Source organism: Ochotona curzoniae, unplaced genomic scaffold (genome assembly GCF_017591425.1).
Source record: "Ochotona curzoniae isolate NIBS_2020 unplaced genomic scaffold, NIBS_Ocur_1.0 contig_1274, whole genome shotgun sequence".
NCBI lineage: Eukaryota > Metazoa > Chordata > Mammalia > Lagomorpha > Ochotonidae > Ochotona > Ochotona curzoniae.
In genome coordinates, this window is record NW_024465023.1 from 6618172 (window position 1) to 6758627 (window position 140456).

General features: G+C 50.9%; 8 protein-coding genes across 12 annotated transcripts; 4 read left to right on the top strand and 4 right to left on the bottom strand.

The window, feature by feature from the left end:
* Positions 1–6632: 6632 nt before the first annotated feature.
* Positions 6633–9987, bottom strand: LOC121168421 (protein FAM156A/FAM156B-like). The gene has a single exon (XM_040998531.1). It carries the CDS (start codon positions 9317–9319, stop codon positions 8684–8686), a length of 636 nt encoding a protein of 211 aa, XP_040854465.1. The 5' UTR covers positions 9320–9987; the 3' UTR covers positions 6633–8683.
* A 34014-nt stretch (positions 9988–44001) lies between these two features.
* Positions 44002–51185, top strand: LOC121171167 (E3 ubiquitin-protein ligase TRIM41-like). Its single transcript, XM_041002702.1, has 3 exons — positions 44002–44545; positions 44723–45441; positions 51090–51185. The coding sequence occupies exons 1-3, from the start codon at positions 44002–44004 to the stop codon at positions 51183–51185; spliced, it is 1359 nt and encodes a 452-aa protein (XP_040858636.1).
* Positions 51186–51622: 437 nt separating this feature from the next.
* LOC121171170 (E3 ubiquitin-protein ligase TRIM41-like) lies at positions 51623–52996 on the top strand. The gene is made up of 2 exons (XM_041002718.1): positions 51623–52033; positions 52085–52996. The coding sequence occupies exons 1-2, from the start codon at positions 51623–51625 to the stop codon at positions 52994–52996; spliced, it is 1323 nt and encodes a 440-aa protein (XP_040858652.1).
* A 7706-nt stretch (positions 52997–60702) lies between these two features.
* Positions 60703–83111, bottom strand: LOC121168443 (dehydrogenase/reductase SDR family member on chromosome X-like). Of its 2 annotated transcripts, XM_040998565.1 has the most exons (7): positions 82971–83111; positions 72754–72861; positions 70824–70892; positions 68608–68709; positions 64446–64653; positions 62743–62950; positions 60703–61077 (listed from the first exon to the last, which is right to left on the bottom strand). In XM_040998565.1, the coding sequence occupies exons 1-7, from the start codon at positions 83077–83079 to the stop codon at positions 60880–60882; spliced, it is 1002 nt and encodes a 333-aa protein (XP_040854499.1). In that variant the 5' UTR covers positions 83080–83111; the 3' UTR covers positions 60703–60879. The 2 variants fall into 2 exon arrangements, with proteins under 2 accessions (XP_040854499.1, XP_040854507.1); XM_040998573.1 differs by lacking the exon at positions 72754–72861.
* Positions 75336–83054, bottom strand: LOC121168430 (E3 SUMO-protein ligase ZBED1-like). 2 transcript variants are annotated; one of them, XM_040998553.1, is made up of 2 exons: positions 82971–83054; positions 75336–77624 (listed from the first exon to the last, which is right to left on the bottom strand). In XM_040998553.1, the coding sequence occupies exon 2, from the start codon at positions 77609–77611 to the stop codon at positions 75464–75466; it is 2148 nt and encodes a 715-aa protein (XP_040854487.1). In that variant the 5' UTR covers positions 77612–77624; positions 82971–83054; the 3' UTR covers positions 75336–75463. The 2 variants fall into 2 exon arrangements, with proteins under 2 accessions (XP_040854487.1, XP_040854477.1); XM_040998543.1 differs by having other exon boundaries at positions 75336–77621; positions 82971–83052.
* A 3662-nt stretch (positions 83112–86773) lies between the features above and the next one.
* Positions 86774–109180, top strand: LOC121168466 (dehydrogenase/reductase SDR family member on chromosome X-like). Of its 2 annotated transcripts, XM_040998606.1 has the most exons (7): positions 86774–86914; positions 97024–97131; positions 98993–99061; positions 101176–101277; positions 105232–105439; positions 106935–107142; positions 108806–109180. In XM_040998606.1, the coding sequence occupies exons 1-7, from the start codon at positions 86806–86808 to the stop codon at positions 109001–109003; spliced, it is 1002 nt and encodes a 333-aa protein (XP_040854540.1). In that variant the 5' UTR covers positions 86774–86805; the 3' UTR covers positions 109004–109180. The 2 variants fall into 2 exon arrangements, with proteins under 2 accessions (XP_040854540.1, XP_040854549.1); XM_040998615.1 differs by lacking the exon at positions 97024–97131.
* LOC121168456 (E3 SUMO-protein ligase ZBED1-like) lies at positions 86831–94549 on the top strand. 2 transcript variants are annotated; one of them, XM_040998593.1, is made up of 2 exons: positions 86831–86914; positions 92261–94549. In XM_040998593.1, the coding sequence occupies exon 2, from the start codon at positions 92274–92276 to the stop codon at positions 94419–94421; it is 2148 nt and encodes a 715-aa protein (XP_040854527.1). In that variant the 5' UTR covers positions 86831–86914; positions 92261–92273; the 3' UTR covers positions 94422–94549. The 2 variants fall into 2 exon arrangements, with proteins under 2 accessions (XP_040854527.1, XP_040854518.1); XM_040998584.1 differs by having other exon boundaries at positions 86833–86914; positions 92264–94549.
* Positions 109181–117223: 8043 nt separating the features above from the next.
* Positions 117224–118219, bottom strand: LOC121171171 (E3 ubiquitin-protein ligase TRIM41-like; the record flags this gene model as incomplete). Its single annotated transcript, XM_041002733.1, has 1 exon — positions 117224–118219. A coding segment is annotated over one exon (996 nt), but the record flags the coding sequence as incomplete, so codon positions are not given.
* Positions 118220–140456: the final 22237 nt, after the last annotated feature.

Genomic DNA, 140456 nt, shown 5'->3' on the forward strand with positions numbered 1-140456 from the left:
CGCACAGAGGCAATTGAGGCCACTGCCAGTCTTCCTCCAGAAGTCTGCATGGACACCTACCCAATTCTCTTGCAACTTTGGGGCTGTGTCCCGCTTAGATTGACAAGCTGCTCTTGAGACCATCTCAGCCTCACAGACCGACAGCTAACAGCCTGGCTGGGTCATCAACGCTTTGTTCATGCCCATGAAGGGCCGTCCTCTCGCGGGGCCTCGCACCCACCCACACCACTGCCACACCCCACACTCCCAGCACCCCTGCCCCTGCAGTGAGCTCCCCTGAGGACTCCTGCGGGAGGGAATGGCGGCAATGCTCACAGTGCGGACCCCAGGCTTCCCTGGTGGGCTCTGCCTCTGTCTTGACTCTGCACTCCCACCTGGGCCAGGCCCCTGCTCTGCTCACGGGCTCAGGAGCCCAGGCCATGCCCCTTCCTGGGCATCTGCACCTGCCAGGCTCACACACAGCTTTCCATAGGGAAACATCACTAAAGCCCATGCTTCATTCTATCCTCAAGTGGCACGTCCTTGTCCTCAAACAGTGACAGGCACTGACTGCCTGCACAGTATGGCACAGAAGTGGTCCTGAGCCCCACACAGCATTGGACTCCCACATGTTGGAGACTGAGGGCCATTCAGTTTGGAGAAAAAACAGCACCCCCGTGGGCAAGAGTGTGTGTTGGCTCTTCCAAAGCTCACCAGCAATATGCAGAATGAGAAAGCTATGCATAACCTGCAGTATTGTTTGCACTCACATAATCCTATCACCAACTTTGTTTTCCCATGAACTGCTGAAGCCCCCTCCTAGCCATCTGGAGGAGTCTGTGGTTCCTGCTGTGTGGTAGGGGAGTCCCAGGGGCTGCCTTCCTGAGGCAGGATTGTGGACAGCCACTGATTCAAGAGATAGGCTCCCACCTGCACAAGGGCCCCTAACTGGTGAGGGCTAGGTGAGGTGCAGCTGAGGCACAGCCGAGGCTGTGCAGAGCACCGCCCTGGGCAGGGGAGGATGCAGGATGAGACCTGGACCTAGAGGGGCTGCAGACACCAGCACAGGGCGGCTGAGGCTGAGTCAGCTAGCGCACGTGCCATTCTAACCACACCAAGAAGGACAAAATGTGAGGTGCACCTGCCGGACATGAGCACGCAGGGCAGCATCATGGCGGGACCCGGGGAAACAAGGGGAACTGTTCCTTAGAGACCACTGAGGTGCTGGCACCATCACAGTGTGAACCCCTCCTGCATCACAGGGGCACCCGAGAGCCTCATGCAACCTGCTTTCTTCCCGGAAAGGCAAAGTGGCAGGGAAGAAACCCTGCATGAGCCTGTTCCCTGGGGCTCATGAAGGATTTAGTGCAGTGGACCACTCCACTCACGGGACTGCAGTAGTAACCCAGGGTGCACACCACCCCACTGCTCTTCCCACTACTGTCCACACTCTATGGGGACAGACCCCCACGGGACCGGATTAGTCAGAGGGGACACATGAACCATCAGACATGCGCAGTCTTAGGGCCCAGGTGACCCTGTGTTCTCTGCACTCTGTCCATATGGCTCTGCCCCCGTCTGCCTTCCCAGTGCGTGTGCAGGGCCACGGGGCTGCGGAAAGCTGACATTCCTTCTGCATCTCCAGAGGCACACAGCTCCCTGCACTCCCTGTCTCACGCACTAGGGCATGTGCACCCCCTTCTGGCCCTGCGTGGGCTCAGGCTGTGGCTCCCAGCTCCGCAGAGGCCACATCCACAGGGAGCTCTGATCACAGGTCTCAGGCCTCAGCCTCTGCTCCTCCCCACAAGGGCCTACAAGCACTGCCTCCTTGTCCCCAGATAGGACTCAGGGAGGCCCCACTCTTGACCAGGGTTTCCTTGGCCAGAGACTCGAATCCCGTCCTTGCCTGGGCCACAGACAAGGAACCCCGTTCTGGTACTGACAGTTCCCTTGGGGCTTCCACAGTCCTGGCTGGAGCCCCCTGTTTAGGCCAGACACACCATCTGCAGAGCAGTCCAGGACACGGGGATGAGGACCCGGTCTCAGCCTCAAGCACTAGCCCCCATTTCCACCGCCCTCACCACCAGCCTGCTCATGCACGCCATCGCCTGCACCAGGCCTTCCTGCATCTATCAGCAGACTGCACTCCATTGTGAGGTCACTCAACCATGGATTTGCTCACAGCAACCATCTAGGCCTTCTCTGTGGGCGATGGGCTGTCTCCCCACCCCTCTGCACCACACACCACACAGCCCACCGCGGGTCCACCTCAGCACTGCGGGCCACAGCGATGCTCCAACCTTCCTGGGACCCCACCGGCCGCCCTGCTCCGTCATTCTCAGCTGCCAGGAATCCCCGTGACGTTCACCCTGGCTCCCTCTGTGCGTGCAGTCGCCCCTGCTCAGGACCCCCCCAGGTGCTAGCACCTGCAGCTGGTGCTTTCCAGGAGTTTTAGAGGAACAGGAAATGAAGAGTGCAAGGCCCACTGCTTCTAGCATGCCGCCACTGTGACCCCTTTCTCTCCAGGGTTCCTGCCAGTGTGGACTGCAGGACAGGGCTCATGTGGTTCCCTCTCCCTCCTGCTCTAAGTCCCCAGCATACCCCACCTGCAGGGAGCATTCCCAGCTCAATGCACAGGTCGTCTCGCACTGCCAAGGCCTCATGCCCCTGCTGTTTGGGATGGAGAGCGCTGCCTTTACCATGCTCTCAGTTCTGAGCTGACCAGGGCTCTACCTGGGTCCCTGCCCTTGGTGCTCTTCTGAAACCTTGTTTCTTCCTGGCTTCCTTGCCCTGAGCTTGCCCAAGCTACCCACGATCCTGGTTGACCACCTCAGACCCCGGGCCTTTTCCCAACACAGGGGACTTCATCCTTGTGCCCTGCATGCTGATGGCCTCCCACAACACCACTGGACCTGGGACATCTCAGCATAGCCACAGCGCCCCCCCACGCCAGGGCTTGGGAGCATCTGCACTCAGATTCCCCAAGCCCTCCAAAACCACAAGTTGTTTTGTCTGTCATGGGTAGGCACTGCCACGCACAGGATTGCTGAAAGCAGAGAACTAAGGATGCCCACGGGGTGTCCTCAGCACTGCATGAGTGCCCCTAGAACATTCTGGAAAAGGCCAGTCAACACTGCCACACAGGGGCAGGAACAATAGCTCAGTTGGCTTATCCTCCCTCCTTAAGCGCTAAGATCTCACAGAGCGCTGGTTCATGCCCCACCTGCTCCAACTTCCCATCCAGCTCCCTGCCTGTGGCCTGGGAAAGCAGTGGAGGACGGCCCAAAGCCTTGGGACCCTGCACCCACGTGGGAAACCTGGAAGAAGCTCCTGGCTCCTGGCTTTGGATCAGCTCATCTCTGGCTGCCGGGCTGTGTGGAGAGGGAAGCAGTGGATGGAAGTTTTGCCTCTCCTCTCTCTGCAGATCTGTCTTGGCAACAAAAATAAACAAGCTCCCCCACCTTCTTTTTCTACTTTCCACGCAGCCAGAGGCATGTGGAAAGTCTCTTGTGAGGCCTTCCTGCCTGGTAGATCCTCCAAATGGGTCGTGAGCAGAGGTTGTGTCTGTGCTGGTCTCACTACACACTGTGAGGAGGGGACCGTGGGTGTCCCCCACCTTGAAAATGACACTGTCATGTGCTGTGAAAGTCCCTGGGAACTAAACCCTCAACTTAAGTGCAGGAATCCCACTTGAGCGCTGGTTCGGGTCCTGCCTGCTCCACTTCCTATCCAGCATCCTACTTGTTGCCTGGGAAAGCAGTACAGGGTGGTCCAAAGCCTTGGGACCAGAGGAGCACAATGTCATTCAGAAACTCCGAGACTCCAGTTCTGACCAAACAGCTCAGGAAGCAAGGTGTTGGGGGACTGTCTCCATGGGGGTGTGGCAAGGAGGGTATGTGGAGTGTTAGTCTTTCCGGCATTCCTCATGCTATGGCCTTGTCCCTCAGCACATCAGCAAGGGCAGGCTTTTAGCATCCCCACTGGGATCTGCAGAGTCTCTAGCACGGTGGTGCAGTGACAAGTCTGTGGATGGTGTCAAGGAGGGGCGCCCTGGCAGGGCGGCTCCATGCCCTCAGCTGAGACCCAGGTGTCCCAGGTGGAGTTGAAAACCACTGCACTTTCGGGCCCCATTCCTGGTCTCCACATTTCTGCAGATGGCACCCCTGCATCTGTCCTTCAGAAACATACAGTGGCCAATTCACGCACAGGCCAGTTCTGAAGCACAAAGAGAGGCTGAGGGTTAACTTTTCTTGATTTAAAATGCCATTTTCTAGCCTTTGAACACCACTGCCAGTGGAAGCCTCCCCCTGATCTGCGCACCATAGTAGGGCTGGTGAAAGGCTAGGCCCTGCTTCACAGAGCAGTGCTGTGCCAGAACAGGGGCCACTGGAGGCTTGTTTGACATGGTCATAACGAATGCCAGGGGCTTCCACTGGCTAGACCAACACACCCACTAGCAACAGAGAGCTGGGAGGGAGCAGGTCTGATGAGGGTTCCTAGGGGGCATTCCCGACCGACCACTACACCCTCTGATTCACAGACACACAGGAGAGCGGGGCCTGATGGTGAGCCAGTTGAGATCTTCCTGGGCCTAGCCATTATGCCCACAGGTGTACTGTACACCCACAGGTGTACAGGAATACTGGGGCTTGGGGTGGACCAGAGCAGGTCACAACAGCTCATGGTCCTCAGAGAGCTGGCATTAAGGACAGGCCTAGAAGGAGACCTTGGGGTCTCCATGACTGAGTCACAACATCCACTGGTGCATTTGGGAGTTGGGTCAGGAGGCGTGGCCTGCGTTAGGCCCCAGAACCTGCAGGTGCACTGAAGAGCTGGGTAGGGAGGGGGACCAGTGGTGGTACTGAGGGGTCTCCCTACTAGGCCACAATGTCCAACAGCTTGTGTAATGCTGGGTCTGTGGGAGGACCTGGGGGATTCATTTGTTAAGATGTATTTTATTATTCTTTATTTGATAGGCAGATTTTACAGACAGAAAGCTCTTCCATCCACTGGTTCACTACCCATGTGGCCACAACAGCTGGAGCTGAGCCGATACAAATCCAGGAGCCAGCAACTTCTTTTGGGTCCCTCTTGGGAGAATAGGGGCCCAAGGATTTGGGCCACCCTCTGCTGCTTTCCCAGGCCACAAACAGGAGCTGGAAGGAAGTGGAGAAGCCAGGACACGAACCGGCACCCATATGAAATGCCGGCAGTTGCAAAGTGAGGATTTAGCCACTAGGCCTTCGACTGGGATTCTTAGGGATCTCCTGACTAGGCAGTAGCACCTGCCAGCCCACAAGCTGGGCAGGGTGTAGGCTGCTCCAAGTCGCGGTACCTACTGGCCTGTGAAAGAGCCAGGACATGGAGTGGGCCTGTCATGGGGTTTTGGGTCATCCTGACAGGCCAGTCCACCTGATCCTCAACCTTAAGGAATAGCACATTGAGGTATGGTCTGGCCCTGTCCACACGTTGCAGGACTGACTGTGTGCAGGAGTAGGCAACACTGGGATGTACATGAACAACAGGAGAGCTGGTCTTTCTGATTCAACAGAGGACCCTGGACATCTCACCAAATGATGGAAACAAAGCAGGTTGAAAAACACCACAGGCCAAGTGCTTCAGCAAGCACCTAAGGCCACCTAAGGCCATGGACACATGCGAAGTGGCATCTCACTCTGCTACAACCAATCCAACATCATCTAAGAACAATCAAGACTACTCAAGTAACATCCTCAGACATCCTTCCCCGCTTCAGGGTTTCTGGGATGACACTGGGGTCCGGCTGTGTCCTCTGGCGCTGATGGGATCTGGCAGCAAGGAGTTTTACAACATCCCTCCCCTTCCTGCCCGCCCCCTCCACTGTCACAGGAGGGAGGGTGGGGTCTGTCCTCTTACCCACCTCCTCCCCCACCCTCATTCCTCTCCATCCCACTCAGAGGCTTCAATGGGTGTGCAACTCCCATACCTATGTCACAAATATTTTAAAAAATTTAAAAGCGCTATTTTCCATTTTTAACGGTTTGTTGTTTTGCATCTGAACATTTTGCATTAGGTGCCTTTTCTTTCAAGAACTGTCTTTGACTTAATTATCTTGTACAGCCATGTTAGGAATCATTTCCAGGGCTCAGGGCTGTGTTCATGTCACAACTGCCCATTTCCCAGGTGGCCAAGGGGAGGGAGGCGGCCTCATGGAGCCCAGGCATCTGGAATTTGGTTGTCTTGGAAACCATACTGTTTTTCTGCTGTTTTCCCACTGGGTGACTGAGCTCAGGCGGGCCCCTCTGGGTTGAGAACATCCCTTCCCACTCTGATGTCCTCCTGTGTACAGAGGTGGAAGCTAAGCTGAGGTTGGTTTCCATGGCAACTGAAGCCTGGTCCTTGGGTTCCTGAATAGATAAACATGTACGGGCATAGAGGATGCAGGATGGGGTCCCGGAGCCTGGCATGGAACCACAACGGGAAGTGGAAGGGTGGCGACTTGCAATTGTCCATGCACACACGACATACATAGAGACAGAGCACTCACCAGTATGCCTGCTGCCCAGATGTGCAAGTGGCTGTGTCTGGCTGCAGCTTCAAGTACACATGGAGGATGCCGGAAATGTAGGCAGGACCAAGAACGCTCAAAGAGAGGGGAGATTCTTTACTGTCACAGAAAACAATTCCACACCTTCCTATTCATGCCTTTTTTCACATGGGCAGTACAGTAGAAAAGCAGCTTTACTGGAGGTATAATGGCCACGTCTTACTATTCATGTAGCTAAAGGATGCGATACAGCGATATAGAAAATTTACAGCTGTGCACCTGCCAGAGTCTGGCTTTGGAACAGTCTCTCCCTGCAAAAAGACCCTGGTACTCACCAGTGGTCCATCCCTAGGACTACCTGGAAGGCCAGGCAACTACCGATCTCTTTCCCATCTCTGAAGGTTTGCCTCCCATTGCCGTTCCTCTAATGTGCCTCTTGGCATGGCTAGGCATCTGACCTAGCAGGGTTAAGGACCGGGTGCTCCGCTCGCTTTCCTCACTGGCTGGCCGTCCTGCCCTGGCAGTCCTGACAGAGGCTAGCTGGGGCCCAGGCTGGCCTCCACTGTGGCCTTTGTGTGCCTGTTCCACCTGTGCAAACCCGGGCAGTCTGCTCACTGCTCTGGCCTTTGCCTGCCAATTTCTTGTGGTGAGAGGGCAAGTGACGAGTGGGGCGGGGAATGTGGACTCAAGGAGCTCACACGTGCAAGGCAGTGACCCCACACACCGGGAAGCCCAGGACATGTCAGAGACAGCACAGTGTCTTGCAGCCTGGCTATGAGTGCCAGGTAAGCCCATTTGCACTGCACCCCAGAGTTCCGGACATGACATCCCCCGGCAGTGCCCTGTGCCCTGCAGTTGGGAGCACTTCACCCTGGAGCTCTCAGCAGACACCCAAGTTCAGCATGTCGGAGAACTCACCTGTCCTCGGGCGCCTTGTGTCGGCTGGAGGCGCAGATGTTGGGAAGCCGCGCAGCTCAGGGACCCACCTAAAAACACACACTGACACAAAGCAGAATTATTTCAGAGGAATGGCGTGGCCACCCAGTGGGGACACATGGCAGGACTCTGTAGGGGAAGAAAAGCAAGAGGTCATCCCACCTCCTGAGACTCCAAGCTACCAGTCCAACGCCCAACACCTTCCTCAGAGCATCAAAGCTCTGCTTCTCGCGAAGCAGCCACGGCACTGCTGCTCCCGGCCGCCACTTCCATGTGCCAGGCTTCCAGGGTGGCCGTGTGGGCCTGGGCAGGTCCGCAGTGCCAGCCCGCAGGGTCTTCTAAAGGGAAGGGTGGATTCTGCCTCCCACCCCGCCATGGCAGGACGCTTCCCGGGCACTGCCTCACAGCTCAGCACGCCGGTCCCGCAGCTGGGCCTCAGAGCATGTCCGGACTGTGCGCCGACAGGTGCTGCCCTCCTCCTTGTTGCAAAATCCACTTGGCACAGACCCACTGACACCTGCTGAGGTCCGGTGGGGACTCCGTGGCAGTCTCAGGTCTAAGAAGACGCGAGCCGGCATTGACAGAGAAAGCTGCATTCTATTTATTTAGTATTGACTGTGACACAGGCCAACAGAAATTCCCACGAGGGCAAATACTGCTCGAAGGTTAAGGAGCAGGGAGAGGTTTGCTCACATTCAACTCATCCAAGTGTACACGACCACACAATGGGGGACCAGCAGACCAGCAAGTTCAATTACACTTCCCTTCCTGTGCCTTGCTTAGCTCCAGATCTTGAACGTGCACCTCAGCATAACACTGCACGGCAACAGATCTAGCGGTGCTCCCGGCAGGCAGCGGATAACACAGCACAGCGCAGGCACATCAACAAGGCAGTCACACTACCCAGACACCTTCTGCCTGGGTGACAAAGGAGGCAGGGCAGACAGAGACCGCGAGCAGGAATGTGACACATGCATCATGGGGGTCAGAACCCAGGAGGCGGGGCCGCCGGCACGCAGTGCCCTTCACTAACACCTCAGGGCGTCCACAAATGACAGGCCCGACACGGCCCTTTGCCGGGACTAGATCTCAGCACATGCTCGTGGGATTTCCAGACCAAACACAGGTCTTGGTCCCCTCCCATGGCAGCCCCAAATCGCTTGGTCCCCCGTGGGACCCACACCCAGGAATGGCAGGACAGCATCCCTGCCTGGATTCCTGCAGGTGCCCGCCCTGGGAGCCTCACTTCTCATCCAACCACTGCTTCAGCAGCCTGTGGAACATTCTCTTGCTTTCCTGATGCCTCTCGAGCTGGCATTTCTCCTCTTGCTCCAGCTGCTGCTGCTGGAGGGCCCCTTGGGGCAGGTGGCCAGGCTGGCTGCTCCCCAGGCTGAGGCTCAAGCCACTGAGGCCCTGCACCAGGGTCTCCCACGAGGCCCCGCTCCTCTCCCTGCACAGCCCAGACACACTCGTGTCATTGTTCTGGCAGTACCGACATTCGCAGCGGAATCGATTCTGAGCTCTGTCACCTGACGGAGAGACTCTGTTCTCCCTAGCGACCGGGTAAGGTGCCATGTGGTCACGGTGCCTGCGTCTCAGGTGCCCCAGGAATGCCGTCTTCCTCTGGGAGACTGGCAGCCTGTCCCACTGCCTCTGCGGGGGGGTCTTGCCCTCCCTGTACTGCTGCTGGAGCAGCCCCTCTGGGAGCGGCGCAGGGAGGCCGGGCCCGGCTCTGGGGAGCAGCTTCCCCAGGCCCCTCACGAGCTGCTCTGTGGAGGGGGGCTGACAGGCGGCACGGCCGTCCCCTGAAGTCTCTGCCGTGGATGTCTGGGTGGCGTCCGCAGCCAGCGCCGGGCTCTGTTTCGGGGGTGGATCCATGGGGGTCTAGTCCAGGCTGGAAGCTCCACCCGGCCCGTGAACAGACAGGGAGTCAAGCTGGAGGATCTCAAGCAGCTGGAAGGTAGCAGGGCAGTAGTGTGGCCAGAAGCAAGACTGCAGCAAAGGTTGGCGAAGGAGAAAGAAAACCACAGTCAGTCATCTCACGGGATGCTTCTGTTCCGGCACTTTCTATTTCACAAGAATAACACCCACTTCCTAGGCTGCTCCTGACCACTCCGGACCGAGCATCTCAAGAGCTCGGTCATTTCCTAAATGCTTCAGAGCTGGCACCGATGACCGCATCCAGGTGCCCAGGCCCCTCAAACGATGCACTCACTGACAAAGACTCCCTGCTGATTTTCCTAACCCGGTCTCAGGCACAATCTGAAGGGGTCATGTGTAACTAGGATGTTCCACACGCTTGCAGAAAGCCTATCTCCCACAAGCGGCAGGCATTTGCGCCTGGGACTTGGAAGCTGTCACCCACGGGCTTTGTGGCCTGTGAAAACAGTTACTTATGGCTGGGGAAATGGTCTCCAAACTACCTCACGTGTAAATGAGGATTTGCTTTACTACAACTTGCAGCAACAAAGGGATTACAAATGAGAAATAGAGAATCCCAATGAATGCTAAAGCTGGTTCTTTGAAATGATCAATACACCCGATACAGCTGTGACTCAGCACTGAAGCTTGTTGTCAGAAGTGACTGTGGCAGCTCAGATAGGCCCGAGCGTGGAAGGTGGAACAAGACAGTCTACCACCTTCGGACAGCAGGGCATGCAAGGCAGGAAGAAGCAAGGCAAGATGGCGGGCAGGGTCCAGCCATGTGGCACAGCCTGGCTGGGAGTCTGGGTTTCCCAGGTGGGCAGAGAAGTCCACAGGAGATGGGTGCTCGACTGTCTCCCTGCGGCCCTCACCTCCTGGGTGCCACAGAAAGTAAGAGTATTTGGAGGAATGAAGGTAATTTGGAGGAGGAAGGTGTTGTTTCTTACGCAGAGAGCTGGCTGGGGCCACAGGCTGGCCCCACCTCCTCCTGGGCTTGCAGCAAAATGTTAGCAGTCTGACAGACTGCTTCCTGGCAGGAGACGGCCCTGGACCACTTCCACAGGGCACAGTGAGCACATGAGGGAAACAGCCCCATCTGGCTCTTTCTTTCCAGCTCCACGAGCTTCCTGGCATTCATGGGCCTTCAGCAGTCCCACTGCAAGGGTCCACCCTAGAGGACCCAGGAGCTTACTTCACACGAAAACTTCCAGGAGAGATAGCCTGAACCCTATTCAGGAGTGTCCGGACCAGAGACAACACCACCGTCCCACTGTGGATCAACAGATCACACACAATCTGTGGTTTGCGGACAACGGAAGACAGCGCAACATTACCCCAGAACAGGCCCCTGGCAGACAGGAGAGATGCACCCTGGATGTCAGACCCGGTGAGCAGAGTGGCCCACTGAGGAGGCGATGAGCTGGGAGACCTGCCCACCTGCCAGCGCAGTCACACAGAGGGAATGCTTTCCCCAGCTAACTGGAGGGGAGAGAAGGGCTCTTGCACAGGCGCAGCCCAGGGAGTTGCTCAGGGCGAAGGTCTCTCTAATCACCATCTGGGCCCTCTGTAAGCAAGTCCCCACTCAGCACTTCAGTCCTGCAGAATCTGGCTTTCCCCATACTGCACAGAGGAAATTCCTGCATGCAGAGGGTGCAGGTGACCCTGCGGTCGCACAGACAGAAAGCATGAAGATTCTCTCCCAGGCAAGCCAGGCTCTAGGCGCACACACTGCAGTGTTAGATGCTCAGCCTTCCCCAAAGTCTGAGGGATCCCGTTCAGACAGGAAGGTCTGGGAGCTGGCCAGTGCTGGTGCTGAGAGCAGGAAACGGACACAGGCAGTACTGACGAGCCTTTATCAGGGCCAGGCTCTGGTCTCTGCACCACCAATGCTGCCTACAGGCTCAGAGCTCTCACTGGCACGCACTCCAGGGTGGGCACCGCGAGCATCAATAGCTAAGGCCGTCCAGGCAAACGAAGTGGGGGCTGAGCACCATCAAGGGCCTTGCATGTACTTTGGTACTGAAACCAGTGACATACTACTTCCTACAGCTTTTCAAAAAGTTGTAAAATATCCCCAGAACGTGAACTTAGTGCAGTTGAAACAGTGGAAACACTGAATGATGGCCAGAAACTGTGCTTCCGAGCTGAGTACAGCGCCAGTGCAGAAGCAGGCCCTGTGCCACCCCACCAATCCCTCGCAGGTTAGCCAGAGTTGGACCTGCACCTGCCTCCCAAGGGTGCTGTGTGTGGGAGGGCTCCCCTGAAAGCCCCACCCTCCTGGGTGCAGAACAGAGCAGAGATGCTTCCGGAGCATCACTACAAAACATCCTGGCAGGCCGTGACCCTCGGGACACCCACCTGAGCGTGGAAAGAAGAAAATGGGGAGATGGGAAATGGTGCTTATATGAGGGCCATCTGTGCAGGTGGTCTTGGAGAGAGAGCGCGCAGAAGCAAAAGGAGAAGTGGGGGAAGGAACGGAAGAGGAGGGCTAATCAAAGCAACAGCAGCAGGAGGAGGAGACCATCTCCTGCTGGGGGTTCACTGCTCACGGGGACTAGGCCCAGGTCACCGATCCCTGCGCTAACCCCCTGTGTGCTTCTGATGTTGGCCCCCAGGATGTCCACGGCAGCACCGGGATGTCCCCTGAATGCGTGGCTCTGTGTGCCCTCTAAGCCCTCTAAGCCTTGCTCAGTGTTCCTCTACTGAACACGGAGGAAGGAGGAATCAGAGGAACTGACAGGCGGCCCCAGCATGGGTGAAAGGGGATAAACCAGACACCAGACAACGCAGGCTCTGGCACACAGAACAGGGGACAGAAGATACAACGTTCCCCACACCTTGCTGGCTCACACTTTGCGCAGGTCCTGCCTCATCCCTCCTTCCTCCTTTACCAGCTGAGAACCAGCTGGTGTGATGACAGCCAGACACCACCAATGAAGGGCAAACTGGGCTGCACCGCTTGATGTGGTACTGACAGGGTCAGGATGAAGAGAGTTGAAAACCTTCGTCGAGCTCTGCTGCTGTACGTGCTTATGCTCAGGGAATTCTTTTCAACACACAGAACGCAAGAGGTGGGATGGCACACTGCCCTGCGCCTGTGGCAGTGCAAGCACCAGCACTCCTAGGAGTCCCCCTGTCTGGGCACCTGCTGAACACCAGGCTCTCCAGGAGCTGTGCTTGCCCACAGGTTTTGCCCACCTGCCTTTTCCTGTGTGGTAATCGGCCTCCAAGGGTTCACAGTGGGGCCCAGGTGCCAGACTGAATAGGACGCCAGCCACCCCAGGTCACTGGCCAGGGCCGGTGGAAGTGTGTGGGTGCTGGGGACACAGAGGAGCACCCCGCAGCCCGGGTGGTAGGGCATGGCCTCTTCACAAGGTGTGTGGTCATCCGCACCTGCAGAGCAGAGGACTGGGGAGCAGAGAGCCTCAGCAGCTCCCTCTGGCTGCACAGCTCAGCAGTGCAGGAGACCGGCTCTCACTTGGGCACCCTGAAATAAAAAAAGGCGCGGTTTGCTTCACTGCAGTGACCTCTGCCTTTCACACTGTTCCCCGACGTCACCCACATCCACCTTGGGTTCTCACCCCTTGGGTCTCCTTCCCTTCATATTCTCAGCATGGGACAAACGCAGGGCACTTTCCACTGTGGTAAGCCGACTTCTGAGAACACGAGGTTCCTTGCAGCAGGATTGTCCAGCCCCAACCCAACATCACGTCATGTTCACCAGTGCACTGCACCCTCCTGCTGGGTAAAGGATGCGATCACAGCTTAACAGCCCTTCCCCCAGCTCAGCTTCCCTTTAAGGGTCATCCACACTGAAGTGGAAACAGCAAAGCGAATGCTGCCCCACACACCTTGTTCACCAAAAAGCAAGCAAACGGCAAGACACTGGCCGTAAACGTCACGCCCCTTGCACAGAGAGCTGCTGAACTCGGGTTTCTTAACACACCCACACCCTCCTTCCCCCTCTCTCCTTCGGCTGCAACCACAAGGGCTCAGTCAAGCCAGGCCACTGAGTTTTCCTGTTTCAACAAAGAATCGATGAGGGCCACACACATGCACGAGAGTACACACCCATGGAGCTGGTACTGCAGGGACAGAGTATAGGACACCAAAACGGAGATTCCGCCCCCAAATGGCTGACCCCTCCAGGTGGACTGCCCTCAAACCAGAGAAGGGGGTGCCTTCTTGCCTACATGCTGTCCCCAGGTTCCACCAAGAACACTGTAAGAAACTGCATTGTAATACAGCTAACACAGCCCTCTGAACCCAGACCTGCTGTCACCTGAGGGCGGGCGCATCTCTCTAAGGCTCTCTCCCCTGGAGGCTTCCCCACTGGAAGTGCGGTTTGCCTTGCAATCCCAGCAGGGGCTCTGACTTAGAAGGGGAGTGGGAGCCCAGGCAACAGGAGTCTGCACCTGTTGCTCACTGCTTCCCGCCAGTTCCCTCCCTGTGCTCAGCACTGCCCGGGGATGTTTCAGGGCCGCTAGTAGGTTAACCAGGGCCAGCCCCGGCTAGAGGCAGATGCGCCGCGAGGGCACTGTCCAAGCGCCATTCCGCCTTGCAGCAGGTGGGCGCCCCGGAAAGGCGGTCACTGTGGCCTTGGAACGCTCCTTCTCCGGGGGCCCTCGGAGGCTCCCTGGGCCCCGACACCAGGGCACACCTGCCTGTTCTAGAAGATTCTCGCTGTCTGCGTGTCTTGGGTTGGCATGCGGTCTGGGCCTCCGCGCGTCTCTCCCACCCGCTCCTGTCTCTCCCTCTCCCTCTGGCTCTCCCAGTCTCGGCCGCGCGTCTCCCCGGGCTCCATCTCTGCGGCGCTCAGGCTCCCCTGTCTCTCTCCGTCCCTCTCCCCCCGCCCCTTCTCTCTCGGTCCCTCGGCCTCCAACGGCCTCCGTCTCCCTCGCGCCCACGCTCTCTGGGCCTCCGGCTCGGGCTCTCTCACGCGCGTTTCCTCAGGAGCAGCTCCGCCGTCCGCCCCGGCGCCGCCGCCTCCTCGGCGCTGGGGACGCAGCGCGGCGCGGGGCGCGGGAGGGTTAAGGACACCGAGACGAGCCCTCCGCCGCCCGCTAGAGAGGCCGCACCGTGCAGGGGCGTCCGCGGGTCGCTGCGTCAGAGCGCCGCGACGCCCCGGCCCGAGTGGACGTTCCGGGGGGGGGGGCGTGCGCGCTCGAGGACGCGCTCGGGGTCGGCGCTGTGCCGGGGGGCGCGCTCGGGGCCTGGCCTGACAGGTGCGACCTTGTGGTCCTCAAGGGCCGCACGGATGGACGGCGAGGAGCTTATTGCGCAGGCGACAGGAGCGCAAAAGGAGTTGAGCAATGGACATTATGCAGACTCCCGATTGGCGACACGCATTCCCACCTCAGATCAGAGTGTCTGGGCGGGGTGGTTTGCCTTTTTTTTTTTTTTTTCATTCCCAGGCGAGTGGGGGGGGGGGTGAGGATGAATTGAGCTGGCCATCTTAGAGTGGATTGGAGGGCTCTAATTAGGAGAGGTCGCAGTCAGTTGAACTTGTCTCCAATTTCACGGGAAAACTTGGGGGGTGAGTGAAGGAGTGGTGAGGCAGAGCAGAGTAGGAGGGACCTGCAGCCCTGAGCCTGTGGGAGTCCCGAGTGAGGGTGGACAGTGCCATGGTCCTGGGAAGGCCCGAGGAGAAGGGTAGTTCTTTGTGGTCAGCCACTGCCCATAACGGGACAGTGTGCAGAGACGCCTCCAGTGTGGCTCACTCAGGCGTCAGGAAGTTGGTGCCACAGGGCCCAGTAACAGGACGTCCTTGCTGGCTGCCCAAGCAGGTCCGTGGGTCAGGAAGGAGTTGGCCTTTGTGCCCTGCAGGAAACTGAGCCAAGAGCCTCACTGTGCAGGTGGAACCGGGCAGGGTTCCTGGATCCCCACGAAAGAGGCCATGGGGATGAACTATTCCAGAGAGTGGGCAGTATCCCATTTCCCAGATGAGGCCCCTGGGCCCCAGAGCCGGAAGTAGCCTGCCCAGATCGCTGGAGGAGTTGGGGGTGGGTCTTTGACTGACATCCCTGTGTGTGAGCCTTCATGGCCTCCGTGTCACACAGCGAATGTTCCAGATCTTCAGGTCTGGCTCCTTCAGCTCCCCTTAGCTGCGGGCCTCTTGAGGCAGCTGCTGAGGCCTCAGGCGATGGCACTCGGAGTCCAAGACAACAGTGGGTCAGCAGTGATGCTCACACAACGAAGACAGCATTATAGACCCTGGGTGCTCAAGGCTGACCCTATGGCCTGGGCAGAGATTATATCTCCAAGCGCAAGGTGGGAGGGTGGGAACCAGGAGGGGTTTCCCTGAGGCACCCCAAACAGCCAACATACTAGATGCTTTAAAAAAATTATAGCCTTTTGTGTGATGGCTCAGTTTCTCCAAGCGCCTTAGCAGGGAGCTGGATTAGAAGTACCACTGCTGGGACTCAAACCTGTACACCTATGGGATACTGGTTTTAGAGGCAGCAGCTTAACCGGCTCCAAATCTTTGTTAGACCAAAATGGAACTAATCCTCCCCTTGTACTGCTGGGATCTCGTATGGGTGTTGGTTCATGTGCAGCTGCCCCCCTTCTCATGCATCTCCCTGCTTGTCGCCTGGGAAAGCAGTACAGGGTGGCCCAAAGTCTTGGGATTCCGCACCTTCAGGGAATACCCAGAGAATGCTCCTGGTTTCTGGGTTCTGGCTTTGCGTTGGCTCCGCTCCAGCCATTGTGGCCATATGGAGTGTGGACCAGCAGATGGAAGACCTTTCTCCCTGTTTCCCCTTCTCTAAATCTGCCTTCACAATAAATACATCTTTTTTTAAGATATTAACCATTAGTTTATTTGAAGGACAGGGACAGAGTGGGGGAGAGACCTTCCATCCTCTGTGTCCCTCTTCAAATGACTAAACATGTCAAGACTGAGCTGGGGCAGAACCGGGAGCCAGGACTCCATCCTGGTGTCCCCCATTGGTGGCCAGGGCCCAAGTGCTTGTGTTGTAAGGTTTTTGACAACAGATGACCTGGGGACCCAGAATACCCTACCTGCCTACTACCTGTCTAACTCCTCTCTCTCGTACTGTCGTCTGTTACCTTCCCCGGGTGCATTAGCAGGAAGCCGGTGTGTGTGCTGGGCATTTGGGACTTGAACTGGCACTCCAGTGAGGGAAGCTGCTTTCCCAAGTAGCATCACACCACAGGTGCCATCACCTTTCAGTAAACTAGGACGTTGGATGTCCCGTATTGTTCTTTAACCTCAATGCTTACCCTCGAAAAACGTTGCATTTCCTGACTGTTGTTTGATCTCTCTAGCAGTGGCAATGCATAAGTAGTGATGAAACTATGTACAGCAATGTGTTGTACACCAAGGCAGGATGTGTAGATGCGCACAGGACCTGAGGAGTCCTTGCCCTCACCAGCACTACTCTCCTGTGTGAAAGAAGCGAATGCTCTTGAGCCTCTATGAATGAAACGGATTAGTCATGTATCGCTGTCATCATGTGTCTCGTATTGTAGATGAGGCACTGGAGGCGGGCACAGCGCCCAGTGCCACTCAAAGCCAGAGTGAGTCGCTCAGCCTGTCTCCATCTGAATCCATGCACCTCTGTGTGCACACCCGCCCCTCCTCCAGGTGGGCCACTCCACGAAGGCACCACCTTCTGCCCAGCTGCTTAGGCCAGAGGTGTTGAAAGTGCTGTGTGCCTCTTGCCTATGCCTGCCCGCTTCCACCCCAGCCCCACTCCCGCAGCCTGGACGCCTGGCCAGTCCCCCTTGGATGCATTTTTCTGCAGGTGTTTCCATTCTTGCCTTCACACAGGGAGTTCCCCAATTCCTCTCCCTCATTTCTGGCCCTGACAACCATCAGCGATTCCTTCTTAGCTGGCCTAGCTGCTGGCCGCTGAGCCCTTTCCCACACATTGTGTGTCTGAGCACCTGAGGGATCTTCCTAGCTTCTGACGGGGTCATGCCCCGCCCTCCCCCAGCCCCCTCGCTCCACCTCAGCAGAGTCAGCCTGCTGTCACCAGAGTGCAGCCTTCTGGCCTAGGCACCCCTGTTCCCGGGTACCCCAAGACTGCTCATCTGTGATAGGTACAACCTGCACCCACATGCCATATGCTGATCAAATGCCTCCCTGTTGACCCAATAGCTTGCAGCTGCCCTTTGTTTCTGTTCTGGTTGTTAAGCCCACCCACTTTCCCTGTGTGCCCCATGCCACTGAATCTGCAAGGCACCCCTGCCCTTCTTGCCTGCCAGATCCCTACCTGCTTTCAGCCCTCAGGCTGGTAGAGCAGTTTCCAGTTTGCCTGGGCAGCACTCAGAGGCAAAGGCCCCCTTTACAGGTTGGAGTGTGTGTGTGTGTGTGTGTGTACTAGTAACAGGTGATGGAGAATCAATACAATTTCTGGATGTGTCCTGTACTTTGAGTAGAATTTCACAGAGTTTCTTTATTAAAAACCCCTTGATGTGTTTGTTTCGTAATCAGAGTTACACAGAGTAGGACATATTGTATACATATACAGAGAGAGAGAATGAATGATGGAGATTCCAGTTGCTTGACATTCCAGATGACTTCATTGACCAGGGCTGAGCCAGGCTGAGTTAGGCTGGAGCCAGGAGCTGTTATATTCGTCCCGGTCTCCCACATGTGTAGCAGGGACCCAAAACTAAGGGCCATGCTCTGTAGGTTTTCCCAGGTTGTTATGTGGGAGCTGCACTGAATGCAGCTAGGGCAGCCCAGATTCCAACCAGCGCCCACATGTAATGAATGGTGGCATCATAGGCAGTGGCCATGCCTGCTGCACCATAATGCCCTTCCTAATAGGATTTTCAGTGAAATGAATCAATAACAAAGGCATCTGTTGAAGCAATGGCAGGAACTAATAGGGTACACCCAGCATAGATCTCCCTTTAACTCCTGGGAACTCATGGTTGAGTCTGAATATGGAGGTTTAATGGTGGCCACAGTTTTTATAGCATGGCAAGGATGCAGACTGGGGACCTCATGGTAGAGAGGGCTATCTAGAGGCATGGCAAGAATGTCACTTTGTGCCATCACCAATGTGACAAACTAAACTCGGCTTCAGTTCCCTTCTTTGTGGATGGTGTTGTGGGAGATGACAGTTCATGTGGGGAGTGTGGTGCTAAAGCCGCTCCTGGGTTTGAAAGGAGCCTTTAGGCTAATGTTCCCCCCGCCCCTGTGATTACTGGCCTATCCTAGCACCACGTGAATCACGGGCGGAAATGATTGATTACTGGCCTATCCTAGCGCCACGTGGACCACGGGCAGAAGTGATTGAGAACAATATAAAAGCAGCCGGTGGAGAACGGATGAAGAAGACCGGAGGACAGACGAGAGAACACCGGAGGACGGATGACAGAAGACCGGAGGATGGAGACAGAAGATACGAACTGCACGCCACAGCCTGCTCTACCAGACTACGTGAATGTCACTCATCAGCATCACCTGCCCCTTCGCAGCAGTCAGAAGCACCACGGAAAAGGACACGGTGTGTGAGAGCTTTTCTCTGAGGGTCAGGGAGCTCTCTACAAGTTCATGGAGCGCCTGCTGCAGCAGGGGCTTCCTGTGGGAGGCAGTAGGCTCCTCAGCCCCTGTCTTCTTTGCTGAGGACTGATTTCTTGCTGCTTGTGAACACCTGCGAGGCCACACACGCTGACTGCTCATTCCTGGGGACCTTCCATGGCCACATTCCAGGTCTTCAAGCAACTTTTGGGTGTCCTCAACAGATACCCTCAGCCCTGGAGAATACTCCAGCAGTTCCTCGGTGGTTGCCCTGTGTGCTGGGCACTGCGAGGACTACTGTCACTTCTACAGCCTGCTTTCCCTGCTGCTAGCACAGCCTTCTCAAGGGTAAAGTGAGGCATGTGCCCCGGACAGGTGAGTAATGAAAGAGAACAGATGGAAACCACACCTGTGCCACTGTCCCGGGCCCTCCTTGTCTCTGACCTCAGCTCTTGGGGCAGGAAGCCCTGGCTCGCTTTACTCCACCCCGGTGTCTTTTGACACCCAACATGGTACAACTGGATCCTGAGAGTGGTGGTTGTGTTGTGTAAAGTTCTTACTCCCCAAAGTCCTAAGGAGGCCAGTATCTAGGCCCTACTATAGAAGAGGAAGCAGACCTAAACAGGTGAGTCACTGCTGCAGACGGAGGCAAGTGTGGCTGTACAAGTCACTCCCACCCACACCAGCTGGGTCTGACTTCAAAGCCAGCCTCTTTCTACTCACAGTGATGCACTCTACTTATGTTACCTTGGGGCGATGCAGATGCTGTGCCCTGATTGCAACTCCATGTCCACCTGTGAGGGCCAGGCTCCTGCAGAGAAACAGCTGCCCTGGGGAGTTGGCAGATGCTTGGAGAAGGTTCACCTCGCCTGGGTGCTGGTGATCAGCCATGGCTGATCAGGTTTCCTGTGTCTAGGGCTCCTCCAGGTAGGCTCTGTGCCCTGGCAGGGAGACTTGGTGTCCACCTCAGGCCCAGGCCCATCTCAGAGTCAGTAAGAACATGGAGGCCAAGAGCGTTTTGATGGCTGTTCTGATAACCAGGTGCCTAAACTGGACTGGTGGCCAGTGGAGCAAGGAAGGCAGTCTGGCTGTTGTGTGCTGATCTCCCTGTTCCCAAGCGCCTGCCAGTACACTGGGTGAGAAGGTGCTGGTCTCCTGTCTCCTATGTCTCCTGCCCTGGGCAAATCTGCTCTGCTCCCAGACCCCCCACACAAGCAGGGGTCAGATGTCTGTGTTCCCATGGCACCCAGATGAAACCTTGCCATCACTATCCCCACACTACATCTGTAGGGCTCAGCTGTACACCATAGCGCTGAGCAATGCCTGGGTCCACAGAGGCCCCACTAGGTGCAGCTTTGCTGCCACTCAGCACTTAGCACGTGATTATTCCATGTGTGAAGGACATTGAGCCCTGGGTCTTGAACATCCAGTGGCTGGCAGCTCTTATTGTATCCTTTGTGTCAGCAGTAGAGTGACACAGGAACATCTGGTCCATCAAGCACCAGTGTAGATCCGCAGATTGCGTCTTTCATTTGTGGGAGCTGGCTCCCGTATCTTGTCCTTTTCCTTTGATTCTGGAACTTGTCTTAGCAGGCTACAGGATTCTTAATGCAATTGCACATTGCACTAGCTTAAGGCCTGGCCTCACAGTGCAGATGCTCTGGTCAGCTCCCAAAAGGTTCCCACGAGGCCAGCAGCTGAGGCAGTGGTAACCCCACAGAAACCTGTTCTATAGTGACTCCATTCCTGCTCACTGACAGGGCATGTGTGGCAGGGTTGCCTCACATGCCCACAGAGACAAATATGGTCACAGAGGTGCCCTTGCCCTGTCCCACTGCACTTGGCCAGGAGTGCCTCTGGTCCTCAGCCTCTGACCAAGCACAGCTGTTCTCTGACCACACCTGTCTTGCCTCCCTCACAGGGGTTCTGCAGCCCTGTACAGATGTATGTGCTGCTATTCTGGGGCAGCAGCCAGTCCCTTCTGTGGAGTTGAGCTCGCACGAGCTTCGTCCCCACCCTGTAGGGTCCTGGGTCCCTTGCTGCACAGGCGTCTCTGTCTGCAGTAACTGTGTGTGTCTTGGTGCCAGGCTCTGCCTCACTGTTTGCCAGCTGTTTCCCCCAGTCTGGAAAGCTCTGGCCCTGAGTATCTGCTGGGCTCCCTCCTCTCCATCCTGTGCCCTTGCCCAAGCTGCCCACCCTGGTCATTGTGTTTCCTGGGGTCCTGTGGCTCCTGTGGTCCCTCCCAGATTGCTGATCTGTGACCAAGGGCTGCACTCTGCACCTGTTGTTTTTCACAGGTGCCCTTGCTGTCCAGCCTAGGGGGTAGTTGGCTGAGTCACACTGGAGAGAGTTTTTGGCCACCTACCCTTCCCCCAGGGCCTGCAAGCCCGGGGGCAGGGCTTCTGTGCCTTCTGCCCTGCTGAGCTCCTGGGTCTGCAACCAGTCCCCAGAGAGGCAGGTGCACAGGAGGGGTGCACAGGAGGGGTTTGTTGCCTGAGGGAACGGGTATCTTTTCCCCATCAGCCCGAGACCCTGAGGGGCCTGCTCTCTCTCCCAAGTCAGAGCTCTCAGGGAGCCTGGATTGATTTCCAGCTGCAGGTTCATCTCTGCTTTGGACCTTTCTTCCTTCCTGGCATCTGCAGTAGAAGCCAAGTCATGGCACGTAGGAAGTACGAAGGAGATCAGTGGGGTGAGTATATGCCTACAGTGGCAAAGGGAAAGGAGTGTGCCCTGGCAGCCTTCCCCTGATAAGGGCATTTGCCCAGCACCTCGTAGAGTGTTGTGCACTCTTTTCTTTCAGCGGAGCTGTGGAGCTGGTTGTCTCTGTAGGTGGGAGGAACACATAGGAGCCACCTGACATCAGACCAAGGGTGTGTTAGACACTGGGCATAGCAGGCAGTGTTAGGCTACCAGCTGGCTGACACCTGCCTGAAACAGGAGCTGGGGAGTGGGAGAGAAACTTGCTCCACTTGCAATTCCTGGAGTGCAATGAAAGTGACTAACACATGTCTCCTGTCTTCAAGTTTCAAGATTCCAGAAAGGCACAAAAGCGTTTCCGTCTGGAGTCACTCGTGGTACAGCATGCTATAGAGTTGTTCAGGAAGAACATGGAAGCTTGTGTGTCACACACACGTAGATATCCCTGTGAGCCATGTACATGTCATACAGAAGGACATGTAGATGTCCCTGTGGGTTGTTTGTGTGTCACACACACATAGGTAGTCCTGTGGGTTGTGTGTCACACATGTAGATATCCCTGTGGGTTATTTGTGTGTCACACACATGTACATAGTCCTGTGGGTCATTTGCATGTGGTACACATGTAGGTAGCCTTTTGGATTTTTGCATGTCACATATATGTTGATAGCCCTGTGGATAGCTTACATGCATAGATGTTTATAGCTCCCTGGGTCATTTGCATGCAGAACACATGCAGATAGCTATGTGCATCACATTCATGTCATACCTGTGTTAGATAACCTTGTGGTTTATTTACATGTTGTGTACATGAGGATAGCCCTGTGGATCCTTTGTATGTTACACCCATGTAGAAAAGTCTTTGAGGTTGTTTCCTTGTATAGTGCTGTATGCATGTTGTAATAGAACCTGGTGGTGTTCTTTTTGCAGCACAGTCAGCATTAATATGAAGAGATCTTTGCGTGATCCTGTTAGGATTGGGGCAGTCTGGTGCCCAGAACTTCTCTGGTCCAAAAGTCAACACTTACCCTGGTTCTTGCATTTGCCACCAGATGCAGTGGCCTGGTCTAGCCTGGCCTTCCCCCAAACTCAAATCACTTGCAGGCTGACAGTTGTTGTAGCCCTCCACAACAGAAATCTCCCCTAATCCTAGCTCTTGTGCTCCTCAGTGGGAACAGTGGGTGCAGTGGCCCAGCATTGGGGTCCCATAGCCTCCTCCACCCCTCGGACCCCCCTTCAGATTCACTCCTACTTAGGAGTCTTTTATGTGCTAGTGAATACTGTGGCCCAGGGTGTTGCAACCTCGCTCCACCCAGCCAGTCCCCCAGTGCAGGCCCTAATGTTAACCTGTAGGTGTTGTGTCCCAACTTGGCCTGGCCTGCACCCCATCCTGACTCTTGCAACCTGGCAGTGAGTGCTACAGACTGGCCCATCCTGGTCTGCCCCCAGACCTGACCCAAATGTATTCCAACGGATACTGTAGCCTGGTCTGGCCTGGACTGTGCTGAGCCTTGGTTTTCGCACTTACCAACTGGTAATTGTTCCCCAATCTCCCCTATTAGATAAGCTTCCAGTTGTGGATCTCATGCACACCAGTGGGTAGTTGGTTAAGCTTGACTTGGCCCACTTCCAGTGCCAGTCTTCACTGCCGGGCTCTGTTGCCTTGACAGACCAGCCCACACCTGTTCTGACTCTCTCCAGTAGGTGCTACAGCCCAGCCCTGCCTGGCTCACCCTTAGAGCCTTTTCTTAAGTGAATCAGTGAATGCTTCAACCTAGCTAGCCACTCTGGCTCATGAACACCAGCCAGCACTGGAGCCTAGCCCAGACTGGCACACCTCCTGACCCAGCCCACACACATACCAAGGTATGTTAGAGCCATGTTCAGCCAGATCTGCCCCCATTCATGGCTCTTGCACTTACCAGTGAGAATCACAGCCAAGCAGGGGTGTATCTTCTGTATCAAGCCTGTTCCCAGCCTCAGATCTTGTGTGTGCTAGTGGTTACTCTGACCCAGCCTGGTATGGCCTAACTCCTGTGTTGGCCCTTGCCATTGAGTGCTGCAGTCGAGCCCTACCCAGCCTGCTCTCATCCCTGACTTTTATAGATACAAGTAGGTGTTATCACCTAGCCTTACCTGGAATTCTGTACTTCATCCTGGCTCCTGTGCATGCCAATGTACTGTGGTTTGACCGGGCTCTACCCAGTCAGCTACCCCAACCCGGGCACCTACTAACAAGTGAGCATCCTTGCCAGGCCTGGTCCACACTCAAATCTAGCACACGTGCTCACCAATGGAGTTACAGCCCATGATAACCTACAGGCCCACTCCCAGACCCAGATCTCACACATGCCAATGGGTGCTAGGCCCCTACCCAGCACAATCTGCCTCCAAGTCTTGGTCTTTGTGTGTGCTGGTGGATGTTGCAGCCTGGCCTGTTTCACATCCAATTCTTGCATGTGCCTGGGGATGCTGTACTCTAGACCCTGGCCTGATCCCAACACAATGTCCCATAAATGTCAGTGAGTTTTGTGTTCATGCCTTGCTCAGCCCATCACTGCCCCCAGCTCTCAAGCAAACCAGTGGGTATTGCAGTTCCACAGGGGTAAGCTCTCAAATCTCTCATTGAATCTGCCCCCAGACCTGGTTCTTTCATGTGCCAGTTAGTGTCTTTGCCCAGCCTAATTTTGACCACCCCTTGCCCTGACTCTCCTTGTTGGGTACTGTAGTCTAGCCCTCTCTGTCAAGTCCCAGCCTTAACTTTCATGTGCACTAGCAGACAGTGGTTGATACCAAATAGCCCAGCTCGGGTCTCCCACGTGGGTAGTGCATTGGTCTGAGCTAGAAAAGTCCTCCAGTTTCCCTCCTCCAAACCACCTGGTGTCAGCCCCCTCACTTCCCTGCAAGTGTCATAGCCTGGTTGGTGGAAGTCCCTCAGAAGTCATTCCTCATCTGTAACATACTCCCTCAGCAGTCCTCACTCCTCTCCCATCCCCATGCCTGTTTTCCTGAGCAATCCACTAACCTTGCATCCATGAGTGTATGGGTTCCTGGTGTTCCAATGGGGTGGTGTGCTGGCCTGGAGCCCTGCCAGCCCATCTGGGACCTAGATCACATCCACCGGCATGCCACATCAGTATACTGGCCTGGGACGCTACCCCTCCGCCCACCCAGGACTGAAGCACGTGTGCGAGTCCCCAGGCTTGCTCTGGCGTGGCACTCTCTGTGGTGTCAGTTGTAACGTTGCCCTTTTCACCTATGACGTATGAGTCCTCTCTTTTTCTCTCTTAGTCTAGCTGAAGTGTTGTCATTTTTTCCCCAAAGAATCAGCTCTTTGTTTCATCATTTTAAACATTCTTTGTAGTGTCTATTTCATTTATTCTCTTCTGCTAATATTGGGTTTAATTTTTCTTGTGTTTCTGGTTCCTGGAAATAGAGTAATAATTTTGTTTGAGACTTTTCCTCTTTAAAAATTTATTTACTACTATTTTTCTTCCATTAGAAAAGATTTCTTTTTTCCCATCGGAAGGGCAGATATACAGAGAGAAGGAGATGCAGAAAGATCTTCCGTCAGCTGGTTCATCCCCCAAGTGGCTGCAACAGGTGGAGCTAAATGAATCCAAAGCCAGGAGCTAGGAGCTTCTTCTGGGTCTTCCACAAGGGTGCAGGGTCCCAAGGCTTTGGGCCATCATCTTCTACTGCTTTTCCAGGCCACAGGCAGGGACCCGGATTGGAAATAGAGCAGTCGGGATACAAACTGGGGTCCATATGGGACCCTGTCAGATGCCAAGGTGACGGTTTAGCTACTAGGCTATTGCACCGGACCTGAGATTTTTTTTGTTTCTTTTTTTGATACAAGCATTTGTTATAAATTTCCTTCCTAGTACTGCTTTTGCTGTATCCCATTGGTTTCAGTATTTAATGTTCTCATTTTTACTTATTTCAAGATACTTTAAAATTTCCTCCTTGTACTAGCTGCACTGCTTCTAATCCAGCTCCTTGCTAGTGTGCCTAGAAGCTAGCATGTAATGGTGCAAATGGTTGTGCTGTGGCCACATATATGGGAGACCTGGATGGAGTTCTAGGTTTCTGGCTTATGCTTGGCCCCATTATGGCTATCAGTACAATTCGGGGGAATTAACCAGTGGGTGGAATATCTTCTTTTCTTTATGTTTTTCCCTCTCTCTTTTTCACTCTGCCATTCAAATAAATTAAAATGAGTCTTGAAAAGTTTTCCTTCTAATTTCCTCCTGGATCCATTGATTGTTTAGGAGTAATTTGTTAAAAGATGGTCTCAACTGGAGGCTGTTATCTTGAGTGAAATAAGCCAATCCAAAAAGGACAAATGCCATGTATTCTCTTTGATATAAGGCAAAGTTCATGCAAAATAGAAATATAGGTAAACAAGTATATACATATATTCTCATAGATTAATTGTATAATGGAGACTAGAATACTGGGAAGTGAAGATACATTGCAACAGGCATCTCTAAAGTCCTTTAAAAGGAGGTCCTCCAATGAAACTGTTAAATATACCTTGACATTATGATTCTAGATTTTTAATGTCTAAAGGTACAGTTCCTTGATACACTTAACTAACAGAGTGTTTTCTATTTGTGACTGAAGTACTATGCCATTGTAATAATATGGGGGAAATGGTGTGAGGGGAGAATAGAGAAAGGAGTAGGGGAATTGGGGGCGGGAAAATCCCTGTACCTAAAAAACCACATCATGGAAAATAATAATAAAAATTTAAAAAATCTGCCTTCCCCCCCAGATTAAATCCTTATAAAGGAGTAATTTGTTTAATTTCTGTGTGTATGCAGTTTCCAAATTTTCTATTGTTACTGATCTCTAGCTTTATTGAAAAGACATTCAATATGAGTTTTTACTTTTAAAATTTTTTGAGCCCTGTTTTGTGATCTAACATGTGATCCACCCTAGAGGACATTCCACATACTGTTGAAAACTTATTTCCTATTGTTCTTGTATGCCGTGCTTCATAGTCATCTGTTATGTCCAATTAATCTAGGGTACACTTTAACAATAGTGTTCTTTTTGATTTTGTGTTTATATGATTTCTTCATTTTTAAAAAGATTTACAGATTTTTATTGGAAAAGCAGACTTGCAAAGAGGAGAGATGAGGGAAAGATCTTCCATCTACTGGTTCACTCCCCAAGTGTCCACAATGGTTAGAGCTGAGTGGATCTGAAACCAGGGGCCAGGAGTCTCTTCCTGGTCTCCCACATAGGTGTAGGGGCACAAGACCTTGAGCTGTCCTATACTTCTCTCCTAGGTCACAAGCAGGGAGCTAGATAGGAAGCAAAGCAGCCAGAACATGAACTATCACCCATATGGGATCCTGGCACCTGCAAAATGAGAACTTTAGCCACTAGGTTATGGTGTGGGACCAATAAGAAACTATTGTTACTATGGGAGAGAATCAAGATGGCAGAATAGGGTAAGGACACGTTTAAACAGACAGAGAAATATTAGCCAGTGTGAGAATCAAGATGGCAGAATAGGATAAGGACACTTTTAAGCAGACAGAGAAATATTAGCCAGTGTGAATCAGAGAGGGCACACTCCAGGACACAGGAGAGGACAGAATGACAGCAGAGGGGCACCTGGAGACTGACAGGCACGGGAAAGCAGTGGACACAATGCTGTGGTGTGGCAGTGACCAATACCCCAGGGGCATTCAGCAAGCCATGATCTGAACTCCACCAGCAGCCGGAAATCTACCAGCAACAAGGTGGGAAGGGGTGTTCACTGGGAGCTCAGGAGGTGAACCCAGACAAAGAACTGCACATCCTGCTGGTCTGTTTGATTTGACCAGGAGCAGAGACAGAGCAGCAGGCCTGAGATGGGCAGTGCGGGAACAGGGTGGATTTCACAGCCCAGTCTGCCCCCAGAGTCAAATAGTCAAATAGTCAAATAGTCAAAAAATTCTTTGTGTGTGTAGCAAGGCAAAGGTTATGGGACAGGACTGTGCACGCACTGACCGGGGAGTGAACTCATTTCTGGCTCAGTAAACTGCAACTACGTGACTTCCTACAGGTTCTACCCAAGATAAAGCAAATGTGAAGAACATCCCAGTAAAATAACAACAGAAGATTAAATCAATGAAAAACACATTGTTAAAATGACGGGACCAAATTACCACCCATTCATATTAACCCTGAGTGTAAATGGCTTAAACTCAAACGTCATAGGTTAGTAAACTGCATTAAAAAATGAAACTCATCTGTTTGTTGCCTACAGGAGACACATTTTACCAAGAAAGATCAGCACAAACTGTATCATGGATTTTGATTTTTTTTTGTTAGCTTCATCTCTTCAACTGAGCAACTCATAGATCATAGAGTAGCATCATTTTCTTCAAGAAGATTCTTGATTTTCATTTCTTCAGTGACACATTAGTCATCAGTAGCATGTTATTTAACTTCACCTAAGCTGTACCCTTCTGATTTTCCCATGACATTAGCAGGTAGCTGGAGCAGCTGGGACATGAACCAATCTAGATAGTGGAAGCTGACATCACAGGTGGTGGCTTAACTTGCTACCCCCAGTACTGATGAATTCCTAATTAGTGTATATTTTAGCTGAAGAATTTATTTTAGGTTTAAAAAGTTATTTTGGTTCTACTGTGAAATGTCTGAAACAGTCTTACTTCTTCCCTGCATTCTCTTGAATTTCATTGTTTTGTTAACTGTTTTAAATTTCATCAGAGATTTGAAATTTTCAGGCTCTGGTAGTTTGTTTCTGACACCTTCCTTTGTTTTTTCAAGGAGGTCAAGGTTTCCAGGGGGCTCTTAATCCTTGATGGCATATGATATTATTATTTATTGAAGGATTAGTTACTTTTATCTGCAGTATACATAATGTTGGTCTTCAGTGGTTGTGGTTCTAAGTAGTGTATTGTTTTCTCTGAGCCTGTAAACACTTTAACTACTCCATCGCTAGGTGGTACACTAAGTTGCAATTTTCCACAGGTCCAAAATCATTGCCTGAGTCTCTGAGAATGCCCTGAGTTCGGATTTGTTGGAATGCTATAGATGTGCTGCCCAGAATGAACTGTAGGACATTCATTAAAAAGGGTCAGTTGTCCTTACAAGCCCTCACTCCCCTAAGGTCAAGAAAAGCCCAGATGTTTACTCTTGAGACCACAATCCTGCAGTGCTTGTTCATACTAGGAGCACATAGCCCACTGAGACCAGCATAGCAAAGGAGTAGCAACAAGGCCCATAGTGTTACGGGTTGTGTGCTTCTGAGATGGACTCGCACTGCAAGGTCACTATAATTATGCACAAGTGATGCTGGCTGAATGGTAAGGCCATTTAACTGGGACCACAGTTCTTTACTTGGCATCAGTACAGTTATATGTTTTACCAGCCAAGTCTCAAGACACAATGTTGTGTTTCCTTTCTATCTGTCCAAGATTGGAGCAAAGGTGATAAAGACAATCCCATGCCATGAATGATCGCATAGATACTTGCTGCCCCCCACAGACCAGACACAATTAATGTCCAAGCAAGTCTGTTCCAATTAGGGCATATATTTCTGACCGAAGCTGGGGGCAGTTAGTGGGTGAGTCTCTGAGCACTGTCCTGAAGCGAGAGTGATAAGCCACCATTTTTAGCTTTTTTGGGGGGTGGGGGGACAGCCACATTGGTCTCCATAGTGGCTACACTAATTTATGATTTCACTAACAAGGGTTCCCATGTATCTGCATCCTCACAAGCAAGTTTTTTAAAAATATTTTTATTGGAAAGTCAGATACACAGAGAGGAGGAGGCAACAGAGAGGAAGATCACTCCCAAAGTGAGTGCAACAGCTGGTGCTGAGCTGATCCAAAGCTAGGAGCCTGGAACCTGTTTGGAGTATCAAGAAGGTGCAGAGTCCCGAGGCTTTTGGCCGTCCTCGACTGCTTTCCCAGGGCACAAGCAGGGAGCTGGATGGGAAGCAGGGCCTCCAGAACATGAACTGGCACCCATATGGAATCCCAGTGCGTTCAAGGCAAGGACTTTAGTCACTAGGCTACTACAACAGGCCCCAGCAGGTTTTAAAAATTTATTTATATTAAAGCCATTATAGCTGGAACGAGATTCTATTTTGCTGTTCTTTTTGTTTATGTTAGTCTGTTGATTTGTGAGAGAGTGAGGGCTTTTTTTTGGGGGGGTCACTTATATTTCTTTTTTTCAAAAAATATTTTATTTTATTTGAAAAGCATAGTTAAAGAAAAAAGGAGTGACAGAGGTAAAGATGTTTCATCTGTTGCTTCACTCCCCAAAAGTCCATAATAACCAGAACTGAGCTGATCTGAAGTCAGGAATTCTTCTGGGTCGCCCATGTGAGTTCAGGGGTTCGAAAACTTCAGCCATTTTCGACTGCTTCCTCAGGCCAAAAGCAGGAAGCTGCATGGAAAGTGGAGAAGCCAGGATAGGAACCAGTGTCTATATGGCATGGCAGTGCAACATGTAGATGCTTAATCCACAAGGCCATGGCCCCTGCACGACAGGAATTCTATGACTGAGAAACAGCTTGTCAGATTCTGTACCTTTTTAGTAAGCTTTTGCACGCATACCAGGCCCCGGGCGAGGCGGGAAAAATCCGGGTCCTACACACCCTCAGGGACCTACTGCGCAGGCGTGTTTCTGCACATCCTGTGCGCGTGCGCCACACATTCCCGCGCCCGGCGCTCATGCCGGACGGAGCGCATTTCTGTGGTGTGGATGTGGGCCGCGGCCTGGGCCTCCACTGGTGGGTACCGGGCCACCCTCAGGCGCTGAGCCTCCTTTAGGTGCCAAGCCTCTCCTGGTGAGTGTTGAGCCTCCAATGGTGGGCGCCGGGCCTCCCTAAGGTACTGATCCTCCCTCAGGCACTGAGCTTCCCTTAGGTGCCAAGCCTCCCCTGGTGGGCGCTGCCTCCCCTGGTGGGCGCCGGTCCTCCCTTTGGTGTCAAGCCTTCTCTGGTGCCGCCATGCCTTGTGCCCCGTGTCAGAGGCCAGCCCTGGAGGCAGTGGTCGGTGGATGTTCGGGGCTGCGCAGGGAGGGCCGCGGGCTGTGCCGAGCAAGGACTTCGAGCTTGGCGTGTTTCCTGAGGGCCGCTGGCGCCATGTGCTTGATGCCGCGGGGCCAGGGGCGCCTGGACACGTGGGGCTGAGGAGCCGGCGGGTCGTGTTGGGGCCGGATTTATGGGGCCGTGACACTGTTCTAATTTATGGGACCGTGACAGTGTTGGGGGGACACAGAGGAAGAAGCGTGTTGGGGCCGAGTTTATGGGACGGTGACAATGTTGGGGGTGGCTGAGGAGGAAGTGTGTTGGGGCCGAGTTTATGGGACGGTGACAATGTTGGGGGCTGCCAAGGGGGAAGCGTGTTTTGTTGCTGTGGGAGAAACGTTTGTAGGTGAGGAGGAAGTCTGCTTAGCAGTGGTAAGGGCCAGCTGCCACGTGTGGCCTTTTGTCTGGATGATCTGTCTGCAGTGCAGTTGAAAGCCCGCTTTTTGTATTCAAGTGTCTGTAGGTGCAAGAATTGCTTCCCATATAGGGTGGTCGTACCCTGGGGACATATACTTAACTACTATGTCTTCCTGAATGATTTGCATAGTCTGGCACTTTATACAGTGGTCGCTGACCCCAGCGTTATGGTTTTGAAACATTGTGGGGCCATGGTGTATGAGGTGCATTGGTTTACACGTCACTGGCCTCAATGCCGGCCTCCATGAAGAACCTGAATTCCCGTCTTATTGTCTCTGCTTCCCAGTCAAATCCCAGCTAATGTAGCTGTCATGGTAGAGGAAGGTGGCTTGAGTGTGTGATGCTCTGTCACTCCCCTTGGAGTCCTGGGATGGAGTTCTGCCCTGTCATATCACTGGCCATGCTGGCTGTTTGGGAAAGGCATCAGGCTAGGCAAAATCTGCTTCTGCAACTCACCAATTCTTAGTCGGCCTTTCTTTTTAAAAGTATCTATTTTAAAGATTCATTTATTTTTATTAGAAAGGCATATTTTCAAAAAGTAGGAGAGACAGAGAAAGTTCTTTGATCTGGCTGTTTGCTCTCTAAATGGCCGCAACTGCAGAAGCTGAGCTGATCTGAAACCGGGAGCCTGGAGCTTCCAGGTCTCCGCATGGTTGCAGGAACCCAAGTCCATGAAGCATCCACTGCTGCTTTCTCAGGCCATCTCAAAGAGCAGGATGAGAAGTGCGCAGCCAGGCACAAACTGGTGCCTATATGGGCAGCCGGCACTTGAGGGTAGAGGATTAGGCTATTTAGCCACCGTGGTATTCCCTGTAAGTCTGCCTTTACAGTAAAGGATCTTAGAAACCAGTAGGAACTCAAGTGTAAAGGTATGCAAGTTTTTCTTCCTGAACCCACGATTGTGTTTATTTGAAAGGCAGGTGCAGAGAGACAAACAACAGAGTTTCTCCCATCTCCTAGTTCAATCCCTGGTTCCACAAATATCTGCTGAATTCTGTCATTCTGAGTATAAACTTTAAAAAGCATGTAAGTTGGGTCCGGCAGCGTGGCCTAGTGGCTAGGGTCCTTGCCTTGAACGTGCTGGGGTCCCTTGTGGGCGCCGGTTCTAATCCCAGCAGGTCTACTTCCCATCCAGCTCCCTGCCTGTGGCCCGGGAAAGCAGTCCAGCACGGCCCAAAGCTTTGGAACCCAGCACCCATGTGGGATACCCAGAGGAAGTTTCTGGATCCTGTTTTTGGGTTGGCATAGCATTTGGGTTGGATCTTCCTTTCTGTCTCTCTTCCTCCTCTCTGTATATCTGACTTTCCAATAAATAAAGAAATCTTAAAAAAAAAATAAAGAAAAACTTCTGCGCCTTGGGCCTGACTCATTAACAAAACAAAACAAAACAAAACAAAACAGGTAAATTTAATTAATAATTTTTCTAATTACATGATTTAGAATCATCCAAAAGCAGCAGCCTTTTTAAAAAAAAAAGATTTATTTTTATTATTTTTTTATTGGAAAGGCGGATATACAGAGAGGAGAGACAGAGAGGAAGATCTTCCATCCGATGATTCACTCCCCAAGTGAGCCCAATGGCCGATCCGAAGCCAGGAGACTCTTCCGGGTCTCCCACGCGGGTGCAGGGTCCCAAAGCCTTGGGCCATCCTCGACTGCTTTCCCGGGCCACAGGCAGGGAGCTGGAAGGGAAGCGGGGCTGCCGGGATTAGAACCGGCGCCCATATGGGAGGCGAGGACCTTAACCACTTGCGCCACCGCGCCAGGCCCAGCAGCAGCCTTTTTGACAAACAATTTAAGGGTGCATTTGAAAATCCTGAATCCCATTCATGAGCAAGACTTTACATTCTAGGCTGCTCTGCTTCCACGCCACTCCCAGCAAAGATATGCTTGGGAAGGCAGATGAAAACAGTCCATCTAGTAGGGAGGGCAGGGGAACACGGTCCATCTACTTGAAGTTCTCCCTACCACAGGTGCACCCTGAATGGTGTTGTGCGGTCTGAGCTCAGGCCTGGCCCGGCACTGTCCTTTGAGGCCATTTTTGCAGGATCTCTCTCTGTCACTCTGTTGTGGAACTCAATCTCATATATGTAGAAATGTCCAAGGAAACTCACACAGACCCAAGGAGATAGACAGCAATGTGAACTCTGCTATTTGTCTACCAAAATCTATGCAGTAGATATTGCTGTGCCAGGCTAAAGCCAAGTGTCACAAGGCTAAGCCAGGTCTCTGAGCTCTGGACACATGTCCCACTTGGTTAGTCACCACCTGCTAACCTCATTTACTGTGTATTGTCAGGAAGCTGATATCAGGGAATTAGCCAGCTCTCAAGGCTTAGGATAAGTCCTTGTCTGTACAATCAAATAACAGAGCTAGACTTGGATTCTAAGTTAGATATGCAGCACAGCAAAAATGAGACCTTGTAAATTGCAGACATTTTTGGAGTTTGGTAGGCAGGCACAGGGTGGGGCAAATAACAGCAAGCTCTTTGTCTCCTAGCATGCAGGTCTCTCCCCCAGTACCTCATTATGGGATTCTGCACAGTTAAAATTTCCCAGAAGACGCCTATGTTTTACTATTTTCATCTGTTTTAGTTTTGTTCAATACCCTGTTTGTTTCCGGACTTTCCAGGTCTCTCTGTCATTTTGACTCAAGTAAAATAAAATTTAAGAATCATTAATATTTAAGAAGGCATTGAGACAAAGGGAGACAAATGGATGTGTAGAGAAGTACCTCCCACATGCCGGCTCCCTCCAAATTTGCTTAAAACAGTGCTGGACCATGCAGGAGCCAGATTCTGGGATCTTCACCCCAGTCTGGCACTTGGTAGCAAGGACCTAGTCACTTTTGCCATCACGTGCGTCAGTGTGTGTGGCCAGGGAACTGGAATAGGAAATGGAACATGGATTCAATCCGAGGCCCTCCAGTGTGGCATGTGGCATTCTACATAGCATGTGTCTTGTTGCACCAAATGCCTGTCCCATAGCTTCAGGTTTTAGAAAGCACAATTTTGGTGCCACTGTTGTGATGCAGTGGTTTAAGGCTCTTGTCTGCAATGGACAACTGTTTGGATAAGCATGGATTCCAGTCCTGACTGTTCCATTTGGCATGTAGCTCCCAGCCAATGTACCTGTGAAAACAGGGGAAAGTGTCCTGAGTGGATGGCTCCCTGTCACCTGCCTGGGAGACCCTCATGGCATTCCAGCCTCCTTCCTGGCTGTGACCCGGTTGTGCTGGCCATTTTGGGAGTGAGCCAGGCCATTTGAGATTTCTCTCTTCCTCACTCTATCTCTGTAACTCTCCCTTTCAGATAAAAAAAAATCTTTTTAGGTTTTTAAGATTTATTTATTTTTATTGGGAAGTTGGATATACAGAGAGGAGGAGAGACAGGAAAGATCTTCCCTGTGTGGAGCGGGGTGCCAAAGCCACTCCCAGGAACAGGAAAGCCTTTCGCAGGATGGTGGCTGGCCCAGGGCCAGGAGGCAGGGTTGGTTTCCACAGCAGGTAAATAGGAAGTCACAGGGATAGGCTGATGCCCTTGTTGCGATTATGTCATTGCTACTGGCCTGTCAGGTAGTGCCAAGTGGACCCAGGGGGAGAAGTGATTGTTGGAGAGTGGTATAAAAGCAGCCGCTAAAAGCAATAAGGGGGAAGGAATCAGAAGAACGGGGCAGCAGAGAGGGGTAGAAAAGCTAAGGCATACAGGGAGAAAAAGCAGAAAGCGGTACAAAAGCAGTAAGACCTACAGAGCGAAAAGTACAGGAACAAGAACGGGGAAAAGCATAGAGAGGGGTACAAAAGCAATAAAGCCTGCGAGGAGAAGAACAGGGAGAAAAGCAGCAGAGAGAGGGCTAGAAAAGCAGCAAAGAAAAGCTAAGACCTTCTGGAAGAAAGGCTAAGACCTACAGGGAAAAAAGCAGCAGAGAAAGCCTATAAAAGCAGCCGCTTTTGGCAAAAGGGGTCCGGTTGTGGTTCTGGCTTTTCCCAGACCCTCAAGAGAGTGCCTTGTTATTTAGTGTTGCTGTGGGTTGCTGGCTCTTCCCTCTACTGATTCACTCCCAAAGTGGCCACAACAGCCAGTACTGAGCCAATCCAAAGCCAGGAGCCAGAAGCTTCCTCCAGCTCTCCCACGTGGGTGCAGGCTCCCAAGGCTTTGGGCTGTCCTCAAATGTTTTCCCGGGTTGCAAGCAGGGAGCTGGATGAGAAGTGGAGGCTGCGAGGACTCAAACCGGCACCCATATGGAATCCTGGCTCATGAAAAGTGAGGACTTTAGCTGCTAGGCTATTTCGCCAAGCCCCTCAGATAAATAATCTTAAAATCAATCCAAGGAAACAAATCTTATGCTATAAAAATTTTTAAACTCATAGCTATGTTTTGAAAGTTGACAAAAACAGTAACACAGGAACCTTCTAGCTGCTAGAACATTCCTCAAATGCCAGCAGTATTTATTTACTTGTGCTCTGTTATGTTGGATATTAACTAAACCATGTAAAACTAAATCAGTTAAGTCTATTATTTTATACCCTGAAAAGGGGACTAGCTTTGTGGCACAGGTTGTGAGATCTGAAACCTGCAAATCCTGCATCCTGTATGAACAAGAATGTTCCATTGTGGTCTGCTGCGTTTCCCTGGCAGTTCCCTGCTAATGTGCTTGAGAAGGCAGTGGGAGGCAGTGGGAGGCAGCCTCACTGCCCACACACATGTCACCAGTAGGAAGTTCTGGGTTAATGCTGTGGCCGGGCCAGCACCGTTGTAAGGCTGTTTGGGAATCTTCCAGAGACGGCATCTAGGACCCTTCACTCATGTGAGAGACCTGGAAGGAGTTCCTAGGTCCTGGTTTTGGAGCAGCTCAATTCTGGACATTGTAGCCATTTGGGGAGTAGTCCAGATCTGTTTTTCTGTCTGTATTTGCTTCTCTAAATCTGATCTGTCTTTTGAATTAAAAAAAGTAAATCTTTTAAAAAATTACTACTTTGTGGTGTTTGTGCTGCCATCCAAGATTTAGGATTATTTTTCTAGCTGTGTGAAGGATGTCATTGATATTCATTGTTGATGTTCTTGGCGTTTTGATAACAGTTGTGTTAAATATCCAAATAACTTGAATAATACAGGCATTTTTCATGTCTTCTTCAGTTTGTGTAGTGGGTGTTTTGTGATGAACATTGAGGTAGTCTTTCATATGCTTGCTATAATCAGTTGCAAAGGGGGCTAGTATTGTGCTTAAACCAAGTCCTGTGATACCAGTAACCCATAAAGGAACGCTAATTTGAATCCTGGCAGCTCCACTTCTGATCAAGCTTCCTCTAATATGCCTAGGAAGACAGTGGAAGATGAATGAAGTGCTTGGGCACCTGCTCCCAAGGTGGGAGACCAGGGGTAATTTGACTTCCTCAATTCCTGTTTATAGGACTTTCATTTTGATCTCTTGTCCTTTTGCTATGGTCAAAACTTCTGGTACTCTAGAGAGCAGTGACAGTGGACGACTTTGTGTTAGTCCACATCTTAGGGGAAATGATTTCAGGTTTCCCCTTGAAATCTGACGCTGAGTGTGGGTTGCTGCATGTAGCCTTCATTATATTAAGATGTGTTCTTTGTTATACATAATCCATTTGAGGCTTTCTAAAAGTCATGAATAGATGTTGAAATTTGTTGAATGATTTTTCTGCATCTATGGAAATCATGTGTTTTTCTTTCATTCTGTTGCTGCTATAGATTATATTAATTGGTTTGTGTGCTAGTCAAGGTTGCATGAGTGGAATAAGAACCACTAGACCATGATGCATGATCTCTCAGATGTGTAGTTGTATTTCAGTTGCTGGTGCTTTTGTTGCCAATTTGTGTGTATACTCAACAGAAAAATTAGTATATAGTTTCTTGTGTTCTTGTCTGGATTTGGAATCAGTATAATATTGGCCTCTTGTAATTCATTTTGAAGTATCCCCTCTCCATTTTAAGGAGAAGTTTGAGAAGAATTGGTGCAATGCCATCTTTTAGTTTTAATTTACTTACTTATTAGGTGCTTATTAATCTAGCTGAGGTCAGAACAATTTTATCTTTTAAAAAATCAACCTTTTAGAAGTATTCCTTCATTCATTCATTTGAAAGGCAGACAGAGAGAAATCTTGTACCTGGTGGTTCACTGCCCAATAGCTAAAACAGCCAGGGATGGGCCAGACTAGAGCCAGGAGCTCAGAACTCCATCCTGTTCTCATAAACAAGCATATGGTCTCGTACCATCAGCGGCTGCTTTCCCAGGCTCTTCAGCAGCTGTATAGGAAGTTCAGTATAGCTGTAATGAAGGCATTCAGATGTGGGATGCGGCCATCCCAAGTGCACTGGAACTCCCACCCCTAACATCCACTAATTAATTCCGCTTGTTAAATCTTTAGTTTCCATTGCATTTATTTCTAGTCTAATATATATTTTAAAATTGTACTTAAGATTTATTTTTAAATATTTATTGCACTTGAAAGGCAGATTTGGAGAGAGGAGTGAGAGACAGGTCATCTGTCCACTGGCTCACTTCTGATCATACTGTGAAGGCCAAAGACTAGCTAATGCAAAGCTGGGAGCCTGGAGTTTCTTGTGGGTCTCCCACATGGGTGTGGGGCTCAAGGACTTGAAGAATCTGCTGGTGTTTTCCCGTGAGAATTAACAGAGCTGCATCAGAAGTGGAACACTGGGAGCGCAAAGTGGCGCTCTTGCGTAATGTGAGCAGTGTAGAGAATTAAACAGATTGAAGGAGACACAGAGAGATAAACATCTTCCAATACTGATTCCCCAAATGGCTGCCACAGACAGAGCTGATTCAATCTGAGGTCAGCAAGCAGGTACTTCTTCTGGTCTCCAATGTGTGTGCAAGGGCCTAAGGATGTTCATGAGCTATTCCTGCTGCATTCCCAGAAAGGCCATAGCAGGGAGCTGGATGGGAAAAGGAGCAGTTAGGATTTGAACCCGTGACCATATGGGTTGCCGGACGTGTAGGCAGAAGATTAGCTTGCAACCTCAGGGTGCTACCCCATAGTTCAGAAACTAAAGGTACAGGTATTCAACCCCCAAATATGAAGTAGAGCATACGTTTCAATTGCGTATTGCATAGTCCATGTAAGCGGGATTCTGAAGATTTAAATGAATGAACGAATGAATGAATGAATAATTTAAATCCAAAATTCCTGAAGAGGAATTAAGGAAGCTAAAATCATAAAAAGTGGATACTCAGATGCTATTCTATCACAGCAGGGCAATTTTAGACCCATAAGGCAGTCTATAGATGCCCAGTTCATGCAGCAAAGACAGATGAGAAAAACAAACTATGGCGCAAGCTTTTGCACGCATACCAGGCCCCGGGCGAGGCGGGAAAAATCCGGGTCCTACACACCCTCAGGGACCTACTGCGCAGGCGTGTTTCTGCACATCCTGTGCGCGTGCGCCACACATTCCCGCGCCCGGCGCTCATGCCGGACGGAGCGCATTTCTGTGGTGTGGATGTGGGCCGCGGCCTGGGCCTCCACTGGTGGGTACCGGGCCACCCTCAGGCGCTGAGCCTCCTTTAGGTGCCAAGCCTCTCCTGGTGAGTGTTGAGCCTCCAATGGTGGGCGCCGGGCCTCCCTAAGGTACTGATCCTCCCTCAGGCACTGAGCTTCCCTTAGGTGCCAAGCCTCCCCTGGTGGGCGCTGCCTCCCCTGGTGGGCGCCGGTCCTCCCTTTGGTGTCAAGCCTTCTCTGGTGCCGCCATGCCTTGTGCCCCGTGTCAGAGGCCAGCCCTGGAGGCAGTGGTCGGTGGATGTTCGGGGCTGCGCAGGGAGGGCCGCGGGCTGTGCCGAGCAAGGACTTCGAGCTTGGCGTGTTTCCTGAGGGCCGCTGGCGCCATGTGCTTGATGCCGCGGGGCCAGGGGCGCCTGGACACGTGGGGCTGAGGAGCCGGCGGGTCGTGTTGGGGCCGGATTTATGGGGCCGTGACACTGTTCTAATTTATGGGACCGTGACAGTGTTGGGGGGACACAGAGGAAGAAGCGTGTTGGGGCCGAGTTTATGGGACGGTGACAATGTTGGGGGCTGCCAAGGGGGAAGCGTGTTTTGTTGCTGTGGGAGAAACATTTGTAGGTGAGGGGGAAGTCTGCTTAGCAGTGGTAAGGGCCAGCTGCAACATGTGACCTGTTTATCTGGATGATTTGTTTGTTTTTATGGAAAGACAGATTACACAGAGAAGCAGAGACACCAAGCAAAAGATCTTCTCTCTGCTCATTCACTGGCCCGATGGCTGCAACGGCCAGAGCTAAGGCAGTCTGAAGCCAGAAGTTTCTCCTACATTTCCCAAACAGCTTCAGGGTCTTAAGGCTTTGGGCTATCCTCCATTGCTTTCCCAGGCTACAAGCAGGGAGCTGGTACAAAGAGAAGTTACCCAGGACAAGAACCGTGGCCCAAATGAGATGCTGCTGCTGGCAGGCAGAGGATAAGCCAGTTAAGCTCTGGCTTATCCTAAATGAAATAATGGTTTATGAGCTATAAGGGAAAAGCAAAGAGACAGGCAGGAAAAGGTCCTCCATCTACTGTTTCTCCTCCCCAAACTTTTGAAATAGGTAGGGAATAGGCCAGACTGAAGGCAGTGCAAAGAGTTTAATTCAGGTCTTTGGGGTCTGGGGCCTTGTCTCACCTGCTTGAACCATCAACTGCTGCCTTCCTCAGGAAGTTGAACTTTGCAAAGTTCTGGGATTCAAATACAGGGTTTTTTTTTTTTTTTTTGACTAGGGTTTGACGTTTTTTAGAAAAGATGATTTGTATTAGAAAGGCAGATTACATTTACAGAGAAAGTGGGAACCAGGAAGATCTCCCTTCTGCTGGTTCAGTTCCCGAAAGGCTGCAACAGCTATTTCTGAGCGGATCTGAAGTCAGGGTCAGTAGCTTCTTCTGTATCTCCTATGTGGTTGCACGATTCCAAGGTTTGGGGCCATCCTCTACTGCTTGGCCAGGCTAGAATGATAGTGGAGCAGCCAGGACATGAAACCGGTGTCCCTGTGATATCCAAGGATGTGCACAGGGAGGATGAAGCCTTGGCCCTGAGTGCAGGAGTTGGACATTTATGATACTGTGCCTGCTACAACAAATGTGCATCCTCATTTTATCTTTTACAACCCAGTTTAAAACAGTTTTTGCTGGCAGACTGGTGTACTACATAGAGTGTGAGAGAGACAAAAAGAGACGCAGCCACTCGGGGTGATAAGCTTCCAAGGAGTGGCCATACATACTGCTGTTCCTATCATGTTAAAGGTTAACTTGAGACGTCTATTAATTGACACAAAATGCAGTGCCTTTGATTTAAAAAAAAAATAAATCTTTTAGGATCATAAACAAAAGGAAGTTAAATGCAGCGAAAGAAAGACAGGTATTTCCCATATGTTGTTCCCCTCCCCAAATTTCTAAAACTGCTAGTGGGGGTCATGCAGAAGCTGGGTGCCACGATCCAATCCCAGGCTCCTTTGTTGGAGGCAGCAACGCAATTGCTGTTGCCATGACATGCCACCATGCTCAGAGTGTATGGGGAGAAAGTTGGAACTGGCAGTGAGCCTGGACTCAAAGCCAGGCCCCCTAGTGTAGGATGTACATCCCAGTAATATGTGACTTGCTGTCCCCACAAGTGTATCTTGACTATCATTCACCATAAATAGATTTGCTGTGCTTCCTCATAGGTTTTTTTCACCTTCAAATTCATCTGAGATTCTTTTCAATAGCTTTACTAAAAAACTTCTAAATATTTTTCAGACCAACCATATTCACATTTCCTTAAGCTTAGTATTTGCCTTTCACTTCAAACTTCCAGCGAAATTAGGCCAGTTTGTCTTTAAATTTTATCCAAGTGTGTGTGTGTGCGTGCGTGCATCAATATGGGGCACGTGTTTTGATTTCTTGAGATGCATTGAATAGTTCAATGCTGTGAAAGTATTTTACATGCTCATTTGCCGTCCATGCTACAAAGCAAATGTACGAGGACAGCTGGATCAGCAGAGGAAAGATCCTGAGGGAGTAGCAGGTACAGTAGCTTACTCTGGTGCATCTACACCCCTTGGCCAGGCGGGCTGGCTGCCAGCGTGGCCTACTGCCCCTGCTCCATCACCCACTGGGGCTGTCCTCTCTTTCCTCATCCCCGAGGATCCCTCCCATGCAGACAGCTGCCAGCCAGCAGCAGCTCCCCATTGATACCTTGGCAACCATACTATACCCTTCTCATACATCTTTGAGTATTTGATTACTGGGACATCAGATACAGGAAGTGAAATTCATGGCTGCTTGTTCTCACACTCTTGTGGTTAAATTTGATACAGGAATAACTGAAGTTAATGGCCAAAGATGAATCTGCAGATTTGGGATACAGTGGGACAGGAGTGATGAGTGATTCAGGGGTATTCCAAGAAGCGACTGCAGGAGAGCTGCATGCACACTTAATGATGTGTGATGTACCAGAGGAACCTCGTAACTCACTTAAGCATCTGTTGGCAGATGAAGCTGTCTCACCAATCTAAACACTGTAATCATTCTCTTAGGAAATAGAACAGATCTGGAAGCACAGAGAATGTTACCCAAGAAGATGCCAAACACTGCTCTGGAGCAAATGGCTTGTTGTTCCTTGCAGTAAGCATAGAATCCTGGGAGAATAGAGATGATTTACTTTAGGCTGCCAGGAAAACCTATCAAAACAATCAGGATGGAACACTGCATGTCTGTTATAGAGCACTAACCCTCAGCCCCGCAGGGAGGCCAGCTAAGCTGTGAACCTCAACCCCAAAGAGAAGGCCATTGTGGCCATTTGGGGCGTGAACTAGCAGATGAAAGATTCTCTCTCCCTCCCTCTCTCCCTCTCTGTCTCCCTGCCCTCCCCTTCCCATCTCTCTCTCTCTCTTACTCTGCCTTGGAAATAAATAAATAAACATATAAACCTTTCTTTAAAAGCCAGAATAGTTGTCTTGCATTTCATAGGTACAACTCTGAGAAGTTCAGCATCCTTCCCTCTCCCTCAAATCCCCACCTCCGTTTCATTTCCTTTCATTTTTGCAATTGAATGCTTTCAGTTTACTTTATAATCATTCATTGAATGCAGCACTCACCATAATGTTCACTAACAAACGGAACGCCATTGATCCACAGGAACATGGACAAGCAAAAAACTATTCAAGTTACAAGATGTCAGTTTCGTTCTTGCTCATTTTTGTATGTTTATCTTTTGGGGACTACTATACCATACTTTACCCATTTTTATCCATTGATGGACATCAGGGTTGATTTCATGTGTTGTTTTTGTAAGAATGTGATTGGCTTTTCATTTATTTTTTTTATAGATTTATTTATTTATTTTAATTGGAAAAGCAGATATACAGACAGGAGGAGAGACGGAGAGGAAGATCTTCTGTCCTAAGATTCACACCCGAAGTGCCCACAGTGGCTGAAACTGAGCTGATCCGAAGGCCAGAACCAGGAGCCTTCTGCGTCTGCCACGTGAGTGCAGGGTCCCTAGCCATTGGACTCACCTCTAGTACTTTCCCAGGCCACAAACTGGAAGCTAAGTGAGAAGTGGAGCAGCCAGGACATGAACCAGCGTCCATATGGGATCCTGACTCATGCAAGGCAAGGACTTTATCCACAAGGCTACAGCACAGTGCCTGACTCCATGTCTTAAGTGTTGTGATTTGAGTTGCTCTAAACATGGGGTGTATAAATAACTCTCTTGTATGTTACTTTGTTTTCTCTTTAGTAAATTTCCAGGAATGGGATGATAGGTAGATCTATTTTCAGATTTTTGAAGAATCGTCTATCTTCCATAATGGCTGTACTAGTTAAACATTCCACCAATAGTGTGTTAGGTTACCCTTTTCTTCACATTACCCCAAGCATTTATCATTTTTGGATTTTTGGAGGACAGTAGTTCAGAGATCAGTTGATTTTAGACAGAGATCAGTTGATTTTAGATAGGTGGGCATACTTCTGGGCTTTCTGTGATGTCACATGGGCCCATATCTGTATTTCTGCTAACCCTATGCTATACAGCCAGAAAAGTAGTGATACTAAAATGACAGGAACATAAGGGACAGAACCAAAGAATTTTTGTCTGGTGCAGGAGTGTCCCAAATGTAGAGGCTACCAAGTTTGCTACTGCCACCATTGCCCAGAAGCAAAGACCCAGAGAGACGGTGCTGGTTGTGTCTTGGTTGTAGGAAAGCAAGTCACTACCTAAATATCAAGAACTGGGTTTCTTCCCTGAGATATGGACAGAGTCTGCATGCATCTCTAAGCTTCTGAGCTGCCAGCTCAGGGAGTAGGTGCTGATACAGTCTGCTCATAAATGGTTTAATAATTCCAGGTCCAAGCAGCCAGCTTCCAGCTGTGGGCCGTACTTGTTGTCACCGTCACTGGCTGGCCAGCAGGATGGAGTCTGGCTGGTGAAGTTGTAACATCAAGAGCTGACAGCCACCAAGGTTCCTCCCCAGTCCGGGGACGTGGTGAGTGCTTCTTTTTTTTACCAGCTCTTCTGGCTCTTCAGTACCATAGAGGCACGGGCCTCCACCATCCTAGCCTTCTCACTCTATTCCTGAGTGTTGGCTAGTGCTTACCCTCCAGTTTACTATCTTCCTGGAATACCTGGATTTAGTGGGTGGAGGTGAAAAGGGCAAACCAAGGAGTGTGCATTTCTTAGGAGGCCAAAAGAGCCTTAAGATGAATTTACACTCCAACACCTGAGGTACTAGGCAGTGTCACTCAGCTGTTTCACCCTGGTAAGAGACAGTTGTCGTCATGGCGTTGGGCAGTCTGTGAATGTGTAAGTTTTCAGGATGACAGTTCCGGGGCTTTGCTTTGGAAGAGATGTGGAGAGACAGAACTTTGGGTGAGGCCAGTCCTCAGGGCTTCTGAAAGGGAGAAGCCACTTCTTTGACCGTACCCCTCCATGTCTTCCCAGGCTGACTAGACAATAAGATGGATGCCCTTGTGATGAGGGATAAGCCTGAGAAGACCCTTCCAGAGGAGGCAGTGTGCAGCATCTGTCTCGACTACTTCAAGGACCCTGTGACCATCCACTGTGGGCACAACTTCTGCCGAGGGTGTATAACTCAGGTGTGGGGTGTGAGTGATGAGAACAAGGATGAGCTAGAAACCAAGCAAGAGGAGGAGGAAAAGGGTGAAGAAGACGACGACAGGGAAGAGGTTGTGGGGACCAGTGCAGGGTTGGAAACCCAGAATCAGAGAAAATTATCTGAGAGTGGTTTGGAGGAAAATGCTAAAGGTACCAGTACCTATGGCACATCCACTTGGGACAGCATAGATGATTTATTGGCGGATGTTGAAAAAGATGACGGAGATCACGTGGGGGCCAGTGCTTGGTGGGATACCAGAAGTGAGGGAAAAGTGTTTGATAGTGACTTGGAGGACTTTGAGCACAACAGTGTCAATAGCCAGTCCAGCTGGGACAGCTTAGATTACCTGTTGGAAGATGAAGATGAAGAACAACCTGAGGGGTCCAGTACAGGATTGGAAACCAGGAATCGGGAAGAGTTATCTGAGAGTGGCTTGGAGGATGTATCTGAAGAGACCAGTTACAACAGCGAGTCCATCAGGGATAGCATAGATGACCTGTGGGAGGAAGAGAAAGAGGAGGAAAATATGGAGTTGGAAGAGATACAGGAGGGCTCCACGGAAGTGAATGAGGAGAAAATCCTGTGGGAGGAAGAAGAACAGAAGGATGAAGAGGAGGAGGAGGAAGAAGAACAGAAAGAGCACCTGGCCCCTGGCCCCGCAGTACCTGCCTGTTCAATGCCTTGGAGGCTGTTCACCTGCCCTCAGTGCCGAAAGAGATTTTGTCAGTCAGGCTTCCGCCCCAATGTGGAGCTCGCCAACATGGTGCAGGTGATTCGGCAGATGCAGCCAACCTCTGAGCATGGGGGGCCTGTAAATGAGAACATGTGTCCTAAGCACCAGGAAGCCCTGAAGCTCTTCTGCACCGTAGATGAAGAGGCCATCTGTGTGGTGTGCCGCGCATCCCGGGGCCACAGAAAGCACAGTGTGGTGCCACTGGAGCAGGTGGTGCAGGCATACAAGGCCCAATTGCAGGAGCAGCTGGAACCCCTTAGGAGGCACCTGGAGGCTGTGCAGAACCTCAAGGCCAGGGAGGAGAGTCGTTTGATGGAGGGTATGAGCCAGATGAATGCACAGGTGGCACATGTGTCCTCAGAGTTTGGGCAGCTGTCTGGCTGTTTATCCCAAGTGCAAGCTGAATTGGAGATAGGGCAGGCACAGGTGGAAGCCGAGCGCCTGTCAGAGCTGACCACCAAGCTGAGCTGCCTGCTGGCTGAAGTCCAGGAGCGGAGCCAGCAGGATAGCCTACAGCTGCTTCAGGAGACTCTCAGGAAGTGTAGAGAGGTATGGGAACAGCTCCCACATTTCAGCTTCCCTGTCCAGAGCAATCCTGCTGGTGATGGCTGCATTACAGATGCCATTGTGAGAAAAATGAGCCTAATGTTCTCAGAGGTTGCAGGGAGGAACCAGACACCAGATCTTGGCACAGCTCCCCAGGCCCCAATGATGTCTGATAATTGCCACAACCCACCCGATGGACAGACCACAGGAGGTTACTGATCACCACACAAGCTTTTTTCAGCCCTCAGCCCACTGCTGTGTACGGCAGGGGTGGGGCTAGGACTTTTTTGTGTGGCTACTACTATTTTGGAGGTCAAAGTGCAAGTGTTCGTCATGAATGAACCCATCATAAGGGCAAGGTGGACTGTGAGAGGACATCGGTGGGTACTGGTGGTATCCTCTCCTCACTTGGTGATGGAAGCTGAGGACTTCACCTTCACGGCATCCCTGCTACAGCAGCTAGTGTGGTGTATTTGCACCAGTGTATAGAGATTAACACATCAGACATTGCTATATCCAAGTCATATATCCCGGCACTTTGGCATGTGTCTGGACTTTGTGCATGTGCGTCTAGGCTTCTACGGCATGGAGACTCACCTGCCTGTACACCGCTGTGCCTTGCTTTCCTAGGCAGCGATGTCTGTTCTTTCATTAGGTGCTCTGCAAAGTCACCTCCACTAAGCTCTGCCCTTGATCAGTCTGCCATCTGCAGGGGCTCTGCAGTCGTCATTGTTGCTGTAGGGGTCGGGGAGGATGACCCATGCGTTTAGATTCTCATCGCATGCTCCACTCCAACTGGTTTATTGTTGGTGCCTTCTTTTGGCTCCCCCGCACTCCAGGTCCATGCTTCTTTCTAGCACCATAAATTAACCTCCTGACCTCCGGTTCAGCCTTCTCAGCTGCTGTGTCTGCCCAACATCAACATACGTGCCTGTGAATGAGATCATCTCTCTGGTTTTCCCTGTCTAGGCCAGCTCAGGCCTCAGTAGGAAAGTAGGGGAGTTTGTGATTTTGTTCCTTAGCTTCCTTTTCTCCCACTGTGTTTTAAAGCCCGTATCAGTCCTGAGGCTGGAAAGTTTGAGCAACACCTGTGTTATTCCTGTTCCAGCTCTGCTTTTTGGTGCTAAAGGACTTGGAGGCTGTTTAGAGGAGGCAGGCTGTGCAAAAGGGTAGAACTGGCTAAGGAATTCCCTTCTTTCCTTGGGAAGCTGAAAAGATTCTAGGCTTTCCTTCCATCCACAGTTTCTACTGCCATAGACAACCAGAACTTCACTTCAGTGGCACATCTGGAATGGTCGATATCACTGAAACCAAATAACATTGTACAACACGGCAAGTTCTGTTCTCCTCCTTCCTTTTTGTATGAGTTGTACCTGGGAAGAAAGCTCATCCCAACCTGCCCCTCTGGATGTACCCACTGCCTTGCTCTTTTTACCCACCTGTTCAGGCTGATTGCTTTTCCTAATTTACAGCTCTATTGCTGCTTTTTAGTTCCTGTGGTTTGTTGGACCCTGTCCCTGAAAAAGAAATACATACAACATAAGGTAGTGAGTGTGCAGAAATATACAGCACCACACTCACTATACAGCTTTTCCAATGTCCTCCCTGCCTCCTCTTTCAACCTAGTGAACAAGCACAGCACTACACACTAAAGTGCTCTGCAAAGGGGCTTAGAAAAACTCAGTTCTAAACACAATTTTCTACCACTTTTTAGAGCTGTTTGTAGGTGTCCAGCACGATCTTGTAACAAGCCAGTGACATGGCTGCCGTTCTTACCTCAGCAGCTCCACTTCTGATCCAGCTCCTGCTCATGGCCTAGAAAGGCAGCAGAGAATGGCTCTAGTCCTTGGGTCCCTCTGCCAATGTGGGAGACAGGGAAAAATTTCCTGGTTCCCAGCTTTGGATCATCTCAGCTTTTGCCATTGCTCCCATTTGGGGAGTGAAGCAGGTGATGGAAGGGCACATTTTCTGTCTCCTTCCTCTCTGTAAAATCTGCATTTGAAATTAACTCTTTAAAAATTTGTTCACAAAGATGAAATAGTATAAAATACAGCAAGAACTAGGGTGTCTCATTGCAGTGCCGTGGGTTAATCCACCTTCTTGTAAGGCTGCCATTCCATATGGGCACTTGCTCTGTAAGTGTACACTTGGATCAATCAGGACAGATGTAACCACTGAGCACAATAAAATATAGAGGGATTTGATCATTTTCCCTGGCCATTTTACAATTCCTCTTTCCTCACTCCCAATCCTTGGGAACCACTAACACATGTTCTGTCTGTAATTTTCTGTTGGTGGAATACCCTACACGTTAGGATGCTCAGTGTTTGGTCTTTTAGATTTGACTTCTTTCATTTAGCCTACCCCATTTTGGGTCCATTTGAGCTGCAATACGCATCACTGAATGCATACACTGAGCGGCATTGTTTCACATGAATTTCACTTTGTCCTTTAGCAGTTGTTCAACAACTGGGTGATTTCCACGTTTGCCTGTTACAAAGGAAGTGTCTGTAAACATTTGAATAGGAGTTTTGATGAGTGCGTAAATTTCTCTTGAAAGTCTCTAGAACTCTATAGGAGTAAGAAGACTGAATCATACCATAAATAGAAATGTTTTTGAAAAGTTTCCTAACTCATGCAACGTCAAAGCACAGTTGTTTACATTCCGGATATTTGGTGTGACGTTTCCAGATAAGATTTTCCAAAGTTTTCTTACATTATGCACTCTGCTCTTCAGCTTTGAAGTATATTTTACAGAGGGGCACTTTTTCGTGTAGTAAACTTAATTGATGAGTGGTCCAAGTTGTAAGTTTCTGATTTTTGTATCCTAAGAAATCTTTGTAAACCTATGTCATAGAATTTGACAATTTATTACAAAAGCTTTATAATGTGGAAAAGTTTTATAACATGGTGCATTATGATTTAATTCCTATACATGTTGTAGAATAATGTTGGTGGTTCATTCATTTTCATGCTCGTGTACCACTGTTTCAAAACTGTTCTTACAATAAAATATATTTTCTGAGTGAATTGTCTCAATACCTTACTAGTGAAATCAACACACACCTACCAAGTTTGAAGAGAAACTTCTTTATTTAATTTGAAATCAGTTGGGATTAAAGGGAAGAGACAGAGAACTTCCATCAGCTGGTTCACTCATGTGCCTTGCCACGTCAGGAGCTTCATCTGGGTTTTGGTGTCAGGTAATGCTGGCAGTCTAAACTGTGCTGAACAGTATGATCTCCGATTTTCTTGAGAATTTTAGAGAAGTGGCATCATTTCTTCAGCCAGTGACTGGTAGAATTTGTCCGGCAGCCTCTAAATCCCCGCAATGACATAGTTTTTTGGAACATGCTGGGACTGAATAAAGAATCCTGGCTGGCGTCAATGCTGAGAAGTAGTCTACCATCCTCGTCTCTTCCTCTGGTTGCAATGTGTCTGTTTCCTTCAGTCAGGCCATTAGTGTTCGTGCTGAGCCAGTGTTGTCATTAGTTGGGTTCCAGAGCAGGGAGCAGCCCCTGTAGGGGAACATGGGGGAGCTTCCCTACTAGGCCACAGGTTCCCCTGAGGGCACGACATTCAGGACAGTGTGCAGGCCAGGCATAGCTAGTCTACGCTACTACACGCACCAGAAGCAGCTGAAACTGTAGGCGGGCTGTGTCAGGTGACTCAAAGCATCCATCAGCTTGCGCAAGACCTGAGGCTTGGAAAAGACTCTGGAGACTCCCTTACTCGGATGCAGCTCTCACTGGTGAGTGGGAGAGGTGGGGCTATGAGTGGGCGGGTCTGGGCAAGGCATGCATGTGGGTGGGTCTGCAGGATGACCAGACTGGGCTAGGTTCCAAAACCTCCTGGCACTCTTGAGAGTCAAAATGGGTGTGACTTATAGCTCTATTCTTCCCAAGCTGTGGTCATCACTAGTGCATGTTTATATAAACAGTTGTTTAGCTTCTACTTGTGAAAAAGAACTGGTTACAGTTCATGAAAACATAGAGGAATAAGCGAAGGATGCTGCAAAGGAGCACAGTGACTGCTCCTTGACTGTGTTTGGCTGATGCAACATAACCCAATGTCCTCAGTTCTATCCATTTTGCTGTGAGCGTTGGCATTTAATTGTTTAGGCAGAATAACATCCCATTGTGTACATATTAAGTTTTCTTTCTCCACCCATTCATTTTTTTTTTAGAAGTTGTGGATGTTTGAGTATTCAGTGTTTTTTTTTTTTTTTAATTGGAAAGTCAGATCTACAGAGAGGAGGAGAGACAGAGAGGAAGATCTTCCATCCGATGATTCACTCCCCAAGTGAGCGCAACGGCAGATGCTATGCCGATCCAAAGGAACTTCTTCCAGGTATCCCACACACGTGCAGGGACCGAAAGCTTTGGGCCGTGCTGGACTGCTTTCCCAGGCCACAAGCAGGGAGCCGGGATGGGAAGTGGAGCTACCGGGATTAGAACCAGCATCCATATGGGATCCCAGCGCGTTCAAGGCGAGGACCCCAGCAAATAGGCCACGCCGCTTGGCCCCACCCTTTCATTTATTGACAACTAATTTTACTTCATTTCTTAGCTGTTGAGTATCATGATACAATGAAGTGAGGAACACGCCTATCTCTTTGATATGCTGATTTAATTTCCCAGGGACATATACCTAGAAATGGGAAAACCGGGTTGGTTGTAAGATAGATTTCTTTTCAGGTTAGGGATGAATGCCCATATTGTTCTCCTAGTGGCCAATTTACATTCCCTTGAAGAGTATCAGAATTCTTTTTTCACCCTGTCCTCACCAGGATTTGTCGTTTTTTTGTGAGTCTATTGCTAAAAGAATACACAACAAGTTCATCTCTTAGGAAAAATGTAATTCTGACTTTCTTGAGGACAAAAAAAATGTGAAAGATGAAAACCAGCCACAGTCCTCTGGACAGATTTTTGGCTAAGTTATAATTAACACACAGTATTCCCTACCTGCAGGATTGAAGACAACACACACAGCATTGCAAGCGAAGTATGTTGTTTCTAAGAGTGTGCATGATCAGGTCGGTAATATGAAAATGTTATTATGAAGAAGGCATATTTTCTATTGGGTCACTTAAGATACTCCCACAGCACAGTCCAAAGGAAAACCACATATATCAAGACCCTCATGAAACTGTAACCTTGAACTCAATCTGCACGCATCTCTAAGCTTTTGTCTGCATCTGAGCTGCCCAGGGCTTAGGTTCTGACACACTCTGCTCAGAAATGGTTTTAACAGGGTCCTGAGCAATGGGTCACTGGCTAAATCCTCGCCTTGCCATCGCCCAGATCCCACATGGATGCCAGTTATGTCTCAGCTGCTCCACTTCCCATCCAGCGCCCTGCTTGTGGCCTGGGAAAGCAGCAGAGGATGGTCCAAAGCGTTGGGATCCTGCACTGCCTGGGACACCAGGGAAAGGGTTCTGGGTCTGCATAGGCTCTAACCAGCTGACAGAAGTTCTTTCTCTGTGTCTCTTCTCTCTGTAGATTGACCTTTCCAATAATTCCAGGTCCAAGCGGCCAGCTTCCAGCCATGGGCAGTCCCTGTTGTCATCATCAATGGCTAGCCAGCAGGATGAAGTCTGGCTGGTGAAGTTGTAACACCAACAACCAACAGCCACCGAGGTTCCTCCCCAGTCCGGGGACGTGCTGTTTTTCTACCAGCTCTCCTGGCTCTTCAGTACCATAGAGGCGTGGGCCTCCACCATCCTAGCCTTCCCGCTCTGTTCCTGAGTGTGGCCTAGAACTGACATTTTGCTGTCTCCCAGTTCTCTGACTCCCTGAGACACAGGGCACAGGTGTGTGTGTGTGATAGAGAGGGTGCGAAACCATTCCAAAGGAGGGAAGTCGGGAACGAGGCTAGTGCTCTCACATGGGAAGTCTTGCAGGAGCCTGTGCTCTCATATGGGAAGTCTTGCAGGAACCTGTGCTCACACAGCGGAAGTGTTGCAGGGAGCCTGGAAGCCAAGGGGCGGGGATTGGTGAGACGACCAGGAGAGCATCAGGGAGAATTTTGTCTCCATGCTTCCTGAGGCCCTGGGTGGTGACCCACAGCAGTTTCATTCCAGTGAGGAAAGCGGGGAGGGGGCAGAATGCCAGGGCTTCTGAAAGGGAAGATGCACCCCTCTGACCCTAGCACTGTATGTCTTCCCAGACTACAGGACAGTGACATGGATGCCCCTGCCACGAAGCGCACCCCAGTGCAGACACTTCAAGAGGAGGCTGTGTGCTCCATCTGCCTCGATTACTTCACAGACCCTGTGTCCATCCGCTGTGGGCACAACTTCTGCCGAGAATGTATAACTCAGTTGTGGAGTAGGAAGCAGGAAGAGTGGAATGCGATCGGATTGGCTGAGGAGGAGGCTGTGGAAAGCATTGAAGGGTCGGACGCCTCCAATTTAGGGGAACAATTTGAGGGTGACTTGGAGGAGGCCGGTGAGATCCCAGATTCCAGCTGGGACAACACAGATTACATGTGGGAGGAGGAGGAAGGGGAGGAGGAAGAAGAGGAGGAGGAAGAGGAGGAGCAGGACAGGGAGGAGGAAGAGCAGGAGGAGGAGGAGCAGGACAGGGAAGAGGAAGTCCTGGACGTGGCAGATACACAGGAAGAGCTTATGGGCGAGGATGAAGAGAATGTTCTAGAAGAGCATGAGGAAGAGGAACTGCAGCCTGTTAACCCTGTGCTTCCCCCTGAAGTGCCTTGGAGGCTGTTCACCTGCCCTCAGTGCCGAAAGGGATTTTGTCAGTCAGGCTTCCGCCCCAACGTGGAGCTCGCCAACATGGTGCAGGTGATTCGGCAGATGCAGCCAACCTCTGAGCATGGGGGGCCTGTAAATGAGAACATGTGTCCTAAGCACCAGGAAGCCCTGAAGCTCTTCTGCACCGTAGATGAAGAGGCCATCTGTGTGGTGTGCCGCGCATCCCGGGGCCACAGAAAGCACAGTGTGGTGCCACTGGGGCAGGTGGTGCAGGCATACAAGGCCCAATTGCAGGAGCAGCTGGAACCCCTTAGGAGGCACCTGGAGGCTGTGCAGAACCTCAAGGCCAGGGAGGAGAGTCGCTTGATGGAGGGTATGAGCCAGATGAATGCACAGGTGGCACATGTGTCCTCAGAGTTTGGGCAGCTGACTTACTATTTGTACCAAGAGCAGAAAGACCTGGAGAGACACATGAAAGACCAATACAGATGTAAGATAGGGCAGGCACAGGTGGAAGCCGAGCGCCTGTCAGAGCTGACCACCAAGCTGAGCTGCCTGCTGGCTGAGGCCCAGGAGCGGAGCCAGCGGGGCAACCTGCGGCTGCTTCGGGAGACTCTGGGAAAGTGTGAAGAAATACAGCGGCAGCTCCCCCACGTCAGCTCCCCCGACCTGAGCAATCCCAAAGGTGATGACTTCATGAAAGACGCCGTCGTGAGGAAAATGAGTCTGAACTTCTGTGAGGATGCAGGCATGAATGAGACATCTGACCCTGGCACGTCTCGTGCAGCCTCAGTGCCGTCTTCTGCTTGCCATGACCCACCCGATGGACACGCAGAAGGTTACTAACTATCACACAAGTGTTTCTCAACCCTCAGCCCACTGCTGCATACTCGTTGCCAAATATTTTTAGTGCAGCTGCACCCGCCACGCAGGTGGGCCCAAGGACCCGGCCCAGATGCCCTGAGTCCCGCTAGACCCTCTGCCCCCAGGACTCAGACCTAGCACCTCCTGCTCATGAGGTCGTTATGCTGTAGTAACAGATATTGTTTCAATTTCAATTTTCCATTGATCGTTGCTAGTATGTTAAAAGAGTTACGTGTTTTTCATCCTTAGCTTGGCTCATGTTCTTTTACTAAATAAATAAAAACATGGGAGCATTTATTTTCATGCCGTGAGGTATATCTGATTTGACTGATTTAAAATGTGCATTTTAAAGTTTGAAAGTGAGATTTCTCTACACAACTTTTACCATTTATTTATTTGGAAGGCACAAAAAGAGGTGGGGAAAGACAGAAAAATTTTCCATCCACTGCTGCACACTTCAAATGGCTACAATGGCCCGGGCAGGGCCAGGCAGAAGCAGGAGCCAGGAGTTCTAGCCTGGTCTCCCACATCGCTGGCAGGGGTCCAAGCAATTCAGCCATTTCCCATGTCTCTCCCGGTGCGATAGCAGGGGCCAGGATGAGAAGCAGTACAGCCTAGACCTACTGGCACTCACCATGGGATGCCAGCATCGTAGTTGAGGGCTTCACCCACTGTGTCACAATGCCAGCCAACCTCGTTGACAGATTTTGTGTCTGTTGGTGCGTCACGGTGGTCACTAACGATATTTCCAAAACCATTTTAGCGGGTTTTGGTAGCAGATAATCCTGGTGGTGAAAATTTCTCTGGACAGTGTGCTCTTCAGCTGCCTCGAAGAGTTTTAGAGACCTGACACCATCTCTACCATCAATGATTACTACAATTTCACAGTGAAGCCAGGAGTGCCTTGGATTTCCTGGAGAACAGGTTTTTTCTTTAACCTTTTTTGGCTTTTCACTCTGCTTTCATTCTTTTAGTGAATTTAATCCTTTTTATAGATAAAAAGGATAAATGTTATGTATCTCTTTGTGTTACTGATAAAGTTTCCAATTTTATTTACAATACAGTTTTTAGAAAAGAATTGTCTGGGTCGGGCAAGGTAGCCTACTGGCTAGAGTCCTCACCTTGCGAGCACCAGGATCTTGTATCGGCATCGATTTGTATCACAGCAGCCCTGCTTCCCATCCTGCAGCAGATATACAGAGAAAAGGAAACACAGAGAGAAAGATCTTCTGTCTGCCGGTTCACTCCCCCAAGTGGCTGCAAAGGCCAGAGCTGAGCCAATCTGGAGCCAGGAGCTTCCTCGGGGGCTCCCATGGTGGTGCAGGATCCCAAGTCCTCAGGTCATCCTTGACTGCTTTCCCAGGCCACAGGCAGGGAGCTGGATGGGAAGTGGGGCCACCGGGATACAAACCAGTGCCAATGCGGGATCCTAGTGCAAGCAAGTTGAAGACTTCAACCACTAGACTGCCTTACTGGGCCCTAAAATACAAATTTTGAGTAACTTCCCTTTATGTTCCGTTTTATGTAATTGTCATCTGAAGAATCGGTACTGCTGTATGCTCCAGTTTTACAGATGTTTGTTCTTTATGTTCGCTCTGTTTTGTTTTGTCTTGCATGGTTCTGCTGAAAGTTTCTGAATTTGGCTAGTGTTTTCAAAGAAACTTCTGGCTTAGTTTCTGTTTTCTATTGAGTTCCTAAAATTTATACTGCTGCTCTGTGTTTTTCCTCATTTTCTCTTCATCTTGCCTAAAGTACAATATCCAATATTTCTGTCCTTAAATTTGAAGCTTAATTGTTTCGAGACACTTTTTCTCTTTTCTTAATTTTGCAAGGTTTATACCTGCTTGAAAGGTGAAAATACAGAGATCACACACATTCAGTCAGCTACAACTACATAAAAAGTTTGATTAATTTGTAAATTTTAGATTCATGATCCTTTGCTTCAGGTCTAAGACAAGGAAAATGATCAGAAATCCCGTTTGTACAAGCCTGTGTGCTCCTCTGTTTAAACCCATCACCACAGCAAGCTCAAATGTTCAGATCTCACAGATGACACTCTATATGGAAGGCGTCCTCATCTGCCCATCTCTCAGCGGGGACATGGGGACATGCTCTGCCTCGACACCACCAGCCTATAATCCAACATTCCAGCTTGACTAACAGCAGCCCATGTAGGTGAGGGACCCACAATCTGGCCGTGCTATTGCTGGTTCCTGGAGGATGGCTATGGCAACCCTCCCAGAACCTCACGTGATCCGTGTCCACCAGCAGGAAGCTCCAGGCCTGTGGCCAGAGAGTGTGTCTCTCTATGTCCTGGGTGTGAGGTCACTGTGGGAGACATCCTGGATGCGGTACAGACAGCGTGAGCGCTTCCCATTCCTGAAGGAGGGGTGGGTTGGCTCCTGTAAAGGTTTGTTTGCAGGGGCATGTGAGTGCAGGCCAACCTGCGTGTGCCTGCTCCAGGGCAGCAGTAGGGGCTGGGCAGTCAATATCTGTCCTTAGGTATGCCGTGTGACCGGTCAAACTATGCCTGGCTGGTGACACAGGCTTCCTATCACATGCTGGTAGAGGCAGGCTGTTCCATTTCCCATCCCGCTGCCTGCTCATGGCCTGGGAAAGCAGCCGAAGATGAGCCAAGTCCTTGGGCCCCTGCAGCCACATAGAAGACCCAAAAGAAGCTCCTAGCTACTGGCTTGGGCCAAGCCCAACCCGCCTGTTGTGATCAGGTGGGGAGCAAGCCAGCAGAGGGAAGCTCTCTTTCTCTTTGGGTCTCTCTCTCGCCTTTGTTCTGACTATCCAAGTAAGCCAACCTTTAAAAAAAGTCAAACATCAAAATAAATGCTAATGCAGTATCTTTCAAAAAGAAAATGATGGCTAAATGTGCCCGATGATAGAAATATCATCATGTTAAATATTCTTTACTCATAAGCGGAGACAGAGAGAGGGAGGAGAGAGGGGGGGCAGAGACAGAGATCTCCCATCTACTGCTTCACTCCCCAAGGGACAGCAAGAGCCAGAGCCTGGTCATCTGAAGCCGGCAGCCAGGGGTTTCTTCCTGGTCTCACACGCGGCTGCAGGGTCCTTACATTTCAGGCCATCCTCTACTGCTGTCCCAGGCCACAACAGGGAGCTGGGTGGGATGGAAGAGCCAGCGCCCACAGGCAGGCTCTCCCGCAGGCCAAGGCTTCGCCCAAGGCGCCACCTGGTGCTGATTTGAAGCTGCTGCCAGAAGGGTTGGTGGCTGCTGAAATGAGTGATGTTGGCTAGTCTGCAGCCCAGTTTTTGAAGGGAAGTGTAGCAAATGCGTTGAGCATCCGTTTGCACATGCAGCAGAGAGGGAGAGGGGCCCGACACATTGGGGGTTTTATTTAGGGATCCTCTCGTGGAGGCCGCCCCGGATATCCTGGCCCGAAAACAGAGGACAAGTGCGCCCAGCTGCTGGTGCTGGCCAGGAGCTATGGCGTCTGACAGCCACGTGGGTTTGGGGGGTGTCACGTCGGGTGTGTGTGTACTCATCCCGCGCCATGGTGCGCACTCACTTTAAGGCCAGTTTCTCTCGGTGTAGAGCACCTGCCCATGGAGTTTCCTCCTGGGCTGTAGCCACAGCACCGGGGTCATGACACACCTCGGGGAACAAAAACCACCAGAGAGAAACGCCCAGTCCCCAGGTGTTTCCTAGGCCCCGCCCACATGTGCCCAGACAGCCCCTGGCTCTCCCTGACTGGATGAGCCAGGTGCCAGTCTGCGCTGAGGACCTCGCCTGCCCGGCCGCCCGCCAGTGCCTCTGATAGGGCCAGCGAGGTGCCAGTCTAGGTAGAGGCTGCCGCCCCTCGCTGCTTTTGAAAGGATGAAGAAGCTGCCAGTTTGCTTGGAGAGACACGCCCTCTAGCTCGCCCTGCCTCGCTCTGATTGGGGGACCCGGATGCCACTCCGTCCGGAGAAGCCGGGCCCCTCCCCTGGCCCGCACTCTCCGCGTCTGACCCTGGCTGGATGAAAGAAGTGCCAGTCTCCGTTGAGAACCCTCTCGTTCCATCCACCTGTTGGTGACAGACTGGGTGACGGTCTGTACTGAGAGTCCCGCCCTCGTGCCCGCCGTGCCTGACTCTAAATGGATGAAGAACGTGCCAATCTGCGTTGTGGACCCAGCCCTCGTCTCCGCCTTTGAGCAACTCTGAGTGGATGAGCGACATGCCAGTCTGCCTATAGACACCGCCTTCTCCCGCCCCTGGCGGACACTGATTGGATGAGCCAGGTGCCAGTCTGAGTAGAGAAGCCGCCCTCGCATAGCCCTACGGCGGACCCTGAATGGCTGAGCGAGGTGCCAGTCTGGGCTGAGATCCCCGCCTCTGGCTGATCCTGGCTGGCTGGCCCAGCTGTCACTCTGAGGTACGAAGGCGGGCGCTCTGGCTCAGTGGCTAAAGCCTCAACCTACAGGCGCCAAAACCCCGAAGGACGCAGGTTCGTGTCCTGGCTGCTCCACTTCCCACCCAGCTCCCTGCCTGTGGCCTGGGAAAGCAGTGGAGGACGGCCCAAAGCCTTGGGACCCTGTGACTGGGTGGGAGACCTGGACGAGCTCCTGGCTCCTGCCTTCAGTTCTACTGAGCTCAGCTCAGCTGTTGTGGCCACTTGGGGAGAGAACCCACAGACTCTCTCTGCCTCTTCCTGTATATCGTATTTTCAATAAACATACAATAGGATTATGGAGCCCCCCCATGAGGTGACCACCGGGTCACTGAGGGAGGAGCGGTCTCCCGAATGAGACAGCTGATGGCAGCCAGCTCCACTCTGGGTAGCTCAGGTTGTGGGGGCCCCAGTCACGGGAGTGGGGGTCGCTCCCTGAATTACAAGGCAGGAGAAATTCCTGCAACAGCGACTTCCATGGCAACCCTGCCGTGGCCTCAAGAGCAGGGACTGCTCCACAGACGGCATGGGAAGCAGAATGAGAAGAGCAAGTTTGTCCTGGGTGCAAAAAGAATGCAAATCTCAGCCTGGTTTTTTTTTTATTTTTCCTCCCTCCCTTCCTTCCTTTTTCCTCACTCTATTTCTTCCTGCCTTCCTTTTTCTGTCTGTATGTCCTTCCTTCTCTCTCTAATAGGCATGCTCTAACAACTCTTGTACACTTTTTCTTGGCTTTTATTTGAAATGGAAAGACAGAGATGATTTCATTCACTGATTCAGTCCACAAATGATGAGGACAGGGAGGGCTGTGCACACGCAGGGGCCTGCATGCAGACTGTGGCTGTGTGCAGCTGAAGGGGAGTAGTGACAACAGTGTAGAAAATTTTCTTTTCTTGCAAAAAGAAGAAAAGAAGGAATCATGAATGAGGGAGGAAGGAATGTATCATATTCTTAGAACCCTACCTACACAATCTGTTGCTTTTACACTCGTACGTTTGAAAAGTTAAAAATAACATGGAATCCAATTTTCAGGCTGGAGCATGCTCGCTCCCGCAGTCACAGTTCCTCATGTGGGCGCTTTTGCTCTCTGTTTCTTTGTTCTTGTAATGATATCAGTATTTGCCCTCTCCAGGTGATTAAAACATTCATTATGTTCCACTTGTCTAAACAGAAGCTTCTCTCAACAAAGCTCTTCACAAGGAAAAGAACAATGGCCCATATGAAGTGTTTGCTGGGAACCAACCGGGTACCCAATTTCCAAACATTTCTTGCGGCCAATGAAATGGTTCTATACACTCCACTTCCCCTGCACTTCCTTCAGTTAGGAACATCGAGAGGGGCTGAGGGGTCAACAGCATTTTGACTTGGACCTTGTGTTCAGCAGGAGACAGGGTGTCACGTGCTCAAATTCAAAACAACAAAGTGATCACCCAGGGCTTTTTGTGGTAAAGAAGGCTCATTAGGACATTCCAGGGGTTCTTCCTTCAAGGCTGGACACTCTGACATGAGGTACTGGGGTTCCAAGTTGGGTGTCATAACCTCACGGCCAAAGCCCACCCGTCCACCAACTATATAATTTCACATCCAATACGTAGGCACGTGGCCTCCTAACTCCACAGAGCCCCAGTCTGCACACAGCCCCCACCTGGGATCACAGCCCCAGTCTGCACACAGCCCCCACCTGGGATCACAGCCCCCACTTGAGCTCACAGCCCCAGTCTGCACACAGCCCCTATCTGTAAACACAGTCCTGAATCTCCACACTGTCCCACCACTACACACACAGCCCAGTCTCTGCACACAGCCTCACCAATATTGAGTGCTGATAGTCGGCAAGGCCAAGTCTCTCTCCTTGATGGGCAGAAACATGGAGGCACACATGCATGGGAGAGAGACAAAAACAGACAAGTAACTAGATAAGACAGATGACAGGTGCATAAGATGGATGGGTAGAGAAGATGGATGGAGAGACACACCAACAGATACATAGATGTTGCATAGATGCAGACAGCCTATGCTGAGTGGGTGGAGGACTGAGTAATGCAGCCACTGTGAGACCTGAGAAATAAAGACCCTGATGCTCTTGGAAGGACAGAGAAGCACAGCTTGGCTGGGAGGCACCGTCGTCCTGGATCCCACTGTCGAGCTGAGGCTTGTAAGGGAAGCCAACTCATCTGTCCAGGCACGCACAGAGGCCTGCTGGCTGGTGCAATATCCATTCCAGGCTCCAATCACGCAGCCTCAGAGCCTAGCCACCTGACAACTACGGTTCTACTCACCCAAGAATCCATGCAATTTCTCTGAGATCTGGACAAACAGCAGAGCCTCTGACAGCCAACAGCCCTGGACAGACTGAGGTTTACCCTACCAAGGGTCCGTGTACAGGAACTCCACTTGACGCTGTGGACAACATAGGAACTGGGGGAACTCCATAAGTGGGGTAGGAACAGGCTGCCTACCTCGTGCACTCGAAGGCATGAGGACAGTCCGTGAAGGCCCCCAGTTAATTTCTGTGAGGATAGTTGTCATACAGTGTCATCAACAGCAAATTCTTGTCCACTCTGGATCCCTGGCTCTCCCGAATGGACTCTCGCTCTGACATGCTTGGCCAGCCGTGATGCCATCTGCCCAGTGTCTCAGCCACGGGGCCCCCATCCCAGACCAAGGCAATAGGGCCACTCAGGGTGGGACTTGTGAGCTCGACACAATGGGGCTCAATAACTCTGTGAATGTACTGGATACACCTGGATTCTCTCACGGGAGATCTCCTCAATTCAACACGTTGACTGCCATGGGCAAAGATGCCGTGCCCAAACATGGTTGTGTTCCTACAAGTGCAGGTCTCACCTTCGCCCCCTGACCCACAGGTCCCCTGCTGAACACTGTCCAGATCATAGCTATGTCCATTCACCTACACGATCCCTGGGTGTCCTCTGTCCATGTTGTGGCTGTCCCGCACATAGGACCAGCTGATGGCCGTAGTCCTGGCTGTGTCGACACCTTATCCACAGGTGCCCCTGCTGACTGTTCTCCAGGTATATTTACAAACTGTTTATGCCCCCTTTTCACAGCATCACACGGTTCCCGCTCTCCTGGTTGTGCATTTGTTCCCTGTGCCACAGATTCCCACAGTGACAGCTTTTTCCCTCAGGCACCCCAAATTCATGCCCTCACCAGGCACAAGCACAGAGTGGCCCTGGGAATCCACCCAGGGTTGGGCATGGCCTGCTGGCCCAGGGCTCACCTCACCCTTCACCACGCCTACCCATGTACAGCAGGAAGTGTCGGGCTTCTTGAGTGTGCGTGTTTAATCCCGTGACAGTGTGACAACTGCGAGGTCACGGCTGAAAGCTCAGGCACAACAGAGGAGGCGGCCCTGACTTTCTGGCTCAATTCCAACCAACGTGAAGGTAGCAGATTCGGGATGCGCACCTGCGATGCAGACCTCCCAGGGACCGGAGCTGTGCCTACATAACGTCATCACTCGTGTCCCGGAGACCGGTCATGGCACAGCTTCTGGCCCACAGCTGGCGCTGCAGCTCTCGGTCATATGTGACTGCCAAGGACCTCGTGTCCTTCTCGTTGTACAAGTAATGGCCACCAATGCCTTCCATCTCAGGTGCCACGGCAGCATGCACAGAACTCCAGGCTCCTTCCTCAGGGGTCTGTGTGAGAGGGAGGGTGGGGGACAAAGAGGCAGGCTGAAGTGACTGCATGTGGCAGAGCAGAAGACAAGACGTGTGGGGATCACACACGTGTGGTCCTGGGTCACACAGAACAAGCACGGCACAGGTGCGTTGTCCATGGGTGCAGAGCAGGCTGAGCCAGGCAGGAATCTGACAGCAAACACCTGCCCCCTCCCTGCCTCCTGACCCCCATCACGCAGCGGGCAGACACGCTTCCATCCAAGCAGACAAACCCGAGTTCCCACACAACCCAGGGGAGGAAGCAGAGGCAGAGCGGGCACTCAGGAAAGCTCAGGGTGATGTCACCTGCTCCAAGGGCATGCTAACTGACATACGCACACATGTATGCACTAATAGGCTGATGCACGTTACCCAATGTTTACACACATACACCCACACACACACTTGATAACTCTCATGGACACAAGGCACTCATATACTTGCCAACACACATACACGGGGTCTAACTCCCCTGCGCATACATGCACTGCCAATGCAGATGCATATTTCTCCAATGTTCACATGCAGAAAGCTAATTCACATGCATCATCCCACGGATACAATGCATGCACACTCTTACACACATGCTCACACACACACACACTCGATGGGCACACATATGCTGATTGCTGAGTGCATACACATGTAACAATTCATACCCCTGCTACACACATGCACACACATGGACTCACATGCACACTCAAATACGTGTGCCCACAAAACATGCACTACTCATATATATATATATATATATATATATATATATATATACATACACAGGTACTCATTCAGAGGTACAGACTTGCTAATTAATATATACCCGAGATTCACTCATTCTTCTCACATGTACTGTCATCATGCTAATTATCACCCATCAAAGAAGTGACATGGTATCACAGTGGAGAGGCAGAGTGGGCATGATCAGGGGTGAGAGGCACACATGTGTGCTGTCACACCCTTACCCTAGCATGTACATAGTCACTTACACCCTCAGTTACATGTGCCAACATATGTGTGCACATACTGGCATACACAGGATAGTGTTTGCTCGGGACTTACATGCATCCTGCTGCTAACCCATGCACACACAGCATGCAATACCTAATGCTATGCAAACACTCAACGGGAGGCGTTCTACATGGCCCAGCTGAGGGAAGCCGACAAGGACAGCAACTTGTGCGTGCTCTGTACAGACTCAATATGGGAGTACAGGTTTCCCATCCATGGCTAATTGAGTTTCCAATCACAATGGCCAGCCACATCTACACCAAGGGGAATCTGGTAGCCACAGAAAACCCTGTCCTCTCCTGGGCTGAAACCTGATTTTCACCAGAAAATCTTACAAGAGTGCCTGGGAATGTAAAGGTTTGGTGGAGCTTAGCATCTTTCCAGGTAACTGCGGCCCCTCACACACAAGTTCTCCCAAGGCCCCCCACACTCCCAGCAAGATATACCCGAGTCTTACTACGTAGCCACCCAGGGTACCATGTGGAGAACAGGAATAACTGGATTTTCATACAAGTGATTCTAGGACAAGGTCGTTGCACCTGACCACCCCCACTTCCACCCCTGCCCACACTGATCAATGGTCCACTCCATCCTGACACACCGATCAAGAGTCCACAGCACCCCGAGGTGGTTTACCTTGAACAAGAGCCAGCCAAGCAGCTTCTTCACTACACGCGTGCCCCAGAACACGTGTCTGTACAGGTCTGTGTCGACCACCCCAGGGTCTACCACATTGGCTGTCACAGCACTGCCTTCGGCAGACAATTGGTGCTGTAGGTAGTAGGAGAACAGGACCAGGGCCAGCTTGCTCTGGGCATAGGCACCATGAGGCGAGTAGCAGCGGCTGCATGGGACAAGGGTGAGAATGTTGTGACAAGAGCATGCTGGGCTCAGCTCACCCATCTTTGTCTCCACCCTCTCCCTTGCCCAGCATGCCAGGCCCACTCCGTGGTCAATTCTCAACATGGAAATATACTACACCAATGCAGAAATGCATGCACTGTCTAGTTTCATAGCAGGGCAGTGGAAAACTCATGGAACATGGGTTGAGATGCTTGGGTGGGATGCAAACCACATGGAAATTCATGCATAGTTTTCATGCACCTTTGCAAGACCCTCTCGCTCCTTGACAGGGCTTTAACTGTTTGCCTGTTTTTCTTCTAAGCAGCTGTGCAGAGAACTTCATAATAGTTTCACCTGTGGGATGTGTTGGGCAGTCAGAGTCTGGGCATGCAGGTTGGGGATCTCAATGCTATTCTCCGCCCTACTAAAAGTTCCCTTTCTGGGACCCGATTCTCTGATTCCTATTTGAGTCTGTTCCACTCGCAAGGGGCTGATTTCACAGTTTAGTCACCCACATTCCTCACATCTTACGGGGGTGGAGATCTTCCTCGGGCATTTGTAAGAATCCCCAACTTGGAATGTCATGTCATCAGCTTCTACAGTCCAGGGGTTCAGCCATAGTGTCCGTGGGGAGGGCCTGGTTATTGAGGTGGCAACACCACCTCATTCAATCCCAATGGCCTCCCTCAGATCCATCCTCAAACACCTCAGATTGGGAGATCCAGCGTCCAACACTGGGACTTTTGGGGGACACTTCCAACCACACTCAAGAGGTGCAAAGGAATTACTGATTGCATAGAGATGTATTGATTAGCTAGGGAACTCTTGATCAGATAAAATCTACGGATTTGACAGACATGCATCCATTAGGGAGCAATTTGTCAGGTAAGGTGCTGTTGATTACATAGGCAACTATTGGTCACATAGAAATGTACTGATTTGATGGACATCCCTGATTAGGTAGTGATCCATGGGTTAGTCAGGCATCTATTAATGGAGTAGAGATTTGTTGAACAGATAAAATTTGCTAATTAGACAGCCAGGTATTGATGAGATGCAAATCTATTGATTAGAGTGTAATTATTGATTAGATAGACCTCTGTTGCTAGACACTGATTGATTAGGTAGACTTACTAACTGGATCAAGATCGACAGAGTAGAATATCATGCATGACACAACTGAACTTACTGGGTTATATCTGCAACAGCGTGGAAGAGAGATTGCTGAAATGTACTGAAATGCCAATTTCTTGTCTGACTGGACTTTCTCATGTCACCCCCAAAGATATATGAATGCCACCCCACAGAGCCCAGGTGCCCAAGGACAGGGCACACATGTCTGGGAAAACAGTAGCCATGGTTTGAGCCCTGGGTACCATGGTCATCCCGTAGGGGTAGTGAGCAGACACCAGGGCAGGGGACACCTTGGTGCCTCCTGAGACGCAGCCAGAGCGCTACTAGGACATGGCTGGGCCTGCCTGGTCACTCGAGCCTACCGGAACTGAAGGTCTTCCATGTGCAACTGGCCGACGTAGTGGGTGGCCGACGACACAGTGACCACCCTGGCACTGTGGCTGGGAGAACCAGATGCTCTGAGGCTGTCCAGGAGGAGGTTGGTCAGGAGGAAGTGCCCCAGGTAGTTGAGGCCAAAATGCTCTTCGAATCCATCTTCTGTCGTCCTCTGAGGGACCATCATCACGCCAGCTGGGAAACACACCATGTTTGCCAAGAAAATGAAAGAGAGGGAGGGGTGGAGAATGGTGAACTCATGGCTTATGATGTAACAGCCAATGGGAGCTGGGGTACAGTGGGAGGCTGTGCACAGGTGATTTGGACCCTTGTCAATTTCTACAAAAACAATGCTGACCCCTTATTAGCATCAGAGCTCCCATATGTGGGTATGCCTTCACTGATTCTTGCTGATTTTTTTTTTAAAGAAACTGGTTATTGGAAAGGAAGAGAGACTGCATCTATTGCTGCACTCCCTAGGTAACGTCCACAGCCAGTGCTGGGCCAAGCTGTAGCCAGGAGGGAAGAAGTCTGTCCTGATCTCACCACGTGGGTGACAGGGCTCCAGGTCCTTGGTTATCATACATCGTCTGCAGGCACTTTATCAGGGAGCTGGACTGGAAACAGAGCAGCCTAGACTCAGGTGCCTTAACCCACTGCGCTGCTGTGCCAGAACTATCATTGTCTGTTCTTCACATTCCATTAGGAACAAGGGATTCCAAAAAAGGTCAAGGGAAAAAAATGGAATGACGGGTTTGTTGGGGTGGAAAAAATTGTGAAATGCACACATACCAGGGGGTTTTCAAAATGTCCACAGAACACTTGCTGTGTGAGGAAAACAACACACGGATCTCAAAATTTTATGGCACCAACATTAACTTATCCCATTTCTGTAAACTTTTGGAGGTCCTGTTGCATTTCTGATAGACACCACAAATATCAAAGCAATTGTTTTACTAGGAAGGAAAGGGCCAGAATGGGGGCTCGGGTTGATGCAAGCTCTGATCACTTGTTATGGCCCAAACTGAATGACCCCGGCTTTAAGAGGCTGATGAGGTGGGTGGGGATTGGGGTATGATGGAGGTTAGGCCACTATGGAGGTAATGATCCATGATCATGGCAGCTTCATTCATGTCTATTGTGTTTCAATCCAGCTCCCTGGGCAACCCAACTACTTCCAAAGGGTCACACTGATTGAATCTGTGATAGAAAGGCTGAAGCAACTATTTGATTAACCAATCCTGTGTCTTTGCAGTTTAAAGAAAAACAGATTTATCTCATGAAAAGTAGAGAGAGGGAGTAGAGGAGGGGGAAAGAGAGAGACAGACAGAAATCTCTTCCATTTGCTGAGCCAGGGTTGGGCTAGTCACCTGGCACTCCAGCTGGCTTTCCCAACCACATGAGCCACTGTCAGCACTTAGCATGTCTATCAGCTGCCCACCAGCAGACTCTCTCCAGAATACCTTTCCTCCTCCTGCAGTTGAACAAGGTGCCATGCAATCAAAGCTTCACTTATCCAACCATACCACTGTTACCTGAGTCGACACCTACACATAATTCGCGTTCTGCTCCAGACACCTTGGCAGTGGGTGCTGGGCGCAGTGGTTAAGACAGTGCCTGAGATGCCCCCATTCTACACTGGAGGGCCTGGGTTTGAGTCCTGGCATCTCATCTCCTGACTCCACTTCCCAGTAATGAAGACTCGGCAAAGTGGCCAATGAGAGCTCAAGTCCCTAGGTCCCTGCTAACCACATGGATGACCTCAACTGAGATTTCTCAGCTGCCAGCTTTGGCCTGCTGTAGGCCTGCAGGGGGTGTGAACTAGCAGACCAAGTTCTCTTCCAGCTCTCCCTGTCTCACTTTGTAACGTCTACATATGCGGCAGTTACCACCATGCACTGACACATGCGGAGATGGACTCACGCATTTCAACAGTCTTCAGAGGTAGGCCAGATGAACAGTCTTGTTTTACACAGAAAACAACAGATGACAAAGAAATCACATATATGTGCACACTGCAGTCGTGGCAGGATAAATCACGGGGACAAAACACCAATCCTGTGCAGTTACAGAAACGCTATCCATTTTCAGAAAGATGAATCATGTTCTCACAAGAATGAACCAGAAGTAATACTGGGCTGGCTGTTTGGAGAGTCTACTATCAATGATTCTCTGCCAAGGTAAATCACAGGGCTCTCACGTGACCTTGCCCAGCAAGATAGGAAGATGGAACCTGGTTCTATTCACAAATATACCTAATGTCTGAAATGCGAACTTTCGCAAAAGAACACAGATGGCAAACTTAAGTTGGCTGGGAGAGAGAGAGAGACAGACAGAGAGAGAGAGAGAGACAGACAGAGACAGAGAGACAGAGACAGAGAGAGATTGAGAGAAGCACAAAGCATATTTGGCCTTGGGCTCTGGAATTCTCCTTGGGTGGACCCAGGTTGTGGGGTGAGGGGCAGGAACTGCACGAATAGATTGATGCAATTCAGTGGGCTCTCAGAGGTGGAAGGCAAAGGGCATGAGAAAATAACATCAGACATTCTGACCTCCACAGATCCGAGGTTTTGAAAGATGGAGAATGAAAGCATGAGGCACGCCAAGCACAAGGGGGTATTTGTAGCATATAGACTTCTGTTTGCATCTTTTGGGAATGGGGCTGCGAAGGGGTCAAGAGGTGGGAAATTCCCAGAGAAGTCCAATCTACAATGTTCATTTCTCTGCATCCCATCCAGCCACGGGCTCACATTGCTGGATGCATTTCCTAGCATTTCAAAGGAGGGCTAGCTGTTCCACACCGCACGGCCACCTCATGCTGAGCACTGATCCAGAGGGACCGGTGAGATTATCCCAGTAGGAAATTACCAACCGGTGTTCTCCAGAAAACTCGTGGAAGATGGACAGGATTGGGAGCAAAAAAAAAAAAAAAAAAATCTGTGCATGGATTTGACCAACATTTTGTAGCAACATAAACTGAATGGAATCCCTCCGTGAGCTTTCAGAAGCGCCCTCATACTTCTGCATAGATACGTATGTCATGTATTATCATGATGAGAAACTGGAAAGACGTACATTTGTAAATTCAACATGGACTTGCACCAAATTTTAAGTCTTTCTTATCATCCAGAGGCACCAGCATTAGTGACCGGTGATGCCACCTCCCACACTGAGGACATGCAAACAGAGACACACATAATAGCCGTGTTAGCGCACATATAAGCATACATGCATGATTTCAAGAATACACAAAGTAGGGTTTTAGAGTCCCCATCTTGGTTTTTCAAGCATGCCATGAGAATTTACAATGAAAAAACTGGACTTTGTAGAAGCATGTATGTCAATCTTGTCTACCTCGCAATTCCATTGACATTAGGGAAAAAGAGAAACCACACTGGGATGAAAAGAAAGGAGCGGGAAGGACAGCATTTTTCACAGGAGCTGAAATGATATTTGGGCCTGAGAGACAGCCTCAGTCGAATGCCTCCTTCCTGGAAGATATTTGTGGTATTATATATGCAAGACAGAGATATCCATCTGTTGGTTCACTCCCCCAGATGCCCAGGAGGCTGGTTCACTGCCCAAACTCCCAGAATAGCTGGTGCTGGGCAAGGCCCAAAGCCAGGAGCCAAGGATGCTCTCCTAGACCCCAGGTGGCTGGCAGGGACCCAGGTAGTGAAGCTACCACTACTGCCTCCCAGGGTGCCTGTTCCCCAGAAGCTGGGATCAGGAGTAAACAAGCCAAGACTCCAACACAGGCACTGAGGTAAGGGGTGTAGGTGACTCAAGTGGCATCGAACACATTCCCCAAGGGAGGTAACTTTGGTTGGAGGGGTTGGTCTGTAGGCGCAGGGTGAGACAGATGTCCACGCTATCCGCTGAGCTGAGAAAACTCTAGACCAACTGCTGACTACACAAAATGTATTACCACATCAACATGATTTCAAAGTGAATCCAAGCACAGAGATTGCTTGTGAGAGAAACCAAATGCATCCATGACCTGAAGCACTGGTTACGCAGGAACAGAGATCCTGGTGCAGACATTTCAGAGGATGCTATATTGCTGAGACACTTGACTCATACGAAATTGACAGGTGATGTCTGCGTCAAAGCTCACCCCCGGCTTGTGGTGAATTCACAAGAACTTACCGTTGTTGACCAGGACATGCAGAGGGATCTCCTTGGCTTTGAAGTTGTGCACAAACTGCCGGATGGAGTTCATGGACGCCAGGTCGCAGTACAAAAACTCCACTGGGGAAAGAAGGAAAAACGTCGGGTTGCTGAGGCAACGGACATGATTTCCAAACAGGCCAATGTTGAATCCACTACAGATGTGCCATTGCAAAAGACAAGACAGGCACAATTATGTGGATGCCCCTTAAAGTGACTGCTGATGAGCCCCACCCTGGCTTGTGCCCCTACTCTTAGGTGCACAGAGGCCATAACTCAGGTGTAGTCAACAGACTATAAATCAAGAGGGTGGGCTCTGTGTCTGTAGATTTTTGGGTTTTTTTTCCCCATTACACAAGACTCATTCTAGCTAGCTAGCAGAGAGAGAGGGAGCTCTCACATCAACTGGTTCACTCCTCAAATGAGCACAATGGGCAGAGCTGGACCAGTCTGAAACCAGGAAGCAGGAACTTCTTCCACATCTCCCACCTCCGCACAGGGGCCCAAGCATGCAGTCCATCTTCCACCGTTTTAACAGGTGCATTGTCAGGGAGCTGCATCAGAAGTGGAACAGTTGGGACTCAAACTGGTGCCAATATGTGCATCCACCATTGATGTGAGAAGCTGAATCCACTGTGCCAGAACCCCATCTCCAACTGATGCTTCTAACTACTCAGCCCAGCATTTGTAACAAACAGTGAGCCACCAGAGGAATGAAGATGGCAGAATAGGGTAAGGACACGTATGAAAAGATGGAGAAACATTAGCCAGTGTGAAGCAGAGAGGGCACACTCCAGGACACAGGAGAGGACAGAACGACAGCAGAGGGGCACCTGGAGACTGACAGGCACGGGAAAGCAGTGGACACAATGCTGTGGTGTGGCAGTGACCAATACCCCAGGGGAATTCAGCAAGCCATGATCTGAACTCCACCAGCAGCCGGAAATCTACCAGCAACAAGGTGGGAAGGGGTGTTCACTGGGAGCTCAGGAGGTGAACCCAGACAAAGAACTGCACATCCTGCTGGTCTGTTTGATTTGACCAGGAGCAGAGACAGAGCAGCAGGCCTGAGATGGGCAGTGCGGGAACAGGGTGGATTTCACAGCCCAGTCTGCCCCCAGAGTCAAATAGTCAAATAGTCAAAAAATTCTTTGTGTGTGTAGCAAGGCAAAGGTTATGGGACAGGACTGTGCACGCACTGACCGGGGAGTGAACTCATTTCTGGCTCAGTAAACTGCAACTACGTGACTTCCTGACCTATGATGGCACGTAAAATAATCCAGACACAGAAAGACAGCCATCGCTTAAATTTATTCCTAAGTGGAATCTAAAATGCTAACATCACAGCAGCACAGAGTAGTAGATGGTGGTTACCAGGGACTGGGTGTGTGGGACTGCGGAGATGCTGATTGAAAGGCACCAAGGAGCCCAAACAACAGCAGGATGATGGTTAATCACATCATGTGTGAATTCACAAGTTGGCTGCAGGCACTTACCATACACACCATGGACATGCACACATGTGCGTGCGCACACACACACACACACACACACACACTCAACAACAAGAATGTGGCAGGTGGTGACAGCCAGGGGAAGTGGCTTAACCATCTCCTAGAAAATGTGTATATGCAAACACCTTTCTCTAACCCATGTGCAACACCTGACATGTTTACGACAGAAAGCAAAGGTACTCAAAGGAGTATTTTGGAATCTCAAATTATGTACAGGAATAGGCATTTCTTCCTCAAACTGCACAAGCCAAATGACATGCAATTTGTCCTGGAAGCAGACTGAAAGGACTGAGGTCAAGCTTATTCCTGCTGGGTTAATCTGAACTCCAGAGAAATCCCAATGTGGACATAACAGCTGGCTTGAGCCCAAGGAATCAAGACAGGTGAAGTTGCACAGCTGGCGACGGATGCAATCCCAGTGCCTACCCCACAAAATGACAAAGTTGCATGATCCTATCCCAGCATTTGTGATGTCATTTCCTGTTATGCTCTCACTTCTTGTTCCGCCAAGGCGTCTGACAGTCTCCAAAACTACAGGAAGCACACACAGAAAGCTCTTCCCAATGCCAATCAGCCCATGGCATTTTTCGTCCTTGCACCTCATCCCCAGCCAGTGTTCTTGGGAAGAACCGAGACCCTCCGTGATAACCACAATGTCAGCCATAGCCCCATCACCACTACCTTTGTCGTTCAAGGTTGCTTCTTGAATCCTTCGGACAACGTCCCGGGCCTTGCTATCATTGTTCCCAGCTAAGAGGAGAAAGAAAAATATATGATTACCAGCAAGGTCAGAGCCACTCAGGCTGATCCAACAGATGGATGGAACAGAGGCCAATTCAGGCAGCTGCCACTAGGTGTTCAGAGATTTCTCTGGGTATTGGAAAGGCAGAGAAAGCCCCCACACTCTGCTTTGCAGACCCAAATAACGCCAACATGGTGGGGTGTGCAACGCTAAAGCCAGGAGCCAGGAACTCCATCTAGGTCTCCCACGTGGGTGGCAGGAGCTCAAGTACTTGGGCCGTCCCCTGGTGCCTCCCAGAATAGGCACAAAGCTGGAACCGGAAGTTAATTCAGGACTCTAACCCAGGCACTCCACATGGGATGTAAGTGTCTCAAGCAAGGTCTTAACCACTACACCCAAAGCCCGCCTCAGCACAGCGGTGGCAAATGGCAATGGAGATAGCTAGGAATTCACTGGTTCTGGTCCCATGGACAGAACCATCCCGGCAAGACTTGAAACGTGAAAGAAGTAAAGTAATTTCACTTCCTAAAAAGCAATAAGAGAGTGAAGTCCAATAGGGCATACAAGTTGTTATTGTCCAAGAAACTCTGTCAGAACTTAGCCACACACCTCCTTTTAAGTACTGTCTCTAACTGATTTTCCCACAGGAAGAAGACACTTCATCAGCAGCAGAGAAACTGTGGAAATACTGATCTAGCTCATGACCTACCAAGTTTACTGATCCCTGGCCTCCAGCTTAAATAACAGCAAGATGGAAGAAGAATGAGCTGCCAACAAAAGAAAAATGGGAAACAATCAGAAGGTAACGGAACATAAGCTAAAAATGAATCGCTGGTGGATTCCTAGCAATATAGAAGTTGCTGAGTCAGACCCAAGTTATAAACAAAATGCATCGGCAAGTTATTGATGATCCCTTAAATACGGATAACATTAAGAAAAAGAAATTCCAAGTTGAATACACTAGTTTCTGATTCTGCATTTAATGCAAAACCGTACTCACTGTCCAACAATCACTTTTCATCCCACGACATGGAGCCCAACTATCAGACTAAATAAAAACAAAATGACTGTTGCGACTCTCTGGGATGTGTGCAAATATCCTCAAAGTCAAGCACAGAAGACTGGTGTCCAGGAATGACTGCATTTGGCTTGCAAGGTTAAAGGTATCAACCCAGGTCCTGTGTGGTGGTCTAGCAGCTAAAGTCCTCACCTTAAATGTGCCAGGATTCCATATGGGCTCCGGTTCTAATCCTGGCAGCCCCACTTCCCATCCAGCTCCCTGCTTGTGGCCTGGGAAAGCAGTCAAGGACAGCCCAAAGCCTTGGGACCCTGCACCAGGCTCCTGGCTCCTGGCTTCGGGTCGGCGCAATACCGGCCATTCCGGTCACTTGGGAAGTGAATTACTAGACGGAAGATCTTCCTCTCTGTCTCTCCTCCTCTCTGTATATCTGACTTTGCAATAAACAAATAAAATAAATCTTTACAAAAGTATCAACCCATAGCAAAAGATGAACATGGGACTCACAGTCTCTGCAGGAAGGAAAGCTCAAGGAGTGTGAGAATGGGGGAGTGTTTCCTCTTTGTCTCCCAGGGGACAGGGAGGGCTATATCTGCGGATATTCTCCCTGCTCACCAGAAACGGAACGTCATGCAGATGAGATGACGGTTCAAGCCGTTGGGTAGATGTCCCCGAGAGGGAGAACCAGCTCGCATGCTTGGTCTTCAGGTCTGCCACAGCTCTTGCTATTGCAGACATTTGAGAAGTAAAAAGGCATATATAAACAGGCTTTCTGTCTTCTTTCCCATGTGAATGGACAACCAAGCATGCGATCTGACATCTACAATGCAGCCAAGCATCCGACTCCTCACCTATGATGACGTGCATGCCCAGACGCGCCAGCTGCTTTGCCGTGGCATAGCCGATGCCTTCAGTACCTCCGGTCACGATAGCCACACGGTCGGGCTGCTGAGGGAAAACTGAAAAATGAGGGAAAACACAGGTTGAACACCACAACACAGGGACAGGCGGTGGATTATGTAGATGCTATACAAGCACTACACTCACAGACACGAGGAACGCTCAACTTTTTGCCCAATAGCATCTACCGGGAAACAGACACATGAATGCGTGTGCTGTCTGCAAAGTGTCGGTGGAAGTCATTCACTACTTGCACCAATATTATTTCACTCACCCCCAAGGTGATTTGCAAGGGTTGGTATTAAGCACCTGCTTACTGATTGGTCTTTTTAAAAGCCCTTTAAATTTTTATCCAGGTGCGTTTATCTGTACAGTTGTGTGTACCTGGGCAGGTCCACATGTGCGCCCACCTAGGTAGACAAGCCTACCTGGGCAGGTGTGTGTACCTGGGTAGGTCCACATGTGCGCCCACCTAGGTAGACAAGCCTACCTGGGCAGGTGTGTGTACCTGGGCAGGTCCACATGTGTATGCGCTGGGCAGGTGCATCTACCTCGGCACGTGTGTCTTTCCCAGCCTCAGCCTGTGAATGTAATCTGACGAGGACTTTTTCCTGGGGTAACAAGGACTGAGCCCAAGGCTTCCGGCAGATGCCCTAGGACCCTGTTGGGACTCCAACCTTGGTCACAGTAGGAGACTGGAAGGGATGTCTCGACATGGGGTCAGTGGCAAAACCCTCGTGTGAAGCATCTTGTCACCGCCGGCACAGGGGTAACAATTCAGTCATACAATCATCAGGGTGCCGTATGCCCTGGCCATGCAAACGAACTGACAGGACAGGGACAGAGAGATTAACATCAGGCCTGACACTGCAGCACAGCAGGTGAAGCCATGGCCTGTGAGGCCAACGTCCCCTACGGGCACTGGTTGGAGTCCTAGCTGCCACACTTCTGATCCAGGGCCCTGATAACGCACTTGGGAAAGCAGCCAGTGACAGCCCAAGTCCCGTTTCCCAGTCTCCGTTTCAAGAAAATGCATGGGAATACGCTGTGTTGCACACATCATTCTTGAGCACAAATGTGAGTTCAGCATATCCCAAACATACTCCATCTCCTGGCTGCCACGAGCCCCTCGACCACGTACGTCTCAATCCTCTCCCTCCTCCCCAGTACACACATAGCACCAGAGGTGTTTCTTTTGCCCCTTTTCCTGCTGGCCTGGAAAGGACTTGGAATGAGACAGTTGTGCCCAAGAGAGAGAAAACCAGCTGTGACCGAGGACTGGAAAATGTGATCAAAAGGCAAACACACCTCCCCACACACTCAAACATGCGCCTGGCGGGCGGGTCTGAAATCCGGCCCACTGAACCTCAGAGGGGGCAGATATAGTTCATTGTTTTCTCTGGCTTCTCAAACCAGACCCAAATTCAATTTCTTCATCTTCCTTTTCTTTTTTAAATCATTTAATCACTTAGGAGACAAAAATACAGAATATCCCATCTGCTAGTTCACTCCCCAAACTCCCGCAACAGTTGGTACTGGGCCAGCCTGAAGCTAGGGCCTGAGAACCCCACCCTGGTCTCCCCTGTGGGAGACAGGGACCCAAGGGCTTAAGCCATCAGCCCCTGTGGCTTCCCAAGGGCTTAAACAGGAAGCTGGGATGAGGACCCGAAGCGCAACACTGCAATATGGGACACGGCAGCCACATCAAAGGCCCTCTTCAGAGAAATCCGGAAATTATTCTTCACCTTGCAAAATTCTTTCTTCTCCTAAAACTGTCACGATGACAATGCTTCCTCTCCCCACCCCAACTAAAAAGGGAAACAAAACAAAAACAAAACACAAGGTTAACTACTTTGATGTCAATAAGCTGCCTCCCTTGTGACTGAGTTGGGAACCAGGCCCCTCATCAGACCCCAAAACACACCCTCTCCGTAGTGAGGAGCCGCACAAAGGCAGAATGAAAAGGCTCATTTTCAAACACTGCCCTACCCCCTAAAATGTGCGAGTTTGAGGAAAGTAGACCTGGTGGGCACCAAAGGGATCCAAAAAACAGGAGCTTAGGACGGACGCTGCCCCTTTGAAGGCTGAGAACCTATTTCCCGCCCAACCCCGGGTGCTTCTGAGTGACTGAGGGAGGTGCAAGGAGGTGGGATACTTCTCACACACTGCCACCCCTAATCCAGTCAGAGGTGGTGAGGGGCGGGGAAGAAGGCAGGGCTAAGAGCACAGAATGGCGCCTCACTCATCCCTGGAGAGCCCAGGACACGCAGGGAAGAAGGTGGGGTTGTCAGGGAGACAGGCATCCCTCTCATCCAGTCAGGTGGCCAGGGGCAGGAAAGAAGGTGAAGTTCTCATCCCAGCCTGTCTCCTCCCTCCTCCAAGGAGAGGCAGCAGAAAGAGCAGGGGGTCAGAAAAAGGCGGGGATCCAGCCGAACACTGGCACCTCTCTCATCCAGTCAGAGGGACCCAGGGGTGGGGAATTCAACTCAGGAGACACGACGATTGGTTGCCAGCAACACAGCCAAAGACATCGCACCTACAACTTTTATTTCCCCCCCAAGGGGGAGACCCGAGTCTTGAGGAGGGGGTGTTCCTCCTTCTGCCTGTCTCTGCTGCCAACCCCGTGGGTGGCCTCGGGGGTCACCCCCAGGGCCCAGTGAGTCACCACTGTCCAGCAGTGCCACCCCCGAAGTCGCTGTCCACCATGTCCGCCGGCTGCCACACATGCTCCTGGCCCACTCTCCCCTCTGCTTCCTCGTCTTCCTGGTCCTCCTCAACTCCAGCCTGGGCACTGCGTGCGTTCTCATAGAGGAACACCTGGCGGTCCACGTGCATGGGGGTCAGCCAGTTCCTCTTGGTGCTCACCGTGTGCTGTGCCGCAGGGCCAAAGAGGCGCGCGGGGGGCATGCGCGTGGCGGGCACACACCAGTACTTCTGCACCACGCGGTGCAGAACAGGGAAGAGCAGGAGGCGCTCGGACCACCAGCGCAGGGGGTCTCCACTGAGCGCCAGGGGCTTCTGCGCCTTGAAGTTGCTCAGCTCCTCCAGCACGTGGGCCTCCCACTCCTGCTCCTCATCCTCGCCGCCTGCAGGGTGGAAGATCTCAGCAAGCATGCTGTGGACCATGAGGCTGGGGGGTGGCGGTGGCGGCGGTGTGGGGGGCTTCTTCTTCCCCGGGGGCTCCTCTTCCTCCTCCCCCTGTGGTGGCCTCAAGTCCACATTGTGGGCCGAGTCCAGCAGCGCCCTGAGCTCCTGTGCCACGCGCAGCTCCACGCCTTGTCTCTCGGGGGCAGACAGGAATGGCAGGTGCTTGTAGCGCGGGTCCAGGAAGCTGGCCACGTTGAGGAACTGGTCCACCTCGGGCACCTCCTGGTACGCGCAGGCCAGCTCCTGGGCAATGACCTCCTTGGCCATGCCCAACTCCTTCAGGTCCGTCTCCTGGACACGCAGCGTGGAGCTCTGCAGCATATGCAGCAGCGGCTTGAGCATGCTGATGGCGGGGACCTGGGAGGCAGCCAGCGTGGCACCCACTTGCTGAAAGGGCCGCAGCAACTCAGCCAGCCCCTCCAGGGTGGCCCACTCGGCAGGCTCCAGCATCAGGTGGTGGTAGCAGCTGTCTTCCCCGAGCACGCCCGTGATGGCCAACTGCTGCTCCAGCAGGCGCTGCAGCATGGCCAGCGTGCGGCCCCAGCCACCCACACGGTCGCTGACCAGCAGGTGCTGAGCCGCCATGCCCAGCTGCTTCTGCTTGGCCACCAGCATGCCCACGGCGGCGGGCACCTTCTCAAAGTAGTCCAACAGCTTGCGGCACCGCTCCAGCAGTGCCGACAGCCGGGGCAGCTGCAGGGCCGCCTGGATGGCCACGTGGAAGGCGTGGCCCAGGCACGGCACATGCACGGGGATGTCCAGCAACGCACAGGCCTGCGTGATATCCTGGCCACGATCCGTGGCGGCCCCCGAAAGCTTGTTGCTAAGACCCCACTCAATAAAGGCTTCATACAATGACCTCGTCATGGCTTCAGCTGCATCCTCTGGGGGTATCTCGAACGTCTTTAAGCACCAGGACCTCACCGACAGGGAGCTTGGAGGGGTGCTGACGGGGAGGAAGTGCACCGCCAGGGTGACGTAGGTGCGACTCTGGCTAGGGCTGTGCCACATATCTGCACAGATGCCACACCACGACACCCGTGCCACCTCCTCCAGGATGACCTCCCGGATGGCACTGTACCTCTCAGGCAGGGCCTGGGTGGTGAAGTACTTCCGGCTGGGCAGCTGGTACCTGGGGTCGGCCGTGTGCAGGAGCAGCTGGAAGCTGGGTTCGTCCACGATGGAGGCCGGGTAGAGCCCCTCAGAGATGAGCCGGGCCACGGCCGCCGTCAGCTCCTGCTGCTTGGGGCTGTCGTGGCTGTATCTGGCCAGGCTGGCCGTGGGCCCGTCCTGAGGGAGTGGCTGCTGGGAGGACGAGTCTGGCTTGAGCTTGGAGAAGGCCGTGGCAAAGGCCCCCCGCATCTGTTCCGTGTTACTCTTGACCAACTCACAGAACTCCTCGGGGTGGTTCTTCTCCAGGTGGTAGGAGAGATTGGAGGTGTTGCCCGAGTAGGCGATCTGGGCCATGCAGATCCGACAGGAAATCTTCTTCCACTGCAAGATGCATCCATCGGCGTCAGCGTCAAAGCCAAAGTATTTCCACACCTTGCTCTTGGCGCGGGGATGGGCCACCAGCTTCAGGTCCGCCTGGGAACCTTCCGGAGCTTTGCTCTCCATGGCGCCTTTGGCCAGGGCCTGCCGCCTGGACCACAATCCCTTCATTGGTGACCACCTGCTAGGAAGCAGCGAGATAAACACAGTGTGAGAAGGCACCAAGGCACATGTGGGAAACTGTGGGAGAGCCGGGCCGGTCCCGCTTCAGGGGAGACTGCTTGCACCTCAGAGCATCCCGGGGGACCCCTCACCATCACTGTGGCTCACTCTCAGAGCTGGCGAGAGCAAGAAGCTGCACCCAGTGCCACTGCTGCTTTTGACAAATTCAGCACATCCATGGAGCAAAAGCAGCCCTGGGCGTGGCTACAGAGGCTGCACATTTGGCTAAGAGGCACCAATGTGGCATGCAAAAAGCACGTTTAAAGGCACACCTGCCTCAAGCATTGCACGTTGCAGGTTTCACACATGCGCACGTGTGAGCTGTGGACACGTGGGAAGAACTGTGGCTTTGCCAGTGCACGCACTTTCCCTAAATGTGGTCCCAACCAAGGGCACAGTGGCACCTCTGCCATGCCCATCGGCATGTGGCATCGCCACATGGCCTTGTGTGACATTATCAGCATTTTGGTTACAGAGATGTGAATGGCCCAGAGGGCGGTCTGCCTACGGTTCCTGCTGCAGCTTGATGGCTCAAATGTTCCAGAACTCTAAGCTACCATGTTGGACTGGGACCGAGAAGCCGCAGGGCCAGCTGGGCATTCTAAAAATTGCAGTGACATGGGCCTGGCGTGGTAGCTCAGCAGCTAAAGTCCTCACCTTGCATGCGTCGAGATCCCATATGGGCGCCAGTTCTAATCCCGGTGGCCCTGCTGCCCATCCAGCTCCCTGCTTGCGGCCCGGGAAAGCAGTCAAGGACAGCCCAAGGCTTTGGGACCCTGCACCCATGTGGAGTCCAGGAAGAGGCTCCTGGCTTCGGATTGGCTCAGCTCTGGCCACGGAAGAGCTTCCTCTCTATCTCTCCTCCTCTCTGTGTATCTGACCTTGCAATAAAAAAAAAAAACTTTTAAAACTTGCAGTGACATTGACAGGCTTTCGATTCCCAACATTCAGTAACACACATTCCCACTTTCTGTCCGTTTAAAGGTGCCCTCACCCTATCCCACCATCTTGATTCTCACCATTCCCACTTTCTGATTATTGGGTTTTGTTTGTTCACGGCCTACCACAACTTATTTCACTGATGGCCATTATCATTCCTACCAGATTTCTGGGAGCTGTACGTCATTCAGGAACAAGTTCTTTGAAAATGCAATGAAGGATGGGATCTGAAGCCAAGGAGAATGAGACCTTTAGCAGGAATAGTGTGCACCAGATGTCATCAGCAGAAGGAACCTAGGATACAGGAACCTATCCTGGGGTCTCTGCAGGAAACACAGGCTAATAACACCCTCACTTCCAACTCTGGCATCTTGGGGACCAGCGTTGTGGTATGACAGGCTAAGCCTCTGCTGGTGGTGCTAGCACCCCACAAGGGCGCCAGTTCAAGTCCCAGCTGCTCCATATCCAATCCAGTTTCCTGCTGATGTAACTGAGGAAGCAGGGGAACATGGCTCAAATCCATGAAACCTTGCACTCACATGGGAAACCTGGAAGAGGCTCCTAGCTCCCAGCTTTGGAATGGCCCAGTTCTGGCTGAAGTGGGCATTTAGAGGGTGAACCAACCTCCAAGGAAACTCCCACAGTGAAGGTGAGAGGATAAAAGGTGTTAGGTGATGTCCACATTGCCATAGACCAAGACTTCCTCACAGATCACTGCATCACGGCGGCATGCGGGCTTTCTGCCAGCCAAGGCCCCCCAGAGGTTGCTTTTTAGGGAGATGCCACCATGGACCAGGTTCTCGAGCGCTCCTGGATCCCGGTGAACTGGCTTCCCAGAGGTGGGACAAAGGCTCTAATCCCTTTGAGACACTCTAGCGTTCTCTCTGGTGCCATGATTTCACTACGCTCAGAAGACAGAACCCCATACACCAACTGGGACTTTAGGACCAAGCATACGGCCTTTTAAGTGCTACCCGAATGACATGGTTTAGCACCCTGAGACCTTCCTATCTTACTGTCACCACCACCATCAGCATCAGCATCACCATGGGATCCCCATGAAGGGGTGATGGTGACCATCAGTCCTATGAAAGCTTACCCTGTCACCATGATCATCGCTATTGGCATCACCCACGCTACCATCACCCCATCAGACGCCACCACAACCAATATTACTCTCACCTCATATGACATCATCACCGTTACCACTGTCACCACTCCCTGCATCATCACCACCACCACCATCATATACGTTCCCTGAAAGAGGTTCTGGCATCTGGAACAAGGTTCTCTATAGTCTAGTATGATTACTGCCATTAATTGTGTCCGTCGTGATTATGTCAGCAGAGGTGGAATAATCAATTATCAGTACGGTGTTAGTTGTCAGTTCCTGGAAGATGGATTTACATTCAAACAGCATTATCACCACTATGATTATTTGGGCAGAAAGAGTTGTCATCCCCTAGAACAAAGTTTCCTAACCCATCATTAACCATCACTGACTGGAGGCGGCCCTGTTTCCTGAAGCATTTCCATCTGCACAGCACAGAGCCCCGGGTGTCACTGCAAAGCAGTTCTCCTCCGGACATTCCAAAGGGGCAGTCCCAGTGTCCTCTCAGGTGTCACACAAGGTCCTGTGTGGTCCAATTCTGCATCTGTGCAGTGAGCCACAGGATTTTGAGCAAAACAATGGATTACAACACAGAAGAAAGAAGACGCAGTGTGGAGAGCCCAGCTCCCTTCAACTCGGTGGTCACCGAAAGGGGCTGAGCTCAAACCCTAAACCATGGCTTATCCCAAACATTATGAAGTTTTGGATAATAGCACTTTTCCACGGAAACATCATAGACAGGGTAGGTGTTTGGCACAGTGAGTGAGACCCGGACTGTGATTCCCACTTCCTAGATCCCAAGGGTCTGGGCTTGAGTCTCAACGTTGCTTCTGATTCTGCTCCCTGCCATTGTGCACCTGGGAGGTAGCAGAGGAGGACTCAAAGACTTGGGCCCCTGCCACCCACACACATGCGGGAGATGTGGAGACAGTTCCAGGCTCTTGTTATGGCCTGGAACAGCCCTGGATGTAGCAGGTCTTTAAGGATTGAATCACAAGATGGAACATTCTCTCTATTACATAAAAATGAAAATCAATAAAAATCAGTCACTTTAACAAAAGGACAGGCTTGTGGTTAAAAAATGGAATGAAGCAGAAGACTGGGGTTTTTTTAAAAAAAAAAAAACTCATTGTCATGGCCAGCACACTGGCTAAACTGACTCATCCTCCACCTCCAGGCGCAGGCATCCCACATGGGTGCTGGTTCCTGTCCCGGCTGCCCCACTTCCCATCCAGCTCCCTGCTTGTGGCCTGGGAAAGCAGTCGAGCACGGCCCAAGGCCTTGGGACCCTGCACCCATAGGGGAGACCCGGAAGAGGTTCCTGGCTCCTGGCCAGGATATTTTTTCACCATATCCATTTCCAGGTCTCACATGTATACGAGTTTACGTTCAAACGAGCTTATCTCTTCACAATTTTTCACATCAAAATTAACTTGCCTTTTCCTTCCATTGTTTCCTCCCACAAACTTCCAAAAGCATGCTTGTGCTTTCGTGCAATCTGACCAGAAGACACACCACACCATCTGCTCACGGGGTTATAGTCTTAAGAAAAAGAGCCATGTCAAACACTGTCCCTCACACAACCTCTTTGCTTGCTGGTCCACCGCCACCAATTATGGCATCGCCAGTCATTTGTCATTAGCTTCTGACATCCAACATTGCAATTTTCCAATCCCAGGAATCATAGACATGGGCCTCCTACGACCTATGGCGTCAGCAGGTGCTGGTTTTTCTAGCTTTTACTTTTTAAGCCATACGTGGAAGGAACCACCAAGCAGTGGTCCACAGAGCTCAGGCACCCACGGTGCATAAAGAGACACACATCCAATGGGTTTGCCTCCAAAACAAACCACCTCCCTGGAGGGATCACTGCCCTGAGCACCACAAAGCTTTCCAGAGGGGCGCGTGGGGCTGTTTTCCTGAAGCTGCCACTGCAGACAGAGTGGTTTAAAGAGCTGGTGGGAAACAGTTACAAGGTAGGTTTAGTTTGGGTGCAAAAAAATTAGGGGGCACGCAGATCCATTCACGAGCCCTGTGGAAGAGTCTTCCCTAGACCAGATTTCCAACTTCTTTTGCACCCAGATGGTGGCTACTATGGTAACCAGAGAAGGGCGGAGTTTGCCTCCAACCAGACCAGAAAGGGTGGCAGCAGAATTCCGGAGGGTCCCTCAGGCAGTGAGACCACCAGAGTTGCACCAATGAGGGGCACAGACTCATTTCCCCCCACCAAATAAGGGCCGAGGCGATCCCCCACCCCCACCTTGGCTTCCATGTCTAGGAGAGTTCACAAAGCCCCTTCCCCGTCTCTTCCACGCTCTCCTTCCTCTGCAGCTCACTCCTTCACGGCTGTCCTTTTTGCTGCATGGGGAAGGGACGCCCATGACCGTGGTTCTGGAATAAAGGCCATCTAAATTCTTTTCATATATTCGGCTGAGTTATTGTTTCCTTGGTGGTCGGCGAATCTAACATTTTGGCGTGCAGCGAATCCAACACTGGAGAAACTGAACTTTCAGAGACAACTTCCATGGAGTTTGCACAACGCAGCTACCAGACTTGAGAGTAAAAAAAAAATCTCATTTCCCTCCTCCCCTGATACCTTCGCTTAGGGGAATCAACTGTGTATATGGAGCTCGCAAATGCGTCACGTGCGGAAAGTCGACCCCTCCAACCCCCACACCCACCCCCGCAAGGACTTGGTCAGAGTGGAAACCCGCTGCCCACACCACCAATTTCATGTCCACGTCTCACAAGTTGATCGAGTTTCCCACCAGTTTCCTGAAAACACACCCCCGGCCGGAAGTGACCTGCCATGGAGAACACCCTCTCTCCCCATTGCTGGACACACACCCTGCCCCCCCCCCCGGGGGAAGGGCCATCTTCCAGGATGGCGCAGTGAGTCTAGGGGCGCGGAGCACGTGGGCCCAGGACACTAAAGCCATCGCCCTGTGGGACACGCGGGAGTCTTGGCGTGAGACCCCGGCCCACGGCAGGTGGTAGTGTCCCCGGGTCAGGGCGCGGGGCTTGGCCGGGACCCATAGGGGAGCAGGCACACCCGAAGCTCCGCCGGCCCGCCTGCTCCAGCGACCCCCGCCCCTTGGGGCGCAGCCCGCGCCCACCCGGCCCCGCCTCCAGGCGCCGGCCCGCCCACCCCGCCCCGCGAGTTTCTGGGAGAACCCAGCGCGCCCGGGCCCGGCGCCCAGCTGCCGCGTTTAAAAACCCCACACTGCTCCCCGCGCCGCACTCCCGCCACCGGCTGACCTGGCTCCGGGAAGCCCCCGCAGCAGCGACGCAGCAGCTGCGCCAAGATCACCGCTGCTCCCGCCGCGTAGACCCGCAGGGCGGCCAGCGCCACGGACAACAGCGACATGGCGGCCCCGACCCCGCCGCTTCCGCGCCACCCGCCCGCCTGCTAGCAGGACTTGGCGCTGCGCCACCGGAAGGCCCGACGCGCCGCCCCCGGCCCGCCCCCGCGCCCGCGCGACCCCAGCCACGGCCTGCAGAAGCCCGCCACGGTCCGCGGCGCCCCTGCCCACTGCCCCGCCTGGCCCTCCGCCCTGAGTGCAGACCCGGCCTGGGCCGTGGACCGCACCCCCGCTGGGACCGTTCCCGAATTGCAGACCTTACACACACACCTGCAGTCTGACCATATGGCACCATCTCTGGTACCTGGACACACACCCAGACCCCTGCCAGGACCAGAGATGCCTTGTCCACCTGCCTGGCAAGACCCAGGTCCCCCACACCTTCTCCCAGGACCAAGACCCCAGCCATCTCGTCTCCCAGGAGAAACTGTACACGACTCCCCCACAGAGGCTTCCCTGAACTTAAGCTCTTTGTCAGGACCGTGGACCCCCACCCAAACCCACTCCACTGTGAGACCCCTCTGCTGCAGCTCTCAGCACCCACTTACAGCCCCTGCTGCGGATCTTCACAGACACCCACCCGCTGATATCAGCCTCTCCCACAACCAGCACCCTCAGGACTTCCCCCCTGACCTTGCCAGGATCCATAACGCTGTCCCAGTGCAGATCCACCCACGCGGGGGCGTTGATACCCTGTGGAACCCTAGCCTCTCTGGAACCGTGGCCTCCACCGCTGCTGCTGGGGGGAACCTATTGCAGGGGAGACTATACTATGGGTCGGTCCTGTTTGAGCTCAGGTGCGCACACCCAGGTTCAGGTGCGCACACCCAGGTTCAGGTGAGCACACTCAGGTTCAGGTGAGCACACCCAGGTTCAGGTGCGCACACCCAGGTTCAGGTGAGCACACCCAGGTTCAGGTGAGCACACTCAGTTTCAGGTGAGCACACCCAGGTTCAGGTGCGCACACCCAGGTTCAGGTGCACACACCCAGGTTCAGGTGCACACACCCAGGTTCAGGTGAGCCTGCCCCCACCGCCCAAGCCCGCGGGTGCAATTCAGAAGCACCTGGCACTACAGTGACTGTCATTGAAGGTGTAATAGAAGCTGAAAATCTCACAGTTCTGCAGCCTTGTGGGGGCGTGGGGGGGGAGTGCTGGGAGCTGAGTGCTTAAGTGACAGCTGATCCCCTTCGCATGTTCTCAGGATGACAAGTAGAATTCCCATCTGCAGACAACCTCACCAAGGCAGGGGCTGAACCCAGCATGCAGGACCTCGATGTGGGCCTCCCACGTTGGTGCATTGTTCCAAGCACTTGGGCCATCTGCTGCTTTCCCAGGTGCATTGCACGGAGCCAGATCTTCTTCTGGATGGAAGCTGCATGTCACTCTGCCCCACTCTGGCTCTTCAATATCCATACAAATGCAAAACCAGCAAGAAGAATGTGATGTAAGTGAGCAAAGCGACACATGCAGCCTGGAAACCATGCTTTGCAGCAGCACCCGTAAAACTGCTTCCTTCTTTTATCCTTTTCACAGGACAGGCAAGGGTGCATGGCGGAGCCCTCAGGCCCTGATCAGACTTTCCATTATGTCAGTCCCATGGTGCACATCCAGTGACATCAAGAACCTTGCTTTGTTAAATGGCATATATAGGCTCAACCAGGGCCTCCTGGCAGTAACTAACAGCCTGGGCACTGTGTGGGGGCCCAGTGGCTAAATCCTTGCCTTGCTTACCCAGAATCCCATTTGGGCAGCAGTTTGTTGTCACAACTGCTCCACTTCCCATTCAGTGCCCTGATGGTGGCCTGGGAAAATAGCCAAGGATGGTCCACAGCCTTGGGACCCTGCACCGATGTGGGAGACCTGGAGGAGGCTCGAGGTTCCTGGCACCTGGTTTCAGATCAGCTCAGCTCTATCTTTTGTCCCCATTTTGGGAGTGAACCAGCACTCTCCTCTCTCTAAGTCATCCTTCCCAAGAAAAATAGATAAAACTTTTTAAGTTAAAAATAATAACTCACAGCCCATGGAGGATAGCCTCTGGGTATAGTATACGGCACCTGGGGTGATGAACAGGTCCAAGTCCCAGCTGTTCCACTTCTGATACAGCTCCCTGCTAAAGGCCTGGGAAGAGACAGAGGGCGGCCAAAGTGCTTGAGCCTCTACCGCCATGTCAGAGAGGAGGAAGTAGCTGAAGCTCCTGGCTTCTGCCTTTGGCCTGTCCCAGCCACAGCTGTTGGAGCCATGTGGGGAATAAAATGGCAAATCGAAAATCTGTCCAATAAGTGTATTCATCTGAAAGACAGTGGTACGGAGGTGGGGAGAGAGAGAGACTAAGACATCCATCTTCTGGTTCCCTTCCCAAATGGTCCCCAACATCCCAGACCATGCCAGGCTGACGCCTTGAGCCAAGAACTCCATTTAAACGCCAGCATGTGCAGCTGGGACCCAAGCACTTGAGACGAGATCTACTGATTTCCAAGTGGTGGGTCGGAAAAAGGGCAGCCAGGAATCAAATCAGTGCTCTGATGTGGGTTGCCAACCGAGGCCGAAGTAGGTGCTTCACATTGCCAGCCCCAAATTTCTGGGTGCACTCAGCTCCCAGCACTCCCCCCCCCCCCACCCCCACAAGGCTGCAGAACTGTGAGATTTTCAGCTTCTATTACACCTTCAATGACAGTCACTGTAGTGCCAGGTGCTTCTGAATTGCACCCGCGGGCTTGGGCGGTGGGGGCAGGCTCACCTGAACCTGGGTGTGTGCACCTGAACCTGGGTGTGCGCACCTGAACCTGGGTGTGCGCACCTGAACCTGGGTGTGCTCACCTGAAACTGAGTGTGCTCACCTGAACCTGGGTGTGCGCACCTGAACCTGGGTGTGCTCACCTGAAACTGAGTGTGCTCACCTGAACCTGGGTGTGCGCACCTGAACCTGGGTGTGCGCACCTGAGCTCAAACAGGACCGACCCATAGTATAGTCTCCCCTGCAATAGGTTCCCCCCAGCAGCAGCGGTGGAGGCCACGGTTCCAGAGAGGCTAGGGTTCCACAGGGTATCAACGCCCCCGCGTGGGTGGATCTGCACTGGGACAGCGTTATGGATCCTGGCAAGGTCAGGGGGGAAGTCCTGAGGGTGCTGGTTGTGGGAGAGGCTGATATCAGCGGGTGGGTGTCTGTGAAGATCCGCAGCAGGGGCTGTAAGTGGGTGCTGAGAGCTGCAGCAGAGGGGTCTCACAGTGGAGTGGGTTTGGGTGGGGGTCCACGGTCCTGACAAAGAGCTTAAGTTCAGGGAAGCCTCTGTGGGGGAGTCGTGTACAGTTTCTCCTGGGAGACGAGATGGCTGGGGTCTTGGTCCTGGGAGAAGGTGTGGGGGACCTGGGTCTTGCCAGGCAGGTGGACAAGGCATCTCTGGTCCTGGCAGGGGTCTGGGTGTGTGTCCAGGTACCAGAGATGGTGCCATATGGTCAGACTGCAGGTGTGTGTGTAAGGTCTGCAATTCGGGAACGGTCCCAGCGGGGGTGCGGTCCACGGCCCAGGCCGGGTCTGCACTCAGGGCGGAGGGCCAGGCGGGGCAGTGGGCAGGGGCGCCGCGGACCGTGGCGGGCTTCTGCAGGCCGTGGCTGGGGTCGCGCGGGCGCGGGGGCGGGCCGGGGGCGGCGCGTCGGGCCTTCCGGTGGCGCAGCGCCAAGTCCTGCTAGCAGGCGGGCGGGTGGCGCGGAAGCGGCGGGGTCGGGGCCGCCATGTCGCTGTTGTCCGTGGCGCTGGCCGCCCTGCGGGTCTACGCGGCGGGAGCAGCGGTGATCTTGGCGCAGCTGCTGCGTCGCTGCTGCGGGGGCTTCCCGGAGCCAGGTCAGCCGGTGGCGGGAGTGCGGCGCGGGGAGCAGTGTGGGGTTTTTAAACGCGGCAGCTGGGCGCCGGGCCCGGGCGCGCTGGGTTCTCCCAGAAACTCGCGGGGCGGGGTGGGCGGGCCGGCGCCTGGAGGCGGGGCCGGGTGGGCGCGGGCTGCGCCCCAAGGGGCGGGGGTCGCTGGAGCAGGCGGGCCGGCGGAGCTTCGGGTGTGCCTGCTCCCCTATGGGTCCCGGCCAAGCCCCGCGCCCTGACCCGGGGACACTACCACCTGCCGTGGGCCGGGGTCTCACGCCAAGACTCCCGCGTGTCCCACAGGGCGATGGCTTTAGTGTCCTGGGCCCACGTGCTCCGCGCCCCTAGACTCACTGCGCCATCCTGGAAGATGGCCCTTCCCCCGGGGGGGGGGGCAGGGTGTGTGTCCAGCAATGGGGAGAGAGGGTGTTCTCCATGGCAGGTCACTTCCGGCCGGGGGTGTGTTTTCAGGAAACTGGTGGGAAACTCGATCAACTTGTGAGACGTGGACATGAAATTGGTGGTGTGGGCAGCGGGTTTCCACTCTGACCAAGTCCTTGCGGGGGTGGGTGTGGGGGTTGGAGGGGTCGACTTTCCGCACGTGACGCATTTGCGAGCTCCATATACACAGTTGATTCCCCTAAGCGAAGGTATCAGGGGAGGAGGGAAATGAGATTTTTTTTTTACTCTCAAGTCTGGTAGCTGCGTTGTGCAAACTCCATGGAAGTTGTCTCTGAAAGTTCAGTTTCTCCAGTGTTGGATTCGCTGCACGCCAAAATGTTAGATTCGCCGACCACCAAGGAAACAATAACTCAGCCGAATATATGAAAAGAATTTAGATGGCCTTTATTCCAGAACCACGGTCATGGGCGTCCCTTCCCCATGCAGCAAAAAGGACAGCCGTGAAGGAGTGAGCTGCAGAGGAAGGAGAGCGTGGAAGAGACGGGGAAGGGGCTTTGTGAACTCTCCTAGACATGGAAGCCAAGGTGGGGGTGGGGGATCGCCTCGGCCCTTATTTGGTGGGGGGAAATGAGTCTGTGCCCCTCATTGGTGCAACTCTGGTGGTCTCACTGCCTGAGGGACCCTCCGGAATTCTGCTGCCACCCTTTCTGGTCTGGTTGGAGGCAAACTCCGCCCTTCTCTGGTTACCATAGTAGCCACCATCTGGGTGCAAAAGAAGTTGGAAATCTGGTCTAGGGAAGACTCTTCCACAGGGCTCGTGAATGGATCTGCGTGCCCCCTAATTTTTTTGCACCCAAACTAAACCTACCTTGTAACTGTTTCCCACCAGCTCTTTAAACCACTCTGTCTGCAGTGGCAGCTTCAGGAAAACAGCCCCACGCGCCCCTCTGGAAAGCTTTGTGGTGCTCAGGGCAGTGATCCCTCCAGGGAGGTGGTTTGTTTTGGAGGCAAACCCATTGGATGTGTGTCTCTTTATGCACCGTGGGTGCCTGAGCTCTGTGGACCACTGCTTGGTGGTTCCTTCCACGTATGGCTTAAAAAGTAAAAGCTAGAAAAACCAGCACCTGCTGACGCCATAGGTCGTAGGAGGCCCATGTCTATGATTCCTGGGATTGGAAAATTGCAATGTTGGATGTCAGAAGCTAATGACAAATGACTGGCGATGCCATAATTGGTGGCGGTGGACCAGCAAGCAAAGAGGTTGTGTGAGGGACAGTGTTTGACATGGCTCTTTTTCTTAAGACTATAACCCCGTGAGCAGATGGTGTGGTGTGTCTTCTGGTCAGATTGCACGAAAGCACAAGCATGCTTTTGGAAGTTTGTGGGAGGAAACAATGGAAGGAAAAGGCAAGTTAATTTTGATGTGAAAAATTGTGAAGAGATAAGCTCGTTTGAACGTAAACTCGTATACATGTGAGACCTGGAAATGGATATGGTGAAAAAATATCCTGGCCAGGAGCCAGGAACCTCTTCCGGGTCTCCCCTATGGGTGCAGGGTCCCAAGGCCTTGGGCCGTGCTCGACTGCTTTCCCAGGCCACAAGCAGGGAGCTGGATGGGAAGTGGGGCAGCCGGGACAGGAACCAGCACCCATGTGGGATGCCTGCGCCTGGAGGTGGAGGATGAGTCAGTTTAGCCAGTGTGCTGGCCATGACAATGAGTTTTTTTTTTTTTAAAAAAACCCCAGTCTTCTGCTTCATTCCATTTTTTAACCACAAGCCTGTCCTTTTGTTAAAGTGACTGATTTTTATTGATTTTCATTTTTATGTAATAGAGAGAATGTTCCATCTTGTGATTCAATCCTTAAAGACCTGCTACATCCAGGGCTGTTCCAGGCCATAACAAGAGCCTGGAACTGTCTCCACATCTCCCGCATGTGTGTGGGTGGCAGGGGCCCAAGTCTTTGAGTCCTCCTCTGCTACCTCCCAGGTGCACAATGGCAGGGAGCAGAATCAGAAGCAACGTTGAGACTCAAGCCCAGACCCTTGGGATCTAGGAAGTGGGAATCACAGTCCGGGTCTCACTCACTGTGCCAAACACCTACCCTGTCTATGATGTTTCCGTGGAAAAGTGCTATTATCCAAAACTTCATAATGTTTGGGATAAGCCATGGTTTAGGGTTTGAGCTCAGCCCCTTTTGGTGACCACCGAGTTGAAGGGAGCTGGGCTCTCCACACTGCGTCTTCTTTCTTCTGTGTTGTAATCCATTGTTTTGCTCAAAATCCTGTGGCTCACTGCACAGATGCAGAATTGGACCACACAGGACCTTGTGTGACACCTGAGAGGACACTGGGACTGCCCCTTTGGAATGTCCGGAGGAGAACTGCTTTGCAGTGACACCCGGGGCTCTGTGCTGTGCAGATGGAAATGCTTCAGGAAACAGGGCCGCCTCCAGTCAGTGATGGTTAATGATGGGTTAGGAAACTTTGTTCTAGGGGATGACAACTCTTTCTGCCCAAATAATCATAGTGGTGATAATGCTGTTTGAATGTAAATCCATCTTCCAGGAACTGACAACTAACACCGTACTGATAATTGATTATTCCACCTCTGCTGACATAATCACGACGGACACAATTAATGGCAGTAATCATACTAGACTATAGAGAACCTTGTTCCAGATGCCAGAACCTCTTTCAGGGAACGTATATGATGGTGGTGGTGGTGATGATGCAGGGAGTGGTGACAGTGGTAACGGTGATGATGTCATATGAGGTGAGAGTAATATTGGTTGTGGTGGCGTCTGATGGGGTGATGGTAGCGTGGGTGATGCCAATAGCGATGATCATGGTGACAGGGTAAGCTTTCATAGGACTGATGGTCACCATCACCCCTTCATGGGGATCCCATGGTGATGCTGATGCTGATGGTGGTGGTGACAGTAAGATAGGAAGGTCTCAGGGTGCTAAACCATGTCATTCGGGTAGCACTTAAAAGGCCGTATGCTTGGTCCTAAAGTCCCAGTTGGTGTATGGGGTTCTGTCTTCTGAGCGTAGTGAAATCATGGCACCAGAGAGAACGCTAGAGTGTCTCAAAGGGATTAGAGCCTTTGTCCCACCTCTGGGAAGCCAGTTCACCGGGATCCAGGAGCGCTCGAGAACCTGGTCCATGGTGGCATCTCCCTAAAAAGCAACCTCTGGGGGGCCTTGGCTGGCAGAAAGCCCGCATGCCGCCGTGATGCAGTGATCTGTGAGGAAGTCTTGGTCTATGGCAATGTGGACATCACCTAACACCTTTTATCCTCTCACCTTCACTGTGGGAGTTTCCTTGGAGGTTGGTTCACCCTCTAAATGCCCACTTCAGCCAGAACTGGGCCATTCCAAAGCTGGGAGCTAGGAGCCTCTTCCAGGTTTCCCATGTGAGTGCAAGGTTTCATGGATTTGAGCCATGTTCCCCTGCTTCCTCAGTTACATCAGCAGGAAACTGGATTGGATATGGAGCAGCTGGGACTTGAACTGGCGCCCTTGTGGGGTGCTAGCACCACCAGCAGAGGCTTAGCCTGTCATACCACAACGCTGGTCCCCAAGATGCCAGAGTTGGAAGTGAGGGTGTTATTAGCCTGTGTTTCCTGCAGAGACCCCAGGATAGGTTCCTGTATCCTAGGTTCCTTCTGCTGATGACATCTGGTGCACACTATTCCTGCTAAAGGTCTCATTCTCCTTGGCTTCAGATCCCATCCTTCATTGCATTTTCAAAGAACTTGTTCCTGAATGACGTACAGCTCCCAGAAATCTGGTAGGAATGATAATGGCCATCAGTGAAATAAGTTGTGGTAGGCCGTGAACAAACAAAACCCAATAATCAGAAAGTGGGAATGGTGAGAATCAAGATGGTGGGATAGGGTGAGGGCACCTTTAAACGGACAGAAAGTGGGAATGTGTGTTACTGAATGTTGGGAATCGAAAGCCTGTCAATGTCACTGCAAGTTTTAAAAGTTTTTTTTTTTTATTGCAAGGTCAGATACACAGAGAGGAGGAGAGATAGAGAGGAAGCTCTTCCGTGGCCAGAGCTGAGCCAATCCGAAGCCAGGAGCCTCTTCCTGGACTCCACATGGGTGCAGGGTCCCAAAGCCTTGGGCTGTCCTTGACTGCTTTCCCGGGCCGCAAGCAGGGAGCTGGATGGGCAGCAGGGCCACCGGGATTAGAACTGGCGCCCATATGGGATCTCGACGCATGCAAGGTGAGGACTTTAGCTGCTGAGCTACCACGCCAGGCCCATGTCACTGCAATTTTTAGAATGCCCAGCTGGCCCTGCGGCTTCTCGGTCCCAGTCCAACATGGTAGCTTAGAGTTCTGGAACATTTGAGCCATCAAGCTGCAGCAGGAACCGTAGGCAGACCGCCCTCTGGGCCATTCACATCTCTGTAACCAAAATGCTGATAATGTCACACAAGGCCATGTGGCGATGCCACATGCCGATGGGCATGGCAGAGGTGCCACTGTGCCCTTGGTTGGGACCACATTTAGGGAAAGTGCGTGCACTGGCAAAGCCACAGTTCTTCCCACGTGTCCACAGCTCACACGTGCGCATGTGTGAAACCTGCAACGTGCAATGCTTGAGGCAGGTGTGCCTTTAAACGTGCTTTTTGCATGCCACATTGGTGCCTCTTAGCCAAATGTGCAGCCTCTGTAGCCACGCCCAGGGCTGCTTTTGCTCCATGGATGTGCTGAATTTGTCAAAAGCAGCAGTGGCACTGGGTGCAGCTTCTTGCTCTCGCCAGCTCTGAGAGTGAGCCACAGTGATGGTGAGGGGTCCCCCGGGATGCTCTGAGGTGCAAGCAGTCTCCCCTGAAGCGGGACCGGCCCGGCTCTCCCACAGTTTCCCACATGTGCCTTGGTGCCTTCTCACACTGTGTTTATCTCGCTGCTTCCTAGCAGGTGGTCACCAATGAAGGGATTGTGGTCCAGGCGGCAGGCCCTGGCCAAAGGCGCCATGGAGAGCAAAGCTCCGGAAGGTTCCCAGGCGGACCTGAAGCTGGTGGCCCATCCCCGCGCCAAGAGCAAGGTGTGGAAATACTTTGGCTTTGACGCTGACGCCGATGGATGCATCTTGCAGTGGAAGAAGATTTCCTGTCGGATCTGCATGGCCCAGATCGCCTACTCGGGCAACACCTCCAATCTCTCCTACCACCTGGAGAAGAACCACCCCGAGGAGTTCTGTGAGTTGGTCAAGAGTAACACGGAACAGATGCGGGGGGCCTTTGCCACGGCCTTCTCCAAGCTCAAGCCAGACTCGTCCTCCCAGCAGCCACTCCCTCAGGACGGGCCCACGGCCAGCCTGGCCAGATACAGCCACGACAGCCCCAAGCAGCAGGAGCTGACGGCGGCCGTGGCCCGGCTCATCTCTGAGGGGCTCTACCCGGCCTCCATCGTGGACGAACCCAGCTTCCAGCTGCTCCTGCACACGGCCGACCCCAGGTACCAGCTGCCCAGCCGGAAGTACTTCACCACCCAGGCCCTGCCTGAGAGGTACAGTGCCATCCGGGAGGTCATCCTGGAGGAGGTGGCACGGGTGTCGTGGTGTGGCATCTGTGCAGATATGTGGCACAGCCCTAGCCAGAGTCGCACCTACGTCACCCTGGCGGTGCACTTCCTCCCCGTCAGCACCCCTCCAAGCTCCCTGTCGGTGAGGTCCTGGTGCTTAAAGACGTTCGAGATACCCCCAGAGGATGCAGCTGAAGCCATGACGAGGTCATTGTATGAAGCCTTTATTGAGTGGGGTCTTAGCAACAAGCTTTCGGGGGCCGCCACGGATCGTGGCCAGGATATCACGCAGGCCTGTGCGTTGCTGGACATCCCCGTGCATGTGCCGTGCCTGGGCCACGCCTTCCACGTGGCCATCCAGGCGGCCCTGCAGCTGCCCCGGCTGTCGGCACTGCTGGAGCGGTGCCGCAAGCTGTTGGACTACTTTGAGAAGGTGCCCGCCGCCGTGGGCATGCTGGTGGCCAAGCAGAAGCAGCTGGGCATGGCGGCTCAGCACCTGCTGGTCAGCGACCGTGTGGGTGGCTGGGGCCGCACGCTGGCCATGCTGCAGCGCCTGCTGGAGCAGCAGTTGGCCATCACGGGCGTGCTCGGGGAAGACAGCTGCTACCACCACCTGATGCTGGAGCCTGCCGAGTGGGCCACCCTGGAGGGGCTGGCTGAGTTGCTGCGGCCCTTTCAGCAAGTGGGTGCCACGCTGGCTGCCTCCCAGGTCCCCGCCATCAGCATGCTCAAGCCGCTGCTGCATATGCTGCAGAGCTCCACGCTGCGTGTCCAGGAGACGGACCTGAAGGAGTTGGGCATGGCCAAGGAGGTCATTGCCCAGGAGCTGGCCTGCGCGTACCAGGAGGTGCCCGAGGTGGACCAGTTCCTCAACGTGGCCAGCTTCCTGGACCCGCGCTACAAGCACCTGCCATTCCTGTCTGCCCCCGAGAGACAAGGCGTGGAGCTGCGCGTGGCACAGGAGCTCAGGGCGCTGCTGGACTCGGCCCACAATGTGGACTTGAGGCCACCACAGGGGGAGGAGGAAGAGGAGCCCCCGGGGAAGAAGAAGCCCCCCACACCGCCGCCACCGCCACCCCCCAGCCTCATGGTCCACAGCATGCTTGCTGAGATCTTCCACCCTGCAGGCGGCGAGGATGAGGAGCAGGAGTGGGAGGCCCACGTGCTGGAGGAGCTGAGCAACTTCAAGGCGCAGAAGCCCCTGGCGCTCAGTGGAGACCCCCTGCGCTGGTGGTCCGAGCGCCTCCTGCTCTTCCCTGTTCTGCACCGCGTGGTGCAGAAGTACTGGTGTGTGCCCGCCACGCGCATGCCCCCCGCGCGCCTCTTTGGCCCTGCGGCACAGCACACGGTGAGCACCAAGAGGAACTGGCTGACCCCCATGCACGTGGACCGCCAGGTGTTCCTCTATGAGAACGCACGCAGTGCCCAGGCTGGAGTTGAGGAGGACCAGGAAGACGAGGAAGCAGAGGGGAGAGTGGGCCAGGAGCATGTGTGGCAGCCGGCGGACATGGTGGACAGCGACTTCGGGGGTGGCACTGCTGGACAGTGGTGACTCACTGGGCCCTGGGGGTGACCCCCGAGGCCACCCACGGGGTTGGCAGCAGAGACAGGCAGAAGGAGGAACACCCCCTCCTCAAGACTCGGGTCTCCCCCTTGGGGGGGAAATAAAAGTTGTAGGTGCGATGTCTTTGGCTGTGTTGCTGGCAACCAATCGTCGTGTCTCCTGAGTTGAATTCCCCACCCCTGGGTCCCTCTGACTGGATGAGAGAGGTGCCAGTGTTCGGCTGGATCCCCGCCTTTTTCTGACCCCCTGCTCTTTCTGCTGCCTCTCCTTGGAGGAGGGAGGAGACAGGCTGGGATGAGAACTTCACCTTCTTTCCTGCCCCTGGCCACCTGACTGGATGAGAGGGATGCCTGTCTCCCTGACAACCCCACCTTCTTCCCTGCGTGTCCTGGGCTCTCCAGGGATGAGTGAGGCGCCATTCTGTGCTCTTAGCCCTGCCTTCTTCCCCGCCCCTCACCACCTCTGACTGGATTAGGGGTGGCAGTGTGTGAGAAGTATCCCACCTCCTTGCACCTCCCTCAGTCACTCAGAAGCACCCGGGGTTGGGCGGGAAATAGGTTCTCAGCCTTCAAAGGGGCAGCGTCCGTCCTAAGCTCCTGTTTTTTGGATCCCTTTGGTGCCCACCAGGTCTACTTTCCTCAAACTCGCACATTTTAGGGGGTAGGGCAGTGTTTGAAAATGAGCCTTTTCATTCTGCCTTTGTGCGGCTCCTCACTACGGAGAGGGTGTGTTTTGGGGTCTGATGAGGGGCCTGGTTCCCAACTCAGTCACAAGGGAGGCAGCTTATTGACATCAAAGTAGTTAACCTTGTGTTTTGTTTTTGTTTTGTTTCCCTTTTTAGTTGGGGTGGGGAGAGGAAGCATTGTCATCGTGACAGTTTTAGGAGAAGAAAGAATTTTGCAAGGTGAAGAATAATTTCCGGATTTCTCTGAAGAGGGCCTTTGATGTGGCTGCCGTGTCCCATATTGCAGTGTTGCGCTTCGGGTCCTCATCCCAGCTTCCTGTTTAAGCCCTTGGGAAGCCACAGGGGCTGATGGCTTAAGCCCTTGGGTCCCTGTCTCCCACAGGGGAGACCAGGGTGGGGTTCTCAGGCCCTAGCTTCAGGCTGGCCCAGTACCAACTGTTGCGGGAGTTTGGGGAGTGAACTAGCAGATGGGATATTCTGTATTTTTGTCTCCTAAGTGATTAAATGATTTAAAAAAGAAAAGGAAGATGAAGAAATTGAATTTGGGTCTGGTTTGAGAAGCCAGAGAAAACAATGAACTATATCTGCCCCCTCTGAGGTTCAGTGGGCCGGATTTCAGACCCGCCCGCCAGGCGCATGTTTGAGTGTGTGGGGAGGTGTGTTTGCCTTTTGATCACATTTTCCAGTCCTCGGTCACAGCTGGTTTTCTCTCTCTTGGGCACAACTGTCTCATTCCAAGTCCTTTCCAGGCCAGCAGGAAAAGGGGCAAAAGAAACACCTCTGGTGCTATGTGTGTACTGGGGAGGAGGGAGAGGATTGAGACGTACGTGGTCGAGGGGCTCGTGGCAGCCAGGAGATGGAGTATGTTTGGGATATGCTGAACTCACATTTGTGCTCAAGAATGATGTGTGCAACACAGCGTATTCCCATGCATTTTCTTGAAACGGAGACTGGGAAACGGGACTTGGGCTGTCACTGGCTGCTTTCCCAAGTGCGTTATCAGGGCCCTGGATCAGAAGTGTGGCAGCTAGGACTCCAACCAGTGCCCGTAGGGGACGTTGGCCTCACAGGCCATGGCTTCACCTGCTGTGCTGCAGTGTCAGGCCTGATGTTAATCTCTCTGTCCCTGTCCTGTCAGTTCGTTTGCATGGCCAGGGCATACGGCACCCTGATGATTGTATGACTGAATTGTTACCCCTGTGCCGGCGGTGACAAGATGCTTCACACGAGGGTTTTGCCACTGACCCCATGTCGAGACATCCCTTCCAGTCTCCTACTGTGACCAAGGTTGGAGTCCCAACAGGGTCCTAGGGCATCTGCCGGAAGCCTTGGGCTCAGTCCTTGTTACCCCAGGAAAAAGTCCTCGTCAGATTACATTCACAGGCTGAGGCTGGGAAAGACACACGTGCCGAGGTAGATGCACCTGCCCAGCGCATACACATGTGGACCTGCCCAGGTACACACACCTGCCCAGGTAGGCTTGTCTACCTAGGTGGGCGCACATGTGGACCTACCCAGGTACACACACCTGCCCAGGTAGGCTTGTCTACCTAGGTGGGCGCACATGTGGACCTGCCCAGGTACACACAACTGTACAGATAAACGCACCTGGATAAAAATTTAAAGGGCTTTTAAAAAGACCAATCAGTAAGCAGGTGCTTAATACCAACCCTTGCAAATCACCTTGGGGGTGAGTGAAATAATATTGGTGCAAGTAGTGAATGACTTCCACCGACACTTTGCAGACAGCACACGCATTCATGTGTCTGTTTCCCGGTAGATGCTATTGGGCAAAAAGTTGAGCGTTCCTCGTGTCTGTGAGTGTAGTGCTTGTATAGCATCTACATAATCCACCGCCTGTCCCTGTGTTGTGGTGTTCAACCTGTGTTTTCCCTCATTTTTCAGTTTTCCCTCAGCAGCCCGACCGTGTGGCTATCGTGACCGGAGGTACTGAAGGCATCGGCTATGCCACGGCAAAGCAGCTGGCGCGTCTGGGCATGCACGTCATCATAGGTGAGGAGTCGGATGCTTGGCTGCATTGTAGATGTCAGATCGCATGCTTGGTTGTCCATTCACATGGGAAAGAAGACAGAAAGCCTGTTTATATATGCCTTTTTACTTCTCAAATGTCTGCAATAGCAAGAGCTGTGGCAGACCTGAAGACCAAGCATGCGAGCTGGTTCTCCCTCTCGGGGACATCTACCCAACGGCTTGAACCGTCATCTCATCTGCATGACGTTCCGTTTCTGGTGAGCAGGGAGAATATCCGCAGATATAGCCCTCCCTGTCCCCTGGGAGACAAAGAGGAAACACTCCCCCATTCTCACACTCCTTGAGCTTTCCTTCCTGCAGAGACTGTGAGTCCCATGTTCATCTTTTGCTATGGGTTGATACTTTTGTAAAGATTTATTTTATTTGTTTATTGCAAAGTCAGATATACAGAGAGGAGGAGAGACAGAGAGGAAGATCTTCCGTCTAGTAATTCACTTCCCAAGTGACCGGAATGGCCGGTATTGCGCCGACCCGAAGCCAGGAGCCAGGAGCCTGGTGCAGGGTCCCAAGGCTTTGGGCTGTCCTTGACTGCTTTCCCAGGCCACAAGCAGGGAGCTGGATGGGAAGTGGGGCTGCCAGGATTAGAACCGGAGCCCATATGGAATCCTGGCACATTTAAGGTGAGGACTTTAGCTGCTAGACCACCACACAGGACCTGGGTTGATACCTTTAACCTTGCAAGCCAAATGCAGTCATTCCTGGACACCAGTCTTCTGTGCTTGACTTTGAGGATATTTGCACACATCCCAGAGAGTCGCAACAGTCATTTTGTTTTTATTTAGTCTGATAGTTGGGCTCCATGTCGTGGGATGAAAAGTGATTGTTGGACAGTGAGTACGGTTTTGCATTAAATGCAGAATCAGAAACTAGTGTATTCAACTTGGAATTTCTTTTTCTTAATGTTATCCGTATTTAAGGGATCATCAATAACTTGCCGATGCATTTTGTTTATAACTTGGGTCTGACTCAGCAACTTCTATATTGCTAGGAATCCACCAGCGATTCATTTTTAGCTTATGTTCCGTTACCTTCTGATTGTTTCCCATTTTTCTTTTGTTGGCAGCTCATTCTTCTTCCATCTTGCTGTTATTTAAGCTGGAGGCCAGGGATCAGTAAACTTGGTAGGTCATGAGCTAGATCAGTATTTCCACAGTTTCTCTGCTGCTGATGAAGTGTCTTCTTCCTGTGGGAAAATCAGTTAGAGACAGTACTTAAAAGGAGGTGTGTGGCTAAGTTCTGACAGAGTTTCTTGGACAATAACAACTTGTATGCCCTATTGGACTTCACTCTCTTATTGCTTTTTAGGAAGTGAAATTACTTTACTTCTTTCACGTTTCAAGTCTTGCCGGGATGGTTCTGTCCATGGGACCAGAACCAGTGAATTCCTAGCTATCTCCATTGCCATTTGCCACCGCTGTGCTGAGGCGGGCTTTGGGTGTAGTGGTTAAGACCTTGCTTGAGACACTTACATCCCATGTGGAGTGCCTGGGTTAGAGTCCTGAATTAACTTCCGGTTCCAGCTTTGTGCCTATTCTGGGAGGCACCAGGGGACGGCCCAAGTACTTGAGCTCCTGCCACCCACGTGGGAGACCTAGATGGAGTTCCTGGCTCCTGGCTTTAGCGTTGCACACCCCACCATGTTGGCGTTATTTGGGTCTGCAAAGCAGAGTGTGGGGGCTTTCTCTGCCTTTCCAATACCCAGAGAAATCTCTGAACACCTAGTGGCAGCTGCCTGAATTGGCCTCTGTTCCATCCATCTGTTGGATCAGCCTGAGTGGCTCTGACCTTGCTGGTAATCATATATTTTTCTTTCTCCTCTTAGCTGGGAACAATGATAGCAAGGCCCGGGACGTTGTCCGAAGGATTCAAGAAGCAACCTTGAACGACAAAGGTAGTGGTGATGGGGCTATGGCTGACATTGTGGTTATCACGGAGGGTCTCGGTTCTTCCCAAGAACACTGGCTGGGGATGAGGTGCAAGGACGAAAAATGCCATGGGCTGATTGGCATTGGGAAGAGCTTTCTGTGTGTGCTTCCTGTAGTTTTGGAGACTGTCAGACGCCTTGGCGGAACAAGAAGTGAGAGCATAACAGGAAATGACATCACAAATGCTGGGATAGGATCATGCAACTTTGTCATTTTGTGGGGTAGGCACTGGGATTGCATCCGTCGCCAGCTGTGCAACTTCACCTGTCTTGATTCCTTGGGCTCAAGCCAGCTGTTATGTCCACATTGGGATTTCTCTGGAGTTCAGATTAACCCAGCAGGAATAAGCTTGACCTCAGTCCTTTCAGTCTGCTTCCAGGACAAATTGCATGTCATTTGGCTTGTGCAGTTTGAGGAAGAAATGCCTATTCCTGTACATAATTTGAGATTCCAAAATACTCCTTTGAGTACCTTTGCTTTCTGTCGTAAACATGTCAGGTGTTGCACATGGGTTAGAGAAAGGTGTTTGCATATACACATTTTCTAGGAGATGGTTAAGCCACTTCCCCTGGCTGTCACCACCTGCCACATTCTTGTTGTTGAGTGTGTGTGTGTGTGTGTGTGTGTGTGCGCACGCACATGTGTGCATGTCCATGGTGTGTATGGTAAGTGCCTGCAGCCAACTTGTGAATTCACACATGATGTGATTAACCATCATCCTGCTGTTGTTTGGGCTCCTTGGTGCCTTTCAATCAGCATCTCCGCAGTCCCACACACCCAGTCCCTGGTAACCACCATCTACTACTCTGTGCTGCTGTGATGTTAGCATTTTAGATTCCACTTAGGAATAAATTTAAGCGATGGCTGTCTTTCTGTGTCTGGATTATTTTACGTGCCATCATAGGTCAGGAAGTCACGTAGTTGCAGTTTACTGAGCCAGAAATGAGTTCACTCCCCGGTCAGTGCGTGCACAGTCCTGTCCCATAACCTTTGCCTTGCTACACACACAAAGAATTTTTTGACTATTTGACTATTTGACTCTGGGGGCAGACTGGGCTGTGAAATCCACCCTGTTCCCGCACTGCCCATCTCAGGCCTGCTGCTCTGTCTCTGCTCCTGGTCAAATCAAACAGACCAGCAGGATGTGCAGTTCTTTGTCTGGGTTCACCTCCTGAGCTCCCAGTGAACACCCCTTCCCACCTTGTTGCTGGTAGATTTCCGGCTGCTGGTGGAGTTCAGATCATGGCTTGCTGAATTCCCCTGGGGTATTGGTCACTGCCACACCACAGCATTGTGTCCACTGCTTTCCCGTGCCTGTCAGTCTCCAGGTGCCCCTCTGCTGTCGTTCTGTCCTCTCCTGTGTCCTGGAGTGTGCCCTCTCTGCTTCACACTGGCTAATGTTTCTCCATCTTTTCATACGTGTCCTTACCCTATTCTGCCATCTTCATTCCTCTGGTGGCTCACTGTTTGTTACAAATGCTGGGCTGAGTAGTTAGAAGCATCAGTTGGAGATGGGGTTCTGGCACAGTGGATTCAGCTTCTCACATCAATGGTGGATGCACATATTGGCACCAGTTTGAGTCCCAACTGTTCCACTTCTGATGCAGCTCCCTGACAATGCACCTGTTAAAACGGTGGAAGATGGACTGCATGCTTGGGCCCCTGTGCGGAGGTGGGAGATGTGGAAGAAGTTCCTGCTTCCTGGTTTCAGACTGGTCCAGCTCTGCCCATTGTGCTCATTTGAGGAGTGAACCAGTTGATGTGAGAGCTCCCTCTCTCTCTGCTAGCTAGCTAGAATGAGTCTTGTGTAATGGGGAAAAAAAACCCAAAAATCTACAGACACAGAGCCCACCCTCTTGATTTATAGTCTGTTGACTACACCTGAGTTATGGCCTCTGTGCACCTAAGAGTAGGGGCACAAGCCAGGGTGGGGCTCATCAGCAGTCACTTTAAGGGGCATCCACATAATTGTGCCTGTCTTGTCTTTTGCAATGGCACATCTGTAGTGGATTCAACATTGGCCTGTTTGGAAATCATGTCCGTTGCCTCAGCAACCCGACGTTTTTCCTTCTTTCCCCAGTGGAGTTTTTGTACTGCGACCTGGCGTCCATGAACTCCATCCGGCAGTTTGTGCACAACTTCAAAGCCAAGGAGATCCCTCTGCATGTCCTGGTCAACAACGGTAAGTTCTTGTGAATTCACCACAAGCCGGGGGTGAGCTTTGACGCAGACATCACCTGTCAATTTCGTATGAGTCAAGTGTCTCAGCAATATAGCATCCTCTGAAATGTCTGCACCAGGATCTCTGTTCCTGCGTAACCAGTGCTTCAGGTCATGGATGCATTTGGTTTCTCTCACAAGCAATCTCTGTGCTTGGATTCACTTTGAAATCATGTTGATGTGGTAATACATTTTGTGTAGTCAGCAGTTGGTCTAGAGTTTTCTCAGCTCAGCGGATAGCGTGGACATCTGTCTCACCCTGCGCCTACAGACCAACCCCTCCAACCAAAGTTACCTCCCTTGGGGAATGTGTTCGATGCCACTTGAGTCACCTACACCCCTTACCTCAGTGCCTGTGTTGGAGTCTTGGCTTGTTTACTCCTGATCCCAGCTTCTGGGGAACAGGCACCCTGGGAGGCAGTAGTGGTAGCTTCACTACCTGGGTCCCTGCCAGCCACCTGGGGTCTAGGAGAGCATCCTTGGCTCCTGGCTTTGGGCCTTGCCCAGCACCAGCTATTCTGGGAGTTTGGGCAGTGAACCAGCCTCCTGGGCATCTGGGGGAGTGAACCAACAGATGGATATCTCTGTCTTGCATATATAATACCACAAATATCTTCCAGGAAGGAGGCATTCGACTGAGGCTGTCTCTCAGGCCCAAATATCATTTCAGCTCCTGTGAAAAATGCTGTCCTTCCCGCTCCTTTCTTTTCATCCCAGTGTGGTTTCTCTTTTTCCCTAATGTCAATGGAATTGCGAGGTAGACAAGATTGACATACATGCTTCTACAAAGTCCAGTTTTTTCATTGTAAATTCTCATGGCATGCTTGAAAAACCAAGATGGGGACTCTAAAACCCTACTTTGTGTATTCTTGAAATCATGCATGTATGCTTATATGTGCGCTAACACGGCTATTATGTGTGTCTCTGTTTGCATGTCCTCAGTGTGGGAGGTGGCATCACCGGTCACTAATGCTGGTGCCTCTGGATGATAAGAAAGACTTAAAATTTGGTGCAAGTCCATGTTGAATTTACAAATGTACGTCTTTCCAGTTTCTCATCATGATAATACATGACATACGTATCTATGCAGAAGTATGAGGGCGCTTCTGAAAGCTCACGGAGGGATTCCATTCAGTTTATGTTGCTACAAAATGTTGGTCAAATCCATGCACAGATTTTTTTTTTTTTTTTTTTGCTCCCAATCCTGTCCATCTTCCACGAGTTTTCTGGAGAACACCGGTTGGTAATTTCCTACTGGGATAATCTCACCGGTCCCTCTGGATCAGTGCTCAGCATGAGGTGGCCGTGCGGTGTGGAACAGCTAGCCCTCCTTTGAAATGCTAGGAAATGCATCCAGCAATGTGAGCCCGTGGCTGGATGGGATGCAGAGAAATGAACATTGTAGATTGGACTTCTCTGGGAATTTCCCACCTCTTGACCCCTTCGCAGCCCCATTCCCAAAAGATGCAAACAGAAGTCTATATGCTACAAATACCCCCTTGTGCTTGGCGTGCCTCATGCTTTCATTCTCCATCTTTCAAAACCTCGGATCTGTGGAGGTCAGAATGTCTGATGTTATTTTCTCATGCCCTTTGCCTTCCACCTCTGAGAGCCCACTGAATTGCATCAATCTATTCGTGCAGTTCCTGCCCCTCACCCCACAACCTGGGTCCACCCAAGGAGAATTCCAGAGCCCAAGGCCAAATATGCTTTGTGCTTCTCTCAATCTCTCTCTGTCTCTGTCTCTCTGTCTCTGTCTGTCTCTCTCTCTCTCTCTGTCTGTCTCTCTCTCTCTCCCAGCCAACTTAAGTTTGCCATCTGTGTTCTTTTGCGAAAGTTCGCATTTCAGACATTAGGTATATTTGTGAATAGAACCAGGTTCCATCTTCCTATCTTGCTGGGCAAGGTCACGTGAGAGCCCTGTGATTTACCTTGGCAGAGAATCATTGATAGTAGACTCTCCAAACAGCCAGCCCAGTATTACTTCTGGTTCATTCTTGTGAGAACATGATTCATCTTTCTGAAAATGGATAGCGTTTCTGTAACTGCACAGGATTGGTGTTTTGTCCCCGTGATTTATCCTGCCACGACTGCAGTGTGCACATATATGTGATTTCTTTGTCATCTGTTGTTTTCTGTGTAAAACAAGACTGTTCATCTGGCCTACCTCTGAAGACTGTTGAAATGCGTGAGTCCATCTCCGCATGTGTCAGTGCATGGTGGTAACTGCCGCATATGTAGACGTTACAAAGTGAGACAGGGAGAGCTGGAAGAGAACTTGGTCTGCTAGTTCACACCCCCTGCAGGCCTACAGCAGGCCAAAGCTGGCAGCTGAGAAATCTCAGTTGAGGTCATCCATGTGGTTAGCAGGGACCTAGGGACTTGAGCTCTCATTGGCCACTTTGCCGAGTCTTCATTACTGGGAAGTGGAGTCAGGAGATGAGATGCCAGGACTCAAACCCAGGCCCTCCAGTGTAGAATGGGGGCATCTCAGGCACTGTCTTAACCACTGCGCCCAGCACCCACTGCCAAGGTGTCTGGAGCAGAACGCGAATTATGTGTAGGTGTCGACTCAGGTAACAGTGGTATGGTTGGATAAGTGAAGCTTTGATTGCATGGCACCTTGTTCAACTGCAGGAGGAGGAAAGGTATTCTGGAGAGAGTCTGCTGGTGGGCAGCTGATAGACATGCTAAGTGCTGACAGTGGCTCATGTGGTTGGGAAAGCCAGCTGGGGTGCCAGGTGACTAGCCCAACCCTGGCTCAGCAAATGGAAGAGATTTCTGTCTGTCTCTCTCTTTCCCCCTCCTCTACTCCCTCTCTCTACTTTTCATGAGATAAATCTGTTTTTCTTTAAACTGCAAAGACACAGGATTGGTTAATCAAATAGTTGCTTCAGCCTTTCTATCACAGATTCAATCAGTGTGACCCTTTGGAAGTAGTTGGGTTGCCCAGGGAGCTGGATTGAAACACAATAGACATGAATGAAGCTGCCATGATCATGGATCATTACCTCCATAGTGGCCTAACCTCCATCATACCCCAATCCCCACCCACCTCATCAGCCTCTTAAAGCCGGGGTCATTCAGTTTGGGCCATAACAAGTGATCAGAGCTTGCATCAACCCGAGCCCCCATTCTGGCCCTTTCCTTCCTAGTAAAACAATTGCTTTGATATTTGTGGTGTCTATCAGAAATGCAACAGGACCTCCAAAAGTTTACAGAAATGGGATAAGTTAATGTTGGTGCCATAAAATTTTGAGATCCGTGTGTTGTTTTCCTCACACAGCAAGTGTTCTGTGGACATTTTGAAAACCCCCTGGTATGTGTGCATTTCACAATTTTTTCCACCCCAACAAACCCGTCATTCCATTTTTTTCCCTTGACCTTTTTTGGAATCCCTTGTTCCTAATGGAATGTGAAGAACAGACAATGATAGTTCTGGCACAGCAGCGCAGTGGGTTAAGGCACCTGAGTCTAGGCTGCTCTGTTTCCAGTCCAGCTCCCTGATAAAGTGCCTGCAGACGATGTATGATAACCAAGGACCTGGAGCCCTGTCACCCACGTGGTGAGATCAGGACAGACTTCTTCCCTCCTGGCTACAGCTTGGCCCAGCACTGGCTGTGGACGTTACCTAGGGAGTGCAGCAATAGATGCAGTCTCTCTTCCTTTCCAATAACCAGTTTCTTTAAAAAAAAAATCAGCAAGAATCAGTGAAGGCATACCCACATATGGGAGCTCTGATGCTAATAAGGGGTCAGCATTGTTTTTGTAGAAATTGACAAGGGTCCAAATCACCTGTGCACAGCCTCCCACTGTACCCCAGCTCCCATTGGCTGTTACATCATAAGCCATGAGTTCACCATTCTCCACCCCTCCCTCTCTTTCATTTTCTTGGCAAACATGGTGTGTTTCCCAGCTGGCGTGATGATGGTCCCTCAGAGGACGACAGAAGATGGATTCGAAGAGCATTTTGGCCTCAACTACCTGGGGCACTTCCTCCTGACCAACCTCCTCCTGGACAGCCTCAGAGCATCTGGTTCTCCCAGCCACAGTGCCAGGGTGGTCACTGTGTCGTCGGCCACCCACTACGTCGGCCAGTTGCACATGGAAGACCTTCAGTTCCGGTAGGCTCGAGTGACCAGGCAGGCCCAGCCATGTCCTAGTAGCGCTCTGGCTGCGTCTCAGGAGGCACCAAGGTGTCCCCTGCCCTGGTGTCTGCTCACTACCCCTACGGGATGACCATGGTACCCAGGGCTCAAACCATGGCTACTGTTTTCCCAGACATGTGTGCCCTGTCCTTGGGCACCTGGGCTCTGTGGGGTGGCATTCATATATCTTTGGGGGTGACATGAGAAAGTCCAGTCAGACAAGAAATTGGCATTTCAGTACATTTCAGCAATCTCTCTTCCACGCTGTTGCAGATATAACCCAGTAAGTTCAGTTGTGTCATGCATGATATTCTACTCTGTCGATCTTGATCCAGTTAGTAAGTCTACCTAATCAATCAGTGTCTAGCAACAGAGGTCTATCTAATCAATAATTACACTCTAATCAATAGATTTGCATCTCATCAATACCTGGCTGTCTAATTAGCAAATTTTATCTGTTCAACAAATCTCTACTCCATTAATAGATGCCTGACTAACCCATGGATCACTACCTAATCAGGGATGTCCATCAAATCAGTACATTTCTATGTGACCAATAGTTGCCTATGTAATCAACAGCACCTTACCTGACAAATTGCTCCCTAATGGATGCATGTCTGTCAAATCCGTAGATTTTATCTGATCAAGAGTTCCCTAGCTAATCAATACATCTCTATGCAATCAGTAATTCCTTTGCACCTCTTGAGTGTGGTTGGAAGTGTCCCCCAAAAGTCCCAGTGTTGGACGCTGGATCTCCCAATCTGAGGTGTTTGAGGATGGATCTGAGGGAGGCCATTGGGATTGAATGAGGTGGTGTTGCCACCTCAATAACCAGGCCCTCCCCACGGACACTATGGCTGAACCCCTGGACTGTAGAAGCTGATGACATGACATTCCAAGTTGGGGATTCTTACAAATGCCCGAGGAAGATCTCCACCCCCGTAAGATGTGAGGAATGTGGGTGACTAAACTGTGAAATCAGCCCCTTGCGAGTGGAACAGACTCAAATAGGAATCAGAGAATCGGGTCCCAGAAAGGGAACTTTTAGTAGGGCGGAGAATAGCATTGAGATCCCCAACCTGCATGCCCAGACTCTGACTGCCCAACACATCCCACAGGTGAAACTATTATGAAGTTCTCTGCACAGCTGCTTAGAAGAAAAACAGGCAAACAGTTAAAGCCCTGTCAAGGAGCGAGAGGGTCTTGCAAAGGTGCATGAAAACTATGCATGAATTTCCATGTGGTTTGCATCCCACCCAAGCATCTCAACCCATGTTCCATGAGTTTTCCACTGCCCTGCTATGAAACTAGACAGTGCATGCATTTCTGCATTGGTGTAGTATATTTCCATGTTGAGAATTGACCACGGAGTGGGCCTGGCATGCTGGGCAAGGGAGAGGGTGGAGACAAAGATGGGTGAGCTGAGCCCAGCATGCTCTTGTCACAACATTCTCACCCTTGTCCCATGCAGCCGCTGCTACTCGCCTCATGGTGCCTATGCCCAGAGCAAGCTGGCCCTGGTCCTGTTCTCCTACTACCTACAGCACCAATTGTCTGCCGAAGGCAGTGCTGTGACAGCCAATGTGGTAGACCCTGGGGTGGTCGACACAGACCTGTACAGACACGTGTTCTGGGGCACGCGTGTAGTGAAGAAGCTGCTTGGCTGGCTCTTGTTCAAGGTAAACCACCTCGGGGTGCTGTGGACTCTTGATCGGTGTGTCAGGATGGAGTGGACCATTGATCAGTGTGGGCAGGGGTGGAAGTGGGGGTGGTCAGGTGCAACGACCTTGTCCTAGAATCACTTGTATGAAAATCCAGTTATTCCTGTTCTCCACATGGTACCCTGGGTGGCTACGTAGTAAGACTCGGGTATATCTTGCTGGGAGTGTGGGGGGCCTTGGGAGAACTTGTGTGTGAGGGGCCGCAGTTACCTGGAAAGATGCTAAGCTCCACCAAACCTTTACATTCCCAGGCACTCTTGTAAGATTTTCTGGTGAAAATCAGGTTTCAGCCCAGGAGAGGACAGGGTTTTCTGTGGCTACCAGATTCCCCTTGGTGTAGATGTGGCTGGCCATTGTGATTGGAAACTCAATTAGCCATGGATGGGAAACCTGTACTCCCATATTGAGTCTGTACAGAGCACGCACAAGTTGCTGTCCTTGTCGGCTTCCCTCAGCTGGGCCATGTAGAACGCCTCCCGTTGAGTGTTTGCATAGCATTAGGTATTGCATGCTGTGTGTGCATGGGTTAGCAGCAGGATGCATGTAAGTCCCGAGCAAACACTATCCTGTGTATGCCAGTATGTGCACACATATGTTGGCACATGTAACTGAGGGTGTAAGTGACTATGTACATGCTAGGGTAAGGGTGTGACAGCACACATGTGTGCCTCTCACCCCTGATCATGCCCACTCTGCCTCTCCACTGTGATACCATGTCACTTCTTTGATGGGTGATAATTAGCATGATGACAGTACATGTGAGAAGAATGAGTGAATCTCGGGTATATATTAATTAGCAAGTCTGTACCTCTGAATGAGTACCTGTGTATGTATATATATATATATATATATATATATATATATATGAGTAGTGCATGTTTTGTGGGCACACGTATTTGAGTGTGCATGTGAGTCCATGTGTGTGCATGTGTGTAGCAGGGGTATGAATTGTTACATGTGTATGCACTCAGCAATCAGCATATGTGTGCCCATCGAGTGTGTGTGTGTGTGAGCATGTGTGTAAGAGTGTGCATGCATTGTATCCGTGGGATGATGCATGTGAATTAGCTTTCTGCATGTGAACATTGGAGAAATATGCATCTGCATTGGCAGTGCATGTATGCGCAGGGGAGTTAGACCCCGTGTATGTGTGTTGGCAAGTATATGAGTGCCTTGTGTCCATGAGAGTTATCAAGTGTGTGTGTGGGTGTATGTGTGTAAACATTGGGTAACGTGCATCAGCCTATTAGTGCATACATGTGTGCGTATGTCAGTTAGCATGCCCTTGGAGCAGGTGACATCACCCTGAGCTTTCCTGAGTGCCCGCTCTGCCTCTGCTTCCTCCCCTGGGTTGTGTGGGAACTCGGGTTTGTCTGCTTGGATGGAAGCGTGTCTGCCCGCTGCGTGATGGGGGTCAGGAGGCAGGGAGGGGGCAGGTGTTTGCTGTCAGATTCCTGCCTGGCTCAGCCTGCTCTGCACCCATGGACAACGCACCTGTGCCGTGCTTGTTCTGTGTGACCCAGGACCACACGTGTGTGATCCCCACACGTCTTGTCTTCTGCTCTGCCACATGCAGTCACTTCAGCCTGCCTCTTTGTCCCCCACCCTCCCTCTCACACAGACCCCTGAGGAAGGAGCCTGGAGTTCTGTGCATGCTGCCGTGGCACCTGAGATGGAAGGCATTGGTGGCCATTACTTGTACAACGAGAAGGACACGAGGTCCTTGGCAGTCACATATGACCGAGAGCTGCAGCGCCAGCTGTGGGCCAGAAGCTGTGCCATGACCGGTCTCCGGGACACGAGTGATGACGTTATGTAGGCACAGCTCCGGTCCCTGGGAGGTCTGCATCGCAGGTGCGCATCCCGAATCTGCTACCTTCACGTTGGTTGGAATTGAGCCAGAAAGTCAGGGCCGCCTCCTCTGTTGTGCCTGAGCTTTCAGCCGTGACCTCGCAGTTGTCACACTGTCACGGGATTAAACACGCACACTCAAGAAGCCCGACACTTCCTGCTGTACATGGGTAGGCGTGGTGAAGGGTGAGGTGAGCCCTGGGCCAGCAGGCCATGCCCAACCCTGGGTGGATTCCCAGGGCCACTCTGTGCTTGTGCCTGGTGAGGGCATGAATTTGGGGTGCCTGAGGGAAAAAGCTGTCACTGTGGGAATCTGTGGCACAGGGAACAAATGCACAACCAGGAGAGCGGGAACCGTGTGATGCTGTGAAAAGGGGGCATAAACAGTTTGTAAATATACCTGGAGAACAGTCAGCAGGGGCACCTGTGGATAAGGTGTCGACACAGCCAGGACTACGGCCATCAGCTGGTCCTATGTGCGGGACAGCCACAACATGGACAGAGGACACCCAGGGATCGTGTAGGTGAATGGACATAGCTATGATCTGGACAGTGTTCAGCAGGGGACCTGTGGGTCAGGGGGCGAAGGTGAGACCTGCACTTGTAGGAACACAACCATGTTTGGGCACGGCATCTTTGCCCATGGCAGTCAACGTGTTGAATTGAGGAGATCTCCCGTGAGAGAATCCAGGTGTATCCAGTACATTCACAGAGTTATTGAGCCCCATTGTGTCGAGCTCACAAGTCCCACCCTGAGTGGCCCTATTGCCTTGGTCTGGGATGGGGGCCCCGTGGCTGAGACACTGGGCAGATGGCATCACGGCTGGCCAAGCATGTCAGAGCGAGAGTCCATTCGGGAGAGCCAGGGATCCAGAGTGGACAAGAATTTGCTGTTGATGACACTGTATGACAACTATCCTCACAGAAATTAACTGGGGGCCTTCACGGACTGTCCTCATGCCTTCGAGTGCACGAGGTAGGCAGCCTGTTCCTACCCCACTTATGGAGTTCCCCCAGTTCCTATGTTGTCCACAGCGTCAAGTGGAGTTCCTGTACACGGACCCTTGGTAGGGTAAACCTCAGTCTGTCCAGGGCTGTTGGCTGTCAGAGGCTCTGCTGTTTGTCCAGATCTCAGAGAAATTGCATGGATTCTTGGGTGAGTAGAACCGTAGTTGTCAGGTGGCTAGGCTCTGAGGCTGCGTGATTGGAGCCTGGAATGGATATTGCACCAGCCAGCAGGCCTCTGTGCGTGCCTGGACAGATGAGTTGGCTTCCCTTACAAGCCTCAGCTCGACAGTGGGATCCAGGACGACGGTGCCTCCCAGCCAAGCTGTGCTTCTCTGTCCTTCCAAGAGCATCAGGGTCTTTATTTCTCAGGTCTCACAGTGGCTGCATTACTCAGTCCTCCACCCACTCAGCATAGGCTGTCTGCATCTATGCAACATCTATGTATCTGTTGGTGTGTCTCTCCATCCATCTTCTCTACCCATCCATCTTATGCACCTGTCATCTGTCTTATCTAGTTACTTGTCTGTTTTTGTCTCTCTCCCATGCATGTGTGCCTCCATGTTTCTGCCCATCAAGGAGAGAGACTTGGCCTTGCCGACTATCAGCACTCAATATTGGTGAGGCTGTGTGCAGAGACTGGGCTGTGTGTGTAGTGGTGGGACAGTGTGGAGATTCAGGACTGTGTTTACAGATAGGGGCTGTGTGCAGACTGGGGCTGTGAGCTCAAGTGGGGGCTGTGATCCCAGGTGGGGGCTGTGTGCAGACTGGGGCTGTGATCCCAGGTGGGGGCTGTGTGCAGACTGGGGCTCTGTGGAGTTAGGAGGCCACGTGCCTACGTATTGGATGTGAAATTATATAGTTGGTGGACGGGTGGGCTTTGGCCGTGAGGTTATGACACCCAACTTGGAACCCCAGTACCTCATGTCAGAGTGTCCAGCCTTGAAGGAAGAACCCCTGGAATGTCCTAATGAGCCTTCTTTACCACAAAAAGCCCTGGGTGATCACTTTGTTGTTTTGAATTTGAGCACGTGACACCCTGTCTCCTGCTGAACACAAGGTCCAAGTCAAAATGTTGTTGACCCCTCAGCCCCTCTCGATGTTCCTAACTGAAGGAAGTGCAGGGGAAGTGGAGTGTATAGAACCATTTCATTGGCCGCAAGAAATGTTTGGAAATTGGGTACCCGGTTGGTTCCCAGCAAACACTTCATATGGGCCATTGTTCTTTTCCTTGTGAAGAGCTTTGTTGAGAGAAGCTTCTGTTTAGACAAGTGGAACATAATGAATGTTTTAATCACCTGGAGAGGGCAAATACTGATATCATTACAAGAACAAAGAAACAGAGAGCAAAAGCGCCCACATGAGGAACTGTGACTGCGGGAGCGAGCATGCTCCAGCCTGAAAATTGGATTCCATGTTATTTTTAACTTTTCAAACGTACGAGTGTAAAAGCAACAGATTGTGTAGGTAGGGTTCTAAGAATATGATACATTCCTTCCTCCCTCATTCATGATTCCTTCTTTTCTTCTTTTTGCAAGAAAAGAAAATTTTCTACACTGTTGTCACTACTCCCCTTCAGCTGCACACAGCCACAGTCTGCATGCAGGCCCCTGCGTGTGCACAGCCCTCCCTGTCCTCATCATTTGTGGACTGAATCAGTGAATGAAATCATCTCTGTCTTTCCATTTCAAATAAAAGCCAAGAAAAAGTGTACAAGAGTTGTTAGAGCATGCCTATTAGAGAGAGAAGGAAGGACAGACAGACAGAAAAAGGAAGGCAGGAAGAAATAGAGTGAGGAAAAAGGAAGGAAGGGAGGGAGGAAAAATAAAAAAAAAACCAGGCTGAGATTTGCATTCTTTTTGCACCCAGGACAAACTTGCTCTTCTCATTCTGCTTCCCATGCCGTCTGTGGAGCAGTCCCTGCTCTTGAGGCCACGGCAGGGTTGCCATGGAAGTCGCTGTTGCAGGAATTTCTCCTGCCTTGTAATTCAGGGAGCGACCCCCACTCCCGTGACTGGGGCCCCCACAACCTGAGCTACCCAGAGTGGAGCTGGCTGCCATCAGCTGTCTCATTCGGGAGACGGCTCCTCCCTCAGTGACCCGGTGGTCACCTCATGGGGGGGCTCCATAATCCTATTGTATGTTTATTGAAAATACGATATACAGGAAGAGGCAGAGAGAGTCTGTGGGTTCTCTCCCCAAGTGGCCACAACAGCTGAGCTGAGCTCAGTAGAACTGAAGGCAGGAGCCAGGAGCTCGTCCAGGTCTCCCACCCAGTCACAGGGTCCCAAGGCTTTGGGCCGTCCTCCACTGCTTTCCCAGGCCACAGGCAGGGAGCTGGGTGGGAAGTGGAGCAGCCAGGACACGAACCTGCGTCCTTCGGGGTTTTGGCGCCTGTAGGTTGAGGCTTTAGCCACTGAGCCAGAGCGCCCGCCTTCGTACCTCAGAGTGACAGCTGGGCCAGCCAGCCAGGATCAGCCAGAGGCGGGGATCTCAGCCCAGACTGGCACCTCGCTCAGCCATTCAGGGTCCGCCGTAGGGCTATGCGAGGGCGGCTTCTCTACTCAGACTGGCACCTGGCTCATCCAATCAGTGTCCGCCAGGGGCGGGAGAAGGCGGTGTCTATAGGCAGACTGGCATGTCGCTCATCCACTCAGAGTTGCTCAAAGGCGGAGACGAGGGCTGGGTCCACAACGCAGATTGGCACGTCCTTCATCCATTTAGAGTCAGGCACGGCGGGCACGAGGGCGGGACTCTCAGTACAGACCGTCACCCAGTCTGTCACCAACAGGTGGATGGAACGAGAGGGTTCTCAACGGAGACTGGCACTTCTTTCATCCAGCCAGGGTCAGATGCGGAGAGTGCGGGCCGGGGGAGGGGCCCGGCTTCTCCGGACGGAGTGGCATCCGGGTCCCCCAATCAGAGCGAGGCAGGGCGAGCTAGAGGGCGTGTCTCTCCAAGCAAACTGGCAGCTTCTTCATCCTTTCAAAAGCAGCGAGGGGCGGCAGCCTCTACCTAGACTGGCACCTCGCTGGCCCTATCAGAGGCACTGGCGGGCGGCCGGGCAGGCGAGGTCCTCAGCGCAGACTGGCACCTGGCTCATCCAGTCAGGGAGAGCCAGGGGCTGTCTGGGCACATGTGGGCGGGGCCTAGGAAACACCTGGGGACTGGGCGTTTCTCTCTGGTGGTTTTTGTTCCCCGAGGTGTGTCATGACCCCGGTGCTGTGGCTACAGCCCAGGAGGAAACTCCATGGGCAGGTGCTCTACACCGAGAGAAACTGGCCTTAAAGTGAGTGCGCACCATGGCGCGGGATGAGTACACACACACCCGACGTGACACCCCCCAAACCCACGTGGCTGTCAGACGCCATAGCTCCTGGCCAGCACCAGCAGCTGGGCGCACTTGTCCTCTGTTTTCGGGCCAGGATATCCGGGGCGGCCTCCACGAGAGGATCCCTAAATAAAACCCCCAATGTGTCGGGCCCCTCTCCCTCTCTGCTGCATGTGCAAACGGATGCTCAACGCATTTGCTACACTTCCCTTCAAAAACTGGGCTGCAGACTAGCCAACATCACTCATTTCAGCAGCCACCAACCCTTCTGGCAGCAGCTTCAAATCAGCACCAGGTGGCGCCTTGGGCGAAGCCTTGGCCTGCGGGAGAGCCTGCCTGTGGGCGCTGGCTCTTCCATCCCACCCAGCTCCCTGTTGTGGCCTGGGACAGCAGTAGAGGATGGCCTGAAATGTAAGGACCCTGCAGCCGCGTGTGAGACCAGGAAGAAACCCCTGGCTGCCGGCTTCAGATGACCAGGCTCTGGCTCTTGCTGTCCCTTGGGGAGTGAAGCAGTAGATGGGAGATCTCTGTCTCTGCCCCCCCCTCCTCCCTCTCTCTGTCTCCGCTTATGAGTAAAGAATATTTAACATGATGATATTTCTATCATCGGGCACATTTAGCCATCATTTTCTTTTTGAAAGATACTGCATTAGCATTTATTTTGATGTTTGACTTTTTTTAAAGGTTGGCTTACTTGGATAGTCAGAACAAAGGCGAGAGAGAGACCCAAAGAGAAAGAGAGCTTCCCTCTGCTGGCTTGCTCCCCACCTGATCACAACAGGCGGGTTGGGCTTGGCCCAAGCCAGTAGCTAGGAGCTTCTTTTGGGTCTTCTATGTGGCTGCAGGGGCCCAAGGACTTGGCTCATCTTCGGCTGCTTTCCCAGGCCATGAGCAGGCAGCGGGATGGGAAATGGAACAGCCTGCCTCTACCAGCATGTGATAGGAAGCCTGTGTCACCAGCCAGGCATAGTTTGACCGGTCACACGGCATACCTAAGGACAGATATTGACTGCCCAGCCCCTACTGCTGCCCTGGAGCAGGCACACGCAGGTTGGCCTGCACTCACATGCCCCTGCAAACAAACCTTTACAGGAGCCAACCCACCCCTCCTTCAGGAATGGGAAGCGCTCACGCTGTCTGTACCGCATCCAGGATGTCTCCCACAGTGACCTCACACCCGGGACATAGAGAGACACACTCTCTGGCCACAGGCCTGGAGCTTCCTGCTGGTGGACACGGATCACGTGAGGTTCTGGGAGGGTTGCCATAGCCATCCTCCAGGAACCAGCAATAGCACGGCCAGATTGTGGGTCCCTCACCTACCGTGGTCTTAAAAGTGACCTCATCCGACTTTGGGTGGCGGTTCCCCAATCTCCGGGTAATACGGCGGTTGGGAAGCTGCCTGTGGTTTCTCCTCTTGTATCCTCCTCCCCCACGTACGCGGGATGAAGAAGAAGAAAATGAATCAATAGGGTCTCACTCACTATTCCCTGATCCTGGACCCCTCCCACCCTGACCACCTGTGTAAACAGCATTTTTAAACAGTGACATCACCTGTGATGGTGCAGTCAGCACCTGTGAGTGTAAATTTCCACCTACGATGCTGATGTTGTCTCTTAAGACAGTGACATCATCGCCTATGATGCAGACATCATCCCCCTACATGGGCTGCTGTTAGTCAAGCTGGAATGTTGGATTATAGGCTGGTGGTGTCGAGGCAGAGCATGTCCCCATGTCCCCGCTGAGAGATGGGCAGATGAGGACGCCTTCCATATAGAGTGTCATCTGTGAGATCTGAACATTTGAGCTTGCTGTGGTGATGGGTTTAAACAGAGGAGCACACAGGCTTGTACAAACGGGATTTCTGATCATTTTCCTTGTCTTAGACCTGAAGCAAAGGATCATGAATCTAAAATTTACAAATTAATCAAACTTTTTATGTAGTTGTAGCTGACTGAATGTGTGTGATCTCTGTATTTTCACCTTTCAAGCAGGTATAAACCTTGCAAAATTAAGAAAAGAGAAAAAGTGTCTCGAAACAATTAAGCTTCAAATTTAAGGACAGAAATATTGGATATTGTACTTTAGGCAAGATGAAGAGAAAATGAGGAAAAACACAGAGCAGCAGTATAAATTTTAGGAACTCAATAGAAAACAGAAACTAAGCCAGAAGTTTCTTTGAAAACACTAGCCAAATTCAGAAACTTTCAGCAGAACCATGCAAGACAAAACAAAACAGAGCGAACATAAAGAACAAACATCTGTAAAACTGGAGCATACAGCAGTACCGATTCTTCAGATGACAATTACATAAAACGGAACATAAAGGGAAGTTACTCAAAATTTGTATTTTAGGGCCCAGTAAGGCAGTCTAGTGGTTGAAGTCTTCAACTTGCTTGCACTAGGATCCCGCATTGGCACTGGTTTGTATCCCGGTGGCCCCACTTCCCATCCAGCTCCCTGCCTGTGGCCTGGGAAAGCAGTCAAGGATGACCTGAGGACTTGGGATCCTGCACCACCATGGGAGCCCCCGAGGAAGCTCCTGGCTCCAGATTGGCTCAGCTCTGGCCTTTGCAGCCACTTGGGGGAGTGAACCGGCAGACAGAAGATCTTTCTCTCTGTGTTTCCTTTTCTCTGTATATCTGCTGCAGGATGGGAAGCAGGGCTGCTGTGATACAAATCGATGCCGATACAAGATCCTGGTGCTCGCAAGGTGAGGACTCTAGCCAGTAGGCTACCTTGCCCGACCCAGACAATTCTTTTCTAAAAACTGTATTGTAAATAAAATTGGAAACTTTATCAGTAACACAAAGAGATACATAACATTTATCCTTTTTATCTATAAAAAGGATTAAATTCACTAAAAGAATGAAAGCAGAGTGAAAAGCCAAAAAAGGTTAAAGAAAAAACCTGTTCTCCAGGAAATCCAAGGCACTCCTGGCTTCACTGTGAAATTGTAGTAATCATTGATGGTAGAGATGGTGTCAGGTCTCTAAAACTCTTCGAGGCAGCTGAAGAGCACACTGTCCAGAGAAATTTTCACCACCAGGATTATCTGCTACCAAAACCCGCTAAAACGGTTTTGGAAATATCGTTAGTGACCACCGTGACGCACCAACAGACACAAAATCTGTCAACGAGGTTGGCTGGCATTGTGACACAGTGGGTGAAGCCCTCAACTACGATGCTGGCATCCCATGGTGAGTGCCAGTAGGTCTAGGCTGTACTGCTTCTCATCCTGGCCCCTGCTATCGCACCGGGAGAGACATGGGAAATGGCTGAATTGCTTGGACCCCTGCCAGCGATGTGGGAGACCAGGCTAGAACTCCTGGCTCCTGCTTCTGCCTGGCCCTGCCCGGGCCATTGTAGCCATTTGAAGTGTGCAGCAGTGGATGGAAAATTTTTCTGTCTTTCCCCACCTCTTTTTGTGCCTTCCAAATAAATAAATGGTAAAAGTTGTGTAGAGAAATCTCACTTTCAAACTTTAAAATGCACATTTTAAATCAGTCAAATCAGATATACCTCACGGCATGAAAATAAATGCTCCCATGTTTTTATTTATTTAGTAAAAGAACATGAGCCAAGCTAAGGATGAAAAACACGTAACTCTTTTAACATACTAGCAACGATCAATGGAAAATTGAAATTGAAACAATATCTGTTACTACAGCATAACGACCTCATGAGCAGGAGGTGCTAGGTCTGAGTCCTGGGGGCAGAGGGTCTAGCGGGACTCAGGGCATCTGGGCCGGGTCCTTGGGCCCACCTGCGTGGCGGGTGCAGCTGCACTAAAAATATTTGGCAACGAGTATGCAGCAGTGGGCTGAGGGTTGAGAAACACTTGTGTGATAGTTAGTAACCTTCTGCGTGTCCATCGGGTGGGTCATGGCAAGCAGAAGACGGCACTGAGGCTGCACGAGACGTGCCAGGGTCAGATGTCTCATTCATGCCTGCATCCTCACAGAAGTTCAGACTCATTTTCCTCACGACGGCGTCTTTCATGAAGTCATCACCTTTGGGATTGCTCAGGTCGGGGGAGCTGACGTGGGGGAGCTGCCGCTGTATTTCTTCACACTTTCCCAGAGTCTCCCGAAGCAGCCGCAGGTTGCCCCGCTGGCTCCGCTCCTGGGCCTCAGCCAGCAGGCAGCTCAGCTTGGTGGTCAGCTCTGACAGGCGCTCGGCTTCCACCTGTGCCTGCCCTATCTTACATCTGTATTGGTCTTTCATGTGTCTCTCCAGGTCTTTCTGCTCTTGGTACAAATAGTAAGTCAGCTGCCCAAACTCTGAGGACACATGTGCCACCTGTGCATTCATCTGGCTCATACCCTCCATCAAGCGACTCTCCTCCCTGGCCTTGAGGTTCTGCACAGCCTCCAGGTGCCTCCTAAGGGGTTCCAGCTGCTCCTGCAATTGGGTCTTGTATGCCTGCACCACCTGCCCCAGTGGCACCACACTGTGCTTTCTGTGGCCCCGGGATGCGCGGCACACCACACAGATGGCCTCTTCATCTACGGTGCAGAAGAGCTTCAGGGCTTCCTGGTGCTTAGGACACATGTTCTCATTTACAGGCCCCCCATGCTCAGAGGTTGGCTGCATCTGCCGAATCACCTGCACCATGTTGGCGAGCTCCACGTTGGGGCGGAAGCCTGACTGACAAAATCCCTTTCGGCACTGAGGGCAGGTGAACAGCCTCCAAGGCACTTCAGGGGGAAGCACAGGGTTAACAGGCTGCAGTTCCTCTTCCTCATGCTCTTCTAGAACATTCTCTTCATCCTCGCCCATAAGCTCTTCCTGTGTATCTGCCACGTCCAGGACTTCCTCTTCCCTGTCCTGCTCCTCCTCCTCCTGCTCTTCCTCCTCCCTGTCCTGCTCCTCCTCTTCCTCCTCCTCTTCTTCCTCCTCCCCTTCCTCCTCCTCCCACATGTAATCTGTGTTGTCCCAGCTGGAATCTGGGATCTCACCGGCCTCCTCCAAGTCACCCTCAAATTGTTCCCCTAAATTGGAGGCGTCCGACCCTTCAATGCTTTCCACAGCCTCCTCCTCAGCCAATCCGATCGCATTCCACTCTTCCTGCTTCCTACTCCACAACTGAGTTATACATTCTCGGCAGAAGTTGTGCCCACAGCGGATGGACACAGGGTCTGTGAAGTAATCGAGGCAGATGGAGCACACAGCCTCCTCTTGAAGTGTCTGCACTGGGGTGCGCTTCGTGGCAGGGGCATCCATGTCACTGTCCTGTAGTCTGGGAAGACATACAGTGCTAGGGTCAGAGGGGTGCATCTTCCCTTTCAGAAGCCCTGGCATTCTGCCCCCTCCCCGCTTTCCTCACTGGAATGAAACTGCTGTGGGTCACCACCCAGGGCCTCAGGAAGCATGGAGACAAAATTCTCCCTGATGCTCTCCTGGTCGTCTCACCAATCCCCGCCCCTTGGCTTCCAGGCTCCCTGCAACACTTCCGCTGTGTGAGCACAGGTTCCTGCAAGACTTCCCATATGAGAGCACAGGCTCCTGCAAGACTTCCCATGTGAGAGCACTAGCCTCGTTCCCGACTTCCCTCCTTTGGAATGGTTTCGCACCCTCTCTTTCACACACACACACCTGTGCCCTGTGTCTCAGGGAGTCAGAGAACTGGGAGACAGCAAAATGTCAGTTCTAGGCCACACTCAGGAACAGAGCGGGAAGGCTAGGATGGTGGAGGCCCACGCCTCTATGGTACTGAAGAGCCAGGAGAGCTGGTAGAAAAACAGCACGTCCCCGGACTGGGGAGGAACCTCGGTGGCTGTTGGTTGTTGGTGTTACAACTTCACCAGCCAGACTTCATCCTGCTGGCTAGCCATTGATGATGACAACAGGGACTGCCCATGGCTGGAAGCTGGCCGCTTGGACCTGGAATTATTGGAAAGGTCAATTTACAGAGAGAAGAGACACAGAGAAAGAACTTCTGTCAGCTGGTTAGAGCCTATGCAGACCCAGAACCCTTTCCCTGGTGTCCCAGGCAGTGCAGGATCCCAACGCTTTGGACCATCCTCTGCTGCTTTCCCAGGCCACAAGCAGGGCGCTGGATGGGAAGTGGAGCAGCTGAGACATAACTGGCATCCATGTGGGATCTGGGCGATGGCAAGGCGAGGATTTAGCCAGTGACCCATTGCTCAGGACCCTGTTAAAACCATTTCTGAGCAGAGTGTGTCAGAACCTAAGCCCTGGGCAGCTCAGATGCAGACAAAAGCTTAGAGATGCGTGCAGATTGAGTGCAAGGTTACAGTTTCATGAGGGTCTTGATATATGTGGTTTTCCTTTGGACTGTGCTGTGGGAGTATCTTAAGTGACCCAATAGAAAATATGCCTTCTTCATAATAACATTTTCATATTACCGACCTGATCATGCACACTCTTAGAAACAACATACTTCGCCTGCAATGCTGTGTGTGTTGTCTTCAATCCTGCAGGTAGGGAATACTGTGTGTTAATTATAACTTAGCCAAAAATCTGTCCAGAGGACTGTGGCTGGTTTTCATCTTTCACATTTTTTTTTGTCCTCAAGAAAGTCAGAATTACATTTTTCCTAAGAGATGAACTTGTTGTGTATTCTTTTAGCAATAGACTCACAAAAAACGACAAATCCTGGTGAGGACAGGGTGAAAAAAGAATTCTGATACTCTTCAAGGGAATGTAAATTGGCCACTAGGAGAACAATATGGGCATTCATCCCTAACCTGAAAAGAAATCTATCTTACAACCAACCCGGTTTTCCCATTTCTAGGTATATGTCCCTGGGAAATTAAATCAGCATATCAAAGAGATAGGCGTGTTCCTCACTTCATTGTATCATGATACTCAACAGCTAAGAAATGAAGTAAAATTAGTTGTCAATAAATGAAAGGGTGGGGCCAAGCGGCGTGGCCTAGTTGCTGGGGTCCTTGCCTTGAACGCGCTGGGATCCCATATGGATGCTGGTTCTAATCCCGGTAGCTCCACTTCCCATCCCGGCTCCCTGCTTGTGGCCTGGGAAAGCAGTCCAGCACGGCCCAAAGCTTTCGGTCCCTGCACGTGTGTGGGATACCTGGAAGAAGTTCCTTTGGATCGGCATAGCATCTGCCGTTGCGCTCACTTGGGGAGTGAATCATCGGATGGAAGATCTTCCTCTCTGTCTCTCCTCCTCTCTGTAGATCTGACTTTCCAATTTAAAGATTTATTTTTTATTATTTTCTCATTGGAAAGGCGGATATACAGAGAGGAGAGACAGAGAGGAAGATCTTCCGTCCGATGATTCACTCCCCAAGTGAGCGCAACGGGCCGATACTATGCCGATCCGAAGCCAGGAGCCTCTTCCGGGTCTCCCACGCGGGTGCAGGGTCCCAAAGCTTTGGGCCGTCCTCGACTGCTTTCCCAGGCCACAGGCAGGGAGCTGGAAGGGAAGCGGGGCTGCCGGGATTAGAACCGGCGCCCATATGGGATCCCGGGCGTGCTAGGTGAGGACCTTAACCACTTGCGCCACCACGCCGGGCCCTGACTTTCCAATTTAAAAAAAAAAAAACACTGAATACTCAAACATCCACAACTTCTAAAAAAAAAATGAATGGGTGGAGAAAGAAAACTTAATATGTACACAATGGGATCTTATTCTGCCTAAACAATTAAATGCCAACGCTCACAGCAAAATGGATAGAACTGAGGACATTGGGTTATGTTGCATCAGCCAAACACAGTCAAGGAGCAGTCACTGTGCTCCTTTGCAGCATCCTTCGCTTATTCCTCTATGTTTTCATGAACTGTAACCAGTTCTTTTTCACAAGTAGAAGCTAAACAACTGTTTATATAAACATGCACTAGTGATGACCACAGCTTGGGAAGAATAGAGCTATAAGCCACACCCATTTTGACTCTCAAGAGTGCCAGGAGGTTTTGGAACCTAGCCCAGTCTGGTCATCCTGCAGACCCACCCACATGCATGCCTTGCCCAGACCCGCCCACTCATAGCCCCACCTCTCCCACTCACCAGTGAGAGCTGCATCCGAGTAAGGGAGTCTCCAGAGTCTTTTCCAAGCCTCAGGTCTTGCGCAAGCTGATGGATGCTTTGAGTCACCTGACACAGCCCGCCTACAGTTTCAGCTGCTTCTGGTGCGTGTAGTAGCGTAGACTAGCTATGCCTGGCCTGCACACTGTCCTGAATGTCGTGCCCTCAGGGGAACCTGTGGCCTAGTAGGGAAGCTCCCCCATGTTCCCCTACAGGGGCTGCTCCCTGCTCTGGAACCCAACTAATGACAACACTGGCTCAGCACGAACACTAATGGCCTGACTGAAGGAAACAGACACATTGCAACCAGAGGAAGAGACGAGGATGGTAGACTACTTCTCAGCATTGACGCCAGCCAGGATTCTTTATTCAGTCCCAGCATGTTCCAAAAAACTATGTCATTGCGGGGATTTAGAGGCTGCCGGACAAATTCTACCAGTCACTGGCTGAAGAAATGATGCCACTTCTCTAAAATTCTCAAGAAAATCGGAGATCATACTGTTCAGCACAGTTTAGACTGCCAGCATTACCTGACACCAAAACCCAGATGAAGCTCCTGACGTGGCAAGGCACATGAGTGAACCAGCTGATGGAAGTTCTCTGTCTCTTCCCTTTAATCCCAACTGATTTCAAATTAAATAAAGAAGTTTCTCTTCAAACTTGGTAGGTGTGTGTTGATTTCACTAGTAAGGTATTGAGACAATTCACTCAGAAAATATATTTTATTGTAAGAACAGTTTTGAAACAGTGGTACACGAGCATGAAAATGAATGAACCACCAACATTATTCTACAACATGTATAGGAATTAAATCATAATGCACCATGTTATAAAACTTTTCCACATTATAAAGCTTTTGTAATAAATTGTCAAATTCTATGACATAGGTTTACAAAGATTTCTTAGGATACAAAAATCAGAAACTTACAACTTGGACCACTCATCAATTAAGTTTACTACACGAAAAAGTGCCCCTCTGTAAAATATACTTCAAAGCTGAAGAGCAGAGTGCATAATGTAAGAAAACTTTGGAAAATCTTATCTGGAAACGTCACACCAAATATCCGGAATGTAAACAACTGTGCTTTGACGTTGCATGAGTTAGGAAACTTTTCAAAAACATTTCTATTTATGGTATGATTCAGTCTTCTTACTCCTATAGAGTTCTAGAGACTTTCAAGAGAAATTTACGCACTCATCAAAACTCCTATTCAAATGTTTACAGACACTTCCTTTGTAACAGGCAAACGTGGAAATCACCCAGTTGTTGAACAACTGCTAAAGGACAAAGTGAAATTCATGTGAAACAATGCCGCTCAGTGTATGCATTCAGTGATGCGTATTGCAGCTCAAATGGACCCAAAATGGGGTAGGCTAAATGAAAGAAGTCAAATCTAAAAGACCAAACACTGAGCATCCTAACGTGTAGGGTATTCCACCAACAGAAAATTACAGACAGAACATGTGTTAGTGGTTCCCAAGGATTGGGAGTGAGGAAAGAGGAATTGTAAAATGGCCAGGGAAAATGATCAAATCCCTCTATATTTTATTGTGCTCAGTGGTTACATCTGTCCTGATTGATCCAAGTGTACACTTACAGAACAAGTGCCCATATGGAATGGCAGCCTTACAAGAAGGTGGATTAACCCACGGCACTGCAATGAGACACCCTAGTTCTTGCTGTATTTTATACTATTTCATCTTTGTGAACAAATTTTTAAAGAGTTAATTTCAAATGCAGATTTTACAGAGAGGAAGGAGACAGAAAATGTGCCCTTCCATCACCTGCTTCACTCCCCAAATGGGAGCAATGGCAAAAGCTGAGATGATCCAAAGCTGGGAACCAGGAAATTTTTCCCTGTCTCCCACATTGGCAGAGGGACCCAAGGACTAGAGCCATTCTCTGCTGCCTTTCTAGGCCATGAGCAGGAGCTGGATCAGAAGTGGAGCTGCTGAGGTAAGAACGGCAGCCATGTCACTGGCTTGTTACAAGATCGTGCTGGACACCTACAAACAGCTCTAAAAAGTGGTAGAAAATTGTGTTTAGAACTGAGTTTTTCTAAGCCCCTTTGCAGAGCACTTTAGTGTGTAGTGCTGTGCTTGTTCACTAGGTTGAAAGAGGAGGCAGGGAGGACATTGGAAAAGCTGTATAGTGAGTGTGGTGCTGTATATTTCTGCACACTCACTACCTTATGTTGTATGTATTTCTTTTTCAGGGACAGGGTCCAACAAACCACAGGAACTAAAAAGCAGCAATAGAGCTGTAAATTAGGAAAAGCAATCAGCCTGAACAGGTGGGTAAAAAGAGCAAGGCAGTGGGTACATCCAGAGGGGCAGGTTGGGATGAGCTTTCTTCCCAGGTACAACTCATACAAAAAGGAAGGAGGAGAACAGAACTTGCCGTGTTGTACAATGTTATTTGGTTTCAGTGATATCGACCATTCCAGATGTGCCACTGAAGTGAAGTTCTGGTTGTCTATGGCAGTAGAAACTGTGGATGGAAGGAAAGCCTAGAATCTTTTCAGCTTCCCAAGGAAAGAAGGGAATTCCTTAGCCAGTTCTACCCTTTTGCACAGCCTACCTCCTCTAAACAGCCTCCAAGTCCTTTAGCACCAAAAAGCAGAGCTGGAACAGGAATAACACAGGTGTTGCTCAAACTTTCCAGCCTCAGGACTGATACGGGCTTTAAAACACAGTGGGAGAAAAGGAAGCTAAGGAACAAAATCACAAACTCCCCTACTTTCCTACTGAGGCCTGAGCTGGCCTAGACAGGGAATACCAGAGAGATGATCTCATTCACAGGCACGTATGTTGATGTTGGGCAGACACAGCAGCTGAGAAGGCTGAACCGGAGGTCAGGAGGTTAATTTATGGTGCTAGAAAGAAGCATGGACCTGGAGTGCGGGGGAGCCAAAAGAAGGCACCAACAATAAACCAGTTGGAGTGGAGCATGCGATGAGAATCTAAACGCATGGGTCATCCTCCCCGACCCCTACAGCAACAATGACGACTGCAGAGCCCCTGCAGATGGCAGACTGATCAAGGGCAGAGCTTAGTGGAGGTGACTTTGCAGAGCACCTAATGAAAGAACAGACATCGCTGCCTAGGAAAGCAAGGCACAGCGGTGTACAGGCAGGTGAGTCTCCATGCCGTAGAAGCCTAGATGCACATGCACAAAGTCCAGACACATGCCAAAGTGCCGGGATATATGACTTGGATATAGCAATGTCTGATGTGTTAATCTCTATACACTGGTGCAAATACACCACACTAGCTGCTGTAGCAGGGATGCCGTGAAGGTGAAGTCCTCAGCTTCCATCACCAAGTGAGGAGAGGATACCACCAGTACCCACCGATGTCCTCTCACAGTCCACCTTGTCCTTATGATGGGTTCATTCATGACGAACACTTGCACTTTGACCTCCAAAATAGTAGCAGCCACACAAAAAAGTCCTAGCCCCACCCCTGCCGTACACAGCAGTGGGCTGAGGGCTGAAAAAAGCTTGTGTGGTGATCAGTAACCTCCTGTGGTCTGTCCACCAGATGGGTCGCGGCAATCAGTGGACACTATCATGTTTAGGTGAACTATGCCATGGTCTGGTGTCTGGTTCATCCATTCACCCTCACAGAGTTTCTGGCTCAGTGTCCTCAGGATGGTGTCTGCTATCAAGTCATCACTATCAGGATTGCTCACGTCAAGGGGGCTGAAATGTGGGAGCTGTTCCCATACCTCTCTACACTTCCTGAGAGTCTCTTTAAGCAGCTGTAGGCTATCCTGCTGGCTCCGCTCCTGGACTTCAGCCAGCAGGCAGCTCAGCTTGGTGGTCAGCTCTGACAGGCGCTCGGCCTTTGATCGTGCCTCTCCTATTTCACATTCTGCTTGTTCTTGGTCCACGTAGTCCATCAGCTCCTTATACTCTGAGGGCACATCTGTTGGCTCTACATTCATCAGGTTGATAATCTCTGTGACACGCCTCTCCTTCTTGGCTTTTATGTTCTTCACAGTCTCTAGGTATCCACTGAGGGGTTCCAGCTGCTCCTGCAATTGGGCCTTGTATGCCTGCACCACCTGCCCCAGTGGCACCACACTGTGCTTTCTGTGGCCCTGGGATGCGCGGCACACCACACAGATGGCCTCTTCATCTACGGTGCAGAAGAGCTTCAGGGCTTCCTGGTGCTTAGGACACATGTTCTCATTTACAGGCCCCCCATGCTCAGAGGTTGGCTGCATCTGCCGAATCACCTGCACCATGTTGGCGAGCTCCACGTTGGGGCGGAAGCCTGACTGACAAAATCTCTTTCGGCACTGAGGGCAGGTGAACAGCTTCTGAGATACTGAACAGGGAGGCATTGGGGGGCAAGGGGCCAGGTGCTCTTTCCGTTCTTCTTCCTCCTCCTCTTCCTCCTGCAGTATTTTCTCCTCATTCACTTCCTTGGAGCTCTCCTCTGTGTCCTCCAACTCCAATTCTTCCTCCTCATAGTCTGAGCTGTCCCAGCTGGACTCACTACTGTCACTGGTCCTCTCATCCTCCTCCTCCAAGTCACTATCAAATACTTCTCTTTGATTTCTGGTTTCCAACCACACAGTTGCTCTTACATCCTCTTGTTTATCTTCCTTCTTTTCCTCCAACACAGCATCTGAGCTGTCCCAGCTGGACTCGCTGTTGCCACTGTAGTGCTCAAAGTCCTCCAAATCACTATCAAATACTTCTCTCTGATTCCTAGTTTCCCGCCATGCACTGACCCCTGCAAAATCTTTGCCATTTTCTTTTTCCTCCTCTACCTCCTTTAGGTCGAATTCACTGTCACAGCTGGACTCAACATTGCCTCTGTTCCCCTCAACTTCCTCTTTCAAGGCACTCTCAGGTAATTCTTCCTGATTCTGGGTTTCTAATACTGCACTGGCTCCCACAGCTTCTTCTTTCTTATCCTTACCCTTGTTCTCCTCTGATTCTAGCTCATCCTTGTTCTCATCACTGACATCCCACACCTGAGTTATACACCCTCGGCAGAAGTTGTGCCCACAGTGGATGGTCACAGGGTCCTTGAAGTAGTCGAGACAGATGCTGCACACTGCCTCCTCTGGAAGGGTCTTCTCAGGCGTATCCCTCATTACAAGGGCATCCATCTTATTGTCTAGTCAGCCTGGGAAGACATTGAGGGGTACGGTCAGAGAAGTGGCTTCTCCCTTTCAGAAGCCCTGAGGACTGGCCTCACCCAAAGTTCTGTCTCTCCACATCTCTTCCAAAGCAAAGCCCCGGAACTGTCATCTTGAAAACTTACACATTCACAGACTGCCCAACGCCATGACGACAACTGTCTCTTACCAGGGTGAAACAGCTGAGTTACACTGCCTAGTACCTCAGGTGTTGGAGTGTAAACTCATCTTAAGGCTCTTTTGGCCTCCTAAGAAATGCACACTCCTTGGTTTGCCCTTTTCACCTCCACCCACTAAATCCAGGTATTCCAGGAAGATAGTAAACTGGAGGGTAAGCACTAGCCAACACTCAGGAATAGAGTGAGAAGGCTAGGATGGTGGAGGCCCGTGCCTCTATGGTACTGAAGAGCCAGAAGAGCTGGTAAAAAAAGAAGCACTCACCACGTCCCCGGACTGGGGAGGAACCTTGGTGGCTGTCAGCTCTTGATGTTACAACTTCACCAGCCAGACTCCATCCTGCTGGCCAGCCAGTGACGGTGACAACAAGTACGACCCACAGCTGGAAGCTGTCTGCTTGGACCTGGAATTATTAAACCATTTATGAGCAGACTGTATCAGCACCTACTCCCTGAGCTGACAGCTCAGAAGCTTAGAGATGCATGCAGACTCTGTCCATATCTCAGGGAAGAAACCCAGTTCTTGATATTTAGGTAGTGACTTGCTTTCCTACAACCAAGACACAACCAGCACCGTCTCTCTGGGTCTTTGCTTCTGGGCAATGGTGGCAGTAGCAAACTTGGTAGCCTCTACATTTGGGACACTCCTGCACCAGACAAAAATTCTTTGGTTCTGTCCCTTATGTTCCTGTCATTTTAGTATCACTACTTTTCTGGCTGTATAGCACAGGGTTAGCAGAAATACAGATATGGGCCCATGTGACATCACAGAAAGCCCAGAAGTATGCCCACCTATCTAAAATCAACTGATCTCTGACAAACCTCCTGAAACTTGCAGTGGAAAAGGGACAGGGGCTAGTGTGGTGGTACGGAATCCTAATTCTACACCTGCAAGCCCTGCATCCATATGGGCACAGCTCTGTGTCCTGGCTGCTTCATTTCCAATGCAGCTCTTTGCTATCGCCTGGGAGAGAAGTTGAGGGTAGCCTGGGGTCTTGGGCGGCTGCACCCACAGAGAGTTCCAGAAGAAGCTCCTGGCTCCCAGCTTCAAACCAGCGGAGCTCTGGTATTGTGGCCATTTGGGGAGTGAATCAGAGGTTGGAAGACCTCTCTGTCTCTCTGCAAATCTCTGCCTTTTAAACAAAAAATGAGTCAAAAACAAAACAAAACAAAACATGGGACAGTCTTCAATAAATGCTGCTGTGGAAACTCGGTATGAATACACAGAAGAATAAACTAGCCAACTATCGTACTACATCAAAAAGAAATATCAGCTCATCAGGTATGAAAGACCTGCACATAAGAGATGAAAGAGTGAATCTTGTAGAGAAAATGTAGAGGACGCTCCTTAGGTCCTTAGAATGACCAGTGGTTGTTTGGAACAGACTCTAAAATCACAGGAAAGAAACACAGCAGATGACAAATGGGGTTTCATGAAAGAAAAATGCTAGTACTATTAAAGAAACAAGAGATGAAAAAAAAAACAGCCTATGAAACAGGAGAAAACAACTGCAGAATAAATATCTGGCAAGAAGTTAATAACTAAAACATGTTAGGGCTCAAATAAATCAATGGTAAACACATAACTATTTAAATAAATTGAAGTACTTAAACTGAAGTACATAAAATTAAAAAGCAGGTAGCAAATCTATACAGATATCTCATGAAGGAAGATGCAGAAATGAACAATAGGCATGTGAAAAAAAATTAAACATTACTAATCACCAGGAAAATGCAAGTCATGACTGCCACAAGCTCTCACTTCATGCCACTTACACTGGCCATCACAAAACAGCAAAAGTACTGGTGAGGCTGTGAAGAAAATAAAACACTTGCACACTGTGGGGGGAACACTGAGGAAAACAGTTTGGAGGCTTTCCAAAAGCTTCACAGCAGAACTACCAATATGATCCAGCAATCCCACTCTTGGGTACATATCCAAGGAAAACGGAATTGAAGGATGCACTCCTACTGAGTTGCAGCACTGTTCAAAACAGCCAAGAAACAGAAGCAACTCAAGTGTGTAGTCATCAGTGAATAAAGAAAACATGGTACACGGACAGCAGAATATTTCTCAGCAATAAGAGTGTTATCTTCATTTGAAACAACATAGTTGGGGCTGGAGGTCATGCTGGTGACTGAAATAAGCCAAGCACAGAAAGACAGGCTCTATGTGATATCATTCATACATATACTCTGAAAAATAAATCTCACAATCACAGAAGCTGAGAAAATAGTCTTTCAAAAACCTGACTAAAAAGTCAAAACATGTGAAATGATAAAAAAAAAACTCATGGAAAAGAAATCAAAGGAATACAATATAGGAATGCAATATGGAAAAGAGGAGGAAGTCAAGCTATCCCCATATGTAGATGACATGGTATTATATAGAGGGGAATCAAATGACTCCATTAAGTGACTAATGGAATACATAGAAAAGTTAAGCACACTTTTAACTTATTAAAATCATGCTAAAATAAATGCCATTTGTTTATACAAGTAATGTCATGGCAGAGAAGTAACTGATAAGATTACTCCCATTCACAATTGCTACAAAAAATATTAAATACCTTGAAATAAATTTAACAAAGATGCCCAAGAGCTTTACAATAAGAATATAACAATGAGGAAACAAAAGGAAAACACACACACACACAATGGAAAGCTCTTCAGTGTTTTTGGATTGGAAGAACATCATCAAATGGCCACATGAACCAAAGCAATTTCCACATTCAGTGCAATCCCAGAGTAACGATAGCATTCTTCTCACATCCAGAGAAAGCAATGCTAAAAATCACACGGAAAGCCAAGAAACCCCTAATAACAACAGCAATCTTAACCTAAATAACAAAGCTGAGGGCATCCAAATACCAGGTTCCAAAACACACTATAGGCCAGTGATACTCAAAACAACCTGGGTCTGGAGCAAAATAAACACAAAGAGAAACAGTATTAGTCCACACATTAAAGCCAAAACACTTAAATGACCTAAAATGACAGCCTGGATGAAGGAGAGGGTGTCTTCAACAAGGGGTGTTGGGAAAATTGGACCTCTGTACACAGAACAATGAAACAAGACCCCAAACATCACACCCCATACAAAAGATCAAGTCTGAATGCATCAAGGCTCTAAATCCATGACTTGACATCATTAAACTACTGGAGAACACTGGGAAAACTATGTAAGACCTCGGGACAGAGACTCCTTGGATAAGAACCCACAGGCACAGAAAATAAAACCAAAAATGGATAAATTGAGATTATATCAAGCCAAGAAGCTTCTGCAAGCAAAAGGAAATACTCAACGAAGTGGCCACAGAATGGGAGATAATGCTTACAAACTACACATCAGATAAAGAACTTAAATTCAAAAGAATTGGGCTAGGCAGCGTGGCCTAGCAATGGCTAAAGTCCTTGCCTTGAACAATCCGGGATCCCATATGGGCGCCGGTTCTAATCCCGGCAGCTCCACTTCCCATCCAGCTCCCTGCTTGTGCCCTGGGAAAGCAGTCCAGCACAGCCCAAAGCTTTGGGACCCTGCACCCATGTGGGATACCGGGAAGAAGTTTCTGCATATTGGCTTCGGATCAGCATAGCATCAGCCATTGTGCTCACTTGGGGAGTGAATCATCGGATGGAAGATCTTCCTCTCTGTCTTTCCTCCTCTCTGTATATCTGACTTTGTAATAAAATAAATAAATCTTTTTAAAAAAATTCAAAAAAATTAAGGAACACAACAAAACAATGCAGCTAAAAACTAGGCAAGGGATTTGGGGTCCTGCATGAAGGCTCAGCGGGTTAATTCTTGCCTTCAAGCGTCAGCATCCCATGTGGGTGTCAGTTCACATCTCAGCTGCATGAATTCCAATTCAGCTCTCTGCTTATGGCCTGGGAAAGCAACGGAGGATAACTCAAGTCCTAAGGCCCCTGCACTTATGTGGGAGATCAGAACTAGCTCCTGGCTTGAATTAGCTCAGTTCTAGGACTGCAGCCAAATGGGAAGTAAACCAGCAGATGAAAGACCATTCTCTCTCTGTAGCTCTGCCTCTGAAATAAAAATAAATATTAAAAAATATGCAAGGGACTTGCTCAGGCATTTTTCAACAAATGTAATACAGGTATCATCCACTGAACACAGGAAAACTTGCCCAGGCTACCTAGCTACCAAGAAAATGTAACTCAGATAACACAAGGAAGTGTCATATAACCCAGTTAGAACTACTGTCCTCCAAAAATCCAAAAATGATAAATGCTTGGGGTAATGTGAAGAAAAGGGTAACCTAACACACTATTGGTGGAATGTTTAACTAGTACAGCCATTATGGAAGATAGACGATTCTTCAAAAATCTGAAAATAGATCTACCTATCATCCCATTCCTGGAAATTTACTTAAGAGAAAACAAAGTAACATACAAGAGAGTTATTTATACACCCCATGTTTAGAGCAACTCAAATCACAACACTTAAGACATGGAGTCAGGCACTGTGCTGTAGCCTTGTGGATAAAGTCCTTGCCTTGCATGAGTCAGGATCCCATATGGACGCTGGTTCATGTCCTGGCTGCTCCACTTCTCACTTAGCTTCCAGTTTGTGGCCTGGGAAAGTACTAGAGGTGAGTCCAATGGCTAGGGACCCTGCACTCACGTGGCAGACGCAGAAGGCTCCTGGTTCTGGCCTTCGGATCAGCTCAGTTTCAGCCACTGTGGGCACTTGGGGAGTGAATCTTAGGACAGAAGATCTTCCTCTCCATCTCTCCTCCTGTCTGTATATCTGTTTTACCAATTAAAATAAATAAATAAATCTATAAAAAAAAAAAGAAATGAAAAGCCAATCACATTCTTGCAAAAACAACACATGAAATCAACCCTGATGTCCATCAATGGATAAAAATGGGTAAAGTATGGTATAGTAGTCCCCAAAAGATAAACATACAAAAATGAGTAAGAAGGAAACTGACATCTTGTAACTTGAATAGTTTTTTGCTTGTCCATGTTCCTGTGGATCAATGGCGTTCCGTTTGTTAGTGAACATTATGGTGAGTGCTGCATTCAATGAATGATTATAAAGTAAACTGAAAGCATTCAATTGCAAAAATGAAAGGAAATGAAATGGAGGTGGGGAGGGAGAGGGAAGGATGCTGAACTTCTCAGAGTTGTACCTATGAAATGCAAGACAACTATTCTGGCTTTTAAAGAAAGGTTTATATGTTTATTTATTTATTTCCAAGGCAGAGTAAGAGAGAGAGAGAGATGGGAAGGGGAGGGCAGGGAGACAGAGAGGGAGAGAGGGAGGGAGAGAGAATCTTTCATCTGCTAGTTCACGCCCCAAATGGCCACAATGGCCTTCTCTTTGGGGTTGAGGTTCACAGCTTAGCTGGCCTCCCTGCGGGGCTGAGGGTTAGTGCTCTATAACAGACATGCAGTGTTCCATCCTGATTGTTTTGATAGGTTTTCCTGGCAGCCTAAAGTAAATCATCTCTATTCTCCCAGGATTCTATGCTTACTTCAAGGAACAACAAGCCATTTGCTCCAGAGCAGTGTTTGGCATCTTCTTGGGTAACATTCTCTGTGCTTCCAGATCTGTTCTATTTCCTAAGAGAATGATTACAGTGTTTAGATTGGTGAGACAGCTTCATCTGCCAACAGATGCTTAAGTGAGTTACGAGGTTCCTCTGGTACATCACACATCATTAAGTGTGCATGCAGCTCTCCTGCAGTCGCTTCTTGGAATACCCCTGAATCACTCATCACTCCTGTCCCACTGTATCCCAAATCTGCAGATTCATCTTTGGCCATTAACTTCAGTTATTCCTGTATCAAATTTAACCACAAGAGTGTGAGAACAAGCAGCCATGAATTTCACTTCCTGTATCTGATGTCCCAGTAATCAAATACTCAAAGATGTATGAGAAGGGTATAGTATGGTTGCCAAGGTATCAATGGGGAGCTGCTGCTGGCTGGCAGCTGTCTGCATGGGAGGGATCCTTGGGGATGAGGAAAGAGAGGACAGCCCCAGTGGGTGATGGAGCAGGGGCAGTAGGCCACGCTGGCAGCCAGCCCGCCTGGCCAAGGGGTGTAGATGCACCAGAGCAAGCTACTGTACCTGCTACTCCCTCAGGATCTTTCCTCTGCTGATCCAGCTGTCCTCCTACATTTGCTTTGTAGCATGGACGGCAAATGAGCATGTAAAAATACTTTCACAGCATTGAACTATTCAATGCATCCCAAGAAATCAAAACACGTGCCCCATATTGATGCACGCACGCACACACACACACTTGGATAAAATTTAAAGACAAACTGGCCTAATTTCGCTGGAAGTTTGAAGTGAAAGGCAAATACTAAGCTTAAGGAAATGTGAATATGGTTGGTCTGAAAAATATTTAGAAGTTTTTTAGTAAAGCTATTGAAAAGAATCTCAGATGAATTTGAAGGTGAAAAAAACCTATTAGGAAGCACAGAAAATACAAGATAGTCAAGATACACTTGTGGGGACAGCAAGTCACATATTACTGGGATGTACATCCTACACTAGGGGGCCTGGCTTTGAGTCCAGGCTCACTGCCAGTTCCAACTTTCTCCCCATACACTCTGAGCATGGTGGCATGTCATGGCAACAGCAATTGCGTTGCTGCCTCCAACAAAGGAGCCTGGGATTGGATCGTGGCACCCAGCTTCTGCATGACCCCCACTAGCAGTTTTAGAAATTTGGGGAGGGGAACAACATATGGGAAATACCTGTCTTTCTTTCGCTGCATTTAACTTCCTTTTGTTTATGATCCTAAAAGATTTATTTTTTTTTTTAAATCAAAGGCACTGCATTTTGTGTCAATTAATAGACGTCTCAAGTTAACCTTTAACATGATAGGAACAGCAGTATGTATGGCCACTCCTTGGAAGCTTATCACCCCGAGTGGCTGCGTCTCTTTTTGTCTCTCTCACACTCTATGTAGTACACCAGTCTGCCAGCAAAAACTGTTTTAAACTGGGTTGTAAAAGATAAAATGAGGATGCACATTTGTTGTAGCAGGCACAGTATCATAAATGTCCAACTCCTGCACTCAGGGCCAAGGCTTCATCCTCCCTGTGCACATCCTTGGATATCACAGGGACACCGGTTTCATGTCCTGGCTGCTCCACTATCATTCTAGCCTGGCCAAGCAGTAGAGGATGGCCCCAAACCTTGGAATCGTGCAACCACATAGGAGATACAGAAGAAGCTACTGACCCTGACTTCAGATCCGCTCAGAAATAGCTGTTGCAGCCTTTCGGGAACTGAACCAGCAGAAGGGAGATCTTCCTGGTTCCCACTTTCTCTGTAAATGTAATCTGCCTTTCTAATACAAATCATCTTTTTTAAAAAACGTCAAACCCTAGTCAAAAAAAAAAAAAAAACCCTGTATTTGAATCCCAGAACTTTGCAAAGTTCAACTTCCTGAGGAAGGCAGCAGTTGATGGTTCAAGCAGGTGAGACAAGGCCCCAGACCCCAAAGACCTGAATTAAACTCTTTGCACTGCCTTCAGTCTGGCCTATTCCCTACCTATTTCAAAAGCTTGGGGAGGAGAAACAGTAGATGGAGGACCTTTTCCTGCCTGTCTCTTTGCTTTTCCCTTATAGCTCATAAACCATTATTTCATTTAGGATAAGCCAGAGCTTAACTGGCTTATCCTCTGCCTGCCAGCAGCAGCATCTCATTTGGGCCACGGTTCTTGTCCTGGGTAACTTCTCTTTGTACCAGCTCCCTGCTTGTAGCCTGGGAAAGCAATGGAGGATAGCCCAAAGCCTTAAGACCCTGAAGCTGTTTGGGAAATGTAGGAGAAACTTCTGGCTTCAGACTGCCTTAGCTCTGGCCGTTGCAGCCATCGGGCCAGTGAATGAGCAGAGAGAAGATCTTTTGCTTGGTGTCTCTGCTTCTCTGTGTAATCTGTCTTTCCATAAAAACAAACAAATCATCCAGATAAACAGGTCACATGTTGCAGCTGGCCCTTACCACTGCTAAGCAGACTTCCCCCTCACCTACAAATGTTTCTCCCACAGCAACAAAACACGCTTCCCCCTTGGCAGCCCCCAACATTGTCACCGTCCCATAAACTCGGCCCCAACACGCTTCTTCCTCTGTGTCCCCCCAACACTGTCACGGTCCCATAAATTAGAACAGTGTCACGGCCCCATAAATCCGGCCCCAACACGACCCGCCGGCTCCTCAGCCCCACGTGTCCAGGCGCCCCTGGCCCCGCGGCATCAAGCACATGGCGCCAGCGGCCCTCAGGAAACACGCCAAGCTCGAAGTCCTTGCTCGGCACAGCCCGCGGCCCTCCCTGCGCAGCCCCGAACATCCACCGACCACTGCCTCCAGGGCTGGCCTCTGACACGGGGCACAAGGCATGGCGGCACCAGAGAAGGCTTGACACCAAAGGGAGGACCGGCGCCCACCAGGGGAGGCAGCGCCCACCAGGGGAGGCTTGGCACCTAAGGGAAGCTCAGTGCCTGGAGGCCCGGCGCCCACCATTGGAGGCTCAGCACCCTCCAGAGGAGGCTTGAAACCAAAGGAGGCTCGGCGCCCACCAGGGGTGGCTCAGCACCCACCAGAGGACTCTTTGCACCCGCCAGAGGAGGCCTGACACCAAAGTGAGGCTTGGCGCCCACCAGGGGAGGCTCGGCGCCCACCAGGGGAGGCTCCGCACCCACCAGAGGACTCTTTGCACCCGCCAGAGGAGGCTTGACACCAAAGGAGGCTCGGCGCCCACCAGGGGAGGTTCGGCGCCTGAGGAAGGCCCGGCACCCACCAGCAGAGGCTGGGCGCCAGAGGGAGTCCCGGCACTCACCAGGTGAGGCTCTGTGCCTGAGGGAGGTTCGGCACCTCAGGGAGGCCCGGCACCTACCGAGGGAGGCTCAGGCTGCGGCCCACACCGACACCACAGAAACGTGCCCCTTCTTGCAGGAGCGCTGGGTACCTGGAGCGGGAAAATGCGCGCATGCGGGGCAACGTGTGCAGAAACACGCCTGCGCAGTAGGTCCCTGAGGGCGTGGTTGGAGTACCCGGATTTTTCCCGCCTCACCCGGGGCCTGGCGTGTGTCGCCGTTTGTGTTTTGCTCATCTGTGTTTGCTGCATGAACTGGGCATCTATAGACTGCCTTATGGGTCTAAAATTGCCCCGCGGTGATAGAATAGCATCCTTATAATTATCTTCATATACTTTTATTTTTATGTTTTACATATTTTTTTAAGATTTCTTTTTATTTTTATTTAAAAACCAGATATATAGAGAGGAGCTGAGACAGAGGAAGATCTTCCGTTCAATCATTCACTCCCTAAGTGACCACAAAGCCCCGAACTGAGCCCATCCGAATCCACGAACCTAGACCTTCTTCTGGGTCTGCAACGCAGGTTCAGGTTCCCAAGGCTTTGGGCCTTCCTGCTCTCCCAAGCTACAGGCAGGGAGCTGGATGGGAACCTGGGCTGCCGTGATTAGAACCGGCGCCCATATGGGATTCCAGTACATGCATGTCCAGGACTTTTGCCACTAGGTCACCATGCTGGGCCAATGCTTTTATTTTTATAAAACCGTTTCTCATTTTCTTGGAAAGGCAGATTAAAAGGAGAGGGGAAAGATCTTCTAATTGCCAGGTTGCTCCCCAAGTGTCCTAACACTGCACGTGGCCATTGTAGATGAGCCTTTTCTGGGGTCCTGTGTGGGTATACAGTGTCCTAAGGTATTGGGCCATCCTCTATTGCTCTTCTGGAACAAAGTCAGGGAGCTGGATTGCAAGTGGTATAACCAAAACATGAAGCCTTGCCCACATGGGACTCTGGTACATGTCAGTAAATGATTAGGCTATAGAGTAACTGCGGTAGTCGCAATTCAGTACTTTTTAAGTGTCATCCTTTGAAGTTAAGATTCAACATGACGGGGCCAGGTGGCGTGGCTTAGCGGCTAAAGTCCTCGCCTTGAACGCCCGGGATCCCATATGGGCGCCGGTTCTAATCCCGGCAGCTCCATTTCCCGTCCAGCTCCCTGCGTGTGCCCTGGGAAAGCAGTCGAGGAGAGCCCAAAGCTTTGGGACCCTGCACCCGCGTGGGAGACCAGGAAGAGGTTCCTGGCTCCTGGCTTCGGATCGGCATAGCATCTGCCGTTGCGCTCACTTGGGGAGTGAATCATCGGACAGAGGATCTTCCTCTCTGTCTCTCCTCCTCTCTGTAGATCTGACTTTCCAATAAATAAATAAATCTTTTAAAAAATAAAAAAAAAATAATAAAGATTCAACGTGATGGTGAATGTAGTGGAATCTGCTGGTTCTTGAGGACTGACGTAGCAGCTCTGAGAAACTAATGGTTCTGCTCCTCTCTGCCTGCTTCTCTGCCTGTCAGATAAACAGGATTGTGGGTTGTTTAAAAAATTTAAATACTTTTGTTTATCTTGTATGTTTCTAATTATTTATTTGAAAGCAGAGTTATAGAAGAAGAACATGGTAGAATAAGAGAAACCACATATGATATTTTACATAGTTAGTTTACTTCCCAATTTGCCAGTGTGGCCAGGTCTCATCAAGGCCACAAACATTGGCCAGAACTGTTACTGCCTGCCGCATGAGTAACGGGGGATTCGGCGAGGGGTCCGAGGGATTGAGGCACCGACGGGAGACAGAGATGGTGGAAGTCTCTCGAAGCCTCTCAGAGGCTTCCCTTTATTGCCTTCTCTCTTGACCTTTCACCTACTTCTTGTTTATGCTTTACCCCACACCCTCATTAGCGCAGATTGGCTACAGCTGAGACCAGGTGCTTCTAGCCCCAAGCCCACTGCCTGTAGTGCTCGGCTTAACCGGTGCTAGTCAACTCCTTAGCCCACAACACAGAACTCCACCAGATTCTTCCTAGTGGGGGAGAAGGGATCACCCACTCAGGACATCTTCCTCTGCTTTCACAGGCATATTCACGAGAAGCTAATGGAAGGAGGAGTATCAACCAAAACTAGAACCTGTGCTCATCCAGAAGGCTAGTGCTGCAGGGAAGTCACTCAAGCCACTGTGCCACAACACTGTTTCCAAAGTAATTTTTAAATTACTTGGGCCATCCTCGACTGCTTTCCCAGGCCACAAGCAGGGAGCTGGATGGGAAGTGGGCTGCCAGGATTAGAACTGGCACTCATGTGGAATCCCGCCACGTTCAAGATGAGGACTTTAGCCACTAGGCTTCCACACCGGGCCCCAAAGTGATGTTTTAAGAATGCAGTGTGAGCCTGGCCTGATGCTCAATTGGCTATCTTCCCCCTTAAGGCATTGTGCTCCCATATGGTTGCTGGTTCATGTCTTTTCCTTTCCCATCTAGCACCCTTCTTGTGGCCTGGGAAAGCAGTAGAGGACGTTTCAAAGCCTTGGGACCCTGCACCCCCATGGGAGACCCAAAAGAAGCACCTGGCTCCTGGCTGCAGTTCAGCTCAGTTCCAAACATTGTAGCCATTTGTGGAGTGAACCCGTGGATGGAAGGTCTTTCTCTGTGTCCTTCCTTGTCTCTGTAAACCTGTGTTTCTAATCAAAATAAAATGTTTAAAAAATTGTAAGGTTGCAAGGTAGATATTCGGTGTAGCAAGTCTTGTATTTCCTTTTATGGCCACATCCCACATTGGAGGGTGCTGGTTTGTACCCAGTTTGTTTTGTTTTATTTGTTTTGTTTCAAATTCTAGCTTCCTGCCTGTACACATTGGGAGGCTGCATGAGATGGCAAGGAAATTGGGTCCCTGTCATTTACATGGGAGACCTAGATGAAAAGCTTCACAACTGGCTCCTGCCTGGGCCAACACTAGTTATTTTTAAAAATTTGAAGATAAGCAGCATGAGAGATTTCTGCAGGTCTGTCAGTCTGTCTCTATGTCTCCCTCGGTCACTCTGCCTTATATTTATGATTCCTAAGTGTATACTTTATTTATATGGGGCCAGTTCCATGTCAGGAAAGAACACTATCCAAGTCTCACACGTGACTTGGAGACATTGGTGTAGGGGTGGGCAAGGTCTTGGGCCATCTTCCTGTGCTTTCCAGCACACTGGGAGATCTGCGTCAGTATGTCAGCAGCCAGGCACTGAACCCTGTCTTTGATATGCCTTACTAGAGCTGCAAATTTCAGTTTTAATTTCTGCTACAAAATGCTCCCTTGCTCTCTTCATTTTAATGAATATACATCTTAAAGTTCACTTTTAAATGATTTTCAGATTTCAGTATTCCACTCATCAGGTGCTGAAATTTTCTTTGATGGGAGATTTGAGATTTTGCTTTCAGTCTTGTTGCTAGTTATAGCTCCTTTTAGATGTTCTACATTATGTTGATTTGGTCTTTGGAGGTTATATATATCCAGTAATTTACCCATTTCTTTGAGATTTTCCAGGTTATTAACATATAGTTGTACATGGTAGTTTCATATAATTATTTTGTACTTAAGGTAACATTTGCAATGTATCTAATTTTATGTATTTGAATTTTTCTTTTTCTTTGCTTTTCTTTTAAATCTCAAAAATTCAGGCTACAGTTTAATTGTTCTTTTGCATTATCTTTTCCATATGTTCAGTTTATTTGTTTCTACTGAGTTCTTATTATTTCACACCCCCTGCAATTTACTGTTTTTGTTCAGTAGCAAGTTGCTTAATCACTATAATTTATATATTTTGTATTATTATACTTGCTGTTACTTTCTATTTTTATTTATGTGTTGTCTTGTGATATGTATCATATGATTTCATTGTTTCCTAGTAAACTGAGACTTGATTTGTGGCCTGATGTGTAGTCTGTCCTAGAATATGTTCCAGATACTAATATGAAAAGTAGTATTCTGTCAAATCCTGGCAGTGATACCCAGAGCTGATATTCTTCTCTCATACTCTTGAGAGTAGGTGCTGAGTCTGGCAAGAAGAAGATGAGGACCAATTTTCACTGAGTGTTGTTAAGCAGATAGAGTCACACACAGGTCTGCAGATCGACTTTACAGATCCCCTCCAGTGCCCAGATCTCCATTTGTCACTTCTTGTGCCACTCCCTCCAGCAGCTATCAATCTCTGGCTCATGTCCTATGCTTCTGTGATGGTCTGTGCAGCCCAGATCCTTGTTCACCATTCTCCACTTCATGTGATCCTCTGTTGTGGCTGTACCAATGTCTGACACTCAGCCTTTCTTCCTTTGTTGGTTCCAGCAGTACCCAGGATAGGGCGATGCCAGCTGTAGCTTTAATCTGGATCACAGAGTTGTCAGTGGTTCCCGCTGCCCAAATTGTTTTTCTTTCCTCTTATTGTTGTAACCTCCTGGCAATTGTATCTGGGGCAATGTGGACCTATTTTGGATGGATTCTATGGGATGCCAATCAGTATTATTTTCCCCCCATGGGTGAAGTGGCACTGGTTGGAGACTGGGCTGTGAAATCTACCGTGTTCAAACACCAGACTTTGGGTTCTGCCACTCTACTTCTCACTAGTGGTTGAATAAAAAAAAAAAATCATCAGGAACCTGGAAAAAATCAGTAGGACCTAAAGTCCTATAGCTGGCTTCACTTCCTGATTTCCCAGTGAACTCCTCACCCCACCTGGCCACCACAGTGGAGCTCTTCTTGCTGGAATCCTCTGGCAATTAGGTCTGGCGGCAACCTGGACATTTTTTTGGATGGATCCCATGGGATGCCAAGTTGGTAATTTTTCCCCAATGGGATGAGTGCAATGTGCTAAGCCAGAAATGAGTTCTTCCCTGGCTTAGCACATAC

What these genes read in the sequence shown, in the direction of transcription:
- LOC121168421 (XM_040998531.1), bottom strand. Translation starts at nt 9,319, where the DNA reads ATGGATCCACCCCCGAAACAGAGCCCGGCGCTGGCTGCGGACGCCACC.
- LOC121171167 (XM_041002702.1), top strand. Translation starts at nt 44,002, where the DNA reads ATGGATGCCCTTGTGATGAGGGATAAGCCTGAGAAGACCCTTCCAGAG. An exon ending in AGAACAACCTGAGGGGTCCA is followed by an intron (nt 44,546 to 44,722) that starts GTACAGGATTGG and finishes GCTCCACGGAAG; the next exon opens with TGAATGAGGAGAAAATCCTG. An exon ending in CTCTCAGGAAGTGTAGAGAG is followed by an intron (nt 45,442 to 51,089) that starts GTATGGGAACAG and finishes GTTCCTCCCCAG; the next exon opens with TCCGGGGACGTGCTGTTTTT.
- LOC121171170 (XM_041002718.1), top strand. Translation starts at nt 51,623, where the DNA reads ATGGATGCCCCTGCCACGAAGCGCACCCCAGTGCAGACACTTCAAGAG. An exon ending in AGCAGGACAGGGAAGAGGAA is followed by an intron (nt 52,034 to 52,084) that starts GTCCTGGACGTG and finishes GAGGATGAAGAG; the next exon opens with AATGTTCTAGAAGAGCATGA.
- LOC121168430 (XM_040998553.1), bottom strand. Translation starts at nt 77,611, where the DNA reads ATGAAGGGATTGTGGTCCAGGCGGCAGGCCCTGGCCAAAGGCGCCATG.
- LOC121168443 (XM_040998565.1), bottom strand. Translation starts at nt 83,079, where the DNA reads ATGTCGCTGTTGTCCGTGGCGCTGGCCGCCCTGCGGGTCTACGCGGCG. An exon ending in CGGGGGCTTCCCGGAGCCAG is followed by an intron (nt 72,862 to 82,970) that starts GTCAGCCGGTGG and finishes CTCATTTTTCAG; the next exon opens with TTTTCCCTCAGCAGCCCGAC. An exon ending in GCATGTCCTGGTCAACAACG is followed by an intron (nt 64,654 to 68,607) that starts GTAAGTTCTTGT and finishes TGTGTTTCCCAG; the next exon opens with CTGGCGTGATGATGGTCCCT.
- LOC121168466 (XM_040998606.1), top strand. Translation starts at nt 86,806, where the DNA reads ATGTCGCTGTTGTCCGTGGCGCTGGCCGCCCTGCGGGTCTACGCGGCG. An exon ending in CGGGGGCTTCCCGGAGCCAG is followed by an intron (nt 86,915 to 97,023) that starts GTCAGCCGGTGG and finishes CTCATTTTTCAG; the next exon opens with TTTTCCCTCAGCAGCCCGAC. An exon ending in GGGCATGCACGTCATCATAG is followed by an intron (nt 97,132 to 98,992) that starts GTGAGGAGTCGG and finishes TTCTCCTCTTAG; the next exon opens with CTGGGAACAATGATAGCAAG.
- LOC121168456 (XM_040998593.1), top strand. Translation starts at nt 92,274, where the DNA reads ATGAAGGGATTGTGGTCCAGGCGGCAGGCCCTGGCCAAAGGCGCCATG.